Here is a 144,179-nt window from a genome sequence, read left to right on the forward strand (position 1 = left end):
TCATGCTCCTGCTAGTCCATAACTAACTTAGTGTGCATGAGATCCCAGATCTTTAGCTCCTTGGCTACCAGTTCTTGGTCAAACTGTCCAACCCATGCCAACATGGAAAATGGATGTGAAATGATGATGATGAAAGAACAAAATACCAAGAAAGATAGAATAAGTTCACAACCGGTGTTACTTTGATACTTAATTTAACCCTCTAACATTCAGATCAATCTGTCAAATATAAAGGATATTTATTTACTTTGTCTTGAATTAATCATACATTATCTTGTAGCTTTGAGAGTTCAATAATACATTTGTTTACTTTTTAAATGACATTGCAGAGTAGTTGTGAGATGTCTGATCTGGCCAGTTTGAAAAGAAAATAAGTAGAATATTTTGGCCTGATGTGGCCATTTTGAATGGTAAAGGGTTAAGCGAAAGACTTAATGACTATAATGTGTTATTCTTTGAAAGTTAGAAGAGGAGGAATAGATCAGAAGAGACTGGAAAAAAAAAGGGGGGGTGGAGAAAAGAAGCAAGACAAAATTTAAGTGACAGAAGCTACATGGTTATTGGTTTGCATGTTTGCTTGCTAACTATGTGGTTTTGAGTTCAGGCCAACCAATGACTATGAGTATAAAACTCATAAATTATAGGCTTACATGTGTATGTAAGCATATATGTAATGATTTCAAATTTTAGCACAAGGCCAGCAGTTTTGGGGAGTGAATAAGTTGATTACATCAACCCCAGTGATTAACTGGAACTTATTATTGATCCTGAAAAGATGAAAGGCAAAGTGTGTGCATATATATATATATATATATATATATATATATATATAATATTAGGGACAAAATCCAAAATTACAGGTAAAAACTCAATTAAAATCAATTTATAAAAATTTTTAATTAAATTGAGCTTTATAGATAAAAATATATATAAAATATATAGTTTTAGGGAAAATAACCAAGTTTCAAGAACTCATCGATGAAAATCCACTATCACATATATTATACTCATTTATTGTGCTTTTAATTATTAATTTTTCTCTCTCTCTCTCTCTCTCTCTCTATATATATATATATATATATATATACACATACACACACAATGAACACAGAAAACCATGGTAGATAGTCAATAACTACAAAAGCTCAGAGCAAAAGAAGTTTTTGTATTTTCTGGGCTGGTCATATTGTTGACAAATCTTGTTTTAATGGTATCTATTGAAGGTCATTATGTTAACGGATCTAATTTGCTTTGGGCCCCTATTTTCCATAGAATGTTATCTGAGAATGTTGGGTGGATTGTAGAGGAATATGTAACAGTTGCAATATTAGTCTTGATAAAATTGATTGTCACTTCCCACCTTCTACCAATGGAACTATTTTATGTCTTGGTAACAGAAATTGATTTCAAATACTCTGCTGTAACTGTTTGTTAATTAGCTAAATGCTTTCAACCATCACCATCACCACCATCATCGTATTTTTGAGTGTTTACATTGAAATTTTATATGCAGACTTCAATTTCTTGGTACCTTCTTAAATGTGCTTCTTGTGTGTGTAGTTATGTGTATGTATTTATGGGAGTATATACATATATGTATTTATGTGTATATGTATGTATATATTATATGTATGTATGTGTGTGTGTGTGTGTGTATATATATATATATATGCCTACATATATGTATATATGTGATTCAGAAGTATCAGGCATTCTGCAAAATAATTTTTTATTTTGTTACAACTTTGTTTTTGTATCTTTTGCTAATATCTTGGTTACACACATACACACACACATTTTAGAAAAATATTATTAGCCAAAGATGAGAGAATAATTGGCTCCAAAATGGCACAATCCATGTAGCCTCATTTATCACCAATTCATTAATCACTGATCTGGGATAATATGGTACATATTGCTCAATTGTGGACTGTAAAAGTGTGTTACACTGACCATCACAGTGCCCTGCTACCTAGAATGTACTGACTATTGCTTGTAGGTGCATGACTGGTGTGAGACTGCATTTTTTTTTTATATAGATTTACATATTCATAACTCATTAACATGTATGCCAGTGAACAGAAAATATACAAGGGCACCTGATCCTAAGTAATTATGCAGATGATGATCCAAAAATACATGTGAATGGAAGCTGTTCTGCTGTGGGGTGAGTTTGATGTCAATCAATCTACCTTTCATTCCATTTCCAAAATACATAGAGATGATTCATATATCACTGTTATTTTTTGGAACTAAATCCCCATGATAAATAGAGGATAGATGTATAACAGTAATCTTGTTCAGTTGCTTGTACATAGCTAGTTAAAGTGTTCAGTGCATTCCAGATTAGCTGTATAAATGGCAGGGCAGTGGATCCAGGGAAACCTGAGTTGTGGCATTTGATGAAGAGTGGACTAAGGTTGGGGTGTTTAGTGAATGGTGTGAGTAAAGGGTGTGGTGAGGAGGTGAGAAAGTGAGAGAGAGGGAAATGAGACATAACATTAGAAAGCTCAACTGGAATGCTTAACGGACTTTTGAAATGCCATGTATATTTATGTGTATACAGATAGATAGATAGATAGATAGATACATATGTATGTATATTTTTCTTGCCTGGAAAATGATAAATGGTGAGGTTTGGCGAGAGAAAGTACATCCAACCATAGAAAATTTGCCTCCATGAATTTTGCAAGGCATTCATGGGAAACTGTAAGTGAAAAAATATGAAAATCTCTATGGTATCTAGTGTTAGGGTTGGTGTCATAATGAGTATCCAGCCATAAAACATGGCTTATAAATATCCAATCCAACCAATTACAGTATGTAAATTCCTACATGATGTCATTGACAAAGATATTGATATATTTGTATATCATCATCATTACTTTGTCTCCTTTCCATACTGGTATTTGTTAGATCATAACAGCCTAAGTTAATCATTATTTAGTGTTCCTACCTTCAAAAATGTTTGGAGGATCATGTCTAGACCGTACATCCAGTTTTTGGCATGGTTACTATGGTTAGATACTCTTCCTATCACCAACCACTTCACAGAGTGTTTTTATCATGGCACCACCACTAAAAAGTTTGCCAAGTCCTCAACAGAGTCAAAACTTTCTCTACGCATTCTTACTCTAGCTACTGTGCTTTTGGAACACTTATCTCCATTGCTAATTATGCCACATAGGTAACGGAAGTTATTAACTAGGGATCTTGGTCCTTATACTTATCGCCCCTGTGAATATATCACATGTATTTTAACCTCTGTTAGCATGTCTGTGATCTCACATTTTATGTGATCCTAGTTTATCCTGGGACACCATTTGAAATTGCTGCCTACTCCTTTTCTGCATATTGAATTCACCTATTTTCAGATGATATTGTATTCATGTTTTTTTTTTTTTGTTTTTTTTCTTACTCAAACTTAAGCCTTTGCTTGGCTTACTTTGAGATTTCTCAATTGTAAGCTTTGTTTCCATGTCTAGAATTTCTTCTTCAAATACTGTTCAGGTTTATATCAAGATGGTGTACCATTGATGCTCTCTTCCTAATGAGACACAAGAGAAGTTTTTTTTAGTAGTGATTGATCCATACTCTGTAGTCTGATGCTTTGCTCAGAAAACTGGATGGAGATGAATGACTTGTGATACTCATGCAAGCCCTATACAAAGGTGTTGTCAGCGAGGTGAGAGTTGGCAATGAGTTCAGTGGGGAATTATTGTGCTGGTAATGCATAGATCAGGGCTCAGTTTTCAGTTTTTCTCCTTTATTATAGCTCTGCAGGCCATAACAAAAGAGTTAAAGTCCAGCTGTCTATGAGTGTTGATGACCTAGTTGTCAAAACTGAATCTCTTGAAGATTCAGAAAAATTCCAAATGTGAAAGCATTTGTAGCAAAGAGTAAAGTTTTAGTTTGGAGAAAAGAAAACATGACTGCTGCCTTCTGAAAAGTTGTCATGCTTGATCTGCAGAAAAGCAGCCTAAATTCTGGCTGCATGAGCTGTAGTGGGATCGCAAGCAGGCTGACAGAGAAAGCTGACTTTGTAAAGTGTCAGGTACACAAGAGTAATCAGTAGTTAGACCTGTGAAATATATATTTTTTTCAAATACCCAAGAGGTTGTATAATAGTAGAGCTTGGTTATGGGAGATGGGTGTTCTGAAAGCACAGCAGGCAAAATAAGTGTAGATTTAAAAAAAAAATTTTTTTTTTTAATGAAATCAATTATTACTTCTGTTCGCAATAAGGAGATATGCTTATGTAAGGGTTAGATAGATGCTTGTGCGCAAAGTGCAGTGTTGCATTGTAGCAAGACATGAATATTGAATGTGGAGGATATGTAATGGAATGGGTGGACATGCTCTACTGTATGTGTAAATGTGAGTGTGCATGAATGCGTGAGCAAAGAAGAAAAAAAATGGTTACAAGAATATTCTGATGTAGTGTGCAAGAGAGAAGACTGAGCTGGATATATGATATGTGATGTATACGGAAGGTGACAGTTGTGTAAAGAAATGTGAAGTGATGCAAACAGAAGGACGAAAACCAAGAAAGGATGCTGAGCTTTAATGAAAGTGATAAGTGACTGACAAATTATTTTGGAGAATACGATTGTAACACATGCAAACTCTGGATGGAAAAGTAATGAAGATGTGTGTTTGTGTCTGTGTCGATGTCTTTGTTCATGTTTTCTGGTGTAAAACCAGTGTTTTCCCTAGAAAATAAAATAAAAACGAACTTGTCTATTCGATAAATTAGATCGATAAAAATACCAGACTGAAATAAGAAATGAGTCGATATGATCGACAATAAATGTTTGAAGACAATGCCCCACCAGCAATAATCGCAGTCCAGTACGTGAAACCAGTAAACCAAATAGTGAAATAAATAATCAGTATTTTTGCACAAAACATGTAGACGAATATATTTTTGTATTTTGATTATTAAATATCTTTCTTTTCCCAAATTATCTCATTAAAAAAAATTCTCCTTTGAGATTCGTTTGAATTTTCTATTTGAACTTATGACGATATTGTTTTGTGTTGTTGTTGTTACGACACACACACACACACGTCTCTTTAATAACCCTTTTGTCCCGTCGTACCTTTCGCCTCCTGCTTTCAACGTCCTTTACGATTAACATTATCTTTCTCCCTAATTTCTACTAATCTTTCGAATATACGTTTCTCTCTCTCTCTCTCTCTTTTTTTGTCTGTAACAAACTCTGTCTCATATCTTTCTATTTGTTGTATCTGTCTCATTATATTTGTTGATGTTACTGGCGGTGGTGGTGTTAATGGTAGAGGGAAGCTTTCAGTTACATACAGACAATAACAATATCTCTCTCACTGTACGAGCACTTCTCATTTGTTTTAGTTCTTCCTCTGTATACAACACATGTACCATGTTGATGGCATATGGGGCGATTGTTTGACTCCCTTTTCTTTTCTTCCTCCTTTCCCTCTCTTTCAAAGCACATGTACTCTAGTCTTTGCATGCGGAGCAGTTGATTGTAAATCTAAATATCTCTCTCTCCCCTCTCGTTGTCACAGGCACTTATCAGTTTTCATAAGGTTTGTATTAAGATCTCTCTCTCTCTCCCCACATGTACTGTTACACTCACACTTCACGCTCTCTTTCTCATTGCCATCATTATTCGCTGCTATATTGGTGGCGGTGGTGATAACAAATGTTGCTGTTCCTGCTTAACCCCAGGTCAGCTACGATTGAGAAGGCCTATAGATTGAAGGCATTCCAGCTTTGACCGTTCCGTCCACGTATAGTTATATATCTAAATTAATATTATCGATGTGCCCTTCGCATTTCTTAAGAGAGTAAGGTATAAGTAGAATGAGATTTTACTGTTATTTCTAGCGATTCGTGCAACCACGAGAGAGAACTCTTTCTCCCGCTTTCACATTTGAAATCGCCTATTGGTGAACTCTCTAAATTTTCATATCTAAAAAGACTAATAATAAAATTGATAATAATAATAATAATAACAAGACGGTTTAAACTGTATTTTAAGTTTCATACATCTGTAATCATAAACTTACAGGTTCTTTATTTTTCCAGCGAAAACTCCCCCTCTCCCTTCACTCACAGGTTTATGTTTTTGCAAGTCGTCCCTGGGGTGTTAAAAAGATCCCCACGTCTGGAGGCATCATAAGGGTGAGTTAGGGTAAACTGTTTTTATGAAAGTGAAAAGAGAAAAAGAAAGCAATCTAAAAACGTTGTCTACTAAGGATATCCCAGCCGCGATGACCATCGTGTTTTTGTCGAAGGTATAGTGTATTCAAGATTTAATTATCGAGTGTGTCCTTTTTTTTTCTTTTTACTTGATTCAGTTATTTGACTGCGGCCATGCTAAAGCACCGCCTTTAGTCGAGCAAATCGACCCCAGGACTTATTCTTTGTAAGCCTAGTACTTATTCTATCGGTCACTTTTGCCGAACCACTAAGTTACGGGGAAGTAAACATGCCAGCTTCGGTTGTCAAGCGATGTTGTGGGGACAAACACAGACATAAACACACACACACGTATATACATGACTGGCTTCTTTCAGTTTCCGTCTTCCAAGTCCACTCACAAGGCTTTGGTCTGAACCCGGAACCATGTGGTTGGTAAGCGAGCTACTTACCACACAACCACTCCTGGTAGAGTGTAATTTGAGGGAGATTTAACTACTATTTCTGACCATATAGAAGTCCTTTATCGATGGTGTTTAAAGCTGTGGTGGTAATAGTGGTTGGATAGTAGGGAGTTGTTTATGACTATAGATTGTGTGATTGTTGTCGTTTTGCGCCAAATCAGCTCTGATTAAACAAACTGATAAAGTAAACATTCCAACTGTGTATTTACTACTTGGACAAGTATTTAGTTCGTTTGCTTTTTTGTTTTTTTAAGATGGTAGAGTTGAAATTTGAAGAAGAGTTGACTGTTATTTTTAGTAGGTCGAGCGAGTGTGTTGGGGAGTGGTGTTGCTGTTTCCCGTGTAGCTTTGTTAGTTTATTTTGTGTTCAATAACTTCAGTCACTATCGATCAGGTTGTTGTTCGTGATGATAATTGTTAATTGACTGTGGTGAATGTGGTGATTCTAGTCGTGTCGTGATGATGGTGGTACGACGATGATTATGTAATCGATATTGTTGAAGATGATGGTAGTGGTAGTGATGGTTCAATAACCTAAACTCGGTCTTCTGTTATTTTTCAGTTTCACAATGTAAACATTATTTCTCCATCGTTAGATTTCGATATTCGATCATCTAGCTTTGTTCTCAAGAATGCTCTTCTGTAAGTTTTTATGTAAGGTTAATGTGTGATGTTTGTGTCAGGTATGTGTGTTTTTTATGTATGTTTATGTAAATGTGTGCTGTTTGTGTAATGTACGTAACTGGGATAATGTGTATATGTTTGTGCAATGTGTGTGTTGTTTGGAATTGATGTGTGTGAACATGTTTGTAATTATGTAATGTATGTGCCTATGTAGTTAAAGTTCATTGAACAGATATCATAAGACAGTGGAATTACTATAAGAAATATGATATGTATTTGTGAATGCGTAATATTATCTTGGTACATTGAGTACGACTATATAATATTAGAATGAACGGTGTGTTTTGGAGTGCTGTATGTATGTGTATGTGTGTATATAGATAGATAGATAGATTTATACACACATACACACACACACACACACACACACACACACACACACACACATACACATATATATATATATATATATATATATATATACATTCATATGCATATATATTTACATGCATAAATGCATATACACATAAACACACATATAGACATGTATGTATATATAACATACATCCACTAGTGAGAACCCATGGAAAATCCTGATAAATATTCTGTTTTATAGTTAGTACTTGTGCAAAACTATTGATTGTGGTTAATTAAATACGTTTCTCTTTATCATTAGTGAATAATAAGCGCACGCACACACACACACAGAGTTAAATAAGTATATTTAACTTTATTTAATTATTGGAATACTGAGTAGAAGTGGTCTAAGAATTCCACTAAGTAGATAACTGTTAGTGATTCCATGAAATACTGTTACAGTCAGTGATTTTGCAGCTCAGTATTTTCTTTAATTTTAAGCATAGTGAAAGTACCATATTAGCCTAATTGCACGTCGGGGTGGAGTGAGAGTAGAAATGGAGACACTGCTAGGTTTTTTATTCAATGTATATTTAATGAGTTCATATTGGATGAAACTGTGTGTTATATATAGGTGTAGGTGTGGCCGTGTGGTAAGAAGCTTGCTTCTCAACCATATGGCTCCAGGTTCAGTCCTGCTTGTGGCACTTTGGGCAAATGTCTTCTACTATATCCTTGGGCCGACCAAAGCCTTGCAAGTGGATTTGGTGAACGGAAACTTTAAAAAAGCCCATCGTATATATTGCGTGTGTATATGTGTGTCTTTGTCTGTTCCCCCCCCCACTACTGTTTGACAATTGATGTTAGTATGTTTGCATCCCTGTAACTTAGTGTTTCGTCAAAAGAGTGTGATGGAACAAATACCAAGCTTCAAAACAAAACAAAAAAAATGTTCTGGAGTTGATTCATTTGACTAAAAATTCTTTGAAGCAGTTCCCCAGCGTGACCAGTCTAATTTAATGCCTGAAACAAGTAAAAAATAAAAGATACCATATTTGGTGTATGCAATGCACATCCCCTTCCCCTCACCAAAAAAAATGTCTTAAGAAGTCGTTATGGGTCCTGTGTGCAAAATTGAGCCTCCCATAAGTGCTTTTCCTTGAATATGCTCTTATGAAATTGAGGTGCATCTAATATACCTGTGTGTATACAACTGGTGTGTATTTAGATGTGTGTTCCAAAGATGCCAGTTATCCTGTTTAGAGTGAGGACCATGCACTGCAACAGCTCGGGATTCAAGGGCCCATAACTATTTAATGCTTTGTCAAAACAGCTGAAGGATCTTCATGAAGAAGGGGTAGATGTTTTCAAGAAACAGCTTGACCTACTGTTGTCCAAGATCTCAGATGAACTTACATCATGGTAAAAAAACTCAAAAGAGAGCAGCAATGTTGAACCCCTTCCTTCACCAAATGCCAATTGCATAAGAATGGCCATCGAAAAGGTGATTACACTGGCTGTGCCCCAGCATGGTCACAGCTGAAAGAATAAAAGAATATAAAGGAACAGTGATGTAAAGAGACCTTTTTAGTTTTATCAGGAGCAACCTCTCTGGTGTCAGTAGGACGATACATTGCACTCAAATAGAGATAGGAAGACCATCCAACAGTAAAAATCATACCCCCCTCCAAAAAAAAAAGGCTGATGCTCACAATAACAGACATTGGTGCTTGGCCTAGTGGTTAGGGTGTTGCACTCATGATCACAAGATCATGGTTTCAATTCCTGGACTAGGCTAGGCATTGTGGTCTTGAGCAAAACACTTCAGTTCACATTGCTCCAATCCATTCAGCTATAAATGGGTCACCCAGCAATGGACTGGCATCTCCTTCACAGAAAATGTGGTACTCTCGGTCACTTATATGCTATGGAAACCAGATAACTAGCCTTATGAATCCTAGGACTCGAAGTAGTAATGTTCCTCCCTGGAACATCAACCTTCAGGAATTGTCTTTCTGTTTGTGTTTTTCTTGCAAGTGTTGATCTGCAACAAGTTTAAAGGCAACATTAATGGCATTGAGGTTACTGGTCTTGAAGTGCCCTGCAGAGTTCAAGGACACTGCCCTGCCACTCTCTAGATTCAGCAAGCAAAAAGAAAAAAAATCTAATCATTAATGATGCTTTTCTGCTGCTATAGATTTCTCTCATTTGGGAGGTGGTGGTCGTGGGTGCTTAATTTGTAATCATTTGATGGTGTAACTGCTATCTATTTTCTTTTATCCTTCACTTATTTCAGTTATTAGACTGTGGCTTTATTGGAGCACCACGTTGAAAGATTTTACTCAAACAAACTGACTCCAGTACTTACATATTTTTTAAGTTTGGTATTTATTTTATTGGTCTCCCTTGCAGAAGCTACTAAGTTACAGGGATGTAAACAAACCAACATCAGCAGGGGTGACAAAGGCACATGTGTGTGAGTGTGTGTATAGGACTGGCACAAGGAAATACAGGGCCCAATTAGAGAATTGTCAGTGGGACCTCTACTCTACAGAAGCTGAAGATTGATGTTTTATGCTTTGTCTAGTATGCCAGTATCAGCCAAAAGGCATTAACCACAATGATATACTAAAAATTCATCATAGTGTCCTCTGCTCAAGCATATGCACACGGCCCAATTTGAACAAATCTGTCTAATTATATATGTATAGACACACACACACACACACAGAGTTATACACATGTTACATGTATGTACATGCACACGCGCGAATATGTGTATTCAATCTATGCCAGAATGGAAAATGGATGTTAAATGATGATGAATATGAAACAAATGAAAACTGGAGTTGTTATTTTATACTCTGCAACTGAAAGTTTGTGCAAAACTAATGTTTCTGCTGGAGGAATTTCTTTTCTACACCTTTGGATAGCCAGGTGTTTGCAGGAGTGCTATCTGGATTCCTGGATCTCTTCTTACTTACTCTACACACACACACCTTTTTCTTTGTTCAGATCTCTTTTTCTAGAGATATTAGTCACTGTACTGGAATTTACCACTGGACCAATATATGCCATTTAGCAGACAGAATGTGATCCAGTATAAGGTTTCAGTATCAAATTGCGACTTATAGACTCCTATCCTTTCCAAAGGACCTATGAGTTCTCTTTTTTTCACTTCTGGACTGGAAATAACCTGCAACTGTCTAAGGTCCATATATGTGTGACTGTTGTTAATACACTTTATAACTAAAGGGTCAGCAATTCATATTCCAACACCATTACTGTGTTTATGTCTATGGCCAAGATACTTTCTCAGTCTATACAGTGGCATAGTTCACCATTGAAAGTAATAATTAGCTGTGTTGATCTGAATTCAAATCCTACATTTTGTTTGTCTGTAGCTTGTTTCCCAACAATTTAATTTTAGGTTCAGTCCCACTGTACAATACCATGTGCAAGTGTCTTCTGCTACACCTGAGCCAACTAAAGCCTTGTGGGTAGATTTGTTAGACAGAAGCTGAAGGAAGTCATGTTTGCATGTATCCTTGTCTTGACGTGATGGTTGTAAAGGAACATTACAGTCATACAAATGATGTTTGCTCTAACATGTAAATCACGTGTTCGTAATCTCAAAGCAACAAGATTACACAGAACTAACTTTAAAAAATGTGGATAAATGAGCATTTCATTTGACAAAGTAATCTGAATGCTAAAGGGTTAATAGAGTCCACTCTGTTGTCACTCAGTTTAACACCATCAGCTAGTCCTTGGGTACCTTTTATGGAGTCCTCTGTTGTCACCTAAACATCACCATGAAGTTCTTCCATGATTAATAGTATCTATTCTGTTACAAGTATTCAGGCTAGGTCACTAATCTTTCTCCCACCAGTCTTATAAGTGTCGTCCTTCATCTTGTGATTCAGTTATTTAAAAAAATAAATGCTTTGTATTTTTGAGTTCAAATCCTTCTGATGTTGACTTCATCTTTGATCACTGTCGTTGTTGTTTTTGTACTTTGATCCAAGTTCAACTTCTGATCTTGCAGACCTAGGATCACAGACATTCCAACCATAATCATGCCAATTTTTATGAGGTTATCTAAGACTACATTATCTAATGTCCTTCCCTTCTTTTTCAGGATGGCAGGGTGTGATTTGAGAGAGATGTAGCTGTTAGTTCTAACAAGTGACCGTATAAAGGCTTCCTCAATAGTCTATAATAAAAGTCCCAAAGGGTATGTCAGTTGGGAGTTGAATCCATTTGGAAGGCTGCTATGTTGACCATTATACCACTGACATACCAGTTGTATTGGTATTAGATAAGTGATTGACCTTATTCAATATTTAGTAGATTGAACTGTGTGTGTGAAGGTACGTGGCCCAGTGGTTTGGATGTTAGACTTGTGATTGCAAGATTGTGATTTTGATTCCCAGACTGAGCAGTGCATTATTCTTGAGTGAAACACTTCCCTTCATGTTGCTCCAATCCGCTCAGTTGTAAATGAGTAACCCTGCAATGGACTGACATCCTACTCAGAAGTAATGTTGTTATCTCAGTCACTTATACACTAAGGAAACTAGGTAACCAGCACTATGAGTCCTGGGCCTCAAGACAGTACTTACCCCTTTACATTCCGATTTCAAATCCCATTGATATCACCTTTGCCTTTCATCCTTCCAGAAGTCAATAAAATAAAGTATCAGTTAAATAGTGAGGTTAATGTAGTTGCACCCTCCCTTCATATGCAATGCTCTGTGCCTTAAATTTGGTGGCAGGAAAATAGGTCTTTAAATTATTATATACTTACAACTAAGGTGGCAAGCTGGTAGAATTATTAACACACCTGGCAAAATGCTTAGTGGCATTTTGTCTGTCTTCATGTTCTGGATTCAAATGTCACCGGGATCGACTTTGCCTTCCATTTTTTTTTTATCAATAATATAAGTACCAATTGAGCAGCTGGAGTTGATTTAATCAACTTAGCCCCTCCTTCGAAATTGCTGGCCTTGTGCCAAAATTTGGAACCAGTATTTACTTACAACCTTTTTTGTTCTGATTTCAAATCTCCCTGATGTTGACTTTGCCTTTACTCCTTCCCTTATGCTTGAGTTGATAAAATAGGTACCAGTGAAATACTGGGGTAAATTCTGTTATATCTGTTTCTTAAAATCATTAGAACTGGTTATTCGATGGCAGGTCAGATTGTTACAGTTTGGTAGGAAGTTATTTGAACTGTTTTAAATTGTTCTAAGTTTGGTGCTTTGTTCTAAGATCATTTCCACCTAAGGTTCATTGATTTGGTTTTATTGTATTGAGTTTTTTTGTGATGAAAACAGTAAGCTCCTGTAATACTCTGGTGTTGTTTCAGTGGACAATAGTTTTTTGTTTTGTTTTATATATCTCTTTTTCAAAAATTGATCCTGTTACTGATCCAAATAAATCATTTTTGGTAGCACTAGTGCAAAACTACTACTACTACTACTACCACCACCACCACTACCTATACTATTATTGTTACAACTACTACTACTACTACTGGCACTACTATTCTAGCATTATAACAACAACAACAACTACTACTACTACTACTACCACCACCGGTACTGCTATTGTAACAACAACCAATACCATCTCCAAGAACAACTGTTACTATAATTTTAGTACAATATTTATTAATGTTTCTTCTAGTCTGTTTACTACTACTACTACCACCATCTCTACCGTGACTGAAATTACGACCACCACAACTACTATAACCCCTACAACCACCACTACCATTACTGCTATCACTCTTACGGCCACCACCACCAACACTACAACTATCACCCCTACAATTACCACTTCCACTACAACACTGCTGCTGTATCATTGGTGTAGACATGCTGCTGTTTGTTTTTAATAAAATGCTATGTAGTCAATCAATATTGTCAGATGCTCTATATTAAAATCAACATTCTTCATATTAAATCAATATTGTAACATACAATGTTATATATTAAATCAATATCTTTGTGGTGAATGGTGTTACACATAGTGGAGGTAAGCTTTCAGGGAACCAAGTCTGCGACCTGGTTTTCATTCCTCCTACAAGATGTTGCACTTAATTTCATCCATGCCTCTGTTGCTCTTTAGAAAGTCATGAATACCACAACCTCACATTTCCCATCCTCAAGTTTTATATCTTATAAGCAATCTTTATATATTACGTCAAATTAACGGAATTGTACTTGTGAAAGGCATGAATACCTTAACTTCACATATCCCATGTTCTTAATGAATCTGAGGTTTTATATTTTTTAAGCAATCTTTAGTTATTAAGTCAAACTAACACAGTTGCATTTGGGAAAGGCATGAATATCTCAAACTCTAATTTCCTTTTGTCTAAAATGTAAGACTCTATACTTAGTTCAAAAGAACCCAACACTATTGTGGAGTGTTGTGTAGTGTGGAGAGGGTTAAAACTGCAAAATTTTGGAATAAATTCATTTACCAAAGTTTGATTCATCTCACTTGGCAGAGTCACTCTTTATTTTTCATGTCATTTGTAGTTAATAAGTACCAGTACTTGAGTTGTTTCCTAGATTCTTACAAAATTGGCGTTTGTAACTAATCAAAGAAATCAATATTGTGAATTGGTATGTTATCATAATCAATAAATTTGGCAAATCCTATAAAAATGTGAAACACCAAACATCATATTTCAAAGCAGAATCTCTCTCTCTCTCCCTCTCTCTCTCCCTCTCTCTCTCTCTCTCTCTCTCTCTCTCTCCCCCCTCTCTCTCTGCCGCTGCTGCCACCAATGATTATGTCTTACATTGAAACAGTCATGGCTTTGTATGGAAGAGGTAGAGCTGATTGAATCGATACCAATATCTGATTGATGAATTATTTTAGCAACCCTAAAAAAGAATGAAAGTAAATACAATTCTGTTAAGATATGAACTCAGAATATAGAGGAGTAAATGGGACTAAATGTTGTTAGAAATTTACTTCAACAAGAAAACAAATATATTTAATAATTAGCACAGACATGGTTACATGGTTCAGAAGTTCACTTCACAACCACAGGGTTTTGCATTCAATCTCACTGCACAATGCCTTGAGTGAGTGTCTTTTACCTTGAGTGAGTGTCTTTTCAGGTCAGCTAAAACTTTGTGAGTGAAGTCTAAAAGATGGAAATTTTGCAGAAGTCCACTTGAGACTGTTTTAGTTTTGGGTTTAACATCACCACTGGGTTCTTGGGGGTCTTTAGTTGAGTTCCACTCCCTTGCAAGTGTTAATGCCAAGTCTGATCTGAAGATAATTTAATTTCACAGTCTTGGGTTCCCAAAAGGTTCATGGTCACTGTCCTCTGCCCTTCGTCTGAGTAATTAAGATAAAAATCAATTAAGAAACTTCAGTTTTAATCATCTCCCACCGCAATTTCCCCAGAGTTTTAAGGAACAATACCTCACAATATAGATGGAATAATAATCAATTGAAACATTAATCGTTTACTTCTTCCAGTCATTGGTTTATTCAGCATTGATGAAGGGCTATCCAATATGTTACAACAACAATTAAAAGGTAAAGACCTCCTTCAGTCATGAATGACTATGGGATTGCATCTAGAAGGTTACCCTCTGAGGTACAAGTCTTGGGCAAATTTGTTTATGGAAGACCAGCAGTCACCCATGCATACCATCCTCCCGTCTCCATGCCAATAATGTTATCCTAGGGAATGGTTAGTGCCAGTGATGTTGCAACTCCTTTCTACAGCTTGCTCAAGAACACAACACACAGCCTGGTCCAGGAAATTACTACATTTTGTTTTAGTTAGCAAAAGAACTTCTCTTTTATCAACCTAATCTTCCTCTAATATCTCCTTATCATATTTAAACTGAAAAATAGATGCATCAGGACTTACATTTTTCAGTTCAGAATGCTGATGCTAATGATAGGCTAGTTACAACAATTCAAAGCTTCTTAGTTGCTGGTTGTCATCTCCCTATGCCATAAGTCTACTCAAACATGGTTGTCCATGGGTACTCAACAACAAAAGAACATTTCCTTAATTTCCCTTAATCTCAGTTAATTATCATTAACATTTTCTGTGTTAAAGAGAAACTTAACTCATTCTTTCCTTCTTTGTTGTTCTTTCAGACTGCTGCTTCCATTTTCGATACAGTGAACATGTTCCAAGAAGCCACACTTAACAGACACCCTGCAATCTGATGACAACTTTGGTCTCTCTATCCAGCATCACTCACATATGGAATGTTCCAACAGTCCTCCACAAAGATGGCGATATTTACATTGAATACAATTCTTACATATCCTGTGCAGTGCCAGACCCCATATTTTGACACGTAAAACTGCAAACTTTAAAGGATATTTTGTTGCTAGTTTTTTTTTTAAGATTTTTTTTTACTGTTGTTAATGTTGTTGTACTTGAATGAACGAATGGTTTAAACTGCAGGCAATTCTGTCACCATGTCTTCTGAATCGATATATGTAGTGCAGCCTGCACATGAGACTTTACCTAATGCAAATGAGCAAAATGCATCAACTGTTACTGAAGATCCTATTGAGTATAAACCTTTGGATTTGCTTGAACACCTCAACCAAACAACAAATGCGTTGGCTCTATCAACATCGCTGGCCACAAACGCGAACGCTTTGGCCACTATAACTTCCACAATACCCACTGCAATGATTAACATGGGCTTGCTGAACAGTCGGCGTGAGAAGCCTTTTAAGTGTGAGGTATGTCGCAAAGGATTTACATTGCGTGCATATCTGAAACGACATCAGCAAATTCCTGAGGTGGAAAAGCACTTCAGCTGCGCTTACTGCCATAAGGTCTTCCCACAGAGAGACCGGCTGAAGAATCACGAGCGGACCCATTTGGGTGTTCGCCCTTACAATTGTGCCTTCTGCAGCAAAAGCTTCTCCCGTAAAGACCACTTGAAAAACCACCAACGCTGCCATACTGGCGAGAAACCTTTCAAATGTGGAATTTGCCAAAGAGCTTTCTCCCAACGAGACAGACTACGGAATCATTCTCGTACTCACACGGGTGAGAGACCATTCCAATGCCAAGTAAGTAAACTCTTTGTTGCTATAAGATTGCAATTCTACAAAAGTTTTAGATTGGTTCAATCAAAATACATAATAACTTTATATATGTGTGTGTATGTATATATATATATATATATATATATATATATATACAGACACACACACACACACACACACACACATATAATTACTTACAATAATATTCCATCACTCGCTCACTAAGCAATAGTCACCTAAGGTTTCATAACAATGTATTCTGACCATGGTGAAATCAACTTAGTGCCTTTCAAATGTTAAAAGTTCCCTGTTGAGATTTGAGCTAAGGCCTATATTATTACTAAGACAGTATCGATATAGGCCCCCAAGCAAATTAGTGCACTAGACCCTATGGTATTTACTTATTGATTGCAAGCCACAGGAATACATAGACCAACGAGAATTATGCCCCAGACCATTGAGCCCTCCAGGCCACTGGCCAGTGTGCCCTTGCCTGAAGGTGGCACTGTTAAGGCCTCATTATTTCTCAAGTAACATTGATCATGATGATCAGAAACGTTGACTTAGGTACATAGTTTTAGTGTAGTCTTTGATGAGTCATGTTTCAAATATTTATTTATATTCAAACAAATGTTGTTCTTGTTTGTTTATTTGGCCTAATTGACTCAACATTGCTTATTATTACATGATTGCAACATCAACACTCCTCTTATTTTTAGATTTTCTGTTTTATTTCCTCTTTTGTTTTCCATTTGTTGTTTCTTTTTTACTTTTAATCTTCACCAGGGGTCATGTTAGTAGTAGTGGTGTGTGTATAAAAGGCAAAAGGGAGGTGAGTGTCAGATACATAGAATATTGACCAAGATGTGGTACCCAACAGCAGTTTCTACTTTCAGTAATCTCGCAACAATCAGACTTTCTCTTTACATAAAGGAATATACACACACGTACACACATACATATGCATATAGATACATTTATAGACACTCAAACACATACATATATATACACATGATTACACACACAAACATATGCATATAGATACATTTATAGACACTCAAACACATACATATATACACACATGATTACACACACAAACATATGCACACATATCGTTGATTGAACTTTTAGTCATCAGTGAATGAAAAGCAGCAGCAATCCTCACTTTTCGCAGAGATTCCAAGACTAGGGTATTGAAAAGATAACAAAATATTAAATATCAAAATATATCAACATATCAAGATATCATCAAGACTACAGAACTGGTCTGAGTGCTTACAATGGAGAGGGTACTGCGCTGAAGGTACCCTGGTACACTAGAATCAAGTAGAAATGATAGACTGGGTAACAAATGTATGTATTCCACTCATTAGGGCAAGTAAATAATGACTTGATGGAATTGATAATATATCATTTTAGCACATTATTTCCACCCCTTACTCTCTATTTCATTATCTCTCATTGCCCAGTGTAAACCTACTTCCCTCGATACTACTCCTCCTCAGTAGAGGTGGTCTTGCAAATTACTTGGTGACCTCACTGCTGCTGGTGCCAAGTAAAACACATCCAGTACACTATATAACTGGTTAGCATTAGGAATGGTGTTCAGAAATAGAAACTATGCCAAAGCAGACATTAAAGCTTGCTGCAGTCCTCTGGCTTGCCAGTGTTTCTGTTGAACCAGCCAACCCATGCCAGCATGGAAAATGGATGTTAAATGGTGATGTTGATATTATGACAGCAGAGTGAACAGCACTTAGCTCTGAAAAAACTATTTAGCTATTAAGACTTATCAGTGAATCATTGAATGTTGTAGGTGCATTGCTTATTTTACAATAACGGTACCTGCACCACCAACAAAACTACTTCCTTTTGTACATCTCATAGGTATGGCTGTGTAGTAAGAAGTTTGCTTCCCAGCCACATGGTTCCTCATTTCATGGCATCTTGGGCAAGTGTTTTCTGCTGTAGTCTCAGGTTCACCAAAGTTTGTGAATGGATATGGTAGGTGGAAACTGAAAGAAGCCTTCACATAAGTGTAGGTGTGTGTGTCATCATTAGCATCATATAATGTCTGCTTTCCATGCTGGCATGGCATGGGTTGGATGGTTTAACAAGCTGACCAGCTGAAGGGTTATTCAGTCTCCATATTTGTTTTGGCATGGTTTCTATAGCTGGATGCTCTTCGTAACACCAACTGTGTGTGTGTGTTACTATCTCCTTACCTTGACTTTGTGCGATAGTTGATCACCATCATACAAGTAGTGTCCTTCATTTCCAACCTTCTGTGAAAACTTGTCTTGTCATAGAGGAATGTTACCATATGCGAAAACAGGCGAGGTGTGGCAACAAGAAGAGCGTCTGGATGTAGAAAATCTGTCTCAAACAAACTTCATTTGACTCATGCAAGCATGGGTTAAAACAATGATGATGATGACCTAATGATTGATAAAATAACTCTCATCATGCACACTGTTTTATATGACAAATATCTGACAAATACCAATAGTTGGGTTGCCATTATAATGTTAATGGACTTATCCAACTGATTTACAAATTTACTATGTCCTTTAATTCTTTCAATATGTTGCATAAATTGGTTTTGGCAAATTCCTGCAGTTCTTTTATATACTATATCATTTGACTGGAAATTTTCTTATTTCAGCTGTATTTGTTTTTCCATGAATAATTTCTGTGATTCTATCTGCTGCAGGGCAAGGCATGTTTTTTTGCCAATTGTGTATAATTTCTTAGCTGTGGAATTTAAGTATGAGGTTTTAAATTATACTCTTAAGTGAAGATTTTTGTGACCTTCACAGGTTTTCTGTGATTGATATGGTTGATGTAGTTAATGTTAACCTTGAACTTCCACAGCAAAAACATGGGCAAGGAGTTCCAGAGGATGTTGTTTTGGGAAGAAGGACTTGGTGTAGTGATTAATAGAGGACTTGACAATTGCAGGAGGATAAACATGAGAGTTGGGAAGACTTGAGTGGTGTTGGCACAAGACCAATTAGCTCCAAGAAGTAGAGCCCACTGTAGCTGGTGCAAAAAAAAAAAAAAAGTAGAGTGAAGGAGACACAGCTCATTTGAGAGTCAGAGACTGGAATGTGTTGGTGAGCGACCATATGTAAATCAGTCAGGTAGCCTTTGTGGGGGTGTGGTGGAGTGTAGGCTGTATCAGCAACAGCACTGTCCCAGATGTAGAAGTAATTCCTTCCAGGAATTTGCTACAGCTGTTGTTGATTGTGAGGAGTATTCATCCAACATCCTTATCGAGCAGTAACCATAGCAACTGTTTATCTTTCTACCATCAGGAAATAATTTGAGGCACACTTGGACCATATTAGCAAACTCAGAGAGAGTCTTTTCAAGAACAATCACTCATTTTGAACTCTACTTTGTACCATCGTTAATGTGTGTGTGTGTGTGTGTGTGTAGTGGACAAATGCTTTATATATTTCATCAACATAATTATGTTTTTATAATTTATGACATCAGGTGGTGTGGTGTGTGGTGGGAGAAGGAATGTGAGGCTCTTGGACTAAATGTCTTATGTTTACTTTATTCCTTCCACTTTCTGAGATCAAATGCCACTGAGGTCATCTTAGCCTCCACCCTACTCTTGAGTCAATAAACTAAACACCAGACATTTGCAGTCATTGATTCAACTGTCAATAATCTCTTGTCTGTAAATTTGTGGCTTTTTGCCAATCTAAGAAATTATTATTATCATTGTTGTTCTTTGTGTCTGGAGCAAGAGGACATGTGTTCATGGTCATAAGTTTTCTTTAAAAATTTGTTGTTTTATTAGCTGGTATTCCAAGTTTTGTTGAACTAAATAACCCTGCTCACTGCAAGCAGAGCCTGCTAGTGTGGCAAGAATTCACCTTCGAAGGGCAAATTTTGAGATTTAAAATTGCAAATTTAATATTTTGAAGCAAAAATATCAATATGGCTTCCCAAATTGAGTGGCCGATGACTGTTGGAATAGCTGCTATGACATTGTTTTTCCTTCACTATTCAATGTTATCAAAAATCAAAGCACAGACAACAACAGGAACAACAACAAGCAAGCAGCAGTGATGAGTAGGATATATTTTTAAAATGATGCAAGCACAACTTCCACTATAGTCCCCAACACCACTACTACTACTGCTACCACCACCTTAATTGATAAGACAACAACAGCTTTTCCTTTTCCGAAGCAGATTGGGAATGGTTTTGCACAAGCTTGCTGGCAAATGAAAGAAGTTGAGTTGACACAAAAAAATGTTGAGCAACACTAAGTTGCATTTAACAAAGAATGACAGAACAGTTTCTCTTAATGCACTGGAGGAAGTGCAACAAGACACTGAGAAAAAAACACTGTATATAAATATATATCATTAAAGATGAGACTGGAGCAAGCAATGCAGGTCTAGATTTAAAAAATGCCTGGGACTGGTCTGGAGTTTAGAAACTTATGTCACCCAAGGGAAACACTTTGGCACAGTTGAGGTAAGATTCTCCACTGAAGAATTAGCCAAAGAAAATGTCAAAGTAACCCTCAAAAGCAAGGAATTATGGCTTATTCCAACATACCTCAGTTGGTGGGGGTTGTCAAAATAAGGGTAGCAGAGGTGTCACCAGAAGTAGACACCTTTTCGCTGATAGTAGCCATATTACACAGCATAGAGGATAAAATAAAAATTCTGCAAGTCAACAAAACAAGAAAGAAGAATTGGTCAAGCACAGGCATGAAATTGTGGCTACACACTAATCTGAACAGTATCAAAGCCATCCCTGACCTGAGCAACCTAGCTAATGGAGCACAGATATTTGTAGCAGTAGAGGGCAGAAAGCCAAGATGCCATATTTTTGCTGAAACAAAACATTTAAAGGCTTTCTGTTCCATGCAAAGAAAAGAAAAAATCCCGCTAACACAGTAACAGCAGCAGAACCAACACCACCACCACCATTTTCTGTGGCTGGATTGTTGCAGTGTACAGCAACATCTATTCAGTAGTTTGAGTGAATAGTTACCCATAGGAACCATTCAGCTTCATGCGCTTGGTCCATCAAGAGTGTCCCCTCTCATCTTCTGTATGTACTGGTTATAGAGCCACTACTGTGGAAATTGGAGGCATCAAGTGGAATCCCACACAAACAGATTTCTTAAACTGATATCTTCCAGTTTAAGAACTCCTTAACTAAGTTATTTACAATTACATGTTCTACAAAAAAAAAAAAAAACCCAATACATACCAATATGTACAGGCATGATTGTATGATGAAAATGTTCACTTTGCTACCATGTGACTTTGGTGCAGACTCACTGCATGGCACTTGGGTCAAATGTCTTCTACAATAGCCCTGGGCCAACCAGTGTCTTGTGAGTGAATTTCATACACAGAAACCTTACAAAGCCTGTATGTGTGTAAATATCAAAAAATAAATCCACAAAACTCTAATGTTGCAGTAAATCCAAATCGGACCAACTTGCATGTACAGACATAATTGGCTAAAACAACCTTTAAGAGCAATGTAACAGAAAAGCATAAATTTCACATATAGTTCATACTATAATTGTGCTCAACCCCTGTTCCATTAGGTATGGTAAACATTAAGATAAACATGTGTATAATTACATAATTGTGAAAAGTAATTAATTTGAATTAATTATGTACCACATATATGTAATTATATTCAATGATGTCTGTTAATGAAACATCTGTTATGAAATATGAACTATATGGGAAATTTATCTTGTGCGTGTGTGTACAGGTATGTGTGTTTGTGTAAATGTTTATGTTATTTCTCAAAGAAAAACTGTTGAAGTTGGAAGTTTTCATGTCAAGGAATTATCCAGTAGCTCAGCACTTTCAAACAGACAAAAGAAATGAAAAATCCCTCACTTGTAAAAACTGATAAGGGTTATTGTCAGGAAGAACATCATCCTGTAAAATTCTCCTGTAAAAATGATCTCTCAGTAAATGTATTATCATATCCCATGCTAGTATAGGAAAACAGACATAAACTGAACTAACAAACGAATATATGAATGGATTTGAAATCAGCAACTTTGAACTGCTGGTCTTTGTAACTATATCTAATTGACCATTTCATGTTAGAGTGTAATGCAGCATTTTTCTTGTTTTAACTGCCCTCAGCCATCTACACCCTCTAGATTCTCTGATTTCTTTGAACAAGTTTTCTCACATATTAGATGTTTGGTGTTGGTTGCTAGCCTCTCTCTCTCTCTTTGCATATAAATATCTTTACTTGTTTCAGTCATTAGACTGTGGCCATGCTGGGGCACCACCTTGAAGATTTTTAGTCAAATGAATTGACCACAGTACTTATTTTTTTAAAGCCTAGTATTGAAAGAAGTGTATTGACTGCATTGCTATCTTGGAAAATAAAACCTCATTTGATTACATTCCATGAGAGTATCTTGGTTAGCCTATGAACTTTTTAACCAACCCTCATACATACATATTCAGTCTAATGAACAGGAATTTGAAATTTGAATAACTTGATACTGAAATGCCACTTGTGATAACCATAAATAACTCTCAACATCTCACCTGTACCTACATACACTGTATATGTATATATACATATATATCATCATTTAATGTCCACTTTTCCATGCATGGATCAGATTGGATTTGTTGAAGCAGATCTCTTATGGCCAGATGCCCTTCCTGTTGCCATATTTCACCAGTTTACAAACAAGATAATATTTCTCCTTGGAAGAATGATAATGAGCAACATTGCTTGTATGATAGTGATACGTTGATGTCAGAACGAGTGCACACACATATGATGAGCTTCTTTTACTTTCTGTCTACAAAATCCACTCACAAAGTTTTGGTCATCTTCAGGCTATTGTAGAAGACACTTATCCAACCTGCTGCTCAGTGGTACTGAACTCAAGATTATTTGACTGGGAAGTAAGCTTCTTAATCATGCAGCCACATCTGAGCCTACATTGTGTGTGTGTGTGTGTGCGTAGTGTATGTTACATGAGTTTTAGTGTGCCTAAATGTGTTTTTGTAAGGTCAGGACTGAGGAAAACAGAGTCAGTGCAATCTTAGTTGCCAACAGTTCATACCAAAGAATTTCCCAGTAAAATGGCTAAAAATAGCATAAACAGAGTATTTTTGTGGTATGCACTGATATGACCTGCAGTATTTAGCAGAAAGGTGTCTGGCTGTGAAGGAATCACATCTTGGAAATTTTTTTTAGATATTCAATTCAGAAATTTTTGTAACACAACGTTTCCAAAGTACAACCGTCAGTTCTTTACCAAATTCAATGTTGACTTGTAGAAAATAATCCTAATGTTAAAGATACCTAATCCATCAGTCTATCTTTCTGTCTGCCTGTATCTCTCTCTCTCTCTCTCTCTCTCTCTCTCTCTATATATATATATATATATATATATATATATATATATATATATATATATATATGCATACATGTGGATGTGTGTGTATGTATCTTTTACTTATTTCAGTCATTAAACTTTGCCCATGCTGGGGCAGTGCCTTGAAGAATCTTAGTTAAACGAATTGACTCTTGTATTTTTCTTTTAAGCCTGGTACTTACTCTATTGGTCTCATTTGCTGAACTGCTAAGTTACAGGAATGTAAACCCATTAACAACAGTTGTCAGGTGGTAATGGTTGGGTATAAACACAAACACAAAGGCACACATGCATACATATAGATATGATAGGCTTCTATTAGTTTCCATCTACAAAATCCACTTGGTCAATCTATGACTGTAGTAGAAGACACTTACCTGAAGTGCCACACAGTGAGACTGAACTCAAAACTGTGTGGTTGGGAAGCAAACGTCTGACCCACACCTGTGCTTATATGTGTGTGTGTGTGTGTGTGTGTATGTATGTATATATATATATATATATATATATATATATATATATATATATATATATATATATATTTATTTATTTGTTTGTTCTACATTTGAAGCTGAATTTAATGCTCAGTTTGATGACTAAAAAAAATTGAAATTCTGAGTCACAGTAGTGAGAAACCTGTTTGGATGAATATATAAATTTATGTATGGAGTACTTTTGCCTCATGTTTGTTCATTCATATATCTGTACATACAGACATTATATTTATTTCCTTCATTTCTTCTATACACTAGTAGTAGTAGTACAAACACCATAACACTACACCAACATCGGTTATTCTTCTTTTAACGTCTTTTACTTGTTTTCAGTCATTGCATTGCGGCCATGCTGGGGCACCATAGTGAAGAGATTAGTCAAGCAAATTGAGCTCAGTACTTATTTTCTAGATCTGTTACTTATTCCGTTGGTCTCTTTTGCTAAACCACTGTTACAAGGACATAAACCAACCCCAGTTGTGAAGCGGTGGGAAGGGACAAACATAATATCACACTCCCATATACAAGCTTCCACACTGTTTCCATTTACCAAATTCACACATTAGGCATTGACTGGCTTGGAGTTTTAGTAGAAGACACTTCCCTACAGTGCTGTGCAGGGGATTGAACCCAAAACCATCTGATAGCAAAGTGAGCTTCTTAATCACATAAATTGTGATGGAAACCATTTTATTATGGAAAACATTAGTGGTTATTTAAAGTTTTAATTTTCATTTTCTTTGTTTTACATTTTGAAAATTCAAATTGGTCAAACTGAAATATTGGTTTCACATACTGAAATTTTAAGTATAGTTGTATTGGAATTGAAAATTAAACTCAAATCAGACTAAAATTTCTTAGAAGTCTGAAATTTGATCAAATTAATATTTAATAATTCTGAGTTAAAAAAACAAAACTTAAAACAAAATTAGTTTTAGTTATTTCTTCTCTCACTCACACATTTTTGCTTTATGAAAATTTCTCTTTCTTATTTATTTTTTCATCAAGCTGACATTTCATATAGAAAAACCTGTAAAAACTTGAAAAGTAGACCTGAGAAATTTGCAGTCGACAAACACATTTCTTGTCAGTATATAGTGAAAGCAATAGTCTACAGTTTTGACTATATATATATATATATATATATATATATATATATATATATATATATATATATATATATATTGTTTACACATGCATGTGTGCACGCACACACATCACCATTTTAGTTTTGGCTGGGATTTCAAGTTACACTTCTGTAAGCCATTTGGTGAAACTACAGTCCCAATCAAATTCATTATATATAATACATACACACACATATACATTGGCCAAGTCAGTCTCTTGCTACTCTGAGATTTGCCTGTAGGTGCACAAGATCCTCAGGCAAGTTACTGTTGAAAAATGATGGCATTTACACGCACACACACACACACACACACACACACACACACACACACACACACACACACACACACATAGGATTCAAAATAGAAATATTAATTTCTAGTTTGATATCAACTACTCTTTATTGTTGGCAGTCAACACTAAATGTGTGAATGTATTGGTGGTAAAATATTAAGAAATTAATTTTTGATTGAGTGATGAATGTAGCTGTTCAGTGAGGAAGTCTCTGAGAAAATTCTCTGCTGCTGTGCCACCTTATCTATAATTGAGTAGTAGTAGTAGTAGTAGCTGCAGCAGCAGCAGACATTGCTGCTCCAGGTCACCTACCAGGTGCTATGTAACTCTCCCCACTCCATATATTGTTCCTTATATACCAAATAACTCGTTAATGGTATAATGTCCAGTGGGACAGTCCGGCCATGTAGTGTTCGCTCTGTTTCTGTACATTTCTTGTTATTTATCCCAGGTTAAGCTCCTACTGAGCAGATCTGTGATCTAAGACATTCCTGTCTTGACCATCTTATCCAGGACTAAAATGTCTAATTCATCCTTTCCTTATTTATAGCAGTAGGGTGTTATTTGAGGTAGATGTAGTTGGTATTTCTAGCAGATTGAGTCAGTATACTTGTTGATTCTTCTGTGCACCGTAGAATCAGGTAACGGGCCAAGGTATTATCTCTGTGATATGTATTCATGTCTTGTTCTGTAGAATCTGATGGTTATCCAAGATACACTTGGGCAGAGTATGATTTCAATGATATATATCTTGATTTCTAATAAAATTGAAAAATTATTCTGTTGCTTTTAAGAGATTGATGTTTGAGCTATTGACTAGATCTCTCCAGTGTAGCTCAACTTATTGTTGTATTGAACTAATACCTGGTTAGCTGTACTTTTGTAGGCTCATTGTAAGAAGGTTAAGACATTGACTTTAAAAAGTTCATCAACCTAGATGTACAGATATAAAACATCTGGTTTGTATGTGTGTCAGCTTGACTTAAAACTTCATTACTATATCAAGTCTTGTGATTAACAAGTTTGCTTCACAACCACATGATTCTAAGTTCAATCCTGCTGTGCTGCATCTTCAGCAGGTTTATTTTAGCAGGCTTGGTTGTAAGTAAGAAGCATACTTCCCAACCATGTAAGATGTAAACACCTACTACATTGTTAATTAATCTCAAATATTACATTATGTATAGGTGTCATAGCTAGCTGGGTCAGCAGAGCTTCGGATGATTGGCAAAAGAATATTGTCTTATTGTTGTTATTTTTACACCTGTCACTAGCATAACACATCCAGTGGAGCATGCTTCCTTCATTTCTCTCCAACCTATTGTTATCTACTGTATTACGGATATAACCAAGTCACCTAACACTAGCTGATTCAGCACACTTTCTCACTCTGCATTCCATGTCAGTTTCTCTACTAAATCCAAGAACTATAAGTCAAAGTAGAAGAAAGTGCCAGTGGCGTGGACCTCAACTTGCCAGGAAGTGACCCACACACTTGATTTCATGACCTTCCTCTGTGGCATACATAGAATGAAACATGCAGGATTCAGTTATGAAACTGCAACAGACTGCCGCTAACCTGGTTATAGTTCTGAGTGGCACCTTCTGTAGCATGTCTGTCGTGCGTAGCCCTCTTCATCTGTTCATTCAGCCGTTGAAATTTGTTGTAATCATCATCCACTTCTTCCATTGTTTGTTATCTACAGCATACTGTGGGGGTCAAAAGTGTTTGCAAATTGTATATATTGATAAATTTATGCTTCAATATTTTCCAATATAATAACTATGTTACTCATTGTTCGATATGCAAATATATAAAGTAAATTCCTAGAGACGGAAACCAAATAATCATATTCTGGGGGGAAAATATGGATTTTTAAAAAATTTCAGGAAGAAATATGGGCCAAAAGAGTTTGCAAGACTCATTTATTCGAAATAAATAACATTTTTAAACATAATATAATTTGAAACATTGTGTCATTATGATAATAGTACCATATATTGATAACATATTACAAGAAAACAACAGTTATTGCTCAAATAACAATTAACAAAACAATACAAATTTATAAAACAATTTAACCCTTTATACACTTTCCTCCATTCTTAATCAAATCCATCAGCCTCCTATCAACAGAGGATGTTAATTTATGCACTTGTTGAGGTGTGATTTCAGAAGATACCTCCTTGATCCTCTCCCAAATGTCTTTTTTACTGTTGAATTGATGCCCGTTTTCATAAACCTTCCTCTTCAGAATCGACCAGAGGTTCTCTATCGGATTCAAATCCAGACTCTGAGGTGGCCAGTCCATCAGACATTCACCAGAGATCCCCTGGTCTGAAAGCCAAGCTTTTGTGAACCGAGAAGCATGACTTGGGGCATTGTCTTGTTGAATAATGAGATTCTGGTTGACGGCATCATTTTGTGAATTCAACCAGGGCAATAAATTCTCTTCCAAAAACTCGCAGTAGTTCACAGAATTCATTTTGACACCTTCAGGGACAAGAAAAGGACCAACAATCTCACTTCCAATAATCCCAGCCCAAATCATCACTCCCCCTCCTCCCTGTTGACGTCTGAATCGCAAGCGTGGGCTATTGCCTTTAAGAAGCCATCCCTTGGTCCAACCGTCGGGACCGTCGAGGGTTGCTCTAGCCTCGTCAGTCCAGAGAACATTTTGAAAATTGGTTTTCAAATATTTAGTGGCCCATGCTAGTCGCTTCTGACAGTTGATATCACTCAAAGGAGGACATTTTGTCGGTGTTCTCTGGTCGGCTAGTTGTTTCAAAATCCGATTTCGGGTCCTTTTAGAGATGTCAGACACTCCTGCATGGTCGAAAATAGCTTTGCTTGTGCTGTGTGGGTTTGCTAGCACACTCCTCTTGATTTTTCTCAAATCTCGTGGTGAAGTCACCTTTGGTCTGCCACTTTTGTGCTTTTTTCTTCCATCTTTGCCGTCAATGACGAAACGTTTCACAGTTCGATGATCTCGTTTCAAAATTTTTGAAATTTCTAATGTAGACTTCTTTGCAGCAAGTAATTTAACAATTTCACCCTTCTCGCTATCTGTCAACATCTTTCCTTTAGCCATTATTAATAAATTTATGTTACCTGCATAAACTTTTGGCTCACCTGAAAAGAGGAAAATGTTTAACAATTATTAAATTCTGGGTTTTTTCATAAAATGTAGTAATGAAAAAAAAACAGAATGGCAACCAGCAAATGATGGAAGAGGTGAAACTAAAAAATAAAGCAAAATTAATAAAGAAATTGAGAAAAAATAGGTCTGCAAACTCTTTTGTCCCCCACAGTAGACATCTTATAATCAACCACATACAGGAGGTGGTTAAATGTCATAGCATAACAATTGCATATGTATCCATTCCTGGTTTAACATGTTGTTAATTCAAAACAGGTGTTAGTACCAGGATTAAATTGGAATAAATAGAAGGTTCCATGAAGTATTTTTCTTAAAAAATCAGTTGCATTTTTACAGGGATTTTTTTTTTTTAATCTATAAAAACATTTTTCAATCAGTTCCAATAACAAACACCTGTTTGTTATTGGAACTTATGTTTCTAGAATCTTCAACAATAAAATTCTTAAACTCCTGTTTTTCTTGAGTTATGGAATTGTTGATAAGTCACTTATCAAATTCATTTGCAGTATTTGTGTGTGTGTGTTCTATTTTTCTCCCCCGCTCAATCTAGAGAAACAGTTTTAGGATCTGTAGTGTTATGTGTTGGATCTTATATTTCTTCAGATTCTTGAAGAGTATGTATGTATGTATTTTTTTTTTTTAATTCACTTTCAGAGTCTAGAAGAAAGGGCTAGTGGCTTTTGCAGACCAGTGCAAGTGTCTTCACAGACTCTGAGGCTAGGGAGCTTGATGCCATTAATGATCTCCTCAAACAATAGCAAGCCAACAACAGTTAGAGGGAAAGACTGAGCAGGGAGAGCATTCCAGAGGGATGACATTCTGAGGAAGATGGACAGTAGTAGTGAGTGTGGACCTAGCAGGATAGGTGGATGTAACTAGAATGATGAGAGAAGGAGAGACAAGTAGGCTGGGAATACCTGAGTAAAGACAGCAAGAGTCCAGCATACTGTGAAACAGAAGAGTTGTACAAATTTTGTTTCTGTTATTTCACTTAACCATTAAGTATTTTTGTCAGTCCTTTGTGGATACCTGTCTGATAACTTAGCCAGAAATTCAGAGCTTTATTACTGGTTATTTTCTGTCTCTCATATTCTGTCATATCTTGATTACTTCATGGGTTAATTTTTCCTACAATTACTTTTCAGCTATATTTGTTTTGAACATTCTCACCCATGGGACTCCACCTATTGTCTGTACTCCTCCCTGGATATCTTCTTATTGGTGTTGCATTGCTTTTTATTTTGGTATTCTTGATAAAATTATTTTGTATTTTTATTCCAAAAATTCTTAGAACTTTCCATAAGAATGAATAGATTCTTCACTATTTAGTGAAGATCTTGTCTCTGTTTTTATTCCAGGTATAACACCTTGATATTTTGTATCACTCTAGTATTTGTCTGTCTGTCTCTTTATCCTTTTGTGTCTATTGACAATCTCATTAAGAATTAAAAGAGCTTTCAGTTTAATCTCCACTTTTCTGTCTATTGGTTTTTTTATGTTTAAGATTAGATTTTCTCTTATAAAAAAACTTGAGATTTAAGTGGAGGGAAGTTGGCACTCTTCTTTCTGACTACTGCAGTTAACTACATAGATTAACTGCTATTGTGGTGAAAACTCAAGTCAGCCTTATAGACCTATGATCGAAAATATCCAAAGCTTTGACCATCCTGCTTGTTTAGGGCTGTATCATTTATCTTTTACTTGTTTCAGTCATTATGCTCGGGCAATGCCTTGAAAATTTTTAGTCAAATGCATCAGCTCCAGTACTTATTCATTTGTTAAGTTGGTATTCTCTTTTGCCAAACTGCTAAGTTACGGAGACATAAGCACACCAGTTATCAAGTGATGGTGGTGGGGACACAGACACAAAGGCACATACACATAGGAGGTAAGTGTATGTATATACATACATATACATACATATATATATATATATATATATATATATATATATATATATAAATGAATATGAGTAAATATTCAAATAAATGCTCATAATTATATTAGAAGGCACGCGAAGCACCAGCTTGCTAGAAAGTGGAAGTAAAAAACCCCAACTTAACCACTAATCTCACTGAAAATATGCAATGGACCAACAGAAATTGAGTAAACAATCTGCTCTTTGTTCGATTTCAGTTGGTCCGTTACATATTTTCAGTGAGATTGGTGGTTAAGTTGGAGGTTTTTACTTCCACTTTCTAGCAAGCTGGTGCTTCGCGTGCCTTCTAATATAATTGTGAATAAACTGACATCTCATTTTAATAGATATATTTACCAAAATTACCTAAAAATATCTTGAAATACTAAAGAGTAAATTTATTTAATAAAATTGCCATTGGCTTCAACCACAGCTTCCAGACAGCTTTGGAATCTCCTGCAACTCTTCTGAACGGTCTACTTGTTTAAGTTGGTGAATGCTGCCATAATCCTTGCCTTCAGTTCATCTATGGTGTTACAAGGAGTTTTGTTTGTCTCTCACTCAACTGTACCCCACACATAATAATCAAAGGGGTTGTGGTTTCAGAGTTAGGTGGCCAGATGTTAGGGGTGATGTGGTTCCAGAAATTGTCTGACAGCCATGACTGGGTTCTCCTGCTTGTGTGGCATAGTGCAGAGTCCTATTGCCAGACATAGGGTCTTCCAGCAGCCACCCTCTTGACTGAGGGCAGCACTCCCTCCTCCAAGTACTTGATGTAGGCCTCCATGTTGAGTTTGAGGCCATGTGGGAAGACGAATGGAGGCATAACATCGCCATCACTAGTGATCACTCCAAGCACCATGATGTTGACTGGCTGTGTACATGTCGTCAGATTGCACCGTTCTCAGATTGACACCCAAACTCTGAAATATTTATATTGGAGCTTCTGGTATGAACATCAAACAGTACAGCATATTGTTTCCAAATTTTTGGCAGAGTGAATTGCATCATGGTGCTGTTTTTCTCACAGATGGTGCCCAACTGATCCTACTATACTGCATAGTCGACAAAATCAAAAACAAACAATGTGTATGTACAAAGTAAAAATTATAAAATAGTGACAATTTACCCATTGCACCCTGTATATACATATTTTCAGAAACAAGGGTTTCTTTCAGTTTTCATCTACCAAATCCACTCACAAAGCTTTGGTCAGTCCAAGGCTGTAGTAGAAGACACTTGCCCTAGGTGTTACACACTGGGACTGAACCCAGAACCATGTGGTTGGGAAGCAAGCTTCATACCACACAGCCACATCTACAAATACTTTCAACACTTAGTTGAAGGGACTTTTTCTTGTTTCTTTTTTGTATTCTTTTCTTGCAAATTGCTTGACAACTTCACTCCTACTGGTGGTATGAGAAAAATCCCCCATTACATTCTGTAAAATGGTTAGCATTTGGAAGGGCATTCAGCAGTAAAACCCATGCCAATGTTGACATAGGGTCTTGTCACAGTGGCATTGCTCACTAGATCCTGTCAAACCATCCCACCTATGCCTGATGGAGAATAGTAACTAAATGATGAGGATGACATGAGGCAACCATGTTATTTCTTGAAAGTTCTACCTTGTAGCTAGACTCCTTCATAGACTTGGCATAAATTGATTAATTTTTCCTGGTGATATTAATATCTCTGATTGTTTTCAGAATATCTATGATGGCCAAGTATTTTTTTTTTTGGTTTTTCCATTGTTGCTATTTTATCTTTAAGTTTTACAGGGAGACTGGGATCATTTGGTCCAAAAGAAGATTCCATCTTTAGATTATTCATGTATTCAAAATAAAATAACTAGCTTTAGATCTTCTTTTTAGATCTCTTCCATATTCTTCTGTTCCTGTTTTTGTGTCTGTGTGTATTGGCCTTTGTTTAGTCAATATTCTCAAAGTATGTTACTGTTTTTTTTTTTACTTCTTTTGTTTAAACTTTCAATACTTCTTTTCTAATCCTTTACATTCTCACTGTTTATCTTCTGTCTTTTTATATTTTATTTTTATTGTTTGTAATTTTTATGTCTGTTTTTGTTCATTGTTTGAGGTTTTATTGCTTGTAGTCTTTCTTTCTTTCTTTTGTAACTGTTCAGTTTTCTATGCTTGATAGCTTTTTGATTTTTAAGTATGTATTTGTTTAAATTAGCTCATTTGTTGAGATCCAGAGTTACTTCTAGGTCAAGGTTATTTTCTCTTCAGGTATTAAACATGTACAGTATGTATCATTTTCTGTGCTGGCATACGGCTGTAAAATATGCATATAGGAATGTATTTGCCTTGGTACTGTTCATGATTTATTAGTCAGATTGGCATCATTTTTATTGAATATTCCTGTATCCATTACTGTTGAAGCAATATTTTCCATAATTAGGCTATAAGATGATGTATTAAATATTGTGTGCAAAAAATTCCTAATTAATGTAAATTTCCCTCTTAGTTGAAGAAAGAAAACAGAATCTAGTAGTGGTTGTTAGCGACTGTCAAGGGAGACTCACATCCATATAAATATACAACTTGGAAACAAACAGACTTGGAGTGGAGAGGGCATGTCATTGATCCAATCAATAACAGCAAATAAAGGACTTTGACAAACCTAGCTGACTGTTTGAATGATTGAGTGATTAACAAGCAGGGTAGTTAAATGGTTAACTGTTTCACTTACAAAATAAAGAAGTGAAATATAGCCAGTGCATGTGTTTATTACTAGCAGAATGACCTTCCTGGGATACAACAAAATATGTTTCAACACACAATTTCACATCTTGCAATCCAAATGCAGAAACAAAGAATTAATTTCTCAGATTTAATTTTCATACTCAGAGGAAAGAAAATCTGATGTTTTAAGGCAAGGGAGATGACTATGGATATGTTTCAATCTGTTGAACCTCATCAGTACAGCCTACTGAAGCCTGCTGATCAGTTGACATATATTTTTACATATAAAAATAAAAGCAAAAGTTAAGAACATTTTGGGGACAGTATAAGTTGCATAATTTTTTAAAAAATGAATTCAAAGAAAATAACCTACAACACCTAATGGCATGGATTTTTTTTAAAGATAATTAGATTAAAAAATAATCTATTGAATCTACTATACAATGTTTATGTTTTGTTAATTGAAATTTTGCATATTCTGTCATTCTTGTTATCAAATTTAAAGTACACATTCTTCTTTTAAACTGAGGTTGAATATGATTATAGTTTTTTTTGCTTGCATTTGACATGCTTTGTATTCAGTTAGCTTTTTTTTTTTGGTCTGGTATTGGGATAAGTTGTTCTCTGTTCATGGTTTTTTATAAATGGCGTCCAGTTGACAGTGCAAATTCTCAGAATACATAGTTTATGTGAGGCAGACCAAAATACCTTATTATTTTACATAGCTCTCCTTAAACCTGTAAGTCAGTTGTTTGTGGGGTTTTTTTTTTGCTGTTATTTCATTGATGTTTAAAAATAACTTTTTCAAACTTACTGCTGCTGCTGCGAGCTGGTAAAATCATTAGCACACTGGACAAATTGTTTAGTGGCATTTCGCCTGTCTTTACATTCTGAGTTCAAATGCTGCCAAGGTAAACTTTACTTCTCATCCTTCCATGATTGATAAAATAAGTTCTAGTTGAGCACTGAGCTTGATGTAACCAACTAGCCCCCTCTGCCAAAGATTTTCTGTCCTTGTGACCAGAGTAGAAAGGATTATTATTAAGGTGATGAGCTGGCAGAATCATTAGGATACCAGGTGAAATGTTTAGTAGTATTTCACCTGAGTTCAAATTCTGCTGAAGTTGACTTAGCCTTTCGTCCTTTCAGGGTCGATAAATTCAGAGTGACACGGAAGTAAAATATACAAAGCCCAGTATACCCATCATGACTTCCCGTTTGATAAGGGTACACCAGGCACATGCATCACAACCATATATGCGAGACATAATGATCTCATATCAAGATAAACAGCGCATTACTTTGCAGGTGGGGCCCAGTTAGAATTTCTTTCAGGTTGAGTAGCCCATCCCGCTCAAAAGGTCCCTGAATAAGAATTGTTTAAAGAATGTTGAACAAAATACCCATGTTTCCAGAGGTGAATTATCCAAATCCCCTCAACTGGTTACGGTCGAACAACTGACAAGCAAATCTGTAGTAATGAGCAGAATATTTACTGTAGCCCATCTTTTATACCAAGACAAAATAATGTACATAATAACACTTGCAATCAGTTAAGATCAAAAGCCATGAGAGCCACTGTCTGGTACTGCATCAGGCCTTTTTTTATTATTATTATTATTATTATTATTATTATTATAAGTAGATTTGGTAGATAGATACTGAAAGAAGCCTGGTGTGTGTATGTGTGTGTGGTGAGAAATGTTTTTCATAGAAGACTAGAAATGAACAACACCACTTGTAGGATAATGATGATTCCTATTTACAACCATCACATAGTCTAGACATGGGTACACACACAAATGATAATGATATTCATTCCATAGTATATCATGGTATAGTCAAAAGAAAGCACTATTTGGTTAACTGTTGCTAAGTTCTACTTAAAGCTGAAGCTTCGAGGGACTCTGCCAAACACAATACATTAGAAATCACCCAGATTTTGTTCACTTGTATTTTATCAACAGTATAAAGAATAAGAATGAATACTGTCAGCTTTGCCATGATTTGAACCTTAACCCTTCTGATTCTGAACTACTTGAGACCGCCTTTGGTACTATGATAAAAAAAATCTGTTTTAAAGTGATTTCAATTTTATCCCTTCCATAAAAATATTCTGGTAATTTATGTTCTAAACACCAGCTTAATAATGACAAAATTATTTTACTAAATTCTTCATTATTTTCAAAATTAATTGAAACAAGATCAGCATGTTTCAACAGAAATAGGGTAACAAAAAGGTTAACCCATACATAACAAATTTATAATAAATCATAGATGATGGTTAGATGATTGCTCTAACAAATATGTCTGCTGCACTTTGATATCAAATATTCATCAAACAGTTGCCTACAAATGATTTATTTAATATAAAGTGTGTGAAAAAATTATTAACCAATGATAGAGTTCATTGCACCAGTAGTAATAGTGTGTGTTGAGCAGTAAATACAAAAGTAAATTTGGAAGACGAGCCAAAAGGCAAAAACAGAAAACAGTGCTACAATGAACTTTGTGTAAATCACCACTTCAAGATGTGGGCCTATAGTTGACCACTTCAGCACAAAAATTGCTTGTGGGCATCTTTGGAATGAGAAACTGCATGTACTACAAGACAAGAGAAATGATACCAGAGGGAGAGAAATCTGTGCTGAGCCCCAATTGACTGGAGTAGGGAGGTTCCCCATATGATTGTGGGTGGGTTACCTTGTCTGTTTAACATTTCCAGAACATATCTTGTTTAAATTGTTTTATATAATTTTGTGTTTTTAAATCATCAACATCATTCACTTTTCCATGCTTGTATGCATCAGACAAAATCCATTGAGGCAAATTTCCTCTAGCCAGATGCCCTTCCAGTTACCAACATCCAGCAATTCCCAAATAAGTTAATATTTCCTCTAGTCCTTTAAACGCAGACATCTATGTATGTAGATGTTTATATCCATGCTTATAGGGGTGAGAAGATTTTTGTTGGAGCAGTAGTTTTCAAAATTGGATGCTCCTCTTCTTAGTACTAACCAATGAACCATGAAAGCAGCTGTTTAATCAGCTAAACTGAATGGATCAGGTAGAATATGGTATTGTTGGCAAGATTTGAACTCATTAACCTGTGGTCATTAATTCAGTACTATAACCACACAAACTAAAACCTTCAGACTCATTACAAGCATTAAATTTCCACAATCCCTGATGATCTATCATAGTGATCATTAATATTTCTAAAGCTGTGCATTACATTACACTGCTAAAGCTGTGTTTTCTAAAAGACTAATTACTTTTTCATGTACAGCTCTGATTATTTTAGTGACGTGCTACAAAAATTTCAAAAGCAGTATAATACACTTCAAATTGCACCTCGCATATCAGTATTGTAACTTCACGGGCATGCATACAGGCATGTACACTCACAGATACAAACAGTACACACATACAAGCATGTATATACACACACACACACACACACACACACACACTACACACACTGGTTTCAAAGATGAGTGCGTTACTTTGATCAGTTGAATTACCATTTAAGTAACTGAGTTTTCCACAGACAAGTGTTCCCTGATCATAATCTGAGCAAAATCAGCATGGCACAGTATATGTTGAAAAAGCTGAGCCCTTGGGTTACAGCTACAGTCCACCCAGAAAGCTTCCCCACAGTTTCTGTGTACTTAGTTATAATGGTTAGACTTGGGTTAACCTAGCAAAAGATACTTGCTCAAATACTATGCAATGGGATTAACCAAAGACCTTGTGATTCTGATTAAATCCACAGATGTGCTCTCCCCATTTCTCTGTTCCTTCTATTAGAACTACTATAATGACTCTCTTCATCTGAACTTCCAAGCTATGTGCCCATCCACCTTCACCTCTGCTGAATTTCCCCTCATACACCCACATCTCTTCTCATCCTGAAGCATTGTACCCAATCCTTCTTACCCAGGACTACAAAACTCTGCAACTCCCCCACTGAGCTGTGTGTTTCCTTATAACCATTACAGTAGTTCACCAAGTTTGACATTAATCACTTAAATGATTAAAAAAAAAAAAAGAATCTTTAAAAGCACAATTTTGCCTCCACTTACAACAAGTAACACCATGTTTACAGCAGTTATTTACAGTTAAGTGGACTGGACAATGTTCTAGAGTTAAGTGCCTGTGGCTGTGGTTACATCATTACAACATTGGTGACAGGATACTTACTGTTGACCTTCCTGTCACTTTAGTGACAGAGATAGAAAAAGGGATGAATGGGCATTTGGCTGGCTGTTTGTCTGTCACTCCTGATATAATGACCATCTACAACTCTCAACTTTTCTCAGAGTAAAATAAGCAGACAATATTTATAATACATTCCTTGATCCTTCTAACTACAGCACTATTTACTCAGCTGCTGTAATTATATGAGAGCAGAATTACCCATATTCCTCTCCTTTCTTTGCTACTAGTTATCCCACTCCTTGAAACCACTTCCCTTACTACCCATCCTGCACCCCTATCATCATCCTTTGCTCCTTTTTTACCATTGAATGCCCTTTTCCCCTGAACACTCTCTCATATCTGTCCAACACAGCCCTCTGTGGATTCTGTCAAAACTGTCCCATTCATGATAGTATGGAATATGGGTATTAAATGAAAATGATGGTGATTGTTACATGTTTGTTCAGGGGTGCTGCTAGGTGCAAGCATGACTGTGATTAAGAAGTTTGCTTTGCAAACAAGTGGCTTCAGGATCAGTTCTACTGCATGGTGGTTTGGGTGACCAAAGTCTTAATAAAGGTGTGTGTGTGTGTGTGTGTGTGCATGGATGCTGATATTCTATGTTTGTCACCGTTTGGACAAACTGGTGGTGGTATTGACATTTTTCCTTGACAGACATTATGACCAGTAACTCTGTGTTTTCAAAGACCTGGAATGAAAAAAAATTCCTTAACTTTAAAATTAGGGTTGATGACAGAAAGTGCATCTGACCATAAAATCCTGCCTCAAAATAGCTTTCATCTAACCCATGCTTACATGGAAAAATAGATTTGAAATTAACAAATGTGTAATAATATTACACAAATAATAGTTTCTGATTTGGACACAAGGGTAGCAATTTTGAGGGAAGCGGGTTAGTTCATTCTATTGACCCTATATTATCAATTATTGTTTGGTGACTGAAAGACGTTATTGTATTATTTGCTCATATTAGTTCAAACTAAGTGAAAGACTTCAATCATGTTTCTGGGCTGAACACTTTATTACACATTCCCTCAGTTTATTCAGTTGTGTGCAATACAGACCAGATCATTAGAGAAATGTTACCCTGTAATAAGCTAGTTGACTATCCTGGAGGAGTTTATCTTATTCTCTTAACATGAAACTAGAGCAGTAATACTTCACTTACATACTCACAAAGGACAAAGCTTACACCTATTTTCTCACAACAAACTTTAACCAGGTACTTGTGAGCTCACAGGGAACATTGAGTGTTTTGAGGGGTTGTGATTCTTCTTAGAAATAAAATATTTAAACCATTCTCGATATTTAATTTTAAACCTTTTGTTACCATATTTCTGTTGAGATACATTTTGTGTGTTTCTTTTACTTGTTTCGGTCATTTCACTGTGACCATGCTGGGGCACCACCTTCAAGGGTTTTTTAGTCAAACAAATCAACCATGGGACATATTTTTAAATCTGATACTTATTGTATCAGTCTCTTTTATCAAACTGCTAAGTTTGTGGACATAAACATGCCAACACTGGTTGTCAAGCAGTGATGGTGGGGGACAAACACAAAGGCACACACACATAGATACATGTGTGTGTGTGTGTGTGTGTGTGTATGTATATATATATATATATATATATATTTATTTATGTGCGCACGTATATATCAGGCGTCTTTCAGTTTCCATTTAGCAAATCCACTCACAAGACTTGGGTTGCACTGAGGTTATAGTGGGAGACACTTGCCCATGGTTCCATGCAGTGGGACTGAACCTGGAACCATGTGGTTGGGAAGCAAAATAAGTGTCATTATTAAAATGGTGTTTGGTACATAAATTAACATGAAATTTTGATGGAAGGTTTTAATGTAGGTCTCTTTAAGTTGTTCAGACTGGACATCAATGATATTTAATATCACCAATTTGGAAGGGCCTCAAATGTCATGGATACTGTTCTCTTATCATCATCATCATCATTTAATGATGAAATAGATCAAGCAGAGTAGAAACATCAGTTGTCAAAACTAGACTGCACACAAATATCAAGAAAAACGAATATGCCTTTCAACTAATCAAGTGATGCTGAACTATTTGCTTTGAACAGTTCCAAATTGAATGTTGCTGAAGACTTCAAGTACTTAGGCGGTTGGGTGAGCAGTTAGGAAGCAGATATCAAGATCAGGAAGGCACAAGCATGGACGCCTGTGACAAACTAAATACGGTCTGGAACTCCAAATTGACCAGGTGAATCAAAATCAAGCCATTCATTGCAACTATTGAATCAGTTCTATTATGCAAGGGGGTACCCAAAAGAAACCAGATTTTGCAGTATTGTTTTATTCACTTAGTTTTATGTTTACACTTTTACTGCCTTCAAAGTATTCTCCATTTGAAGCCATGCTTCAGTCCAGACACATTCTCCACTGTTCAGAGCAGACCTGGAACTCTTTTGAAATGCCTTTTAACACCTCCATTGTTTTTTTTTCTTCACCTCTTCCACATCTGCAAAACGTTTTCCTTTAAGGACTTTTTTTATTCAGGGAACAAAAAAAAAAGTTACAGTGAGGAAGATCAGACGAATAGGGAGGGTGGGTAAGTGGGGTCATGCCATTTTTTATCAGAAACTGTCTCACACTCAAGGTGGTGTGCGCAAGCACATTGTCATGATGAAACCACCACTCTCCACTTTGCTACAGGTCGGGATGTTTTCGTCTCAAATGCTTCAGAACTGCCAAGTAAAATGTTTAGTTAACAGTTTGACCTGAAGGAAAAAAATTCTTTGTGGACAATTTTTTTCTTGTTGATGAAACAAATCAGCATTGTCTTGACATTGGACTTCACTTAACTTTTCATGATGTTTTCATTCATTCAGGAGGTCAATGGTTGCCCTGAATTAGGTTGGTCCTCAAGTGACCATTTCTAAAGTATGAAAACCACTTGTAAACTTGTGTTTTGCTCATGGCAGTATCTTTGTAAGCTGTTTGAGGCATGACAACTGTTTTAGCTGCTGTTTTCTCTGGCAGAAAACAATTTCATGGAAGCATGCTGTTTCTTTGTTTTAGCCATTGCAAAAATTGACAAACAGGGAAGAAGCACTGCAAAACAAAGACACACCATGTAACAGTATGACCTTCCCGGATGCCACCAGTCAGCAGACTGATGCCTGAGGGTTGTATCAAGTGGCAGAAGCCTGAACTACAATGGGCTTGTCTCACAGAGAATGCTTCCAAAACGTTTTGGGTACCTCCTCGTATGGCAGTGAAACAGACACTGACAAAGAAATTATCGAATGGGCTAAATGGATGCGGCACAAGAATGTTATGAATGCCATTATTGAGACCTACTGACAGTTAGTAAGAAGATCAAGCAAAGATGACTGACTATCTGATCACTGCATGCACCACCCTGAACTGGAAACATTCAGACTAGTCTTGTGGAATCCACTTCATGGTGATGTAAGAAGAGGAAAACATTGTCACACATACGTTGACAACTTGATCACAGACACTGGCCTGGAATGTATCCGGGACCAAGAAGTGTGGACTTTGCTGCTGCAGCCCAGGTTGGAACCCAGCTATAGAAGAGTAGATCATTTAATGGCCATGTTCTCTGCTGGCATGGATTGAACCATTTTACAGGATCTAATGGGTCCAGGAACTGCATTGTGCTCTAGTGTCTGTTTTGGCATGGTTTCTATGGTTGAGTGCCTTTTCTAACACTAACCACTTTACAGTGTGTCTTGGGTGTTTTTCTCAGTGCCTCTGGCACTAGTGAAGTTGCCATGTTACTTGCAAGACAGAAAAGAACAGAGGGAAAGGAAAAAGCTCCCGCTACTAAAAAGTATTTGGGAGGAGAAGGTAGAGGTGAGTGGCTTTATGACAGGTGTTGAAAGGCTAAAGTGTGATTGAAGGACTTTCCACTTAAATGTATATGTTCTGTTAGAACAAACTATACTGCAGTAGTTATCATGAGAAAAACTCTTATATTGCCTTTTGGTGCAAAATGCATTCTTTATATCACTAGCTGGGAGATAAGGCCCTGCCAACTCCAGTGCCAAGACCATCAGATCATGTGATTTTGACCTTCCTTGGCCTTGTCAATGATGGACACTTGACCATTAGAAATAGCAGTGATTCCTCTCCCTGCCAGGGAGGGATAAATAAAAGCATCTTGCTATAGAAGATAAAGGGAAGGCTGTGCCACCAGTATGAAAAATGCACCCAGCAATTCACAAAACTATGAAGCATGGGGTGAGGTGGGGTGAAAGTCAGTTTTATGCTAGGTAATGAAGTATTAGAGTATGAGCAAGGTGGGGGTGGAGCAATGCAGGTTGTTGCTGTAGAGGATTTGGCTACTCATATATCTGCTGACTGATTAAAAAAAAGAAATTTAATTGAAGTTTATTTCAGTTTAAGTAATTTATAACTGTTTACTTATAAGATTTTGAGACTAAAGTGTGATTTACATTTTATTGGGTCCCCCCACCACCACCACCACCACCACCCATCTTAAACGTTTTTGCTAAAGTATATTGAAGCATAGGAAAGTTTTCTATTCTGAATATAGCAATTAAATATAACAGAAATAAGTGATGTAAAGTGGATGGTCTATTGTAAATAGATGGTTTAAATTGGTCCACTTGAGAATTATGTGATCCAGTAAGATGATAATATTATAGGAATAAGTAATAACGACAATGATAGTGACCTATTGTGAATGAAAGTCTTTAATTGCTCCACTTATGAAATACTTGTGAAATACTTAAAGAGAATTAAGGAAGTTTCACACACATGCACATACATGTACACACATACATGCCGACACGTGTACATGCACACACACACATATTTATATATATATAAATATACATGCACATTCACATATATATATATTATATTAATAAGAATGAATGAACATTATATTTAACTTTGAACATATTATACTATCAAATTTGGTAAGTGATATGTTTATATTGATATGCTATAACTCTGTAATTTCTACATGCTCTAGACTTTTGTTTGCTTCAGAATGACTTTAGTTGTGGTAGCTAAAGACAAAGTTAAGAACCAGATTTCAACTAAATAGTGAAGTATCTCTCCTGTAATATTGTAAGTAGACACAGGGAGAAGGTTACATATGGTTACTTGGTATGCAAAAAATAGTAGCCGAGTCTACCTCATTACAAACAAAGATAGACAGATACATTGGACATTGTAGTCCCTTAATACACCAAAAGGTAGGATAGTCACTAGATGAACACTTAATAAGACAGTGAACTAGCAGAACCATTAGCACATTGGACAAAATGTTTAGCAGCATTTCTTCTGGTTTTACATTCTGAGTTCAAAATCTGCCAGGGTCGGCTTTGCCTTTCATCCTTTTGGGGTTGATGAAATAAATACCAGTTGAGAACTGGGGTTGATGTAAGTGACTATTCCCCCAACCCCCAAATTTCAGGCCTCATGCCTATAGTAGAAAAGATTCTTCTTATTATTATTTAAAGCAGTGAGCTGACAGAATTGATAGCATACTAGAAATGCTTAGCGGTATTTCATCATCTCCGTGTTCTGAGTTCAAATTCTGCAGAGGTCAATTTTGCCTTTCATCCTTTTGGGGTCGATAAAATAAGTACCAGTTGAGTACTGGGGGGTGGAGGTGGGGTGTCAATGTAATTAACTATCTAGCTCCCCAGAATTTTAGGCCTTGTGCCTGTAGTAGAAATTATTGTTATCATTATTATTATTCGGATGGCAAACTGGCAGAATCAATAGCATGCAGGGCAAAATGCTTTGTGGCATTTCATTCATCTTCACATTCTGAGTTCAAATACCACCAATAGTAGAAAGTATTATTATTTGATTTGACTCAGATTTGTTCTTATTCTTGGTAGAATTTATGTGGATAGCGGATTACTGTTTGTGACCTCAAGCTTTCAATAACTTTTAAGTGCTCAAAACTTTTCTGAGAAGCAGACTTTTTGTAAAAGCTCTACAGGACATTCTGTTTCAATCTCCTGCAATATTTCTCTATATCTTTACTCACAGTTTCTAATGTACCAATTATTATAGGCACAATCTTACAGTTTTCATATTTCAAATTTTATGGGATTGTATTTTCTTTTTATATGTTGTGCTTGAGAAGATCCGTCAAGCCAAGTGAAATCATAGTCATGGCTGATGTTGGTGTCACATAACTGGCACCCATGCTGGTGACACGTAAAGAGTACCGTTGGAGCATTGGGCCTGACAGAAGCAAAGTGGCCAAGTTCCTTTCAAGTGTTGGACCATGCTGAGGCAAGGTGGCCAAATTCCTTTCAAGCATTGGGCTTCATGGAGGCAAAGTGGCTGAGTTCCTTTCGAGTGTTGGGCCTCACAGAGGAACTGACCAAGACCTTTGGCATTATGTTGTGCTTGAGAAGATGTGGCACGTAAAAGCACTCATTACACTCTCAGAGTGGTTGGCATTAGGAAGGGTATCCAGCCATAGAAAACCATGCCAAATCAGACTGGAGTCTGGTGCAGCCTTCCAGCTCACCAGCCTTGGTCAAATTGTCCAAGCCATGCCAGCATGGACAAAGGATATTAAATGATGATGATGATGATATGCTTTTCCCAGATCATAATCTATTTTAACTTCTTGTAATGTCAAACTGAGTGATATTATGGCCAATACAAATAGTAATGGAGATAAATATACCATGTCTGATGTTCACTTTCCCAAGTTTTGTTTTCCTCCAATCAATTCAGCATTCCAATATTTCATATTCTATCTGAACATTTTCTCCATATTTTCTATCTCTAAACATGCTCATTGATTTACTCATCCAACTGTGTGGTACCATGTCATATACATTTTTGTAATACAACCATGTTACATTAAATCCTCTCAATCTGCATCTACAATTTCTGATTATCATTTTATCAACTAATAAGTGGTCATTTGTTGCCCTACTTAGCTTCCTGCATCCTTTCCGCTCTACTGGAACTAGATTGTTTCTTTCCAGATGATAATATAACTTTTCTGTCAAGACACCAGTTATAAGCCTCCATATAAGCGGTTATAGGTTGAAAATTTGATACCAATTTACCTTTCAAGAGGTCCTTGAGACATAGCAAACATCCACTTGTCATCCAGGTAGGGATATGACCCTACTGCAGGTACTCGTCTAGGTGTGTAGTGATCCTTTCGTGCAGCTGTATAAAATTCTTCAACCAGTAACCTTGTACTCCATCCAGGTCAGGTCCTTTCCAATTTACTGGGTTTTTTTAAACTTTACTCTCTTTCTTTATGTCTTACTGGCCTGTTTTAAAGTTCTTTCTAAAATATTTTACTTTCTTTTGCATGGGGAATCCCTTTCTATTCCCTCAAAATGATGTCTTCTATTTGATAGAAACAATCTATTCTGTTCAGAATCTTTGCATTTGGCATCATTCATTTTAATTTGGCCTTTAATGCTATCACTCTTTGTGACAATTCTTCATGTACATTTTAATTTTCCCCTTTCTTCTAACCTGTTCTGTCCATTCAATTTTCTGATTGCTATCTCATTCTTGAGCTCTCTTCTCATTATCCTATTCAATTGCTCTAGTTCTTTCTGTGTCTTTTCCAACTTAATTCGTATTCTCTTCTTCTTGTTTGGCTCTTTCTTTTCTTTCCCCTTCTTTTCTACAACAGTCTTCTACTTGCATCCTATAATGTTGGCTACAGCATTAGCTGCTTTGTTTCACTAATGTTCTCTGTTTTAACCAAGATCAAAACGCCATTTACTTTACCTGAGGCTTTCTTTAATTTTGCAGTCAATATACCTTATATCTGATAGTACTACACTGTTCACAGGTTTTGTTGGAACTCCCGGAGTCTTGCATGCATAGCAGGTTTGTTACCTGCAGCCTACAGTACCATGCTATCTGTTCTTTTCAGCTATCTAATACTTTCCTGATTATTCTGGCCATGCCAAGAAGGCAAACCTTTTGAAACAGTTCTACTGGGCACTCTATTCCAATTTCCTCACCTTCATTTTCCATAGCCAGGCTATTTTATACTTAATAGGGTTGTATTTATCTATTTTTTTTGCCTTCCTTCTTGACTATTCGTGGATCAAAGAGCAACATCAACTTTATTGCACATGTGGTGCATCTTGTCGACTATAGGTAGATCCGGTCTGTTATGCTCTAGCACCTGATCTGTTTGGATTGGAAAATCCCAGAGGTTTTCTTAGTTTCTGACTCTGCCACTCTCTGCGGTTTGTGCTCATACCATGTCTTGTCTCTCTCTAGCCCCACTTTTTAAATGATTTCCAATGTAGCACCTTTACTACCTGGTCATGTCGCCATGACTTGTAGTGGTTTTGAGCAAGTCTAAGGCATTCGTGTGTGATAGGGGCAATGGTTTTATCTACTCTATTACAGATACGGTACAACAGAGATACTTGCTCATTCCAAAGGTTGACCTTCCAGTTCGTGGCCAAAGCTTGGTCTTGTGCTGCCAGTAAAGTCCTCTCAGTCTCTTTTTTTAGTGTTCCTATCATCATTATTATTGTTATTGTTATTATTATTATTGCTGCTGCTGCTGCTCCAGTGTTGTAGGCAGAATCATTAGAGCATCACACAAATATCTCCAAGTGTTCTTGCAAATGTCAAATGTTGCCAATATCAACATTGCATTTCATCCTGCCATGGTTGATAAAATATGTATTCACATCCTTGTGAATTTATTTATTTGAATGTGTACCAACCATTGGACCTAACTTGTGTTGTCTGACATGAAATTCTAATGAGAGTACAATGTAAACAGAAAGGGATAATGTTTATGAAGTAGAAATAACTTTGCAGTAAATTTCGTCAGTAAAATAACTTTTCAATATTTATGTATCATTGTCACTATCATTATTGTTTTAAATGTTAACATCTGCTTTTCTGTGTTTGCATGCAGCAAATGGAATTTGTTGAAGCAGATTGTCCATACTGGATGCCCTTCCTCTCCCCAACCTTTACTTGTTTCCAGACAAATATTTCCCCATAACCAGGCATGTCTCATGGACTGTTAGAAAGAAAGTGACACCACCTATAAGGTGACACTTTTAACTTACTATAGCTTGTCAAGAAAAGAATACACAAGTGCACACACACACACATGTATGTGTTGTGTATATGTATACAATGGACTTCTTTCAGTTTCCATCTACCAAATCCATTCATAAGGTTTTCGGCCAGCTGGGGCTATAGTAGAAGGCTCTTACCCCAAGATGCCATACAACAGGACTGAACTTGAAGCCACAAAGTTGGGAAACAAACTTCTTAACTACACAGCTGTGTATATGTGTGTGTGTATGTATGAATGTGTGAATATGATATATATATATATATATATATATATATATATTACGGAGATGTACTTGCATAGCAAGTGACCTGATCTGAGATCGTGTGCTGGAATGAAAACAATTGCAGCGTGGAAGGTGTTTATAAGCCATTTAAAATAACACACAAAATCCGTTAGATTCACTTCAACATTTAAATTTAATTTGTCAAAATATTTTCATCGCTTTGAGACCGCGACCTGTTCACTGACAAAATTCTGTGCTGCATCTGAGAAAGTAATAGTTAGTTCATGATATATATGTACATGTGTATGTATGTATGTGCGTGTACATGTGTGCGCGTATGCATCTGTGTACATGCGTATGCATGTGTGCATGCCTATACACATGTATGTATATATGTATGTATGTGAGTATGCACGTATGTACTTATGGATGTACGTGAGTAATAGGGTAAGTGTGTAGACGTGTTTATGTGTGTGTGTGCATATGTATGTACATGTGAATGTATGTTTATGTACTGATATGTGCGTCAGTTCAAGTTGTATACATGACAGTTACTTTGTTGAAGGTTGTATATACGCACATATATACATATGCATATACACATATGTAAACACACACACACACATATATCTGTGTGTGTGCATTTGCCTCTCTCACCATCGTCTAATGGTGAATTGATACAACAACCTTACTTATACATATATAAACAAGTATACACAATCATATTGACACTCACACACACTCACAAATATACATATTATCTTAAAGTATACACGCATATACGCTTAACCATCACTACACCTATACATATATACACACACACATACACACATACAAATATATATGACACTAATACAAGGATAACGGTTAAAATTCAAATATGCATTTTTTTCTTCTCCATAAACATACCACACATAGATGTATCTACACATACTCATATCTACACATATTCATATCTACACATACTCATATGCCCATGCATGCACACACTCATAGTCACATACACAACGCACAACACATACACACATGTGCACACACACATACATCTACACACACGCACATACATATCAAACTATATACGCTCATACGGTTATATATAATAACATATATGTATGTATTATGCATCTTAACATGTATGTATGGAAAGGAATTCCACATGTAAAAGAGAAAGAAGGGTGACTATAGAGGTGTACTCCCGTGTGGAATCTAGATGTTACCCCACTCGGATTTACGGTTGAGCGAGGGTTTGTACTCCTGTATACAGACAGCTTCACTGACCTGTCTCAGCATTGCATCAGTGGGATGTTTGGACATGATATTTAATTTAAGTCTCCCTAAGGAGCCCTTGTGGCAGTCTACAGCATGCTGATAGAAGATGGAGTTTGGTTTCTTTTCAATGTAGTTGTCCAGGTGTTCTTTGAACCTATCATTGATACTCCTAGAAGTCTCACCAATGTATGACTCTGGGTTAGTCGCGCAAGCTCCTTCTTGGCACTTAATCTGGTATACAGTGTTCTTGGTTTTGCAGTTCACGTGTGAGTTTGTAGAACATACTGCACAATTATTTTGACAGATGATTCTATCAAACGGATATGATTTACATAACTTAGATTTGATAGTCCTACCTGTCTTTTCTACAACTTTGATCTTAAGGCCAGTTGCGTGCAGGATTTTCTTGAATGCCTTACTTAATATGCTCTTAGGTGTAGCATCAACAAACATCACACTGTGAAACTTCTTGTTATCATACCAAGTGTCGTTCTTATTTCTTTTGTTGGCGTCCCTCTCTAACCTATTCCAGAACTTGCTGCGGTATAGGGGGCATGTACCGTTTTCATCATCTCTTAGGATGCGTTCGAATTTTGTTTTTGCTCCATTGTACACCCTGATTCTATCATGCTGTGTGTATCCGGAACGTTGCATCCGGAATATAAAGTGCTAGATGTGTTGTTGTTGTTCCTAAGAGTTATTTTGTAGTCTGTTAGGAATGTGGTAAAGTACAGTCTAGAAGTTCACTGAATTATTATTAGTTATTATTCACAATACTATTATTTGACAGTGCTGGGTCTAGAGATTACATATATACATATAGAGATAGAGAGATACAACCAGAGAAAAGGGAAAAAAATATACACTGCTATGAATAGATACTTAGTTAGGGTGTGTATATGTGAGTATGTATCCAACCACTTAATACTAAAGGTCAGCTTAAGAAATTCACATGTGTAGCCAACCATGAAGAACAGATCAGAGATACAACCAAATAGCAGACCAATCCCATTTAAATACCAGCCAATACCATCTTCTACCATTCATAGCAGTCCAACAAACACTATCTGTGGCTTCTGAAGTCATTTGACTTCTATCTCTACCAAAGCTGGTATTCTCCCAGTACCACCATATCTTTTTAACTTGCCTGCACTGTTCACGCTTTAGATAACCACTAATATTATTAATTTTATTATTAATAATATACTTATATATTTATTTGTAAATTATTCACTTAGTTCGTCTACGTATGTGCCTTGGGCCATCAAACGAACAAGCAAGCGTGGTGAGGGGAATATCTTTAAATTTAACTTCTCTCACGTATGTTTAACTGAAGATGGGATAAGAATATTTAATTCAGAGCCCAAAACTGGTATTAAGTTATCTGCTATTTCCTCTGCAACCTCCGCAAAGGTAGGAGCCTAATTTTTATTCCTTGCCCGATTTTCACCATGCTCGTTCGTAAAGGGAGTTATCTGTGGCTTCCAGTCATTTGACTTCTATTTCTATCAAAGTAGGTACTCTTCCAGTACCATCATATTTTATTTATATATATATATATATATTATTCTTTTCAGCCATTTGACTGCAGTCATGCTGGAGCACCATTGTGGTTTTACCTTTTTACATATGATTCTTCATTGACTGATTTCTTCAGGGTGGTGGGATTTCATATTACCACTCCTGCATGTGCCTTTGCCTTGGTCATTAGCACCTTTAGTATATGAGAGAGTTTGATTCTGCTGCCTTCATCTGTACCTCTTGCTGGGCTGTTAATTCATCCAGTATTGTGGAGAGGAGAATGTCCAGTTCCTTTTTGAAGACATCCACATTGTGTAGGTTTCTTAGGCCATTGAAGAGCTGTTGCAGTATCCCATCCTCACTTTTGGACAGTATCCTTGGTACAATACAACGACATCCAGTTCAGGTGTTTGTATAACACTCAATGCTGAAATTAGGTGCTAACCCTTCCAGAATTTTCCATATGTAATACATATCTATCATGTCTTCACTCTAGGGAATAAGGTCATAGTTTTTCAGCCTTTCCCTGTAACCCATCTGCTGCACTGTTCCAATATTTTAGTGTAGTGACATTGAACCACATCAAGCTGGGTGCTGTGTTGACCACAGCTGAGAGCAGTAGTCCAGGCGTCTGAGAACAAAGGTCCTCCACAGGGTCAGGATGACTTCTTGATTTCTTGTCTTGAAGGACCTTAGTATCCATCCTGCCAGTTGTTTGTACTTTGGTGCCATCTTAGTAATATGCATATGAAATGATGCATCATTACACATACTGATCCCCAAGTATCTCACTGCTTGTGGCTCTGGGATTGTTCTGTGTGTGTAGATTAAAGCAGAAATGAAAAGGCAAATGGTTTGGCAAAACTTAACAAGGGCATTTAATTTAGCTATGTTATAAAAAGGTTTGCATAGAAACACAGCTGTTTCTAGAATATCCCAGCTATTGGATCATTGTGTCAAGTGAGGATTCCATAGGCCAGAGTATTTCATCATCAGAAAGAAATAGGTTAAATGTGTAACAGTGGAAGAATATTCCTCATCAATGATCTTATTGTGGTTCATTTTGTCTAGAAAGGGAGGAAAAATTTAAAAGCCCAATTAAAATTGTTATTCGTTAGGTAAATCCATGAACAGTTGAAGAAAATTGATGATGTCTATTTGCAGAACCAAAGAGAGAATGGTTTGATTGAAATCCATGGGGAGGGAAAATGGATGTTAGCAGTTGCAATGTTGGATGGATACTCATATCTTTTATATGTGTATGTTTGTGTATATATGTATGTGTGTGTGTGTGTGTGTGTGTGTATACACACACACACACACACACACATTGTTTGTGTTGTAAAAAAGTTGTTTTTTATGCCTGGATGCACATTCTATAACTAACCACTTGACTGTGAAATTGATAGTTGAGTGTGTATTTTTTTTTTGTTTTTTCAGTCAAAATTGAATTACTGTTACAACACAATAGCAGTGAAATATAGTATTGATTCCTTTCTCTACTAAGTAGAGGTTTTATGTCTTTTGCCCCTGTTGGATTTATAAAAACATTACAAATGTAAAACTCACTTGCTATGATTCTAAGCCAACCTTGAAAACAAGCATGAAGGAAAGAAACCAACAAATTGTCTACATAAGTCAAATTTCCCTCAAATCATACCCTGTTGTTTGGGGGGAAAGAAACAGATACATTAGCTAATGTAATCCTAGATGTACATCCAAATAGTGGACTTAGTGAGGGTCATGGCTTGACTATCTTTCATCATGGGAGTCGGGGATAACCTAGGAATACAATATTAACTACAGTATGGAAAATAAAGCTTCTTCTTGGTTGCTCAACTTGCTAGAAACAGCAGTCAAGTCTCCCTCATATCCTATCCTGTTGTCATCATCACCGTTGTTTTAATATCTACCTTTCTGTGCTTGCATGGGTCAGATGAGAATATGTTAGGGTAGGGTTTTCTGCAGCCGGACACCCTTCCTAATGCTCACCCTCCACCTGTTTCTAAGAGAGAAATATCTCCCTGTCTATTGCACAACAAACAGCTCGGGTTTGTTAACACAGAGAGCTGGAAACAAAAGGACACCATATGAATGATCCATTTGTTTACAGAGATTGCACAACATACCAAGACATATCAAGAGGCCTGGATATACTTTCACAGTGGACTGTAAGGAAATGACAGTCTGACACCATCAGCAAGGCCAAAGCAGATGCATGTGAAGATGAAGGAAACAAAAAACTCCCCCTCTTCTTCCACACATAATAATGAGGGGCTGCTTTCATTTTGCTTCTACCGAATCTACTTGCAAAGCTTTGATTGACCTGGGCTATAGTAGAAGATCATTGCGCAAGTTGCCATGCAGTGGAACTGAACCTGAAACCATGGTTGAGAAGTGAACTTCTTGACCACATAGCCATGCTTGTGCTTCAGAAAAATTGACCGTGTCATAACTGAAATATTTTTTGATTTTTATGTTTTAATTAGGAGGGAAGATAGTTCCCATAAGCCTCTACAGGGTCTCCTAGACTGATAGGAGGTGTTGGGGACAGAGAAAGGGAAAGTATCTTCAAATTGAATACCTAGCCCAAATGTTTGCTAAGGAGTGGACTGTAAAATTTACCCTAGTAGCCAGATAATATCTAACCAGGTGACTATAACTCTGCTAGAGCTGGCTTGGAGGCTTGAATAAAAGCAGCAATATGGAAAATGTATGTAAAATAGTATTTTCTCTCATTTGTTTTTATAGCTGGATAACTTCCTCTCACTTGACCACTCACAAGTGAAATTAGAGTGGAACCTGTTTGTTAATCAAGTAAACCTGAGGCAAGAAGTATCCTGTGCTTGGAGCATTATATATATATATATATATATACGTTAAAGACCTGCTGTATTCCTGAGCGTTAAACTAATACATCCTTTAGTTGTTTACACCACCTGTCCTCGTCTGTTGTTTTTTTTTGTAAATTCTCCCATATATATATATATATATATATATATATATATATATATATGTATGTATAATTATAAATGTTTTATTATGTATCTTATAATATTTTAGTTGCTATTTATTTATTTATTAATCTTTTCAGATATGTAAGAAAGCTTTTTCACGGAAAGACCATCTGAACAAACACGAGCGCACCCATGCAGGCGAGAAACAACACAAATGCACAGTTTGTGGTAAGGAGTTCTCACAGCGAGCGCACCTTGAGAAACATCGCAGCACTCATGCACATTCACACAATGAGCTGCACAACCAGCAGCATCTTAACACCACTGGTGCAACACTTCTACCAGCAGCCTCCCTCTCGTTGCAGCTGACAACACCACTGCCCAGCCTTACAACACAGCAACAACAGCAACAGCAACAACATCAGTCCACAACCGCAGTGGTTGCAGCTGCTGGCGTGAATTCCAACAATGCTAACCTGACCGCTAATGCTGCATGTCTGCACCACCAAATCGTAGCTTCGGGTAACCAGCAACAGCAACAACAACAACAACAGCAGCAACAACAGCAGCAGGCTTTGCAGACAACAACAATGATTACGTCGGCCCCTTTGGGCATTGTCACCACAACTGGTTCATACCGGCTGGAGAACAGCTATGTATGGGCTGGAGGGTTACCAGTGGCCACAACATGGAATGCTGGCTGTGCGGTGGGGACGACAAATAGTTCGATGCCTTGCTACACAGTTGGCCAAATCAAGTGTGAGTACCCTGATTCTGCTGAAGACTTCCAGACAGCCTTGCAGTATGGCACCAACTTGGACTACATATCTTTATAGTCTCTCGCTCGCTCTCTCTCTCTCTCTCACTCTCTCCCCCTTCTGTTTAAATTTTCTATTCTTTTTTAAAATTTTTTTATACAAATCACAGTAGTTTTACAGCAATCACAACAACAAAAATGGAATTAAACTTCCCTTTCCTGCAGGTTGGCAGGGAGAAAAAAAAATTTTTTAATTGATGAAATTATAAAACTCAATCCTAACAAAACTACAAAATTCCCCCCCACCACCACCACCACTACCACCAAAAAAAAACTACAACATTCACAAATAAAAAAAGTATTGAATCAATGTAAAACAAACAAATTTGAAGGAAAATAACTGGAAAAAATCCAAAACAACAACAAAAAACATGAAAAAAAAAACAAAACAAAATACCGTCCGGCGTCTGTCTAATGTTTTTTAATTGATCTTCGTTAAAGCCAATTATATCCTCCTGTGTTACAACAACTACTACTACCACTATTACTACTACTGTTGTTATTGAGGACAGGCTGCTGTTTTATATTTTTCTTTCTTTTTTTTTTGTTTGTCTTTTGCAGCTCTCTTGGACAACAATCATCTCAAAGACCCTTCCCCACCATCACCATGACCCTATCAACACAACCACCACCACAGCCACACATCACCTTTAGTCATCTTTTACCTTCCCTTTTGTTTTGTTATTGTTGCCATGGTTGAGACACAAACACACATGCACATACATAGTTTTAATTAAGTTAGCTGATGCCATTGGTCTGAAATTCCTGACTTTGTACATCTAATGATGACACATTTCTTCAGTCAGCCTTGTTGAAAGTTCTGTCATAGCTCACTGATGAAGTTCTATCATTGCACATGGAAAGGTAGAGTATCAGCCTAATGGCATCATATCTACATGCATATTGTGCATTGTTTGTTTACCTTTGGTTGGTGATCTACAGAGGGCAATGACTACCACTACACCACCCAACAGCACATACAAATGCCACCAAAAGCATTGCACTACCATTACCATCATCATCATACACTATCAGACAAGAAAAACTAATTTTTTTCTCTTTCTTTTTATTATAATTCTTTCTCTCTCTCTCTCTCTCTCTCTCTCTCTCTCTCTCTCTCTCTCTCTCTCTCTCTCTCTCTCTCTCTCTCTCTCCCTCCCTCCCTCCCTCTCTCTCTCTCTCTCTCTCTCCTTTTTTTTTCCTCTCCACTTTGTATTTTCAAACCCTATCACATCTTTAAGCTTGCAATCTTTGACTTTCCTTTTCATTGTTACTTTATGATATAGATAACATCTAAAAGAAAATACTTCATCATTCACCTTTGGTGAATGTAGCTTTTGGCCAGGGAAATTGATGTCATCAGACAGTATCCACTGGCCATTGAGTATTTCAACCCTGATCTGTAACACATCTCCTGGTGGTATGGTCTGCAGTGGTGGCCAAATCAGTTCCATCATCCCCTGGTTTCCAGCTTAACTTCTCTCTCTTATTCCATAACCAGCTAGAAGTTCTTTCTGCTCCTCTCATATCCTCTACAAGCTACCTTTTACCCTTTTCTTCTTTTTCCAATGGCTGTAAGCACACTTCATACTGGCTGGGCAGGGAATCCTCTACAGCCAACAAATCTATTCAGTTCTCTCTTTCAGATAGTCATACTTAGTACACTATACCTATTTTTCCTATCTGTCTGTGTATATATTATATAATTTTGTTTCTTGCTATTCTGGATATCACATAAAAGAAAGAAAAGCAATCACTTTGATTTGAAGACATGCAAGAAAGTGCAAATCATGCAAAACAAAATCCAAACTAAAATTTCAGACATGAAAATCAACAAGCCTTTAAACTTACAAGCATTTACAATATATGAGCATTATCCTTTAGACACAGATGAACACGAAGATGGTTGGGTAGGTTAATGTGGTCTTGATATTGTTCTATGAAAATGACTGCAACAATGATGACGACAACAGCAACAGTAGCAATAACAACAAAAGTCATTTCAACTTCCAGATCTTTCCTTTTTATATTCTATTATTTTAATATATTTTTAATATTTTTTTGCATCATGAGTGATTTTTAAAAATTGTTTTTAATTTTTTTTTTTTTTTTTTTTTTTGTGTGTATTATGTTGGGGGGCAAACTGGGGAGGGAGTTTTCCAAAAGAAAAAATTGAGATTTTGAGGGGTGGGGATTGATTTCTTCATTTTTATTTATTTTATTTGATTTTTATTTTTTTAAAATTTGCATTACATTTTTTTTCTCCATCTTTTCATCATCAAACATGAACAATAACAGCATCTTTGCATCTTTTTTTAATTTTCAATTATCTTCATATCAGTAGTCAATAACGAAACATCATTCCTATCATCTCATTATCTCCATCTTTGATTCTAATAACTTCTGAAAGCCTTTTTTTAAATGTCTTTGACCATAGAAATAGTAAATACCAGTTCAGAAGGTTTTTCTGTATTTTTATGAAAGAGTATAAGATCTTTTGGGGTTACTTAAAGTTTCTTTAAATCTTTCGTCTTTACAATTTAAGCTGTGTATGTGTGTGTAAATGAAGATCTGAAATTTTGGCCTAGTTTGGTTGTTTATTGATCTTGTCATCAGTATTGAAGGTGGTGGTGGCAAACCATTGACTTACAGTTTGTCAGCCAAAACAGAGAATAGTGATGAAACTTAGAAGGTGGTTGATACACCAAGAGGTGATAACTGAACTGACAGGATAAAGTGTAGACGGAGAAGGACATACATGATAAACAGTAGTTGGACAGACAAGCCTAATAAGGACTAGTCAGATAGACACGCTAAGTTGAGAGTAGTGGAAGATATGAGAAAAATACAGGCAGATAGAATAAGACAAAGTCTGCTGTCAGTTGGAACATGATGGGGGAATAATTGAAGAGACAGACAAGAGATTAATCAGATTGGGCTGGAGGGTGGGGATGTAGTTGTTATAAATACAAATAATGAGGGACCAGTTGGGTGAATAATGGTCGAATTAGAGGAATGAAGGTTCATGACCATGTGATTAGGGTTTTCAGCTTATGTATCAAGTTGTGGGATCAATCCCTGGATCAGACAGCACTTAGTGTCCTTGAGCAAGGCACTTCATCTTGTGTTAGTCCAGTCTAGTCAGCTGTAAATGAGTACTAGCCAGATGCTGATTCATCTCTCTCCCTCGATTTGTCACATCTTGGATGTGTTGCTAGGCCAAGGGTAAGGGGCCAAAAGAGTGTCTGTGTCTGCCCATGACTACATAGAGACCTAAACCAATTAGCAAAATCATGGTAAATGTTACCAAACCATATTCACTTATGAGTGATGACTGGTTGTACTGCATTGGGTGGATGAGCTGGACAAGACAGGGAGTTGGGCAGACCAACAAATGAAAAGGGACCAGTTCTACTGATAGATAAACTAACTGATAATGTAGTAGATAGTAGAGCAAATGAAATAAAATGTTGGACAGGTAAACAGGAAAACCAAGAAAGGGATCAATAAATATAAATTGGACCAATAAATAGACAAGAGAGGAATTACACAGGAAGGGGCTGGTGAAGGTGGGGTTAGTCTGACACAACTGACAAAATATCAAAATTAAAATGATCGACAAAGACAAACAACTTAAGTAATTTACTTAAGTAATTTGCTGATGAAATCCACTATTCTGCCAGAGTAGCCCTTTGGTTGACTGAATTTCTGTATCATTCTAAACCGTGGTCTGTTTCCTTTTACTTCTGTGCCTTCCCCATCTAGTTTAACAATAACAACAATGATGATGATGATTGATGATGATAAACATCACATTCCTCTCTTAGTATTTTACTCTCTTCGTGTGGACTGTTTCTCCATTATTTACACTGCAATTGATTTTACTTTCCTTAAATATTGCTGCTGGTACAACTTACTGCTACTACAACTACTACTACCAATAAAATTGCTGCTGCTGTGATAGATATTATTAGTATTAGTATTACGGTGAGACATGACAGCCAGGTGATAGTGGACAACCCTCACAACAACACACACACACACACACTCAGTGTTTTGTCCTGTGCTGTCCTTAATGTTTTTCTTAATGTAAACTTTTTGTAGTTAAAGAAATTATTATTTTTAAAGTGATAAACTGGCAAAATCATTAGAACATCAGAAAAAATGCTTTGTAATATTTGTACTGGTACTTTACATTCTGAGTTCAAATTCCTCGTACAACAATTTTGCCTTTCATTCCTCTTTAGTTGTTGTAATTGACTGACCAACTCCCCTTAAAATTTCTGGCTTTGTGCCTGAATCAGAAATTATTATTATTACATGGGACAGCCAGCTAACAGAATTGTTAGTGGTCAAAAAAAAAAAAAATGCCTTGTAGTATTTGTTCTAACTCTACATTTTGAGTTCAAGTCCTGTTTAGGTCAGCTTTGCATTCCATCTCTTCAGTAGTTAATAAAATAAACTACTAGTCAAGTATTGGGTTGATGTAATCAACACCCTCCCCCAACATTTCTGGACTTGTCCCTAAATTAGTGTCTAAATTAGAAACAGCTGTTATTATTATTATTATTAAGGTGGCATGCTAGCAGAATCGTTAGCACGTTGAATGAAATGTGAGTGGCATTTCACCCATCGCTACATTCTGAGTTGAAATTCTGCCAAGGTTGACTTTGCCTTTCATCCTTTTGGGGTCGGTGTAATCAACTAGTCCCCTCCCCCTAAATTTCAGGCTTTGTGCCTTTTGTAGAACGGGTTATTATTATTAAGTCAATGGATTGATTCTGTCAATCCATTGACTTAATAATAATAATAATAACCCCTTCTACAGTTATCAGCTGAGTGGTGGGCAGAGGCTTTGATCATATTATGTTCTGAGTTCAAATCCTGCTGAGATCACCTTTGCCCTTCATCCCTCAAGTCTCAATAAAATAGAGTACCAATCAACTGTACTCTCTGAAAACTGCTGGCTTACATTAGAAGCTATAGGCATTTCGTCGATTTCTATGTTCTGAGTTCAATTTCTGTTGAAGTTGATTTTACTTTTCATCTTTTCAGGGTCCATAAAGTAAGCACTAGTTGAGCACTGGGGTCAATGTAATTGACTTGCCCCTCCCCCAAAAGTTTCAGGTCTTGTGCCTATAATAAAAAGGATTATTATTATTATTATTATTATTATTACAGAACAATGGATGAAATATTTTGCATTATTTAGCTATGTACCTTGTCCATTTGAGTTCAAAATACCATGTTAGTCCACTTAGTTATTCAATATTACTGTGGTTGATTTAATCACCTATACCGCCTCCACCATTGTGCCTACATTAGATAGATTTATTAATATTATCATTACTCAGATTTTGGACCAGTAGAATTGGTAGATAAAATGCTTTGCAGTATTTATTTTATCAAACTCAGTACTTGACTAGTACTTATCAACTCCAGAGGAATCAATAAGATAATGTACCAGTCAAACATTCGGAAAGTGATGGTATTGACCGTCCTGCTGCCCTCAAAATTGCTAGCCTTGTGCCTGAATTAGAAACAACTATTATTATTATTAAGGTAGCGAGCTGGCAGAATCATTAGCATGCTGGGTGAAATGCTTAGCAGTATTTCATCCGTCTACGTTCTGTGTTCAAATTCTACTGAGGTCGACTTTACCATTCATCTTTTCAGGGTTGATAAAATAAGTACCAGTTGAGTACTGGGGTCGATGTAATCAACTAACCCCCTCCCTCAAATTTCAGGCTTTGTGCCTATATTAGAAAGGATTATCATTATTATTAAGGTGGTGAGCTGAAAGAATTTTTAGCACACCAAGCAAAATGCTTAGTGGCATTTTGTCTGTCTTTACATTCTGAGTGCAAATCCTGCTAAGATCAACTTCACCTGTCATCCTTTCAAGGTCAAATGTCTGTTGAGCACTGGGGTTAATGTAACTGACTCACACCTCCCCTCCTAACTTGCTGACCTTGTGCCAAAATTTGAAACTATTATTATTATTATTATTATTATTGATGACACTCACATAAAACTTGCAGACCACCATGCTAAAATATTTTATATTTAGTTTCAAGTTTATCCACATTCAAAGTTTAAATTCTGCTAAGATCAACGTTGCCTTGGTTTCCCCCCACCCTTCACATTCTGGGCTTGGTAATAATGTTGGCTAAGGTGAAGTATTTTGTTTACATTGTTGCAAATATGTGTGTAGCATATTCGTTATATTGTTAAAGCAAGTTTTTTTACAACTGGATGTCTTCCCCATTCTCTACTTTCAAAGCTATTATTTGATGTAGAGATGGAACCTGTTCTTGCTGTTTCAGACTGAGACAACCTCAGTACTGTTGCCTTGCTTCGGGGATTTTCAAAATATCAGCTGTTAGTAGTAAGGTTTTTACCTGATGATGATTGTACAATTGCCTCACATGAACTGTGCCTCCCTTTACTAGCTACTACTAGTATTATCATTAATAGTTATTAAAGCAACAGAATTATTGAAACTGGTTAAATTACTTTGGAGTTACATTCCTCTGAGTTCAGTTTGAAATCCCAAGCTAACTTTGACTTTTCATCTATTTTTTGAGTACCAGTAATATACAGGGCTCCATCCAATTAACTCTATCCCTCCACAACATATATATGACAGTGGTAGCAATGATATATATATCATTACTACCACTAGTGTGTAAAGCAAGAGTTGACCTCATACCTGTTTCAATCCCTGGTTGTGCCCTTTTCATTTTGTTTCTACAGACTCTTTTTAAAGAGTCTAAGTGTTAAACCTTTCCACTCTGTTCAATCTGTAATTTGAAGGTGTTATATTCTTTTTTTTTTTTTTTTTTTTTGTTATAAATTTGTGACAACTGGTATAAAGTTTGCCTTTCATCTTTCCACAGATGTAATGTTCTGACGTACCAGTCATATTCAAGGGTCAATTAGATCAGCTATACTCTCCCTCTAAAATTTGTGGCCTTTTACCTATGTTAGAAATTATTATTATTATTATTATTAATGTTTTATAAGTGTGATGGATTAGCAGAATCGATAAGTATGTCAGATAAATTGGTTTCTTAAAATTTTGAGTTCAAATCCCACCGAGGTAAACTTTGTCATTCATCCTTCTGAGGTTGATAAAATAAAGTACCTGTTAAGTCCTGGGGTTGATTTAAGCAACTCTTCCTTAGTGCCTAAGTTGTAAACAGTTATTATTAACAGAAAGTTGGAAATCTGGCAGGTCTGTTACAATGTCAGGAAAAAATGCTTTTGCTGTACTTGTTCCAATTCTGTTCTGAGTTTAGATGAAACATGCTGAGGTTAACTTTACCTTTCACCCTCCAGGGTTAATAAAACAAAGTAGAGTCAAATACTGGGGCATTGGTATTGACCCCCCCCCCCCCTCAAAATTGTTGGCCCTGTGTCTAAATCAGAAACGATTATTAACGGAGAAGATTGTCAGAATTTGTGAAGCACCAGACTAGATGCCTTACAATATTTAATTTTATCCCTTTATGTCATGATTCAAATCCTGTTGATGATTTTTTTACCTTCCATCCCACCATGACTGTTGTAATGACCATCAGTAATGTGCTGAGGGTTATTTTAATCAAAAATCTTTCATTTTGTGCCAACATATAAATATCATCATCATCATCATCATCATCATTAGTAAGCACTGTAGTTGATTTATTATCAAAATTTAGTGAATTTAGTTTCAATTCCTAATTTGGTCTCTTCAGTTTATTTACTTTTCCTAAGTATCTTTGTGAAAAACATGTCATCCATATCTCTTCCTGTCAAATAAAATGTATAAATTCTTTCACTTTAGATCAGTGTTTCCCAACCTCCCCCGCTGTAACTTTCCAGAAAAATATATGCCCCACTGATGGTTGGGAAAAAAGTTGTAATATGCTTGCTATAAAGAAAAAGATTTTCACAATTCCATATCCCACTAAAAAAAACAAAAGCAGTGGATCCCATGCCCTACCACAATTTTCCCAGGCCCCGCTTTAGATTTACTCTGAAAGATGTGGCTAGTAGTTTTGGGTGTTGTGCTCACAATTGTTAGGACATGGGTTTGATCTCATATTGCTGCAGTCCACTCAACTGAAAATGAGTAGCAATGGTTACTTTGAGCTTTGCTCTGTGACTGGCTGGTTTCTTGAGAAATCTTGTAGTCTCAGTCTGAATACCTTGAAAATCTGGGTAAGCTCTGGCTTTGTGAACCACCTGCTGGATTGAGGCAGACTTTATGTCTACTAAAAAATGTACTGCTGTTGCTAAGATAAGGAAGTGGGCACAGCTGGAGTGGGGATGCAATATTACACTGCTTTTTTTTTTTAATACTCAAAATAAAATATATACCAGTGATACACTGGTATCAGTTTAGTTGACTATTTCCACTCTGTTTCTTTCACATGTTGGCCTAGTGAGTGCCTCTGAAAGAATTTGCTATTTGTAAGAAATAATTACGAACTGTATTGAATTAGTTTTTAATCAGGATTGATGCAATGACAGAAATGGTAAAATGCCAGACTGGATACCTTACTGTATTTATAATTTCTTCCACCACCATCACCACCACTATCCCTTCGAATTGATCCTCTGGGATTGTTGATAAAAGAATAGAAAGAAATAGATATCACAAACACATACACACACATGTACAGATGGGGAAGGGGTAAGGGTCAATCTAATCAACTCTAATGTCTCTAATAAATTTGTGGCTTTTGGCCAATGTAAAGAAAGAAAATCGTTAACTTTATTACTCAACTGCTGTTATATTTTCCTGTTTCAAAATTATTTCCACCTCAATAATATTTTTTTAAGCCATTTTTCTCCCCCACCTCCTCCCTCTCTCGACTTGCTTTCAAAGGTGGCCTTTAGTATTGGACCTGTTACATCTATAATAAGATTATGTGGATGTGTATGAATATTTATGCACATTCGTGTGTGTGTGTGTGTGGTTACTACTCATATTGCAATCATTGTTATAAGTGCACTGGAGATGGTTTGGACTGTGGAGAACTAGTTAGATGCTCTTTACACTCTCTGGTTCAGTGGTTCTGGGTTCAAATCATGCCAACCTTGACTTCACCTTTTATAGCCCAGTTACTCCTTCCCCCACCATCACCCTCTTTCATTGCCTGATAAGTGGAGAGATATTTACAGAGTAAATACCTGTAATTAACAAAGTTAATATTAAATATATCTTTCCCTTAAAATAATACAGGAATTTGTGCCTATGCAAAAAAAAGAAAGGAAACTATCAACATCATTGTTGTTATGCCATACTGTATTTGTTCCAATTCTTAAACTTCTGAGTTCAAATCCTACCAAGGTCTTTTTTTTTTTTTTTTTTTTTTTCCCCCCAACTTTTTGGGGTTAATAAAATAAGTACCAGATAAGTGCCAGGGTTGATGGTATTATTGACTAACCACTTCCCTTAAATTTCAGGTCTTGCACCTATATTAGAAACAATTATTGTTATTATTTGGTAGGATTGTTAGAGCATCCTACCATTGTCAACTTTGCTTTTCATCCCTCTGGAGTCAATATAATTGACCAACCCCTCCCCCTAAAATTGCTGGACTTGTACAAAAAATTTTAAATTGTTGCGAGCTGGTAGAATCGTTACTGCACTGGGCAAAATGCTTAATGGCATTTCATCTGTCTACATTCTGAGCTCAGATCCCGCCAAGGTCGACTTTGCCTTTCATCCTTTCGGGGTTGATAAAATAAGGTATCAGTTAAAAACTGGGTTGATGCAATCAACTTACCCCCTCCTCTGAAATTGCTGGCCTTGTGACAAATTTGAAATCATTATTATCATCATCATCATCATCATCATCATTATGATCATCAAGGCAGCAAGCTGGAAGAACCATTAATGTGCCAGACAAAATGCCTACCAACATTTCTTCCAGTTCTGCATTCTGAGTTGAAATGTCATTGAAGTCAACTTTGCCTTTCATCCTTTTGGGGTCAGTAAAATAAGTACCTGTTGAGCACTGGGGTTGATGTAATTGACTAACCCTCTTCCCCAAAATTTCAGGCCTTGTATCTTTAGTAGAAAGAGTCCTTGTTATTATTATCGTCATCAGCAAGATGGTGAGTGGCAAAATCTGTGCTGTGTTAGAGAAAAATACTTTGTTATATCTACTTCTCAGTTTGGACTGAAATGGAATTTGGCTTTTGTCCCTGCAAAATTGATATAAAATTGTACCGGTAATATTCTAGGAGTTGACTGGATTGAGTAAATCCCCTTCCCTTAAAACTAGTATATAAACAAAGACAGTAGAAGTTTATTTTGTATCTAGTTTTGATGACTCAAAGTTTTGTGTTTAAATAACAGCAGAGTAGAATTTGCATCTCATTACCCACCTTCACTTTATATACATACATATGCAATCTATTTTCATCATATACTGATCTTTCACCAAGTCACAAAACAATCACTTTATGTTTTTGTCAACCTAAAGAAAGCATTTTTTATTATTATTGTTATTATGGCAACAGAACTAGCTTAATCGTTAGTATGTTAGACAAAATGCTTACAGCATTTCTCTTGAGTTCTAAGTTCAAATACTATCAACATCACTTTTGCCTTTCATCCTTTCAGGATAAAATAAGTACCAGTCAAGTATGGTGGGGTGGGGGTTGATGCAATCAGCTTATATTCTCCTAAAGTTGCTGACCTTTTGCCAAAATTTAAAATAATTATTATTATTATTACTGTTATTAGGACAGTAAAGTGTCAGAATAGTTTAGCACATCAGACAAAATACCTTGTGTTATTTGTTATAGGTCTATATGCTCTAAGTTCAAATCCTACTGCAACTAACTTTGCTTTTCATACTTCTGGGGGTCCATAAAATAATGTATATCAGTCAAGTACTCTCCCTGAATCATTAAGGAGGCAATCAATATGCCTTCTGGTATTTATATTTTGAATTCAAATCCTGTGAAGTTTAGCTCTGCCAGCCATCCTCTTTCCAGAGTTGATATATGATCAATTAGCAACTAAGTTCTCAAATTGACCAAAGCTGTGTGTTCTCATTTCCTCCCCTATCTCATGTTTAACTTTTTTATTATTAAGTCAATGGCTATATCTGCAATGACAACACCTCTCTAAATGTATTACGGTTGTTTTAGCTTCATTTTTTAGGGTCCCTGCATTCAGATGCTTTTCACAATCCATTTTAATCTTCAACAACAAACAATTATTTTGCTTTCTTATCATCATCATAATTATTTAATGGATCTTGCTACTTTTTTTTATTGTACAACAAATTGCTTTTTCTTTTTCTTTTTTAGTTATTGATTTTGGTTTGCTTATATCACCACTGCCCCTCTTCCACTTTAAAAAATTTTTCCCCTGAAGTCAGTTCTAAGTCCTTTCCAGAGTAAACTATGGCGGTAAGAATCATGAAATAAAGTAAAGGTATATTGTGAGGGTGGGGTTGTTTTGATTTTTTATTTATTTATTTATCCATGTAAGTTCCTTGGTGATATCAGTTTGGAGTTTAATACCTACCTATTTTGTTTGATTTTAAAGCTACATGTAGATGGGTCTTTTTTTTTTTTTTTACCTCCATAATTCAGTTTAGTGCCTATCTTAGTTGGTGGGGATATTCTGAGTATAATTTAGTGCCTAGCTAATTTATTTGGTATTTTGTTTTTGTCACCATTTTTTATGAAAACATTAAATTTATACATTCAAAAGACTTGTATCCATACCTACAGCTACAGATGACAACAACAACAATCCCATCCCCTACCCCCATGTAATATGTTTGTGAGGGCAGGACAGTTCCTTTCTGGATAAACTGGATCAAATTTGTTTTATCCAGAAACTCAGTACTTGCAGTAGATTTGAACTTAAAGTCTAATAGTTTGTAGCCCAGTGCCTAATTCATCTAAGCATTTCAACATGTTTATTATATTTTATTGACTCTGAAATATCAATGAAGCTGTTATAAATCTTTATTAGTGTCTTCTCAGTCATAATCATTGATATTATTATAGTTAGGGCAATGGATTGATAGAATTGGTAAAACTTTGGCTAAATTTTTTTGGGTATTTCTTCTAACATTGCATCCTGGGTACAAATCCCGCCAAGGTCAGCTTTGCTTTTCTATTCCACTGGATTCAATGTAAATTGACTAACCTCATCTTCCAATTTTCAAGCCTTGTGGCTATTTTTAACAATTTTTGAGTGGTGAATTTGCAGAATCATTAGAGTGTTGGAGGAATAATGTCATGCATTATTTGTTTCAGCCCCTTTACGTTCTTATTTTAAATCCCACCAAGGTTGACTTTGCCCTTCGTCCTTTCAGGTTCAGTAAAATAAGTGCCAGTTGAGCACTGCGGTTGATGTAATCAACTTACACCTTCCCTTGGAATTGCTGTCCTTGAGCCAAAATTTGAAACCACCACCACCACCATCATGAAGGCTGTAGATTGGCAGAATTGTTAGAGCAGACAAAATATTTTGGAGGATTTAGTTATTGTTCTTTAAATTATGGGGTCAACTTTTGAATATTATTCTTGATAAAATAAAGTACCAGTGTCATACTAGGGTTGATATATTTATGTATCCCACTGCCCCAATAATTTCAAGTCATGTGCCCTATGTTAGATATAGTTATTACTATTGCTAAGATGAGGTGGCATATTGAGAACTAGAGGAAATGTCTTAGTAACTTGGTTTCAATTCTCACTTGTTTGAAATAGCATTTCACTAAATATACATTGTAAAAACTAAAACTTAACAACTTTTATTTCAAATTCCATTTCACTCTGATCCTCACCATTTTTTTCCAAATCTCATGCATCTCTATCTTTGCCAATACAAACATCATCATCATCTTCATCACCATCAAAACCACATTGCCTTTCATCCTTTCTGGGTCTATAAAATAAAGTCAGTTTCATTAACTAACCCTCCTACCCTCAAATTTTGGCCTTAGAAAAAGTTATTTAAGGGCAATGAATTGGCAGAATTGTTAGAATAATTGACATGTGGTATTTCTTCTAGCTCTCTATGTTTCGAGTTCAAATCCTGCCAAGATCAACTTTGTTTTCCATCCTTTTAGGGTTGGTTCAATTGACTATTTCTTTCTTCCAAATTTCAGGCCTTGTGCCTATGTTAGAAACTATTATCATATTCATTATGTACACTGCCACCAACATTTTAGTGTTGTCTGGTGTAGCAGATGTAAAACTAGAGAGATATCATTTCCTCCCCTGTTTGATCTACAGCCAGGGTGGGTGGGAAATCCAAGTAAATCCGACTCTATTATTACTTCCATTTCATCACTCTTTTGGGAACAAATGTAAGGATTCCATTTTTTAATTACTTTCCCACCTTTTATTGTGGGCTTTATGTGCATGTGTGAGTGTATACAAACATATATACACACATTAACTGACAAGCAAGCACTTATGTAATAAACACACACACACACACACACAAGTGACATGTATGTTTGGATATAAGGAATTTAAAAGTAATTTTTTAATGTTTTTCCTTTTCAAATTAAATTTTCTAAAATTTCCTCAAAAAAAATGAATGAATGAATATAAAAGTTCCCTAAATTGTCTTTGGGTTGGTCTATACCAATGATTACCATCTGTATAGCAGGTTTCCTCACCTATGTGTTTTATTTATATATATATATATATATATATATATATATATATATATACTCACACACACACACTTATATGTATATATACATGTATGCTTATATGTGTATATGCGTGTGTGTGTGTGTGTATATATATATATATATATATATATATATATATATATATATACACATACACACACACATTCTTACATGCAAGTGTGTGTGCATATAAACTAAGCAGAAGACAAGAAATGGGGGGGGAGTGCAGTTTAATGATGTGGAAGTAAAATTTTAAACTACCAGTTTTAACAAAGAACTAATAAATATGCTTTCTGTTTTCTTATGTTTTTCTATACTGCTATATTCTTCTGGTCTCTGGTAGTTTAAAAAAAAATTATTGTTATTGTTATAGTGGCCTTGAGCCAACTTCAGGTGTGAAATCCATTATTAATGTTGCCTTGTGCCTAGTCAAAAGAAAATATTTCAATTATTATTATTATTATTAAGGTGGTGAGCTGGCAGAATCATTACCATGCTGGGAAAAATGCTTCATAACATTTCTTCTGGCTTCACGTTCTGAGTCCAGATACCACCAGGGTCAACTTTGCCTTTTATCTTTTTGGGGTCGATAAAATAAACAAGCACCAGTTGAACACTGGGGTCAATGTAATCAGCGTGTCCCCTCCCCTGAAATTGCTGGCTTTGTGCCAAAATTTGAAACCATTATTACTTATAGGCAATGGACTAGCAGAATCAGTGGAGCATTGGACAATACCTTGTTCTGTTTTTTTTTTATGTTCTTAGTTCAAATTTCACAAAAGTCAACTTTGCCTTTTATCCCTTTTGATCAGTAGAATATATAGTACCAGTGAAAATCAACTACATCCCTCCCCAAAAATGTCTGGCCTTGAACCTGTTAAAAACCATAGGAAATTGGCAGAATTGACAATGTCAGCCAAAATGCTTTCTGGTATTAACTATGGTCCTTTATGTTATGAGTTCAAATAATAATATGGTCAACTTTGCCTTTCATCCTTCTGGGGGTCAATAAAATAAAGTACTAGTCAAGTACTGGGGTTGATTTAATCAACTTTTCTCTTCCCTCATATTTCTGGCCTTGTACCAATAATAGAAACAATTATACTTTTTTTTTTTTTTTTTCCACACACTGTGTCTTCGGTGAAACACAAGAATGGTTGATCTGTATATATACGTGAGTGAGGAGGGCAGAGGGTGGTTATTTAGTGACCTGCTCAACCAAGCTGATTGTATAATGTGAATCTAGCTTTTTTTTTTTGTGTGTGTGTGTGTATGTTGTTTAATCTCCTTCATATCATCTCTTGAGATTGGTGTGCAGCCAGCTGTGCACAGCAGACATAAGTATGTATACATCTCTATCTCTATAACTTTATTACCTGTGTAAAAAAAAAAATTATTATTCCTTCTTGGGCTCTTCAATGCAGGTGCATTTATTACATTTTTGATATGTTTGTCATTACATGTAGATATGCACACATACATTACATATAGTTAAGCATACATATGTATACACACAAACACACATTTTGACATAAATTCCTGCAGCATATGTAAATAGATTAAATTAATGAGAGAGCCCATATATATATATATATATATATATATATATATATATATATATATATATATGTATGTATGTATGTATGTGATGGTTCTCTCATTAATATGAACATTCAGTTGTTTGATCGATTGGATGAGGAGTCATTGAATCATCATGATGGCTGAGTATTCTACAGACAATTGTACCCTTAGCATGACATGAGTGATACAAGGTTGAACCATTGAATTACAGGTACAATCAATCCAACAGGCTTTTACACAGTTTCCATCAGCTTAAATTCACTCCCAAGTTTGGGGTGAAGCTGAGATATGAAAGTCATTTGCCTAAGATTGATCTCATGGTTGTAAAGCAAACTTCTCAGTCACTCAGCCATATCTGCATCCATAATATATATATTCATTCCATTCTGCTGTTTTCAATCCACTTCCAAGTGAAGATTCAGTGTGCCATTGTGAGTTGTCTCTGCTAGTTATAGGCCTACCTATCCACACCAGGTTGAATGGGATGCTCCCCAAGCCAAGTGATTAGAGCCACTGGCATCTGATTCAATATATATGCTAACATAAACACATATAAATACCAAACATCTTCCAGACTTTGTTTATCAATTGTAATGAGCACTTTGACATTTATTTCTGCAAGCACCTACCTTTTTGGCATAGTACTAAGCTATTAGTAGACCTACTCATATTTATAATTAGTATCCACCTACTATTAGTTGACAAAGATACTACTGTAGTCAATAAACCCTTTTATATCATGCTGAGTTTATTTTAATGAAACTTAGATAAAACCTTTGCGAATGTCTTCGAAAATTTTGCATAAGTCTATGTATGTACATGAAATGTGTGTGTAGAAGAGAGAGAGCGAGGGAGAGATGTGATTTAGAATGTGCTTGTGCATTTGTGTGTGTGTGTGTGTGTATATATATATATATATGTATGTATGTATGTATGTATATACATACACACATACGTGGTTATGTCTGCTGAAACTTGACTGTTTTTAAGTAACAGCACATTAGTGTACCCATTCTCTAAGTACATAAACCATATCAGGGTACTCTATTGTAACTAGTTCACCATGTAGGAGTAACCCCTCAATATTGAAATAACCTAGCTTTCCTCCCCCTCCTGCCTACCTGCTCACCCCTCTCTCCATAGATGGGCATATTCATAAAAGTCAACCAACTGACCATAGTAGAAACTCTCAGCATCGCTTGTGTCCTTCATTGCGGTGTGTGACAGCAACAGGAGCACCGAGTACTTAATTACTCACTCTTCCCTAACTCTGACGGGTTGAGGTGAGAGCTGATAGCTCGCATCCAAATGAAATGTAAGAATTGGGGTACAACACTTCAATTGTTTGAGGTTTGTGCCTTAATTTATATATATATATATATATATTTATATATATGTATACACACAATTGTTTCCAAAATTTATTCAAATACACAAGCATACACTCTCACAAACAAATACATCTATGCAGTTTCTTCACGTCACATCATGTGTACTCCGGACATGCGTATTTATGATACAAATATGTGTACATTACACATTGGCAGAACCTTTTTAAACAATTTTTTTTTTAAAGTTTTTTTATATATACATTCATATATATATGCACACACACATATATATATTAGCATGACACCTTTCAGAATGTACACTTTGTAGTCCAGCTGTAAGCTGCACACTAGCTGACGTACACTAAGCATGCATTGGCATGTGTGTGCAACCCATGTGTTTTTTTAAAATCCTTTTTACATTTTATCAATATAATTACTTTGTAATTGTTTTGAATAAACATTCATTTCAATACAATTTAACTTTTTGTTGATCTTGAATTATTCATTTGTTCCTTTTTAACATCTATTTTTCCATGAAAGTTATTTGAAGTACAATTTATATTTGCTTGAGTGCTCTTCTTGTCATCAATCATGATTTGATACATTCAATCTGTTTTGACAAAGGTACTTTTTGGTGCTGGAAGAAAATACACATGTATGCATGTACACAGAAAAATATACACAAACAGACACAAAGAGTGAGAAGGAGAGAGAGAGAGTGAGACAATATAATTTATCCATTGGCCATGATTGACATACATATTTTCCCTCTCCTCACACACATAAACAGAGCAAGTGGGAGAGAGAGAGAGAACGTGGTAAGCATTCACCCTACATCATTCAGATTACTTGCTTTATTCTTTTACTTGTTTCAGCCATTTGACTGTGGCTGTGCCAAAGCACCATACATTTTTAAAAATCATGTATGATCTTATAGCTTAGAGATTTCTAAGACATGATTGTTTATTTTTAGAATGACAGTGCAAGGTAGGTGTTTGATGCTGAATCTGGTCAGTTTGAATATAAAATAGGTAAAATGTTTGGGCTGAATATGGACTTTAAATACTAAAGGGTTAAAATGTCTGATGTTGGGAAAGTTAATGGAACTAAAATAACTGCCAAAACGTTTCATGCTCTCAATATCTATTGATCAAGTAAGAGATTTCTTTATTCCATAGGCTTTCAAAAATGCAGGGCAACTCGTCAAAATGTTGACATTGGTACTGCTTTGCTCAAACAGCAACAAGTGCAGAATATTCAAGCACATGCACACACATGTATATATTTACAAAAATTTCTGTCCACCCAATTACTTGGCCCAGAGCTATAGTAGAAGACACTTATTCAAAGTGTCACAGTAGGTCTGAATCCAAAACCATGTGGTTATGAAACAAACTTTTTAATTACACAGTCAGTAGTTGTTGCTTAATTTGTTTTATTTATCAGCTATGGCCATGCTATAGCACTGCCTATCAGACAGACTTTTAACCATATCGGGGTTCACATGAACCAGTGACAATGTCACTTCTTCACAATGAGCAAATGTCTGAAATGTTGAATTCTTCACTCTTCTCAATCACTGAACTTACCAAAGTTTCCTATAACTACATCAACATTGGTTATTTGGCATGTCCCAGACTTGATAAAAATGTTCTGCCCATGGAGGGTTCAATAGGGGTTAATCCTCAACATCCCTCATTTTTGTGAAAGATCATATAAAGGAGAAACTGGAGTAGAGGGAGCTCAAAGGGCCAGAAACCAGAATAGAGGAATACCAAAAAACCATAATGTGGAAAGAAACATCTATGCTAGAATGGTGTTAGAAGTGAAAAGTAAGAAATTCACTGAAAGTTACAAAAGAACATAAAAAAACCTTAATGAGAAGAGAAACATTCAAGTTAGGAATTGTTGAACATATATATATATGGTGTGAAAAGGGGAAAATATGTATTCACATAAACACACACACATGTATATCTAGTTCACTGTTCTGTTATAGCTAGGTTCAAAGAAAGTACTCCATTCTGTGAGAGATATGATTTATTATACACTATTTAAATATGAGCTATTAATAGTTTCATACCATGCATACAATAATTTGGCAGATAGTATGCCTTATGTGAAGGATTCACTTGGAGACAAGGCATGTCATATAAATTTGTTCCCACAGTATGAAACTATTATTAGCTCATATCTAAATATTGTGTATCTTAAGTAATTATATCATCATCATTTAACGTCCACCGTCCATGCTGACATGGGTTGGACGGTTACACTCTGTTGAATATGCACACTGACATTGCACATCCAGCAAAGCATATTGGTTTCATTTCTTTCAAGCCTACACATGTCCTCTGAAGTCACAGCTCATGTTTCACTGCCATATAGCATAGCTGTATGCACACAGGCATCATACAATCTGCCTTTCACTCTGAGAGAGAGGTTCCTTGTTACCAGCTGAGGTAGGAACTCTCTGAACTTTGCCCAACCTAATCTTATTCTCAGAGTACCTAGATAACAGAAGCTATCTACTACCTCTGGCAGTTGATGGAGTCAATTTTCTGCACATTTTCAGCGTTTATTGTACCTGTGTATCTCCCACTTACCTGTTTCTCTGTTAACCTTTCTCTGATATTGCTGCACTTTTTATGTGTCCAAAGCTTACACTGGGTGCATCTTATGGAGTTTCTACCTATGCCTTTTCTACAGATCGAACAGGACCAGCTACCTGAAGAGCCTCAGAGTTAACCTAAGTAGGAAGGCAGACAGCCTTCCTACTTAGGTTAACTCTGAGGCCCTTCAATTCTAGACCTTGCTTCTATACTTGGAACTTCTCTAGTTCTGGTAGTGATTCAGCTATTAGAGCAAAGTCATCAATATAGAGGAGCTCCCAGGGGCAGCATATCTTGAATTCCTCTGTTATTGCCTGGAGGACTATGATGAACCCCTACTTGTACCCTGAATTCTTTGCTGTACTCATTACCAACCCTGACTTTACTGGTAGCTCTCACCAACCACTTGTACAGCTCTCACCAACCACTTGTCTATCCCTAGTTTCTACATTGACCACCAAATAAGGGATCAGGGGACCCTATCAAAGGCTTTCTCTAAGTCAACATAGGTTTATCTATGGCCAGGTATTTCTCCTGCAGCTATCTTACCAGAAATATAGCATCAGTAGTGCTTCTCCTTAGCACAAAACCAAACTGCATCTCGTCTAGGCTAAATCTCTTCCTAATTAGTTGGGCTATGACTCTCTCCATAACTTTCATCACCTGACCCAACAATTTGATACCTCTGTAATTATTTCTATCTAGGGCATTAGCATTAGGTATGACTCCTTTGTGGACCACCTGATTTACAATACAGGTGACTAGACACCACCAGATATTTTAAGCATCTCAACAGTGATTCCTGATGGACCGGGGGCTTTCTCTGTCTTCATATCCTAAATTGCTTTATCTACCAAGGTACTGTCAATTTGTATAGCTGGTCCCTCAATTGAGTTAACATTTAGCAGACTTTCCTCCTCCCGTTCATTCTCCACATTCAGCAGTCTTTCATAATGGCATTTCCAAGCCTCTTTCTTTGCAGAATCATTAAATGCAAGTTCACTATCATCCATGCGGACACATTTCTCTTCTATGACATGATTTTCTTACACACATTGTCTTACAATCTAAAACACTTCACATGACTGAACATAGGCAAACGTCTTTTCTGCTTCTCTCTTGACTAGATACACCTGTCTCCTAGCTTCCCTTCTGGCTATCTGATGCAGTTCCTTGCTACCCCCACTCTTCCAATCCCTCCAGGCCTGTTTCTTTACTCTAATGGCCCTGTCTACCACATCATTCCACCACTACTTTACCCTAGGTCTTGTTGGGATTTCGCACCACCCACAAATTTGGTCTGTGGCACTCAACAAGCTGTCCTGCAGGAATTCCCAGTTGCCCTCTATGTAACAAGTTTGTAGCTCCTCCTCCCTCTCATCAAATTTCTCAATTAGGATGTCCCTAAATCTCTGAGCACATGAAGGGTCCTTAAGTTTCCAAATCCTTCTTTTCCAGGAGGTCTGCTTCTTGGCATCCTTCTGACCTAGAGTCTAAAATCACTAACAACTACTCTATACTGGGAGATACATTCTTCACTAGGGGAGGTCTTTGTATTTAAGAGCAACCATGCATCCCACTGCCTGGTGAGAATGTAATTGATCTGGATAGCATAGCTACCTGATTGGTAGGTTATCAGGTGGCTGGTCGGCTTCCTGAAGTTGGTGTTGCAGATCAATAGGTTATTTGCATCACAGAACTCCAGTAGCTTTGTTCTCTCTTTGTTTCGTGAGCCAATTCCATGGCCCCCATATACACCATAGAAAATACTGGGCTGCCGTCTGACATGCCCATTGAAGTCCCCAGTTCAGTCCCACCATTTTGAGCGTGGCGGTTGCCAGTACCGCCTGACTGGCTCCCGTAGGATTTTCGAGCGAGATCGTTGCCAGTGCCCCTGGACTGGCTTGTGCGGGTGGCACATAAAAGACACCATTTCGAGCGTGGCCGTTTTCGTGTGGGTGACACGTAAAAGCACCCACTACACTCTCTGAGTGGTTGGCGTTAGGAAGGGCATCCAGCTGTAGAAACTCTGCCAAATTAGATTGGAGCCTGGTGTTGCCATCCGGTTTCACCAGTCCTCAGTCAAATCGTCCAACCCATGCTAGCATGGAAAGCGGATGTTAAACGATGATGATGATATCTATGTGTGTTTGCCTTTGTGTCTATGTTTGTTCTCCCATCACTGTTTGACAACCAGCATTGGTGTGTTTACGTGCCCATAACTTAGTGATTCAGCAAAAGAGACAGATAGAATAAATACTAGGGTTTAAAATAAGTCCGGGGGTTGATTTGTTCAACTAAATCTTTCAAGGCAGGGCTCCAGCATGGCCACAGTCAAATATCTGAAACCAGTAAAAGAATAAAAGATGTATATTATGTATATATATATATATATATATATATATATATATATATATATATATATATGAAGAAGGTAGAAAAGTAGTACACAAGTTGATATGTATAAGAAAAATAAGACAAGGTAGAAAATGCTAAAATAATTTTATTATGAAGTACGTTTTAGTACCGGCTTCTGTCTTTTAGACTTTTTCAACTAAGAGTAAAATAAGAAAAACAATTAAATTGGAGAAAAAAAATTAAGTGAAATGTTTTGTAAATATTTCCATAATCTTCAAAGTTAAAGGATGCAAAGTGAAGCCACTTGGTACAGATTAACCTTGGACTCTGCTGTGCATGCACACTAAGTTTTAACATTCTAGCTCACTTCCGCAGTTTACAACAGTGCTTGGAAGGAAGGTGTGTAGTGTGTGATTGTTGCATTAACCACAACAGAGGAAGTTGAGCAGAGAATCTGCATCAAATTTTGCCAAAAGCTTGGCAATACCTGCTCAGAGGCCTCTTCAAAGTTTTCAAAAAGTTTACATCATTCTTAATACAATCATGTGCATGTATGTGTGTATTTGCATGTGTGTGTATCTGCATGTGAGCATGTGTATGTGACCACATAGTATGTGTATGCATATATGTGAGAGCCTCTGTGTGTGCGTGTGTGTGTGTATGTACCACTGTGAATGTGTGTGTGCATGCATGTGTGTGTGTGGGGGGGGGGGTTCAAGTGGGAAGGAAATAGTTTCATGGTAGTTCATAGCAAGTTCAGACTCTGGATTAACAAAAAACAAACTGTTTGATTGACAAGAAACAAGAAGTTCAGGTGCAGAAAAGTGGCTAATGCTAGATGCAGAGCCAATCAAAGAAGGTGTCAGCCATGTTATTTACCAGCAAAATCATTGCTATCTTAAAAAATACGTTACAAATTACAGAAAAGACAAGTCTATTATAAGTGATTGATACAGTTGTGTGTGTGTGTAACAGTTACTTGTCTAATACACATCCTCCTTATCACCACTTGTCTAATACACATCCTCCTTATCATCACCATGGTTGCAATGGATCGACTGGAGATTCTTGAGGCAGATTTTTGACAGATGGATGCCTTTTCTTTCACTGGCCCACACCTGTTTCCAAGCCAGATAATATTTCCTCTTGGCTGAACATGTTTTTACAGAAGACTGGAAATGAAGAACACTGCTTGTATGACAGTAACACTCACTTTACAGCAATCATACAACGCCATGATAAGGAGACACCAATTCACTCAAACATGCATATATTTCAATGAAAGCAACCATCCACGTTCGGTGAGTTTTGTAATACTTGATGATACTGGGAATATTTTTATATATACTACAAATGGAGATCTGACTTGGCTGTCCACATCAGAGGGCATATGCAGATGAGGAGGGAGAGCTCAAATGATTTTACTCAAACAGTCAGACAAGTCTGTGTTTAAAGGTAACCTGTTAGATAATAAAGATAGAGTAGTTGATGGCATTGCAACATGATGTTTGAAGAAAATTCTATCTTTTGTTTGTTTCACACATTGGACTGTGGCCATGCTGGGGCACCTTGATGAGTTTTAGTTGAACAAATTAACTTCAGTACATATCTTAAAGTCTGTACTTATTGCATTGATCTCTTTTGCTGAACCACTGGATTACAAAGGATGCAAACCAAGCAACACTGGTTGTCAAGTGATGGGATAGGGGAGACAAACACAAAGATATACATACACACATAAACATATACAATAGACTTCTACACAGTTTCCATCTACCAAATTTTCTCATAAGGTACTAGTCAGCCTTGGTCTATCATAGAGGATACTTGCCCAAAGTGCTGTGCAGTAAGATTGAACCCAAGACCATTTGGTTGCAAAGTGAGTTTCTTAACCATACAGTCAGGTTGGCCTATTTGTTTTTGTTTGTTTTTGTTTTTTTAGTTTTGTTGTCTTTGATGGTTTAGTGATATCAGACAGGAGAGCACCTATGATCCTTTTCTAGGGCCTCCATTACTGGTGAGATGGAAGGATGGGTACTCTTATCCTCAGTCTAGGAACCTGGTTTGAAATCTTATGACAGAATGGACTCCTCCATTAAAGACAGTCATAGTCAAGGAGATAGTGTTAAACAGATGGACTAAGTTTGCCAAAAAGAGGAACAGAAACAGTGTTATTGGCAGGCATAAACAACAACTACTGTTGGTTTGAATAGGAAATGTATGATTTCTGTTTGATAAAACAGCATACATCTAGTTATATATTCACACCAATGAGTCACAAATAGCTGTCCTATCACCCCAACTTAGTAGGGCTTATATGACAGATATTTCACCCTCTCTAGATCCTGGACTAAATGCTAACAACTGTTATCCTAACGACTGTAATCTTCTGGAACTATCTCCCTACAGACACTGATCTATGCAGGTTGAGTGGGGGAAAGGAGCACACACATAGACATACATACACTCAGAGTTCATGAACACACGTGCACACACACACACACACACACACACACACACACACACACACACACACACATTTATGATGTGCCTTTTTCAGTTTCTAACTACCAAATCCACTCACAGGCTTTGGTCAGCCTGACATTATACCAAAAGACACTTGCCCAATGTGCCACGCTGTGAGACTGAACCTAAAATCATGTGGTTGGGAAGCAAGGTTCTTACCACATAACCACACCTGTGCCTATGTATATATATAATTGAGTCAGATGAAGGACAATATCCAAACCCTTGCAGTCTCTCTCTTCTCTCCTTCCTGATGGGTGATACTGATAAAGCTGCAACCTAGCATGAACATCTACAGGTTAAACATGGCCGATATGGGAACTTTGCTGAGGGACATCCAAGAACCAGGTAGAGGTATTAACCTTTTCATTATCATATTTCTGTTGAAATATACTCCCTTTGTTTCAATTAATTTTTCAAATAATTAAGAATTTAGTGAAGTAATTTTGTCATTATTAAGCTGGTTCTTGGAACTTAAATTACCTTGAAATTTTGATGGAAGATTTTAATTGAGATCACTTTAAAATAGAATATTTGTATCCTAGAACCAGGGATGCTCTCAGGTACATTGTTAACAAAAGGTTTAAACCAGGTTGTATGATATTATATAAGTTACCATCTCACCTATGGTGGTATGTCAGACTTACTTATAAATGGGATAGTTTACTTGTTGGAGGAGTACTTTTTATAAATGGAAGCATTTCCCATGAATAACTACTAAAGTGTGAAACAGGGTTGATAAAACAAGTAACAATCAAGAACAGAAATCAATGAAATAAACTTTAGACATTGCCAAAATGTGGTGCCTTGGACCAATCTAAAAAATCCTTGTAATCATTTTCACTAAGTGTCTTATGGGTAAATTTAAGCTAGAAGAAAGCTCTTACCAAGTGAAACACAAAATTTAGTTTCCATTGTTGTGGTTACAAATGACAGGAATTGAACATATGTAATTTTGGTCAATTATCCAAACATATTGAATAAGTGTTTTTGAGTAGATGCTTTTGGACTCAGAACATAAAGTGTCAAACACAAATCCCTTATATATAAAAAAATTTATATACACAGACATGCAGGAAGTAAATAGACACCTTTAATTTTCAAAATCTTTTATTTTATATGCAAAGCAAACAATTGAAATGTGAACGATAGGCAGGACTACATACTTTAGTATTTAGTTGACATTCCTTTTGCAGTTTTTAATTCAGAAACTCTTTTTGGCATTGAACTGATGAGCTTTGTGATTGTCTCTTGTGGAATTTCTGCCCACTTTTCATGCAACAATCGAAACAATTCATCTTTAGATTCAAGTTTCTGTTGAGTTTTTTGTATAACTCTATCTAGTATGCTCCAAAGATTTTCAATTGGGTTCATGTCTGGAGTTTGGCTCAGCCAAGGAAGCTTTTTGATCCCATTTTCAGTCAGCCATTGTTAATTCCTTTTCGCTGTGTAGAATGGAGCCCCATCTTCCTTGAATAAAAGCTCATTTTTCATTATGTCATCGTGTGAATACATCAGAAGTAGTCCTTGCTTAAGTATTTCAATGTATTTTTCAGAGTTTATGGTTCCAACACAATCAATCAACTCAGAACGACCATTGCTGGTGACAGCTCTCCATACCATTACAGATATACTGCCATGTTTCACAAGTGGTTGGAGTTGTTTCAAATCAAATTCTTGATTGGAAAACCTCCAGACCCAAACACGTCCACTGTCTGAAAATAATGCAAATCTGGATTCATCTGAGAAAATCACTCTATCCCAAAATGAACTGGATTTTTCTGACATCTCCTTAGCCCGTTTCTTTCTTTTCATGATATTCATTGGTTTAAGGAGAGGTTTTCTTCTAGCTGCTCGTCCATAATACCCAAGCTTATGCAGATATGTAACACACATTCTTGGACTAACTTCTAGCTGTTTTGCAATGTTAAAAGCCTTCAAACGGGGTTCGTTTTCCACAATTCTCTTCAAACAGCAAAGCTTCCTTTCCGAGGGTCCAGGTCAGCCAGGATAAGAATCTGTTGGTTCTTTTCCTTGGCTTTTGAATTGTACTATAATTCTATTAACAGTAACGAGAGGAATTTAAAGATTTTCGGCAATTTTTCGCTGGCTAAGACCAGCTTCAGATTGCTCAACTATATGACCTCTTTGAAAATCCGACAGTTCTGCTGAATTTTTTGTGTGTGGCATGATTACTCTTCATGAATGTTTAATATAATGTCACCTGGAATGAAAAAGAATAATTACATTGTAAATTCCACACCGCTGAAAACATATTAAGACGCTTAGATCAGAAATTTTGAAAATTAAAGGTGTCTATTTACTTCCTGCATGTGTGTGTGTGTGTGTGTGTATATATATATATATATATATATATATATATATATATATATATATATATTACATATATACATACATACACATATATAGGTTGTGTTTTCCAAAATGGAGGCAAACACCTTTCTCCATGTGATTGGCATGAAAAATTGTTAAGACATTAAGATATTTTCCTGCTTTTCTTAATATGAAACCAATGGTAGCCTTAATTCATAAATATAGAAATTATATCCATCAATGCAGTGTTGAGCACTCATTTTGATCATTCGATATTTCCGTACATGCATAATACATGTGTGTGTGTGTGTGTGTGGACATATATATATATATATCTTTTATCTTTTAGTTATTTGAGCTTCTTACAGTTTCTGTCTGCCAAATCCACTCACAAGACTTTGGTTGGTCTGAGGCTATACAAAAAGACACTTGCCCAAGTTGTCACACTGTAGAACTGAACCTGGAACCATGTGGTTGGGAAGCCAACTTCTTACCACACAGTCATGCCTGCACCTGTTATATTTACATTATTTTGATAAATAAATACAAGCCACATATACTCATAGCTTACAGATAATTTACTGATATATATACACACTCACAATCCACATACACATACACATAATGTTTGCAAATATACATTCACTCAGTTCATAAACACACACACACACACGAACGCATGTATGCACACACAATATCTACATTAAAGACATCAGACATTCTATTCCTCACAATTTACCAATTATCCAAAAACTCTTCTATGGACTAATTATTGCTATTAGAAGTCCTTCCTCACCATTTTTATCAAATTCTAAGCTTTATTCTCTTGATATATTGAATGTGAACATAGTCTAGTCATATGTTCCTGAACGTCAAACCTTTATCACAACCATTGTGGGCTAAGCAAAACTTTGTGCATGGATTTATTTGCTGGACACTGAAAGAAGCCCATCATTTATGTATATGTGAGAATGTACAGCTATGCTACATGGCAGTAAAACATGGGCTTGACAACAGAAGACTTGCAAAGACTTGGAAGAAATGAAGCTAGCATGCTCTGCTGGATGGGTAATGTTTAGTGTGCACATATGACAGAGTGTAAATGATTTAAGAGGAAAATTGGGTATAAGAGGCATCAAATGTGTGCCAGAGAGGACTGCACTGGTCTGGTTATGTGATGTGTATGGATGACAGCTGCATAAAGATGTACTGAGCTCTAATTGTAGAGGGTGCATGTGCAAGGGGTCAACCCAGGAAGATATGGGATGAAGTAGTAAGAAGGGATCTTCAGATGCTGGGCCTCACTGAGGAAGTGACAAGGGACCAGGAGTTGTGGTGATTTGCTGTACTTGAGAAGATGCATCAAGCTCGGTAAAATCACTGTCATCCATCCAGGTTTTGTCCTTTACAGGTGCCACACAAAATACACTCGTGCTGGTGTTGCATAAACACCACCATGTCAGTGGCACATAAAAAGCATCCAGCATACACTGTAAAGCGTTTGGCATTAAGAAGAGCATCTAGCTGTAGAAACAATGCCACCACAGACAATTGGAGTCTGGACAGCTCCTGTCAAACCGTCCAACCCATGCCAGCAAGGAAAATAAATGTTAAACAATGATGATGATGATGATGAAGATGTATGTGTGTGTGTGTGTGTGTGTGTGTGTGTACACAGACGCACATACACACACATATACATATATACAGTTCTCTATTTAAGAGATGAGGAATTATGCATATTATTTACATTATTTACATTTGACAAATATTTGTCCTCATCTTGTTTGTTGTTTGTTGTTAACACGTTTCGGCTGATATACCCTCCAGCCTTCATCAGGTGTCTTGGGGAAATTTCGAATCTGGGTTCTCATTCCTAAAGTATTTTTCGATGTTATTATTATTATTATTATTATTATTATTATTATTATTATTATTGCCTTTGCACAGCTTCTAATGCTGGTAATGTACTACAGTGTCAGCTGTTCACTACCGGTGAACTAAGGTAACACCTCTTATTTTTTGGGCACCTTCCAGAGTATTCGAGTGGTTCCAAGCAGTGCTGTTTTCTGCAAGTGCGCCACTCTTATTGCAGCCCCTATTTGTTCCACATACTTCTCAAGATTTTTGCTCACTGTTCCCAGGGCTCCGACAATTATTGATACTACTGCTATCTTTTTCATCGACCACAGCTGCTTAACTACCCAAGTTAACCTGTCATATCTCTCGACTTTTTTTTCTTCCTTATCACATACCTTGTCGTCAGCTGGGCATGCTATATCTATGATCCAGCATAGTTTGTTTTCTTTCTCAATTAAGACTATGTCCGGCTTCCTATTCTCAATATCATGGTCACACTGAATCATAAAATCCCATAGGATCTTTGCATTTCTATTTTTGACAATGCCTTCAGGTTTGTGGTCATACCAATTTTTTGCTCAGTCAAGTCCATACTTGTTGCAAAGTGTCCAATGGACAAGCCTGGCTATATTGTTGTGTCATCTCTTATATTCCTTCTGGGCTAGTGGTGTGCATTGGCTGGTAATATGCCATACGGTTTCACCATTTTGTCCACAGATTCTGCACTTATCACTTTCTGATGTACTGTCAATTCTGTATTTCATGTAGTTTGTTCTTAGTGTTTGCTCTTGAGCAGCGCAGATTAGAGCCTCCGTTTCTGGTTTTAAATCACTTTTAGTCATCCACGGCCATCTTTTTTCTCTGTCTGTCTTATCTTCAACATCCCTATGAAATTGACCATGTATTCTTTTCTTTACCCACCTATTTTCAGTTTCATTCGTTTTCAATTCTTGTATAGTGCTTTATCTTTGCAATCTTTCATCCTACACAAGCTTGACCTTTTTACTTCTAGTAATAGCAGTTCTGTCACATTTTTTCCATACCATGCTATGTTGTTTTCTTCTGCTCTAATGCTGTGTTCGCATCCAATAAGTCCTCTTCCCCCTCTTTTTCTTGGTAAATACAGTCTGTCTGTGTCACTTTTTGGGTGGAGTGACCCATATCTGGTTAGCAACTTCCTTGTCTTTCTGTCTAAGCTGTTTAGTTTGTCTACTGTCCATGCGATTACCCCTGCTCCATATCTAAGGAGTGAAACCGTATGGGTGTTGATAGCTTCGATCTTATTCCGTCCGTTTAATTTTGACTTAAGGATCAGTTTCAGTCTGCTCAAGTACTCCACCTTAAATTTTTCTGTCATTTCTTTCTCCATCAATTTATCCATTTCCAAAATTCTCAAGTACTTATAGCCCGTCTCTTCTATCTGCTTTATAACCTCCCCTGACGGTATCGCTAGTCCGTCCATACATTTGATTTTGCCTCTCTTCAATACTAACACACCACACTTTCTCAGTCCGAACTCCATTCTGATATCAGCACTGAAAGTATACACTGTATCAACGAGGGAATTGACTTGGGCTTCATCTTTACCATAAAGTTTGAGGTCATCCATGAATAACAAGTGGTTGACTTTTTGTTGGCGGCTTTTGAATACATACCCAGCTTTTTCTTTCCTCACAATCGGTATCAGTGGTATCGAGCACAGTAGAAAGGTCAGTGGGGACAGGCAATCCCCTTGGAAGATGCTCCTCCTAATTTCTACTGTCCCTAAACTTCTTCCATATGCTGTCTGTTCCGTCCTCCAATTCGCCATACTTTTTCCAAGCAATCGCTCAACATTCGATGCAATCCCAAATAAGTTCATACATTCCATAATCCAAGAATGTGGGATCGCCTTACAATAGTCGATCCATGACATGGCTAAGTTACTTTTCCTCCTCTTGCAGTCTCTAAGTACAGTTTTGTCAATCAGGAGTTGATCCTTGGTATCTCTGCACTTATGTTTGCAACCCTTCTGCTCATGTGGCAGGACTCTATTTCTTTCTAGATGTTCGTACATTGACTCTGCAAGTATTCCAGACAATAACTTTCACATAAGTGGCAAACAGGATATTGGCCTGTAATTGTCTACCGTATTGCCTTTTTCGATGTTTTTCATGCACAGCACTGTCCTACACAATGTCAACCATTCTGGTGTTATTTGGTTGGCATTTAACAGGGTATTGAGTTGCGCAGCTATTCGTGCATGATATTCACCACATCTTTTGATCCAGTAGCCTTGAAATCCATCTGGTCCTGGGGCCTTCAAGTTGCTCATTCCTTCACTTCCCTAACTGAAATGATTAATTCTGCCTGTTTTGGACAGACTACTGTCTGTTTCAGTTCTTGCAACCATTCAGCATCCTTCTTGTGCTCCTTGTCTTTGCTCCAGATGTCACTCCAAGACCTTTGACTTTCAATGTTATCTGGTATCAACTTTTCATCTGTACACCCTCCATTTATTTCTTTATAGAATCTCTTCTGATCTACTCTGAATAACCTATTCTGGTGGTAACCCTTCATTCTTTGGTCGTATCTTACCATCTTTGCAACGAGGCGCTCTTTCAGTTGCTCCACTACTACTTTCAGGCCCTTTCTTTCAATATTATACTTCCTTTTCAGTGCCCTGTATTTTTGTTCGCTTTTAAGCTCCCCTTTCTCTTTTCGGTCTAACACAGAGATTTCCTTCAAGAGCATGTCTAACCCTGCCTGGATTCTTCTTTTCCACCATGGATCTTTTCTTTTGTCACTCCCATTATGTTTCTTTTTCTTGACATCGACACCCACATTTTTTGCTACAACAATACTTGCTGCCTTGATCAAATTATTTGTTTCTGCCATGTTGTTTGTTCTGGTGCATTTCAGAATTTCATTGACATTTTTCGTTTCTTGGTTCAATTTCCATCGATCAACCTTTTTAAAGTTGCAAATAATGTCGCTATCGTTCTCCTGCAGTCTTACCTTTATTCTGTCGTAGATTGCCTTTTGTTCATCTGTCATGTCGCCATTAGTTTTATCATCTTCTTTTAGATCATCTATATGTCTCTCATCAAGTAAAATACCACTGCTCTTTTCCTGTGCTATGAGATTACTCATATTAGTAAGAACTGTATTTTCATTGTTATCTCTGCTGCTATTGTCCATGACCCGTCTTTTGATAGCTTCGTGCTCTACTTCTGTGAAACAACAATTTTTTCTTATTGCTCTAGCTTGATCACATAGTCTCTGTTCCGTGAGGTGAAACAATCCCATTTCTCTCCAATGATCATACATACATTGTCGGTAACCCCTAATTTGAGCACCATTTTCATCTACCAGGTTGCTCAGGTAATAACACTCCATGACCACAGCATTAATTTGCTTGCTCCATCTACGCCGTGTGTGGTGGTCCCTTTCTGGATATCGACAGGCTGGAGCCGGACCAGAATCTCTGAGCCTACCGGGTGTATCACTGTCACCATCATTGGCTTCAGTTTCATTACCACCGTTATTCACAATATTTTGTTTTTTCATTGTCACTCATATGAGGTAACGATCATCAGGTTGCGCAATTACCACTGTTTTTATTGACACCATCACTAGATGTATCATTAATCAGCCTATGAGGCTCCACCCGTTTCCTTTCATTATTATTATTATTATCATCACAGATATCACTGATATTATTGTTTTTATTTGTAGTAGCAGCAGTGGTTGCAGCAACAGCAACAGTAGCAGGGGTGGGGGAAATGGTAAGGGTGGTAGTTGGGCCTCAGATTCCTGTGCTATCATAATAGAAGTAGTTTGCCAATGGGCATATGGCATAGTGGTTAAGAGCACGGGCTACTAACTCCAAGATTCCGAGTTCGATTCCAGACAGTGACCTGAATAATAATAATAATAATAATAATAATAATAATAATAATAATAATAATAATAATAATAATGAATCTCTAAATGCTGGAGATGTAAGAATTTCATGTGGCATTTTCCAGGGTGACTCACTATCACCACTCCTCTTCTGTCTAGCCCTAATACCGCTCTCAAAATTGCTCAATGATGCACAGTATGGTTATAAAATATTTGATAAAAATATAAATCATCTCATTTACATGGATGATTTAAAGCTCTTTGCAAAAAATGACCAACAACTCAAAGGCCTACTAGCGATTGTTAAACAATTCAGTGATGACATCAGGATGCAATTTGGCCTTGATAAATGTGCAAAAGCTATCTTTATCAAAGGAAAAATGACAAATACATCTAATGTGAACCTTGACCAGCAAAATGTCATAAAAGAGTTAGAACCAGTGGAGAGCTACAAATACCTAGGGGTAATTGAAGGGGACAATATCAAGCACTCAGTGATGAGGGAAAGGATCAGAAGAGAATGTTATCGCAGGGTGAGAGCAATACTGAAGACAGAGCTGAACGCAAGAAACAGGATCGAAGCGATCAATGCTCTAGCCATACCAGTCGTGACTTACAGTTTCAACATCGTTAACTGGTCAATTACTGAAATATGTAATGTTGACAGAAAAATACGAAAACTGTTGACAATGCATAGAATGCACCACCCTAAGGCAGATATAGAACGTCTTTATCTGCCAAGAAAAGAGGGAGGTCGAGGACTACTACAGCTGGCATTATCAATGAAGGTAGCCACAATTGGCCTAGACACCTATATGAAAAACTCTGAGGACTGGATGCTAAAACTTGTCTTAAAATATGAAAGCAAGAAAGCATCTTACTCAGTAACAAAACAGGCAAAGGAATATCTAAGTGAATTCCAATTGCAACAAATTCAAGAATTAGACGAACTAGAAACACCTACAGAAAAAGCTAAGCGCTTGAAAACCCGTGCTAAAATTGCTGCCTTAGCTATTATGACTGAAAAATGGCATGGAAAACCTCTCAATGGCAAATACCCAAAGAGAGCGAATAATGCAGATATTGACAAAGCCCTTACCCACCAATGGTTAATGGCCTCTGGATTGAAATCAGAAACAGAGGGGTTTATCATAGCAGCCCAAGATCAATGCCTACCTACAAAGAACTACCAGGCCAACATATTAAAGAACGGCAGCTCCCCATTATGTCGTATATGCCAACAACAAAATGAGACCATCGATCATGTTGTCTCCATGTGCAGTCTGCTTGCGCCTACAGAGTATCTCAACAGGCATGATAGAGCTGCACAATATATTCACTGGGTAATATGCAAAAACCTGGACTTGCCCCATGATAAAAACTGGTGGGAACACAAACCACCCCCAGTACTTGAAAATGATCACATTGCACTCCTCTGGAACTTCACCATTCAAACTGACAGAAAGATAGACGCAAATAGGCCAGACATCATACTGAAAGACTTCAGACAAAAATCATGCCTCCTCATTGATATGACTGTCCCAATTGATATAAACGTATCTGTCAAGACCTACCAAAAACTGAGCAAATATAAAGATCTTGAAATAGAAATTAGCAAAATGTGGAATCTGAAGACGAAAACAATACCTATTGTCATAGGTGCCCTGGGAATGACAGCGAAACGGGCTGATTACTACCTAGCTCAGATACCAGGAAACCCCAAAATGGCTGAAGTCCAAAAGATAGTGCTCATGGGAACTGCCCATATCCTACGTAAAATACTGTCTATGTGATCTCAAATTTTAAAGCAAACATAATTTTCTTATGGTTTCTTAAACATTCACTTGAACAAAACTGTACAAATCCAAATATATGGTACCCTAGGCATAACACCTACATGAACTTCTAACTTGTTGTCTCTTGAGGTCTCTGGGTGAGACTTGGATCCAACTTGTACAAATGCAAAACAAAAGTCAAACATAAAATAATAATAATAATAATATCGAAAAATACCTTAGGAATGAGAACCCAGGTTCGAAATTTCCCCAAGATACCTGATGAAGGCTGGAGGGTATATCAGCCGAAACATTGTGTTAACAACAAACAAGATGAGGACAAATATCCGTCAATTGTAAATAATGTAAATAATGTACATATACATATATATATCTATGTGTATCTATATTGATAACAGCAAAATTTTGTCTGTCTGTCTGAGACCCCTGTATCTCAGTCTACATTTGCTCGACATAGACGTATACCTTTTTTGGAATCAGGATAATCCTGGGATTGAAAATCTGTCCTTCATTTGGTTCTTGAACATCCAGCATGAGGATCTAATTTAAAAGCATTTGGGTTGCTATTTCTAGCAGGTAAAACGACCACAAGAGGTTTCATGGTCATAGTATTACTGAGATAGGTGAACCAGAGTTACTGCCCATAGATTAAAGTTTTACTATAGAATTTAGTGGTTCTTTTATCTTTTTTAGTCATCAGACTGCAACCATGCTGGGGCACCACCTTAAAGAATTTTAATCAAACAAATCAACACCAGTTCTTTCTTTTTTTATGCCTGGTACTTTTTTTATGAGCCTCTTTTACCAAACCACTAAGTTATGTGAACATAAACATGCCAACACCTGTTATCAAGTGATGGTGGGGGACAAATAGAGACACAAAGCCACAATATATATATATATATATATATATATATATATATATATATATATATATATACAAAATAGCGGGGTATAGTTCACAGGTGATTTAAGTGACTAGGTATGCTGGGTAAGTGCTGTAATGGATTACCAGGACTCTAAGGTCATAGCTGAGATGGGAGTTATGGAACCATTGTAGATTTCCGATATAGCAGATATATAATTGTTAAAGAGGACAACAAACATTAAGGCAAGACAAACATCTTAAGTCATATATACCATTATCAATTACAAGACAGCAAACTTCCTAGACGTTACATTAGATTCAAACTCTTCACTCTACTTCCCATATCATAAACCCAATCAATTCCTTAAGTACATTAGCACAGAATCTAGCCACCATAAATCTATCTGCCACTGAGGAAGTCTTCAATAACTATGCCACTAACTACAACCAAGCTCTAGCTACTAGTGGTTTCTCCCTGGAGATTAGATTTATAACCAGCATGAGACTTAAAGAACACCTCTCTAAACATAACCCTAGACAAGCACTCAGACATATTGGATATCCAAACCCTCCCACTATGGTTAGACAATCTCACCTACTTAGCACTCATATGTATAAAACCTCCCCAAATCTGCCTGATAAAAGTGGCAGATCTATTCTCTAGTATACACCTCCATTTGCTTTAAATGTTAAGGGCCTTGCTAAAGCATTCTTTAAAATAGTAGACTCTAATTTCCCACGTAACCACAAATATCATTCTATCTTTATCAGATCCACTTTAAAATTATCCTATTCCTCTACACCAAATATAGAATCTATTGTCACCTCATCTAACAAACGTAAACTTAGCTCTTACCATCTAGATGCATACAACCCTACCATAGACCTACACAACAAAAACACTAACACCACTCACAATATCATATCCAACATCTCTGGCCCTAACACTTTAAATAACTTAAGCATACATAATATAATTCCCACCTCGGAGGGTAATAGGCGCACAGTTGAAACCAATACTAGTACTAATAGGAATACTAACACTAACAGTACTAACTATACTATAACCACTACAACTACTAATAATACTAGCAATAATACTAATACTACTGCCAATGACAATAATACTATTACTGAAAATAATACTATTACTAACACTCTTACCACAAAGGCTATTATTAATAGTTGCAATAATATCACTAACACCACCATCACCACCACCAATGATAATAATAATAATAATAATAATAATAATAATAATAATAATAATAATAATAATAATAATAATAAATAAATTAAGGCAAATAGACCAGATATAGTTGTCAAAGATCATGAAGAAAAAAAATGCTTTCTAGTTGATGTATCAATACCAGCAGATGACAACGTTTCTCTAAAAGAAATGGAAAAACTTTCAAAATACAAAGACCTGGAAATAGAGGTAACTCGAATGTGGAATCTAAAAACAGAAGCAATTCCTATCATAGTAGGTGCCTTAGGTATAATAAAAAAATATTCAGACAAATACATAACAAAAGCACCAGGACTTACAAATATATATAACATACAGAAAATTGCACTACTGGGTACTGCACACATCCTACGCAAAACACTTTCAATACAGTAAACATAAGAGCACCACAGCAAACCACAGCACATACCCAAGGCACACAGAGCTGCGCTCGGTAGTGAAGTGAAAGCACGTTATAAAAATAAAACTACTGAACAATAATAATAATAATAATAGTGATGGAAATAACTATAATGGCAATAACAATAATAATGGTAACGATGACGGTGATATTGGTAATAGAAATGACGGCAATGATAACAGCAATATCATGAACGATTCACCTAAGACAACCCCAGCCTTTAGCTTGTTTACTTGTAGCACTACCTCATCCCTCTCTCCAACTAACCATCATAGAACTGATAGCTGCAACTTCAGATCTGGGATCAACTGCCCACTGCAAGCCCATTGCAGAAGATTCAACATCGTATATCAATGCATCAAATAACTCCGATAGCTACAATATTGGGTCTACCACAAATTTTAAGCAAAGATAGTTTGCACATTTAAACTCATTTAAATATAAAGAGCATAGCAATTCCACATCACTTGCCAGCCACATACACCATCTAATTAATAGAAAAATACAATATAGGCTATCCTGGGCTATAATAGATTCTGGCATCCCATATCAGCCAATGCTCCATTTGTGGACTCTGCCTAAAAGAAGCCCTCAAAATTTTAACCCATAACTCACCACAATTGCTTTACAAACACAACAAAGACTTCACAACGTGTAAACACAAATTCTTCCGCATTTTAAAATTCTTCCGTAAATCCAAATGTAAATTCACCTTCCACACATAACACTCACATACATACCTCCATGATTGTTAATACATACTCTTGTATTGTATATCTCTTCTTAGCACTTTATAGGATAAATGTTAATTCTTTAATTTATTTTTAAACCATAACCTATTGAATCCCATAATATTTAGTTGTAACTCTTATTTCTAAATAATTTAACATTCAACTGGTTTCTCCATTCACGACTACCTACACACTCATACCTCCATAGCTAAAAATATTTCTAAAGCCACTGGCCTTAGCCATAAGACTGACATAAACACTTACTTCTAGATTTCCTCCCTAACCCCTACAGACTAGAAGAATACCACTGACACCTGCTATTCTCTTTGAATCCCTTTCATTTTGCTTTATTTTGTTTTTTTATCTTCCTTTACCTCCTCCTCTTCTCTCCTTATTTACCCTTATATATTTATATATCTTCTTGGTTATTTTTGTACATTATATTTCTATATACCTTATTTTATCCTTCATACCAATCCTTGCTTTCCTCCCCCACTCTCTCTACCTCTCTTTCTATTTATTTTTCTTTCTCTTTATCCCTAAATAGCCACCTCCACTTCCATTTTCTTATGGAACTTCAATAGGTTCGTGTTTATCTCTGGATATTTACACTATTAAGGCTTTAACCTACGTGGATTTACACAGGATTGCACCTAAGGACTTATGGACTAACATCTATACAATCAGAAAGTTGAACTGTGAACTTTTATGTTTCTTTTTCTTCATCTCCTTATTCCTTTTCTCCTGTCCTCTATGTCATCGTTTCATTAATCTATACTCTTCTTCTTTTCCCTATTTGTCTCTGATGACAGAATATCCCATACTTTGGGATATCCCAGAAACAGCTGTAAGACTTTGAATCTTTCCATTAATAATAACGTATATGACTTGAGATGTTTGTCTTTCCTTAATGTTTGTAGTCCTTTTTAATAGATATATATATCTTCTATACTGATTACTTTTGAGATTCTTAACTCTTTGGATCCTTCTGGAATGCCTTCTAATGAACTGACATTGAAGAAAGGAGTTGCAGTCATGCTTTTGAGAAATCTGGATCCCCTAAAGCTGTGCAATGGAACAAGATTGAGTATCAGGCAAATGTATCCACATCTTTTGGAAGCAATGATCCTCACTGGACAAAGAAAAGGAGAAAAATGTGTTTATTTCAAGAATTCCAATGATTCCAGTAGATATGCCCTTTGAATTCAAGAGACTTTAATTTCCAGTAAGAGTTAGTTGTTATGTCAATTAACAAGAATCAAGAACCATCACTGAAAATTTGTTGGACTTTACCTCATGCAGCACTGCTTTTCCCATGGTTAGCTCTATGCTGGTTGTTCCAGAGTGGGAAATGGCAACAATCTCTTTATACTCACACTAAATAATAAACCCAAGAATATTATTTATCCTACTGCTTTGCAGTGATCTCCAAATGTTACAGTGATACAAAATTCTCCAAATGTGATACTCTGTGATATAAATCTGGGATGGTAGGATACCAATAAATGCTTTATTATTATTATTTCTCTCTTTAGTTTTGGGTCACAGGACTAATTAGTCCTCCTCAAGAGCTAAATTAAAAGGCTGCACAGAGTGCTGCTTTTAAGCTAGTAATTAACAAAAACCACGCAAAGACCATATGAAATTCAGCTACTCAGGGTTTCTTGGCCAGAACATTAAATTTACTTTGCCATTTCTCCAGCTTGTAATGTCATGATGCTCTGGCATTATCAGCTTGAGAAATAGTGAAATAAATTTAATATTTTATCCATGATAGCTGGATTTCACATGGTTTTTGAGTGGTTTTTAATATCTTTACTGTCTGATCAAGTGCTACACTCATTGTTGGACTTCATACTGTGTGCGCTCACGCGCGTGTGTGTATATATATGTATATGTATATATTTATGCAGATATGTATGTGTGTGTGGGTGTGTATGTATATGTATATATTTATGCAGATATGTATATACATGTGTGTGTGAGCCTGTATGTACTTGTGTGTGTGTGTGTGTTTGTGAGTGTTTGTGTGTACCCTTGTCTTGACATCAGATTATATCATAGATATGCATCACTGTCACCCAAGCAAAGTTATTCATTTCCAATCTTCCATGAAAATCATATCCAGCCATGTGAAAATATTACCTTACTTGGAAACATAATATGGTTAGTGATAGGAAGAGCATCCAGGCATAGAAAAAAATTGAATGAACAAATTCCATCTGATCCTTGAAAAGTAGATGTTAAATGGGGATGATTATGTGTTTGATGTCACACAGGTAAAACAAGACATTGGCTGCCTTATTTATCTCAGTCTGACAGACAAATATAGGTATGCATCTCTTCCCCCGTTACATATGAGTAGTGAGGTTGTTGTTATTGTTGTTTAACTGCAGGTCATTTCTGATTCAATGGACCTTTGATAAAAGCCATTCCAGTTTGAACCATTCAAGTTGGGCCCTCAACTTCTGATGGAGTTGTAGCAGTGCCATTGTGATATTTAGCATTGTCTTGAGTATTTTTAAACCTGCTGAAACTAGCCCAACTTTCTCTAGGTTAGACCACAACTGGTTTCTTCCAAAGACAAGGAGATAGATAGATAGATAGATAGATAGAGATAGAGAGAGAGAGAGAGAGAGAGAGAGAGAGAGAGACAGACAGACAGACAGAGACAGACAGACAGACAGAGACAGACAGACAGACAGACAGACAGACAGACAAGCAGACACCAAAGATGAAAGACAAAGATGACTTCAGTATGATTTGAATTCAGAACATAAGCATCAGAAGAGAGTATAATGTAGGTTGATGCTTTAGATTGGTGCATAGTCACAAATTTAGAGAGAAGTATTAGATATAGTGAAATATATTGTTTTATCTGTTACTTGTTTCAGTCACTTGACTGTGGCCATGCTGGGGCACCACTTTGAAGGGTTTAGTCAAAGAAATTGACTCCAGTTCATATTTTTTCGTCCGGTACCCTTTCTATCAGGAAAGTAAACAAACCAACACTGGTTGTCAAATGGAGGTGGGGGTGGAATAAATACAAGCGCACACACAATGGATTCTGCACAATGTCTGTCAACCAAATTCACTCAGAAGGCATTGGTTGGCTTGAGACCATAACAGAAGACACTTGCATAGGGTGCTGCACTGTGGGATTGAACCTGAAACTATGAGGTTGCAGAGCAATCCTCTTAACCACACAGCTATGCCTGCATTTACTTCACTACCTCACTGGTGTTTTATTTTATCAACCCAGAAGCATATAAAGCAGAGTTTACCTCTATGGGAAATGAACTCAGAATTTAAAGGCCTATGACTAACTACAACATGTTTTGTCTACTGAACTCTACTGAATCTGTCAATCCATATGTACAAATCAAGGACTGACTCAATTGCTATATATTTACTTGCACTTATTAACCCTTTAGCACTTAATCTTGTCATATCTGGCCCAAATATTCTACTTGTTTTGTGTCAAAACTGGCCAGATCCAGCCTCTCACACATACTGTAGAATGTCATTCTGAAAACAGACAATCCCATCCTCAAAATCTCAAAGCAACAAGATTATGCATGATTAAGATTAATTTAAAACAGTGTGAATAAATAAGCATTACAATTGACAGAGTAATCAGAATGCTAAAGGATTAAATTTTACTTGGAGGGACAAAAAATACTCACAAGAATGCTATCAGGTATTAATTCAGAACAGACAACTAAAACTCAAAAATATAAAATATTATATATTTATGTTATATATTCATGTCCAAAACTGTCACTGGTGCTTGATGCAGCTCTGCAGCTTGCTGGATCCTGTCAAACTGTTCAACCCATGCCATCATGGAAAACATGTACACATTGATGATGATGACAGCAATAGTGATGATGATGATGATGATGATGATGATGACGACGATGAGGTTATATTCCAAAGAATCGAAACAACTTCCCAGCTTTACCATCCTTTCAATGGTGTTTATTGTCAGACCTGCAGGGGGTGCAAGACAAATTTATTCTTTGTGAGATTTGAACTAAGAAATTTTGAGAGATGAAATGAAATACTACCAAATAATTTAGTCTGCCATTCAAGAATTCCTGCCATTTCACCATCCTTTTTTTATTACTTCAACAACAGTTAGACAGAGGTGATGGTGGTGGGGTGGTGATTGTAAATTCTGTGTGCGATGATGGTGGGTGTTGTGGTAGTGGAGTGTTGTTGGGGTTGACAGAAATAACAGTCAAACATTAGATTTAATGTCTAGCAGTATTTAGTTACATAATTTTATGGATTTGAAATCAAATCTTTCATGGGTGGTTTTATTATGTCTCTCATTGCTCTGCAGTTGAAAGTAAAATGGAAGCCAGTTGTTGCTGTTTTGGTGGTGATAGTGGTGGTGTTTACCTCCACCCCACCCCACTCTCCCTATTCTCAGTCAACTCTGATTGAGCAGATCCATGATTAAATGTTTTCTAGTTATGACTATTCTACCCTTCTCTCAGGCACTGCATAGCTAGGACAACATTATTCAATGTAACCTTGTCTTTTTTTAGACAGTAGAATTTAATCTGAAAAAAACTTGGCTGCTATTTTTAGCAGATTGAGTGACCACTTAGATGCTCCCTCATTTGCTTAGCAGCAACCAAGGAATTCTTTGCCCATGAATGCCAGCATGTAATACGCTGAGCTTGATTCAATAAACTATAACAACATACTCCACCCTCTACAATGTTAGAAATGACAAATAAGTAATTACATTTTTAATTAACTAATTTTTTCCAGATTATTTTTTTCAAAATATTTTTGCTAATTAAAAATGCAATTAATTATTTGTCCTTTGTGTGTCCTATAAAAGTCTTTATTTTCTTTAATTAGTATAACTATTATTGATTTCTAACACTGGCACACATTTTCACTAATTTTTACAAAATAATTATGTTGCATTGGTAATGAAAGCATTTGTTCCTGCTCTGACCTCACTCCCCTATCCCTGCTATTTTCTTTTTTCCTCTTTTCCATCTTAAATGTTCGGCATGCAGTTCAAACTGAGTTTTAATTAAATGAGCAGTTGTCCTTCAAGTCTAGAAATCCTCTACTTCTAGTTAATCTGTACTACATTGCAATTAGCTTATGAGGATAATTTTTTTCTTTTTAATGAAATAACATGAAACTTGATATTTTTTTTAATGAATTGACATGTAGCTTGGTATCTTTAAGCAAAAGGAAATTGTGGTGTTTATGCCTTTATCATGTCATTAAATATAAGGCAAACTTTATATTTTGTCTTTAAAAAAATGTCCTGAATTCAAACTTGCAGAATTGGTAGATTGTGAATTGGTAGATTATGTCACTTTATAATGTGAGTTCAAATCTCACTAGAGTTGACTTTTTCTTTTATCTCCTCAGGTAATAACATAGCTGGAGTGTGTGCTGCCTGGGGCAGCCCTTGAGTTTGCTATCCCCTGCTTTCTTGCCCCCTATACAGCATGCCCGAAAGTACTGCTCAGGGTAGGCCACCCCTGCTGCCTCACCTTTCCTCAGCTACACTAGAGTCTTTAGGTATGGTAAGATAAATTTTGGGCATCGTTTACTGGAACCAGCTAGATCAACTATACTCTCCATGCAAAATTGTGATCTTACAAGAATAGTGTCAGATAAAATGCCTAAGATCAATGCTTGCTGAGGTCAACTATGCCTTTCATTCTTCTAGCTCAATAAAATAACTAACTAGTCAAATACTGGGGTTGATATAATTAACTATCAAAATTTCAGCTGTGTGAGAAATTATTATTATTGTCTTGTGTAAGATGAACCCAGTTGTCCACAGAGTGTTTGGTGAAGATTTGACATACCATCTTCCTTTTGTAGAGAAGGAAAGCAGATCTTTCTCTGTTTAGTGGCTAAGGCAAAAGAGGCTGTGTGGTGGACTCATCTGAAAGGTTTGAAGACAGGCACTTCCCTATCTGACCAAGCTCTCACCAGTTTCTTCAAATATCATTTGAAGAAGAAGGTGAAGGTAGAGAAGGAGGTGTTGCCTTCTAGTGCGTTTATCAAAAAGTGGATGAGAGTGGCAAGACTTGTGAGGCTGAATGGATCTACTCTGAGTATGTTTTTCTAAGTAGGGGGAAAATAACTAGAAGATGGCACTTCCCATGCCTTGGGAATGGTAGAATAATCTGGGAATTACCCTAAGTGGACTGTCCCACTATTGGGGATTCTATTAATTAGATATTTATTTCTATAAATTCTATTTATATATCCTTTAATGGTGTAGTCTCCCTTCGACTGACGTAAACTCCACCTGTTCTGTGTGTTGTATCTCATCTTTTGATATTGTCTTGGGCCCTTTTGGCCAAGAAAAGAAATCATTATCCAATGCAAGACCTTAGAAAAATGTGATATCTCCAGTATCCAAAGCATGCTGATGAGAATTCAGTGCTGATGGGTAGGACATGTCCAAATGAAAAAATGACTGCCTTCTGAAAATTCTTCTGTATGGCCAACAAGTAGCAGGATATCTGACCTCTCCTTCGGGAGAAAAATAAGTTGAAGCAATCACTAAAATCTCTACAGCTTAACTTGACATCTTGGGAAAGTCATTGCCTAGATCGATCTGCATTGCATAAAATGTGTCATGATACATCCAAACAATTTGAGTTGAAGAAAAAGAACAATAGAAGAATTGTATCCTGCAATCAACAGACACACTTGCCCAATCCTAGGCAAAATCAAAATCATCATTGTCCCACTGTGACTTTATAGCAAAATCCATACCTGGACTGAAATTACATTCATGCATCCATCGCAAATAGATGCAGTTTCTTAATTTTTTTTTTCTTTCTTTCTATTTTCCTCTTTAAGTCCTCTCTTCTAACACTTAAATGTCAAAATCGATGGGAGTGACCATCATCATCATCATCATTATTATTATTAAGGCAGTGAGCTGGCAGCATCATTAGCATTCTGGACAAAATGCTTAGTGGTATTTCACCTATCGCTATGTTCTGAGTTCAAATTCTGCTGAGGTTGACTTTGCCTTTTGGGGTTGATTAAACAAGTACTGGGGTTGGTGTAATCAACTTAATCCCTTCTCCCATATTGAGGCTTCCAGTAGAAAGGATTATTATTATTATTATCATTATTATTATTATCATTATTATTATTAGCAGTATTCCACCCATCGCTACGTTCTGAATTAAAATTCCACTGAGGTTGACTTTGCCTTTCATCCTTTCGGGATTAATAAATTAAGTACCAATGAAACACTGGGGTTGATGTAATCGACTCATCTGGTGGGATTAATCTACCATCCTGTTTAATACCACCACCCATATCTGGTCCTTGAGGTATTTTAGCTAAATTTACTGTACTGCAAGCATTAGGGCCAGTTTACTCCTCCCAGTTTTAGAAGCCTTAATTAAACTGAATAATGAAAACTCTCCTTCCTTGATTGGCTACAAAAATTAAAGGCTTGCTCATTTTTCATAGAAGTTATTAGTTTATTTTTGATTAATCATAAATGTACTATATTTTAGGGAACGAAATTGAAGTTGTAGTGTTTTGTCAGAGACGTTAATATGAATGTTATCAGGGAGTACAAAATTCCTTTCAGGTTCCCTTCCTAAGACAATATATTCCACGTTATAAGAATGAACGTTATAACTTTTAGAATCCTTACTAAAACGTAGATATTACTACTAACATTTGACTATTTCCCTGGCAATACAAAGTGAAACCTCTCCGAGCGCGAATTGAAATCATATCTCAGGCTCGCCGTCAGCTAATTTATCTTCCGAATTAAAGTACTCGCGACGTTCTAGATACACTGATTTCTAACGCAGACACAAAGCCATACATTTGGGGTACAGTGGGTGGGGGAAATAATCTGTGCAAGCCACCGCAGTACTTGGCTGCTAATTATTCGAGTCAACAAGCAAGCCTTTTTACGTTGTCGCTCGAATTGCTAGAAATAGCCAAATTCTCTCAAATCGTACACTCCGACCTAAAAAGGAAATATTGGACAACGTGTCATTGATATTCAAAAAGACTGGGTAGGCACGATTGGAAAGCCTTTTGTCATAGGTCTAAAAACAACTGTACTTTGTTTTATCGACCTTGACGAGGTTTGAACTCAGGATGTAAAATAACAATATTTAATTACAAATATTTCGGTGCGACGCTCAGTTATTGCTAGCATTCCATACTTCCAAACTTGATTAGCAACGTCTGGACAATTATAATAAATCATTATATGATAAATAAATAAAAATGGTAACATCGGTCAATATTGGCATAAAATGTTAAGAATAAAAATATTTCAATAAAATTAACAATGGCACATTATAAACCTAAGTAAAATTATTCAAAGTAAAAATAATATATGATTAATATATTTATAGTAAATTATTGTGAAACTATCTGTGATATATTGCAAAATAATAATACGTGAAAGAATTGTAATAGAAGTATGAAAGGAAGGCGACAAGTAACGGAAATTGGCGGACATTAATACATTAATTATATTTTTATCTTCACATATTAAGTAAAATGAATTTACAAGCTTATTTTTAAATACACAAATATGTGCTCTAATTCAATCATAGATTAGTTAATAAAAAAATCATATATATCCTATGTTTTTTTATCAAGTGGTAATCTGTCTCCCTCTATCCATCTTTCTCTCTTCCCCTCTTTTTCTCTCATGTATGCAAGCTCTTTCACTTTTCCATATTGATTTATTTTTTCATTTTCATCCCCTTTCTGTCTGCTTTTATTCCCTATTTCTCTCCCTGTCTTTCCTCTGTTTCCCGATCGGGAACATTTCACTACATTTATGTTACAAATTCATGTCATCTCTCTCTCTCTTTCACACTCCATCTCGTCCTCTTTGTTTTTAATTCTCTTTCTCTTACACTTTTGTATGCACACACACACACATATATATACACACATGTATGTATGTGTACACACACTCATGCACACATACAGAGACAGAGAAGGGGAGGGGAGATTTCTCCGTCTTCGTCATTGTACTTCTATTTTTCTTTCTCAATTTCTCTTTGCTAATTCTCATGCTTTCTATCTCCCGCCAATAATGGCAACACAGTAACGTTCTCTTTTCGTTTACTTTTTTAAATTTTAATTTATCAATATTTTTCTCCCTTTAACAAAGAAATTATGTTGATCTTTGGTTTTAGGTAATATATATATATATATATATATATATATATATCTGCAGGGTTGATAATGAAGCCAAAATTGATGTAATAACTTTAAAAAATTAGGCCGTTTAGCAATTAAAAAGAGAAATATGTAATAATGACATTTAATAAGTGACTTTTAAGTATTTACATATTCGTTTAGCTTACTCGGATATCTACTTTTGTATTTGGTTTGCAAATATAAAGACTAAGAAATTATGAAAATTAATTCCAAAAATCGATAATTATTTTTCCGTCTTTAATTTTTTTTAAAGAATGTCTCACACATAAGCGAGATTTAGTTATAGCGTCGTTTATGAACAACATGCACATTACAAATATTTAACACTATAGCGTTACCGATACCAGCAACTGACGAGAAAGTTGTAGCATTTTGGGCATGACATCAAGGCCCAGAACCTCAGCACCCACATCCTAGAGGGAAGAGTCAATGGGAAAGGAGAAGGGGTGGACCGAGAAGATGCGGGCTGGACGTCAATGAATAAAGCAGGTTGAATACAGGAATCGTTGGAGAGATGATCCTTGACCCTCAACAATAAGGATGGGAATAGACAAGACAAAATAATTCACTATTTGTGACATAAAACTATTACAGCCCCTCCTTTTTGTCTTTCTCCCTCACTATTTAAGCTTTTGGATTTTTTTTCGAACACAGAAAACTATCGACTTGTTAGGAAGAGTGGTACTTATTAAATTTTCTTTTTACTTGTTTCAGTCAATTGACTGTGACCATGCTGGGGCACCGCCATGGAAGGTTGAACTTTTAGACCCCAGGACTTAAACGCGCGCGCACACACACACACGTATACATATATATTTACAGGAAGTTAATTATATGGCCAATAGAATGACCAATGGTTTCACATCCATAAAGCACTTAGCCTTATAGATAATTCATCAGACTCTAATGACTGCAGACATATAACCTCTCTTCAAACTGGAGATCGAAAACCGTTATGGTCAGTTAAGCCTATTAAAAAGAATCACACAATTAAATTAAGGCTTAACCCTCTAGCATTTAAACTGGTTGAATCCAGCCAAAATAGTATCTATGTTTTATGTTCCAAATGGCCAGATGCTTCCTCTGACATCTATACTACAATGTTAGTCTAAAAAATATATGGTCACATCACTGAAATATCTAAGCTACAAGATAATATAGGATAAATTCAAATGAATGTAAATAAATAAGCATTACGTTTGACAGAACAATCTGAATGCTAAAGGGTTAAACCGTTATTGTTGTGATAAAGTGTTTTGTTGTCTGCTGGATGAGTTAGATCAGAAATATTGGTTTCAAATTTTGGCACAAGGCCAGCGATTTTGGAAGAGAGGATGAGTCAATTACATCAACCCCGGGGCTCAACTGGTATTTACTTTATCGACCCCAAAAGGACGAAGGGCAAAGTTGACCTCAGCAGCATTTAAACTCTGAATGCAAAGATGGATGAAAGACTGCTAAGCATTTTTCATGGTGTGTTAACGATTCTGCCAGCTCACCACCCCTTTGGATCAGTAATATTGGTGAAAAGAAGATAGAAGATAACAACAGCAATGTATATCTTATTGAATTTAGTATGCTACCTGAATAATCTGGGTTCAAATATTATCAAGATTCCACAGGAATCTATTCAGTCTTTCATTCCAATAAACTCAGTAAAATAAGTATAAGTTATTGTAAAAATATGGCCAAACAAAAGATGGTGGCTTCTCCATTGGTATCAACAGTAAGTTTTCAGTGGTTTAACCAATTGAATGCTTATAAAATGATTGTGTAAGTGGCTGAGTATTCCAACAGTATAAGTGTATCAATGGGAATGTTCGTTATGGGTGATCTAAACTTATTTCTCCACTTAGCTATATCTCAATTCTTTTCACATTATAAGAAACATCAAATATAGAAATAAACTTTCTTTTAAAATCCAAATTGAGAAATATTTGCAATTGCTCTTTAACCAACCTCTACCTTGTGTAGCACAATGTTACACAAAATAATTTTTTCTTTCACTTGTGAGACTGTGGCTATGCTGGAGCACTGCCTCGAAGAATTTTTATTTGAATGAATCTACCCCAGTACTTTTTTATGCCTGGTACTTATTCTATCAGCCTCTTTTGCCAAACCACTAAGCTATGGGGGAGTAAACACACCAACACCGGTTGTCAAGTGGTAGTGGGGAATAAACACAGACACAAAGATACACACACACACATACATATATATACAACAGGCTTCTTTCAGTTTCTGTCTATCAAATCCACTCACAAGGCTTTGGTTGGCCCAGGGCTATAGTAGTAGACACTTGCTCAAGGAGTCACACAGTGGGACTGAATCCAGAACCACGTGGTTGGGAAGCAAGCTTCTTAGCACATAACTATGTCTGCACCTATATTCACACAGCCACTTCTTGCTAATCTTCATTTTGTAATCGAGACCTTGCTTGAAATTTTATATAAAGACTTATCAATAAAAAACTAAGCTGAAAGCTTAGTTTTCAAGAAAAACAAAATGACAGTAAATTCTATCTTTATAAGCATACCAGTTAATCTTTTATGTTTTTTGAGTCATTGGATTGTGGCCATAGTGGAACGGTACCTTGAAGGAATTGGTGAAACAAATTAAGTCTTGTATTTATTTTTAAGCCCTGTATTTATTGTCAGTCCCTTTGACGAAGCCACTAAATTGTGGACATGAACAAACCAACACAGGTTGTCAAGCAGTGGTGGGGGCAAACACAAACACACACATACATCATCATTTAACGTCTGTTTTCCATGCTGGCATGGATTGGACAGTTTGACTGAAAAGTGGTAAGCTGCACAAGGTTCCAATGTGATCCGGCATGGTTTCTACAGCTAGATGTCCTTCCTAACACCAACAACTCTGAGAGTGTAGTGGGTGCCTTTTACATGTCACTGACATGGGTACCAGTTATAAAGAACTGGCACCAGCCACGATTACCATCTCACTAGGCTTGGCAGGTCTTCTCAAGCACAGTATATTACCAAAGGTCTTGGTCACTTGTCACTGCCTCCATGAGGCCCAAAGTTCAAAGGGTGTTGGTTATGCACCAGTGGCATTGGCCATGATTATCATCATCAACATTTAACATGTTTTCCATGCTGGCAAACGCTGGATGGCTTGACAGGAACTGGCAAGGCCAGGTGCCACACCAGGTTCCATAATCTATTTAAGCTTCATTTCTATAGCTGAATGCCCTTCCTAATGCTAACCAGTCTACACAGTGTACTGGGTGCTTTTTACATTGCACCAGTACCCACACCAGTGCTTTTTATGTAGCACCTTGGTTTTAGGATCTCAGTTCTGTTGTGGTGGATGGGTCTTCTCGAGTACAGCAATGCATGATATATCTTGGTCTTCTGTCATCTCCTTTATAAGATTCAGTGTTTTGAGATCAGCCTTCAATACTCCATCCCATGTCTTTCTGGGTCTCCCTCTTTCACAACTTCCCTCCACTTTAATTGATCAGCACTTCTTTATGCGACTGACCTCATCCATCCACATCACACAAACCAAACCAGTAGTCTCCTTTCTTGCACACTGCTTAAATTTCCTCTTATGCCCAAATTCTCTCTCAATACACTAATGCTCTGTTGCACATGTACACTGACATCACACATTCAGCAGAGCATAGCAACTTCATTCCTCTCATGCATAGAAACTAGAATCCAGAGGGAACTAATGATATATACAACTATGATGAACAACTGTTCATAATAATTATAAAATAAATTTCTGAAGGAGAGTTTGAAAATTTCAGGCTGAGTTTTTTTTTCCTTCATGAAAGATTAGTTTGTTTGCTTTGATAAGAAAGGGAATCTAGTATTTTAATTGTGGCCCTTCATAGTCCATGAATTTCAGGAACAATATTACTGAAAATCTCCCTCAGTACTAATATCTCTAACAATTCCCAGGATAAAAATTTCATATACCTTTTATAATTTCTATAGTGGGCTTCACTATTAATTAGTTTAGGCAAGGTCTCAATTACAAAATGAATGTTAGCGAGAGAAACTAACAATAAATGGTTCATGTAATAATGACCGACAGAAGATAGAGGTTTTTTAATAATCAAATGCAAATATTTCTGATTTCTGATTAAAAAAACAAAAAACAAAAAAAGCAAGAAGCTAACCACACTTAATAACTGAATGAAACAGTTATGATCATAATGAACCTTCAGTCTTCTGGTTTGATATATATACATGTGTGTATGACATAATATCCAATCACACTCAGAATAAATTAGGCACTGCCAAAGACTTGGTCTTTATGAATTTATAGATTTAGTCACTTTTCTCTTTGCTGTAGTCTTGTGGTCTGTGACTATGCTGAAGCACTATTCTGAAGGGCTTTAGTCGAATACTTGACTACATACATTACTTAGGTATGTATTTCAGCAATCCCACAAAATCTGAAATGCAAGAATGTGGAAATAAGGGGAGATAACTCAATCGAGCATAACTGCAAGTTGTTCAAATGTTCACACCGAATATATATACATATATATAAATAGCTAATTTTAAAATCTCTGAATGAAATCTAAGTAGTAATGATATTGTGGAGTAAAGTTTATTTGGCAATGTAAAGTGGCCGTCCTACGTAGAACTATGTTACTACCTTTTAACCCTAGGAAAACATCTTTTCCAGCTGGTTATTAACATATGATCTGTGTCTGAAATATACTGTGAGCAGTATATATATAAGCACATGTATATACACAATAGACTTGCTTGCTATTTTTGTCTTCAAAGTTCCATTCACAATGTTGCTATCTAAGGTACTTGCCCAAAATGCTATGCAGTATTATAGAAGCTAAGACTGTTGTTGCACAGGTAACTTTTTCACCAGACAACCATGCCTGTACCTGTAATATTATTATACTAGCAGTACCTGCAGAAATTCCACAGTTATTTTGAAAATTCTATGATGAAATTGTATAGTTTTCTGAAACTGTTGATTCTTGAGATGTAAAAATTCACAGAGTTTTGAAGGGGCAATCAATCAATCTAATTAATCTTTGTTTATCAATCTATCTATCTATCTTTCTATTTATCTATCATATTCTACTTACATTTCTGTCGACTATATATTTGTCTACAGTAAAAATATAAACAAACATCTAAAAAAAGCCTAAATAATTACTGCCCCAGCCTTGGGCTGCTACACATAAAAAGGTAAAAGTAAGATCTGCAGCTATTTGTTAAGGTTACTTCACTTTGATATAACTGTGTTGATATATCTAGCCATCAGTCTTTTTATCTTCTATCTGTCCACTGAGATATATCGATGGATTGAAGATATAGAAACAGTTGAACATTAAAACCTTTAATAACTAAAGTTAATTTCTATTGTTTGTCACAGTATTCTATTACATTTAAAATCACGTAACTGTTTTCCAATTCTGCATTTCTATCAGTCAACACTTAACTCATTCACTCCCACTTTTCCTCAAACTTCAACTATAACCAAATACCCCTGCACATAACATGTTTATATCTCTCTTTTTTTACCTCTTCCTTGAACCAACCATACAACATAATAGCAATACCTTTCTCTAACCTCTCAACACTAACGCTCTCTCTCTCTTTTTGTTTCTCCCTTGAACCACTAGCATAATAACTATTACCTCCCCCACTATCTCATGTTAACACTTCTCTTTCGCTTCACCACTCCCTTCAGTTAACCACATGACAATATCATGCATACAGGTTTAGAATATTAATCTGTAGATATTGCAATTAGTGACCAATAGCAACAAGACCACAAGCTTCCCATGAGCCTAACACACATAATAAACATATTTTGGCAAGGGTGCTGAAGCTCCTCAATGGAAATCCACTCAATAAAACTGAAAGCAAATCAAAGTAAAGTTGATCAAAATTGTGAGAAATCTTTTTTCTTCTCTAGGCACAAGGCCTGAAATTTTGGAGGAGGGGGCAGTCGATTAGATCGACCCCCAGTATGCAACTGGTACTTAATTTATCGACCCTGAAAGGATGAAAGGCAAAGTCGACCTCGGCGGAATTTGAACGTAAAGACAGACGAAATACCACTAAGCATTTCGCCCAGCATGCTAACGTTTCTGCCAGCTCGCTGCCTTCAAAATTGTGAGAAATCTGCCATATTTACTTGGTTTTCTTTAAAAGCTTAACTCCCAAATTATATTTTTTAAAAAAATGATAAAAGAAGTTTGCTTTCAAAACATGTGAACTCGGCTCCAGTCACACAGTGCAATACCTTAGGCAAGAGTCTTCTAGCCTTGGGTCAAAAATAAGCTTGTGAAAGGATTGGGGAGGTGGAAACTGAAAGACGCCTGTTGTATGTGTATATATATATCATCATCATTTAGCATCTGCCTTCTATGCTGGCATGGGTAGGATATATATGTGTATGTGTATGTGTGTGTGTGTATGTTTATGTATACCCTCGTCTTGACTCCATGTGATGGCTAGAAATGAGCATCATCAATTTTGTTGTTCCATTCCACTCTTCCATGAAAAATGTCTGGCTGTAGAAAATCTGCCTCAAAAAGTTTCTTGTGACCCGTGCAAGCATGGGAAAGAGGACATTAAATGATGATGATGATGATATATTATCCACTGCTAATATTAAAATGAATTAGCATTCATGGAATTGTCCATTTAATCTGAACGTCACAATTACCACACAAGGTATATTTTTAAAATTCAAATACAGTAGTTTTTTTCCTCAGTTTTCATGCTGATGTGTGTCTTTTAATGGCACACATTTGTGAGATACATACACACACACAAAGGTATGTTGTATCCTTGAGCAAAACACTTTATTTCCTGTTGCTCCAGTCTACTCAGCTGGCAAAAAGTTGTACCAGTAGTTCAAAGGGCCAGCCTTGTCATATTCTGTGTCACACTGAATCTCCTTAAGAATTACATTAAGTGTACACATGTCATAATTGATGGAGTGCCAATTTTTCTTAATACACACACACTCATACATATGCCCAAGGTGTCATCTAGTAAGATCAAACTCAGAATAATGTAAACACCTTAATCACAGCCACATCTGCTTTAACAATTCACATCTGTTGGATTGGATTGCAAAGTTTTACAAATATTTTAATTTCTTTTTCTTTTATGCAAATTGAATTATTTATTCTTTTATTTGTTTGTCGTTTGACTGCAGCCATGCTGGAGCACCACCTTAAGGGGTTTTAGTTGAACAAATCAACCCCAGGATTTACTCTAAGCCTAGTACTTATTCTACCAGTCTCCTTTGCTGAACTGATAAGTTATAGGGATGTAAACACACCAACATCAGTTGTAAACCAATAGTGGAACAAACACACAAATATATATATATATATATACAATGGGCTTCTTTCGGTTTCTGTCAACCAAATCCACTCATAAGCTTTGGTCAGCCCAAGGCTATAGTAGAAGACACTTGCCCAAGGTACGATGCAGTGGGACTGAACCAAGAACCATGTGGTTGGGAAGCAAGCTTCTTATCACACAGCCACGCTTGTTAAGAAATTTTTAAGTTAATACATTTTTACATCTCATTCTTGTAAACATAAAAAAGATGCAAAACTTCTTTTCTTCCTCCTTCAGTCTCTCATCATTCAAGTCTTGGACTAAATATTTTATCCATTCCTTCCCTCCCTGTATTGTCACCCACTGGAAATCATACCTCCTCCTATCCCCGAAGATACTGACTAATTCTTCATCAGCCACATTACCCTCGCACATCCTTGCATTCTCATACTTGTGTTTTATCATTTATTTGTTTTAGTTACTGGACTGTAGCCAGGCTGGGAGGACCGTCTTGAAAGATTTTAGTCAAACAGATCGACCCCAAAACTTATTATTTTAAAACCTGATACTTATTCTTCTGGTGTCTTTTCTTGAACTGCTGGTATATGGCTATAACAAACCAACACCAGTTGTCAAGCAGTGGTAGTGGGGGACAAAATCAAATACACATATGATGAGCTTCCACAGTTTCCATCAACCATATCCTCTCACGAGGTATTGCTCAGCCCAGGATTATAGGAGAAGGCACTTTATCTCAAACCACATGGTTGCAATATGAGTTTCTTAAACACATATCCATACTCATGACTTATACTAACAAAATTTTCTAATAAAAGCACAATAAGCCCCCTTTGCAAATGGATGTCTATAGCTGATTAAGTTGACCAAACAGATCACTGGTACTTAATCAACTCAGGTAAGATGAAAAGCAAAGTCAACTCTAGCAAGATTTGAATTCAGAATGTAGATTTGTAAATTCTGCAATTATTTTGTTTGTCACTCTTCCAATTCTATCAATTTAATGTCATAGTTGTATCATTTCTGGCTTAAGTACAAGACCAAATTTAGGACAAGGAATCAGTTGATTACACTAACCCCCAGTACTTAACTGGTACTTTATTATATCAACCTCCAAAGAATGAATGAGAAAACTGACCCTGGAAAGCTGTGTGGGAAGACGTTAGCCTCCCACATTCAGTCCTACTTTGTGGTTACCTTGGGTAAGTGTCTTCTACTATAGCTCCAGGCTGACCAAACCCTTGTGATTGGATTTGGAAGACTGAAAGAAGCCCATTGTATATGTGTGTCCTCCCAACCACTGTCTGACAATCAGTGTTGATTTGTTTACATCCCCCATAACTGAGCAGTTCAGTAAAAATGACTGATAGAATAAGTATCAGGCTTACAAAAATAAGTACTGGGATCAATTTTTTCAACTAAACCCTGTTGCTGCAGTCCACAGACTGAAACAAGTAAAAGAAAAAGCTAGAACAAAAATCACAAAGCATTTTGTCAGATGCTCTAACGATTCTGCCAAAATTATGATAATTAGTTTTAATTTAGGATTAACTTTTGGGAAGGAGTTTTGTTGATTATGATGATCCCAGTATTTGACTGGTACATTATTTTATCAACCCCAAAGGGATGAAAGGCAAAACTCTCCTTGACTGGATTTGAACTCAAATAATAACAACAAGCACAATAAAAAGAGACATTATTAGAATAAAAAAAAAAGAACAAGTCATTCAAAATATCAGTTTTGTTTATGTTTTCTTTTAGTTTTGTTGTTATTGTTTAACCTTCTCCACCAACTCCTCTTCCTTCTCTTTCAATGTTACCTTGTGTGTGTGTGTGTGTGTATGTGTGTGTGTGTGTGCATTGGTTTCTTTTCTTTGGTTTGTTCTGGCGGCATAGAACATTCAGTGTGTAATATTGTCCTTGATACAGAGGATGGGGTGGAGAAAAGTGAAACTGAAAGGGAAAAAAGAGATTAAGTAAAAGTTAATGAGAGAAAGGATTAGAGGTGGGAGAAGGTGGAGATATAGTTGAACAATCACCATTGCCATCACTATCATCATCACTGTAGAACAAGAGGAGGAGGAAATCATGGAGAAAAATATAAAAACAAAAAAATAAACAATAAAAAAGTCAACTAAATTTGACCAGTGGACAGCAATGGCCCAAATGGCTGAAATGTTCATTGCTTTTTTCTTGATTCCCCCTCCACCTCCAATTAAGCTGACCAGCTACAACCAATTCCCCAGGATACATTTCTGTTCTCGACAGGGTCATATATTCATATAATGAGGCACATCTGCATCTTGTTGAGGCTGCACCTCGTGTGACGTGGTCTGCTGCGACACACTGATTGTGCTGCCGGCATTAGAGGACACTTGTTGTCCACTGTCATTGGCAGGGACAGTAGTGGCTACAGTGGTTGCTGATGTTGCATGCTGCTGCCGTGGCACACAGCTTAGTTTACCACCGTTTTTGTTGTTCCTCTGATGCCGCTCCAGATGGTCTTTGCGAGCGAATGCATAGCCGCACAGCCCACACCTGAATGGTCGTTCGCCTGTGTGGATGCGATGATGTACCTTCAAGTGTGACTTCTGACTAAATGACTTGTTGCAGACTTCGCAGTTGAACAGCTTCTCCCTTGTGTGCGCCCTCTTGTGGCGAGTTAGGTAGCTGTTCTCAGCGAAGGCCTTGCCACATAGTTCGCACCGGTATGGCAAAAGTGCAGCATGAATGCGCTCATGTAGTCCTGCATCAGTTCGCTCAGTGAAAGCCTTCCAGCAGGCTCGGCAGTTGAAAGGGTTGTCATTATTGTTGTATGAAGAGCTGAACCCCGGGTTTCCACCTCCGCTACTCCCACCACCTCCTCCACCATCACCACCGCTACCACCACCTCTTCCCCCACTGCTGTTCCCTCCACTTCCACTACTGCTCCCATATCCAGAATTAAAATTTGGGTTGTTCTGCGGTAGGAGTGACTCCTCATGAGTGCGAAAATGTCGCGTGAGGTCACCATTTCGAGAAAAAGCTGCACCGCAGACGTTGCACTTAAAAGGCTTATCGTTTGCATAGATTTGCGAATGTGTGTGCATGTATGTTTCACTCTGGTTGTCATGGTGCTGTGTGCTGATGGTTGGGGCAATGCCATGAGTCTTCATATGACGTGTCAAGTTGCCATTTTGGCTGAAGGCTGATCCACACAAATGGCATTTGAATGGTTTCACACCTGTGTGGATTACCTTATGCTGCTTCAGGTGGGATTTCTGTGAAAAACTCTTGCCACAAGTGTCACAGCGGAAGGGTTTGTCAACCCGATGGGACAGCCTGTGCCGCTCCAAGTTATCGTAGCGGGTGAAACCCTTGCCACAGATGTCACAGCTGTGTGACCGCTCCATATTGTGGATGGCCTCAGAAAGTTCAAAGTTCGATGTGTTGATCATGTGATTCATAATGGAGAATGCAAAAAATAGGGGAGGTTAGGTTGCACGCATGTGTGCGTGCATGTGTGCTTGCACACACGACTATGTGATTTTTTTTTTTTGTATAAGAACGGTCAGGTGGAAATTGCAGCGAGTGCTAGGGATTAATGACAGAGTGGTGTGTAATTAATGTAATGCGGAACAATGAGGTAGCAGTGTTTGGTCTGGTGCAGTAGTGGCCCTATTATCTTAGCAGTTTCACAGCAATGTTAGCAGTAATGTGACCAAAGTATTTTGAGCCATCGATTGACTAGACAAATGTCCAGCTGATTTCTGGAAGTGAACATTGCAACTGCTGCACAATTTCAATAGAGATGTTATAAAATAGTTAAAGATATATAATGCATAGATATTGCAGCTGATGGGAGGTGACAGTAATGCATGCTGAAATGTAATGAAGTGTGACTAGTTAGCTGAATGGAACGGTGAGACACAAGGAATGGATGAAGATGATGATTTTCTTACAAAAAAAAAATAAATAAATAAAAACTACTGGCCTTTAAAACTGAGAGATAAGGTGAAAAATTTAAAAATTATTAGCAAGGAAGTTGAAGACAGATAGAGAGAGTGAGGAAGAGAAAATAGATAAACAATTCTTGCTACCCTAAGGAACAATGGAGTTATAGAACTCCACTGAGTAGTTCATTAGAATCAATGTCTAATAGAGTGTGCCATCAACTACCTTTTGAGATACTAAAACTATCTAGCTACTACTGTAGACATTAGGTAGCATGGGTATAAATATGAGCTGAAATAAAGTCCAATGTCACACCCTTCTTTAATGAAAACTGAAATCAGAATTTGGCAAGTGTTGATATCTTGGTCTTTGACATTGTGTGTTTATAGTATGAGCATGGGGGTTATTATATGTTGTGTGTTTAACTACATAAATATTGTATCAAGATTGAGACAGTCTTGAATGTGGCAATAATACTCTAGATTTTGGTATTAATACAAAAGTATGCCAGCATTAACATTTTCATATATAAATATAAATATATATATATATATATATATATATATATATAAAATTAATGTAATGACAAGACTCTTGGTATGCTATGAGTTCAATATGGATCACAGAACATCATTTGCCCTTGTTTATCAAGTAACTGCTGTCTTGCTTTATCTTCTCACATCTTCAGCTGTAGCAAGAAAAAAAAGTGTCCTTTGTCAATGAATACTGTAAAAAGAAAAAGAAAACAAAGAAATTAGGGGAAAAATCAAGTTTGAAATAATATAAAACAAATTAAGTAAAACAGAACAAAGATATTGGGCTGTTTTTGTTTTTTACCCCCACAGCATCTATGATCAAAAGCGTTAACATACAAGATCAATGTTTTTTATTTGTTTTTCTTCTTGAGGTGTCTAAGATTCTATGATCTAATGCATATTTTCAATTTCTAAGGTAGTAGGGTATAATATGCGGGAAATTTGGTTGCTATTTCTATTAGAGAGAGTGACTGAGTAGAGGCTTCTACAGTAACTTGTTACTGCATAGTTACTGTCTCTGGAGAAACATAATAGGAAATAATGAGGAAGAAAGGATTTAGGGAGTAACCATGATCCAACAATGAGGGAATAGCAACTGTTGAGTAACCATGATCCAACAATGAGGGAATAGCAACTGTTGTACTCTGACCAAGTTCATGCTGTCCATCTCTGCTGTGGCCATAATTATCTGAATCAACAAAGAGGCTTCTATGTGATCACACAACCAACTAGGAACAGAGCCAAATTTTTCTCAACCCACACCTTTTTGTTCAAAACAAAAGGATATACTGGATGATATGGTCCTCAGTGTATTGTGCCAAGAAAAATGACTAGGTGGTCATGGCTGTATTGTCTCTGATTATGGGTCTGCCCAATCAGGGCTTACCTGGGGCTAAATATTAGAAACAGATTGGGCAAAGGTAGAGAAAGTGACTTCATCCCACAGAATGAATCACTATGTCAGAGTGTATGGAAGAGTCATCAGTTGGGTGGATACAACAAAAGGCCTGTGAGTTGCACCTAGGCAGTTGGTGGATTAAATGTATGCTATGTGTTTACTTGATGAGGACTGACCTGGGGTTACAAAAAGAAAAAAAAAACAACCTAGTTTTATCATAGCTGTTATTTAGCTTTATGTCAGTCCTGGTCAAGCAATCCTATTATTAACCCTTTTGATACCAACCCACCTGAAAGTACACTTGGTTCTTTGATACAAACTCAGTTTTAAAATGAATTTAATAAAAACCTTCCATCAACATTTTTCATCAATTTATCAGTCCAAACACCAGTTTAATAACGACATATTTATTTTAATAAATCTTTTGTTATTTTCAAAATCAATTGAAACAAAGACTTGTATTTCAACAGAAATATGGTAACAAAAAGGTAAAAGATATCCTGCACTGACCCTTTTGGTTTTGCATATCGCAGACAGCTTTTTTCTATGACCATGTAAGATTTCCTCATAGGCTTGCAAAGTACAAAGATGGTTAGACAGCTTGGTGCTTTAAATATTAGATAGCGTTCGTAGCTATGTTGATTTGAGTTATAATGTCTTGGTGGGGTTTTTTTTTGGGGGGGGGGGGGGCTGATGCCTTGTTCAAAATACTGATTATCTGAGAATGTTAACGGTAAATACAGATTTGTGAAGTCATTTATCTGTCACTATATCTCAGTTAGCCAAACATTAAATAGACATAGTAGGATCTGAACAGCTCACTGCTTGTAAGCAAGAATACTGTAAAACTGTTTCATTATCTTGCAGTCTGAGTTCAATTCTTCCTATAGATATAATAGTTGCAAGCAAGGTTGTGTGGTTAAGAAGCTTGCTTTGCAACCACATAGCTTCTGGTGCAGTCTCCACTGTGTGGTACCTTAGGCAAGTGTCTTCTTCTGCAGTACTGGACCTACCAAATACCTTGTGAGTGAATCTAATAAACAAAAACTGTGTTGAAGCCTGTGAATAATATATATATATATATATATATATATATATATATATATATATATATTTATATATATATATGTTGGTTTGTTTACATCCCTGTGAATTAGTGGTTCAGCAAAAGAAGAAACTTGACAGAATAAGTACCAGACTTAAAAATAAGTACAGAGACCAATGTGTTTGACTAAACCCTTCAAGGCTGTGTCCCCAGCATGGCTGCAGTCCAATGACTGAAACAAGATATATCTAGAAGGAAAAATGGACTTTTTATTTAATGGTTTAGTCAGAAGAAGGAGGGAAAACAGCCACAACATTTTTCAAAGGAAGTTATTCTCAATCCAGAACCTTAATCTTAATGTTTGCAATAATGTAGAATCCACTAACAGCAACCAAGAAGCAAGTAGTGATGTTAAACTGAGCAATTGATTAAGTCTACTATCTATATGACATTAGAATAGAAGACTGGCATATAAATATGATACTGAATATTTCAAGCCTTCAATTCATCCGGACAAGAATGCGACCATTTTTCTCTGTTAAACTAAAAATGTGGGTATAACAAATAAAAACAAGAAAGAAAGCTAATGTAAATGAACTGAGATGTATAAATGGTACACAAACTTATCCTAACTCACAAACTTTATATAATTGGTCATATATTTGGCTGGGCTAAGGTGGTGAACTGGTAGAATCATTAGCACATTGGGCAAAATGCTTAGCAGCATTTCATCTGTCTTTACGTTCTGAGTTCAAATTCTGCCAAGGTTGACTTTGCCTTTCATCCTTTTGGGTAAGTACCTGTTGAACACTGGTACTGAACACTGGGGTTGATGTAATCAACTTACCCCTTCCCCAAAATTTGAAATCAATATATTTGGCTGGGGTGTCTGTATCTCTTATGTACAACAGACATGGAAGCCACCAGTTAAACGAAGCACAAAGATAATGCTACTGATGATGATGATGATGATGATGATGATGACACTGATAATGGTGATATGTATTTACCTGAAATATATGACATTGCTCTCCTCTTCCATTTCATTACAAGATGATAACTTCTATAATGGATGTGCCCATTATGAGACACATGTGAGGGGTTTCCTCATGGCAAAGCAGCAGAGCACTGAAGAGGCAACCGTTCTTCCACCAGTGGAATCAAACAAAGGTTACCTAGAAAGACAAACAGGCAAAGATTAATAGGAATTTCTTACACAGAAAGATAAATGATAAACCCAAACAAATAAGTGACAGAATACTTCAAAGAAAAATTAACACTAATGTGATTGAGTATTTAGTATATGTGCATATGTTGAAATGAAATGTGAACATACATGATTGATCACTGAAACTAAACACAAGATAATTGGCTATAAACAAGAAACCTGCATAGGCCCTTGCAAGAGGCATAATAAAGAGAGTGAATCACAAGAGCCTGGCAAACCCATGCAAGTGTGGAAATGGACATGTGCTGATGACGAGGAAGAGTATGATCATGAAGCTATTATTTCAGAATATATTTAATACACACACACACACACACACACACTTTCATAACCTAAATAGCTGACAGTCATGTGATTAAAATGTCTACTTTGCTCCTACATGGATCCATCCTCACAGTGTGGTACCTTGCTTAAGTATACTGTACCACAGCCTTGGGATGTGACAAGAATTTGGCAGATGGATAAATATATATATGTGTGTGTGTGTGGTCTCTCTCTCTCTCTGTATATATATATAAAGCAATAAGAAATGGAGCAATAATAACAGTTAAAAGTGGATCATTAGTATTTTAAAGTCATTTAATAACGATGAGAGTATGTTTACAGCTGTTTCAGTATATCAAGCTGGGGTAAATTTACCTCGCTTTTTATATATATTAAACCACGGTTTTACCTTTACAATTACCTACTACCGTATGCCTTATAACAAGGACCATACATACTGAGGTAATACCAGGAGTGCCTTTAGATACATCTATCCCTTAGACGGTTACATCACCTCTAACATATCTTACAAAACACACACACACATACGTTAAAAAACATTATAAATGCAGTCACCAACTCCACATCAGTTATCGGCCAGAGGGTCAAATGCAATTTTGCACCTTAAGATGCTATTTATATAATACACAAACACACAATTATAAATTCAGTGAAATAGTGATTGGCCTGTTACCAATGATGCTAGTATTTGTGATATAAAAACAATATTGATTTGTGCAATGCATGAGTGAAGTCAGGAGACCGTTTAGGTAGCTGGCATAGAATCTGCACATGTGACTCTCCAAAGACTCTGAAGAGTCTAGGATTATGCATTTAACATATCCTAACTTTAATGATGGTCTTCCAGGACCACAAAACTGGGAACAATGGAGAAAAACCAGTGAATGATAGTCATGGCATTTAATATTTATAGAGAAAGGAGGTTAAAACAGACAAACAAATATCACTGTGTAACATGATTTTTGTCCTTGTGTAGTAACTGTTACCTTCTATTTGCCTACCCCTAGAAAGTAAGAAAAATGGTTAATATTTCCTTCAAACTTTGTTTTTGTTACATTTACTCAAACCGCAAAGAATCCCTCTCAACACATGGTTATGATGCTTCCCCACTACACCTGCTCATGATCAGAGATGCATATATTGTAAGCCACTAAGGGACATGCTCAAGTGGTTAAGGTCAAGCAAATGACAAGCAAATCTGTGGTATTGAGCAGAATATTTGTTATAACGATATTTCTGCTTCAGCAACTTAGTACTGAATCTGTCTGAAATGTAATGGAAAATAGGTCAGTTTCAAAAAATTGACATCCAGTTCACAAAAGCGAAGTTTCAAAGGAATGATAGTCATTTCCTTTAATTTCTAGATAGAAGCAAGTAGGAAATAATCTTTACTGACAAAAGACAAAGACAAAAAAAAAAGCCTTGTTCAAATTATGCCTACCTAATCTACAAAAAAATAAAATATTTTGTATTTTATGTATATTAATTAGTGTAACCTTTATAATTTTACTGAATTAGGTGCATATTTTGCCATGAAAAGAAAACACTGCTATCAACCTATTTTATTCAAAGTGCAGGAGTGACTGTGTGGTAAGTAGCTTGCTTACCAACCACATAGTTCCGGGTTCAGTTCAACTGCGTGGCACCTCGGGCAAGTGTCTTCTACTATAACCTCATGCTGACCAAAACCTTGTGAGTGGATTTGGTAGACAGAAACTGAAAGAAGCCCATTGTATATATATATATATATATATATATATATATATATATATATATATATATCTGTGTGTGTGTGTTTGTCCCCCCATCATCGCTTGACAACCGAGGCTGGTGTGTTTACATCCGTGTAACTTAGTGGTTCAGCAAAAGAGACCGATAGAATAAGTACTAGGCTTACAAACAATAAGTCCTGGGGTCAGTTTGTTCGACTAAAGGCAGTGTTCCAGCATGGCCGCAGTCAAATGACTGAAACAAATAAAAGAATAAAAATGTATTCAGTTGTGTATTTCTAGTAGTGAACATGTTTGTGCGTGTATAATTACAGACACAGACGGCATGTTCTGAACAGAGTACAGGATCTAATGAGCCCAAGGATTGCAGCATGCTCCAGTGCTGGCTTTGGCATGGTTTTTATGGCTGGATGCTCTTCCTAATGCCAACCACTTCTCAGCATGTACTAGATGCTATTTTCATGGCACCAGCACTAGTGAGGTCACCATGCAGCTTGCAAAACTACGGTCTCCATCAACTAAGTGGGGCAACAGAAAAGGGAGGTGGTTTTATGCTAGGAGATGGACAGTTAAAGTATGAAAGAAAGGTTCAGAACCAAACAGGTTTCTTGCTGTAGAGGGGCTGCATAACTACTCACTTTATAGAAGTGTGAGTGAAAGTAACCAGGGTGGAGCTGGAAAGAGAGATAAAATAGGTATGGGAAGGTGAACAAAAGTGAGTGGGGACAGAAGATAAAGATATAAATTTCACAGCTGTCATCCGAGTATGACTCAATGGCATGTAGCATACATTTGCTAATTATTTTTGGTGCCATTAATACTGAGATTGAAAGGCAGGGATGAATTATGCCTACCTAATCTACAAAAAAATAAAATATTTTGTATTTTACGCATACTAATCAGTGTAACCTTCATAATTTTATTGAATTAGATGCATATTTTGCCATGAAAGGAAAATGTTGCTATTGATCTATTTTATTCAAGGTAGGCAATGCCTACCTTGCCTACCTAGGTGGCATGTCTCTGACTCACACACACACAAAGAAGTAATGTAACAATAATTCAGGAAAAAAATCATTTTTTTTTTGTTTTTGTATCTGGTTTGCAATGTTGATGAAACAGTTTTTTTTCTGGAAGATCATATTTGCTAGAGCTTATCTTCCTTGAGAAGGAAAATCAACACCAAGATTTAAAGCTCATAAAAAGCATTTAATCTGGCCATATCTGGCCCAAATATTCTGTTTTGACATTCAAATTGGCCATGTGTAGCTTCTCACACCTACTCTACAATGCCATTTTAAAAACAAACAATCACCTTATTGAAACCTCAAAGCTGTGAGATAATGCATGATTAATAAAAAACAATATGAATAAGTAAGGATTACAATTAATAGAGTAATCTGAACACTAAAAGGTTAATGCTTCTCCTGGGAGGAAATGTCACTGGTGGTTTGGAATTAAAGCTGCTACATGTGTATCAATCTGAAAATTCAAGAGCTTTCAAGAGTTATACAAAGTTCAGTTTATCTCTGATTTGGCATTAAGATAAGAAGGCATGAATGACTAAGATCCTTTTCAAAAAATGGTTTACAAACATTTTTTTGTCCTACTATAGAAAGAGACAGTGCTAGAATTTAATATTTCCAACAGTCCCCTCTGTAAGGTGGTTGGTGTTAGGAAGAGCGTCCAGCAATAAAAATCCTGACAAAACAGACAGTGAAGTTTGGTACAGTCTTCTGCTTAACTAGCCCCTATCAAACTGTCTAACCCATGCCAGCATGGAAAACAGACATATGATGATGATGATGACGATGATGAACTTACATGAGCTTTCTGATAACACGAGATTAGAGTATATCCCAATAATATAAATATTTTGCTCCAGCTAATGAATCAAGGTGTTACAGCTAAATTCAAATCATTATGCAAGAACTTTCTTTCAGACAACATATGTACATGACAGGGAGGATAACACTGTGATATAACTCCTCAACAGCAAGAAACCTGTTCTACTCTGGCCCTTTTCTCTTATACTTTACCCCACTTTACTACTCATCTCCTAGCATAAAGTTGTCCCTTCAGGTTCCGTAGTTTTGAAAGCTGCATAGTGACCTCAGTGGTGGTGACACAAAAGAAACACCCAGTACACAGTGTAAAGTGATTAGAGTACAATGCAGTCCTGGGGCTCACTGAATCCTATCAAACCATCTAACCCATACCAGCATGGAAAAGAACATGGACATCAAATGATGATAAATCTACAGTTAGAGACTTCTGGTAGAAGATCAACGTAATGGATGCTGTGGATAAGATAACTGAGTCATGGAATGAAGTAAAACCCACAAATATGAATGGTGCTTGGAAAAAAAAAATGGCCAATTTGTATCTGCAAATTTACAAGTTTTCAACAAACATAAAATCTACATCAAATTTGCAAAGACAATGTAACACTTATCTGCAAAGAATATAGCTAAGGGATTGGCACTTATAGAAGGTCCGCAAGTTTTTTGCTGATAATGACCATAATCATGAATGTAACATAAAAATTATAAGAGGAGTTTACAATGAGCCCAGTTCTTACACTGAGCTGTAAAGAGATGATATACGATAAACATCAAACAATTCTGGATAAGTTCTTTGTTCCTCAAGGAGATGATTGATAATAATCTTTTCTACTATAGGTACAAGGCCTGCAATTTTGAGGGAGGGGGTAGTTGATTGCAAAGCTTGACTGGTACTTATTTCATTGACCCTGAAAGGACAAAAGGCAAAGTCAACCTCAGTGAGATTTGAACTCAGAATGTTGAGCTGGAAGAAATGCTGTTAAGTATTTTATCTGGTATGGTAACAATTCTGCCAGCCCACTGCCTTAGATGTTTGATAATAATGAACTGTATGATAGAATATAATGACCCTCATCCTCCCAGTAGCTCTTAGTCAACCACCACCACCCTCACACAGCATTCAACATACTTGTTATTCCCTAATATACTTTTCTTCAAATGTTTTTATGCATAAATATTGTACTATGCATGTTTAGAAATTGTTATATTCAAGTGGTTGTGTTGCTTTGTATTTTTAAAAAATTCTGTTAGAAAGCATTATCACTTTATAATATGAAAAGCAATTTTGCATCATGACAAGTTTTTCAGGAATGATTATTTCTGTAATGTACGGGATTCCTGTATATGTATGTTGTCATGCTGAGTATTACAAGATAAAATTTGAATCCTTCTCATCATTTATATACTTAGTTTTTCATGTTGGCAGAGGTTGGGCAGGTCTTATAATATCGTACATGTCATGGTGCCTCATCACCTGGCACACACAACAATAGAGAACACTACCAAATTTTGTGGTTGTGTATCATGTTATGGGTTTCACAGCAGGATACCTCCACTTCTTGTAACCAACAACTTGACAGTCTGGACTTGAGTATCTTCTCAAACCTATCACTAGAGGAGGAGTCTCCTCTACCTTACACTGTCTCAGTCCATTCCTCCCTCTATGGTGTAAGTTTCACAGTTGAATACTCTTCATATCATCAACCACTTCACAATATGAACTTTTAACAAAAAACAGACAGAATGGTTATGTCTAGAAAGCCTTTTGAGTTTAGATCTGCTGGATCAGGATTTAGCTGGGATTAAACAAGAATAATCAGTGAGTATCATACACAAACATATATTGGGTAATTCCTAAAAGAAATCATGCTTAGTGACAACTCAGAAGGTGAATGATTACTTAGAACCCTAGCATGTCACTTGGGCACCTTCTGTTAGAGTCACATCACATATCAATCTTGATCTGTTTTTACTGGTGAGAAATATTTGTTGTTCTCTCGGAGTGTCGTTAGTAACTTGTTAAAGTTAGCAACACTTAAAGTGAAAAACAAGTGCAAGTAGACTTCATGATTGTATATACCCACACTTTTAAAAGGGATGTCTTGAGAATGCTGGTTTATTAACTACGAAGACAGTAATAACTGATAGTAGCAGACAATGAAGAAGAAATCCTTCTTATATATTGGGTCATCCCATAAATAATGCGGTCTTTTTATACTTCTTTTATTCTTCAAAATTAAAATAAACAAAGTTCTTTTTTAATCTAAAATATACTCTCCTTCATTTTCTACAATGCTCTTCCATTCTATCTGGCAGACTTGCAAGGCCCCTCTTCCAAAATTCATTTGTCGGTGACAAAAAATACTCCTCCAGTACTGATCTGACCTCGTCTAGAGAATTCATATTTTTTCTGTCCAAATGATTTTGAAGACTGTGGAATAACTGGTAATCAGATGGCGCAATGTCCAGCGAATATGGTGGGTGGGGCATCATTTTTCATTCAAACTGCTCCAGCTTTTGGAATGTCATCCTCACTGTATGTGGCCGAGCATTATCCTGATAGAAGAACACCTTTCTTCTTGAAACTAAAAATGGTCATTTTGATTCTAGTGCTGACTTAAATCACTCAAGCTACTCGCAGTAGAGTTCCTTTGTTATCATTTGGTTTGGATTTAAAGGTTCAAAATGCACTAAACCTCTCATATCCCACCAAACAGATAACAACATCTTACGCAGGTGAAGACCTTCTTTAGCCTGGAATGTTGGTGTATCTCCTTTCCCTACCCACTGTCTTTGGTGCTTGACATTTTTATAGAGAACCCATTTCTTGTCAACAGTCACTATTCGGTCTAAAAAAGGGTCATTCACGAGACGTGACAGCACAAATCGCACATTCATTCTCTGCATGCGATTAGATTTGGAAAGTTTGTGAGGAACCCATTGACCCAATTTGCTGACTTTTCTGATGGCACATAGGTGTTGATGAATGGTTGAATGACCAAATCCAAGTTTCTCTGCTAGTTCCTCAACAGTTACAATGGGATTTTGTTCCATCAGGATGTCCTTGTCGAGTTCTACAGATCTTCCATCGTCTAGGCTGTAGTTTCCAGCTCGGAATTTCTGGAACCACCGTTGACACTGGCTTACAATTACTGTCCAATCCCCATATACTACGTTAATATTCCTCACACTTTCCATTGCATTGTTGCCTTTATTGAACTCAGAAAGTAAAATATGCCAAATATGCTCCTTTGTCACTTCCATTATAGCTTTGAAAAAATAACTGTTAAAATCAAATTGCACTCTTTAAAAATTGCACTAAGAATAAGTACAAGGTAAAATTACTACCCGCTTTTATAGCAAGTTGATACAGGTAGTTTATCCCGTCCCCCTCCGACTTCTGGTTCAAGCAACTGAAAAAAACCCGCACTATTTATATGATGACTCAATACACAATGATGGGATGACCATAACTAGAGAGTCCTAGATCTTTCAGCTTAGGGCTTACCCATTGTAAATAACAGCACAAGTGAAAATGGTTATATAATTTCCCATGTCACCATGTATGTTTTAATATCCTTCATATATATCCTTTGGATATTAAGTTATTTGATATTGCAGTACAGTGATATAACATACACTTCCATTATCTCTCCAGTGTTTATATTGATTAACTATTGATAATACTTAATGCTTAAATTACCTACTGCCATATGCTGACAAGAGGAGCCTCTATGTGGTTGCTTGATCCACTATAAAAAGCAGCCAAATTTCCCTCAAATCATATATTCAACTCTCCTAAAGAAAGAAATGACACAATGTTGTTTTAGCTATATAAAAGACTGGATGGTAAAGACTGGAACACTCTGTGTCATAAGAATGCTGGAATAAGTTTGACCAAAGAACAACCGCCAACCATAATGTAACTAATGAAAGAACTTCTTTATTTCAAGAACGGGGAGACCCTTACCAGGAGTGAGGAAACTCTTAGCCGGCAGACAAAATTTCCACCTTATTCATATTTAGGAGCAGTATGATCAAGAAGTTTGGTTCACTGCTACATGATTTCAGATTCCATACCACTGTGTGGTACCTTGGACAAGTGTCTTCTACTGTCATAAGCATTTGTACTAGGTCTTTGGTCCAAGGATTCTTCCACCTACCAGGAAGAGAGGAAGTGATTTTGAGGTAGGAGAAAGATCTCAGGTTCTGTCCTCCTTCTGACAAAGCCATGAAAGGAAAAAAAAAAAACATCATCCCATGTCAGTAAAAACTGGTTAAAACCTTTAATACCAGAGCAGTAGTTTAAGTTATCACCATCACCACCATTTAATGTGTTTTTCATGCTGGCATGGGTTGGACAGTCTGATGGGAGCAGACAAGCCAGAGGATTGCACTATGCTCCAATGCCTGCTTTGGTGTGGTTTCTACAACTGGATGCCCTTCCTAATGCCGACCACATCACAGTGAAGTGGGTGATTTTTACGTGGCACCAACACTAATGAAGTCACCAAATAACTTACAAGACAAGAGCCCCTTAACTGAAGGAAGGAGGTGTAGCATTGAGGGAAGTGGCTTTATGCCAGGAGATGAGAGGTTTAAGTATGATAGAGAGTCACAAACAGATGTCTTGAAGTAGAGGAGATACGCAGCTATCCCACTTGGAAAAAAGGAGAGAAAATGGTGAAGAGGTTTCAGAGTGTGCACTCAAGTTACAAAGGTGAACATAAGAGGAATGAACCAGAAGACTGGACAGCATGAATGGATAGGTGTAAGTTCAGGAGAATGTGATAAAGGGTGCTCTAGCCTTTCTCATCCTGTCTTTTGTATATTTACAACTACATTGTCTCATTTCTTTTTTAGAAAAGTTGAATGTATGATTTGAGGGAGATCTGTTTGGCTGCTACTTTTAGCAGATCAAGCAACCACCTAGAAGCTCTTTGTTGGCATGTGGGGGTAGGTAATTTAAGTATTAAGTTATATTAACTATAAATTTATAAAATTCTAAATTATTTATATCAGCACAGATTATACCCTCACAAGTTCTTACACTCTTGCAATTTGCCCCCCTGCTCAAAATAATCACTCGACTTATTAGAAACAGCAGCCAAATCAACCTCAGATCACATTCTACCATCTCACATAAAGAACACATTAAATAATGTAGTCCGATAGGATGGTCATGGTTGGAATGCCTTTGGTCATAAACTGCATGATGAAGAAAGAGCTGAAGTTAATGAAGAAAACTTCAAGCTAGTCGCTCAACCTGCTAGAAACAGCAGCAACATCTTCCTGAATTTTGCCCTACCTTCCTAAAATAAATTAAGGTATACAGAATAATGTAGACCTAGATATACTTTCTGAATTACGACTGAAAACTTACCAAAATGTATACTTGAGAATAAAACAAATAATTTTGATTTCATTTTATAATTATTATTATCTCCAGGATGGCTAGCTTCCAGCCGTGACCATCTCATCTACTATTTCACAGTGTATCTAGAACTATGTTATCCAACGAGCTTTTCGTTTTTAAAGACTCTAGTGTGAGTAGAAGGCGGCTTGGCTGCTATTTTTAGCAGGTCGAACGACCAAATAGAAAGTTTTGTTGGTTTGTTTATTGAATCATTAAGTCAGTGGTACACAAAGGTCAGAGGCGAGAAACGGGAGTGAAAATGTGTCTGGGAACCGAACGAAATATATATATATATATATATATATATATATATATATATATATATATATATATATATTATATATTATATACATACACACACACATGTATGTTTATATAGGAGTATAAGAGAGGGAGAGAGAGAGAGAGAGAGAGAGAGAGAGAGAAAGAAAGAACGAGTGTCAAGTGTTGTTTAGCCCCAGGTTAGTTCTCATTTCACGATCGAAAGACATTTTAGCTATCGAAGACTAAGACTACAATAGTTCAAATTGTCCATAATTTTTGAAGACAGTTCAGTGAGATCTAAGGGAGATTTGGTTACTGTTTCTGGCAAGTCGAGCGACAACGTAACAGCTTCCTTCGTTGGCTCATCCGAACTTGATCTGGCAAGTCTATAATCAAAAACAATCTAGTTATGACCTCTCCGTCTCTTTTTCACAATAAATCTATGGTTATAGAATATTTTTTTAGGATGATGGTGACATGAAGGAGATTTAGTTGCTATTTCTAGCAAATCAAGCAACCACTTAGTGGCTCTGTCGAAAGTACTCCCTAATGGTGAAAATTATTTGTAGAGTGAGAAGGAATTAGGAGAGAATAGTTTTTAATGACATAACTGTGTAGATAGAGAGTAAGAGATAAATAAATATGAGGGCAAGTGAGAGGAAGAAAATCAATAGAAAGGAACAAGAGAGAAAGTGATTCGAAATTAAGTGGAGAGAGAGAAAGAGAGAGGTGTAAATGAATAGAGATTTGAGAATTAAGATCGTGACGATAAAAAGAAAGAGATGAAGGTATTTGTGAGCTGGAGAGAATGAGAGAATCGATGAGCAGAACAAGAAAGTGAACAGATGGAAGTCTAACGAAAAAGGTTGTCCCAATTCGAGATAAAACATATCAGATCCTAACTCCATCTACTCCCCATCTGAAAGATTATTACCGTAACTTGTAACCTCTGTCTACATTCTTACTCAACCTGCTTCAAAAAAGTAGTCAAATAACACCCTTACATACTTAAAAGAAATCGAAGAATACATTGGATAATCAACCTGATGTTAGTCCCAGATAATATACAAAAAGCAGTTTGAATATTCCTGGCCTAGGTCTGCAAAAACAGTTTTGATCTGTTAAAAAAAGCAATTAGCTAGTATTTTGAAAACATGAAAACATGTACATGCCTATATTTCTACTTTTCTGACTTTGGTGATACTTTTTACTTATCTTTTACAATGACAACAGGAGTGAGAGAAAATGAGAGAGAGAGAGGAGAAGACTATTTCAATCACAACAGTTTAGCACATGTTCAATAGTATAGTCAGTTGCAGTATCCACACCTGCTGGCATCTTTGCGCCTCGCCTCTTCCACCTCTTTCACTCTTGTTTGTTGTTGTTGCCGTTCGAAACAAGACTTAAGGAGGGAAGGAAAGAGCATGTTTTGTCTGCATCCAGATATCTGTAGCCAAGCATGACGACGCTCACTGAACGACAACGGAACGGCGTTTGTCACGCTCGGCCTGCTGCTTACAGTTCAGTCTGTCGGGACACAACTTACTGGAGGACGTGTGGAAGAAGTTAAAGCGTTAGAAATTTTTTGGAGAAAATGTAAATGTTAATTGCAAAACCAAAAATGTAAGTAAAACAATAAATAACGAAGAGAGTTCGCCGAAAACTCACATCTTTGACGCTCCGTGTGTGTACCGGGAGGAAGTTTGTCCTCCATATTGGTCACATGACAGGTGAAATGCCGATTAACTCCGCTCGACTCGGCTGGACCTCGACTCGAGGCAGACTCACTCCCTCTCTCTTTCACTCTCTCCTTCACTCAAGCTTCGCTTTCTATCACGTAATCCTCTCTTTCACCCTGAACTCAAGCTTCCTTTACTATTAATCCCCTCTTTCACGCAAGCTTTCCTTTCTATTAATTTTTTTCTTCAGCAACTCTTTTTTTTTCTCTTTTTTATCCTTTTATTTTTGGTAGATTTTTGATTATTTATTTCATTCTCGTACATTTCTCTATATTTCACTTATTCCTTTTTACCCCTCATATTTTATCTCTTTTGATAATTTTCCCCTCTTTTCAGATGAATTGTTTTGACACTTATTTCATCTATTCATCTCTATCTACAACTTCTGTTTCTTACCCAGCAGTCTCTTCTTTTCTCTCATTCTCCTTATCTTTAGCAGACAATTATATTTTCCGTTATTTAAAAAAAAATCTAATCCCTGATCACCTCTCGCACTGTGTCTCTCACTCTAGTTTTTTCTTTCTTTTTCATCTCACGCACTTTCCGAATGGTTTCTTGTTTCTCTTTAACATTCTATTTCATTTCTCTGCGAATCCTTCCCATTTTCTCCTTCTTTCCTCTCTCTCTTTCCTCAATATCTCTTAATTTCGACTACCTTCTTTTAGTCTTCTCATTTCTCTCTCTCTCCACACACATCTGTATGTATATATATACATATATATATATATATATATATATCCGTCATTCTCTCTTCTGACATATAACTTACCTTTTCTATTTCTTCCCCCTTTTGCTCTCTCCCTTCTCTTGCAATTTTACTCTTCCATTATTTTCACTTACATATGCTTCTTATCCTCTCCCGCCGCAATTTCCATGGCCCTTCCTCTCACTTCAACTCTTTCTCCCTCTCTCTTTCTATGTGTGTGTGTGTCCGACCATCTTTCCTCTCTATCTCTCTCGTCAAGTTTCCTTTCTCTCTCTCCTCAACCATTATCCAGTATTATTTCTCCCTTTCTTTGTCTCTCATTCACTCACTTGCTCTCTCTCCTCCTTCCCCTTCTCATGTTTCACACGGTTACCTCCACTTAAGTGTTTAATTTTTGTTTTCCACTCTCTCTCACTCTTTGTCTCCCTCTTTTCACAAATTCCCCCCTCCTTCAATTCTTTCTCTTTCATTTTCCTATCACTAATCCATCAACATCTGTTTATCTCTTTGATTTCGTACTAAACCATGTCATCCTTCCTCGGATAGACAAGAATTTTATTAGACTGTTTACCATAATTTGTTACACAATCGTCTAAGACTTGACATCTATTTTCTATTATTAACTTACACTTGTATTCCTCCGCCTTCTCCCTTCCCCTGACACACACTCATACACACTCTCTATCTTTCATTCTATCTCTGTTTCCCTCCTACTCTATTTCTCTCTCTCTTTACATTCATTTCTCTGTGTATCGCTTTCTATGCACATATTTACTCCCCTTCTCAACATGACTTCACTCATCACCCCTATTTATTTCTCTGTCTGTTCCACCCTCTCCTCTATCACGTGCCTTCATCTTTGATTCTCCATGTATTCCCCTCTTTTTTTTTATTGTATTCCTCTCATCCCTTTTTCCACTACATTACATAAATTCGTTCCACGCACACGTTTGCCAACACAGTAATCTTAATACATAGATTTATTGACAGATCATATATATATATATCTATATATATATACATATACATATTTCACACAACAGTATATATATATATATACATATATATTTATATTTGTGTATATTTGTTTATATTGAATTATGTATGCATGTGTATGTGTGTGCATGCAAATCCATTTGTATTTACCTGCTTCTATGTGTAGGAATGTGAATCTATCTATCTATCTATCTATCTATCTATCTAGATAAATAGATAGATAGATAGATAGATAGATAGCCAGCTGGAGGAGATGTTTCCCTGGGGCTACAAGCTACAGTAGCATCAACCCTTAAGGGTTAGTCACATTTAGGTGGCAAATATACTTCACGATATATATATTCAGTAGCTCACTTTTTCGATTAGGGTCAAGTTCTACATTCAAAATTATGTAACAAAACAAAGTATCTGACTTAACACACACACACACACACACACACATATATATATATATCCAATCTGACTATAAGAAATTTTTATATATACACTGCTGGTCACAATGCACTTCTAATTTTCCCTAGATTGTTTTTTCCGTACAAAAGGCAACCATGCCTCCTCCCGCAAGGCGCTTGAAATTGTATTTTATGTAATGAACACATGCTGGAATTTCAATATTTATGTGTAACAATATTTTAAAATATAAAAAAGATATATTTCAAACTGAAATCCCCATTGAAAAAAAAAAAAAAAAAAGAAAATGTGTCACCATATTCGCGATTACTTTTATTCCATGTTCAAGCGTATATGGTAACAAATAGCATTGATATTTCGAAAATTATTTTCCATGCCCAATTTTTGAAATGTAAATGCACACAAATGTGCAGGTTTTATCGCGTAAACCACAGGTGTCTATTTTTATCCTTTCCAGAGCGGAAAGGGTAAATAAAAAGTGAAACCAAAGCATCTGTACTCCAAACTTTGGTTACCATGTAAAGCATCCAATTCTAATTATTATTATATATCAATTCATAGCTAGGATGCTTAAAAGGAATACTAAAAGTATTTAACTGGTACTATACTTTAGCGACCCTAATCCGAAGTGTTATTAAACGGGCATTTGTTCTACGTTCTAACGATTCTGCTAATTCACCGTCTTCTGTAAAATAACGGTTTCTTATTCATGCATGAATTCAGGAAAGAAAAATGCGAAGTTGTTACTTTAAAGCTTTCTCAAAAACATTAATAACGAAATCGATGAAAAGCAGTTCCAACTGAGAACTTACAAACGAGTTACAATTGTTCAATCGGTATTTAACTGCCACACTAAGGCAGACGGCGTAGAACCGCGTGTACGCTTCATATTATTTAACAGGACACACGCACATGCGCGCGCACACACATCTTATATAATAAAATGCCACAGATACAGTGTTAGACATTAAGCTGTTGCAAAACCAAGTCTGTAATTTAGGTTTGATTCTCTCTCGTTGCTATTTTGACTTAATCTGACAATGACGGAAATGTTAAAACGTCAAAAATCCCATTCTCCACTGTTCCAGGTTAATTGGAGTTGGATATGTCTAAATACGAAGTGTCAAGAAATTGAACCTATCGCATTAACGTGGGATTAACATAATTATACTTCAAATTTGTGACAAAGGTGCAAATTTGATGTAATTTATAAAGTAAAATGGGAAATCCAAAAGTGACAATAGCTTCTGTTGACAATAATTAGAGGGGGGGGGGGAAGAAATTGTACAGACAACCGTACTAGCTGAGTAGTAAGAAGTTTATTTCCCACTCACAAGGTTCCAGGTTCAGTCCCACTCATGGCACCTTGGGCAAGTGTCTTCTACTATAGCCTTGGGCTGACCAAAGCCTTGTAAGTGAACTTGGTAAAGGGAAACTGAAAGAAGCCTATTGTGTGTGTGTGTGTATGTATGTATGTCTGTATATATAGGTATGGTGATACAAACAGGAAAAGTAGCACTCCAAATATGAGTATATGTATATTCTTATTAATATTTAGCAGAAGCAACTCAAGGGCCAAGAGTTTTTTTTTTTTGTGTTGCCAACACATGAAACTTTTGCCCCTTAACTCTGGTGCTTTTGCTAAATATCAATATCAATATTTATATATAAATATATATGTGTGCGTGTGTGTGTGTGTAATTCACCCATGGCAGTGGGTGAATATATTAAAGATCAACTTTTAGTTACTTATGAGCACTTATAGGCTTCATCACTAATCCAGTTCTCAACCAAATTGAATGAGTGTGTGTGTGTTTTAGCAGTGATACTCTGGTCCTAAGCTACATTTTGAGATCAGAAAATTGAAATCTGGTTCATTAAAAAAGAAGTTAGGTTAAAATATGTGAGGTCAAAATGGGAGAGTAAGGCGAAAAATTGACTTTGAATCAAAATATATCTTATTCTAAAAGAAAAATTTAGGCGCAGGAGTGGCTGTGTGGTAAGTAGCTTGCTTACCAACCACATGGTTCCGGGTTCAGTCCTACTGCGTGGCACCTTGGGCAGGTGTCTTCTACTATAGCCTCAGGCCGACCAAAGCCTTGTGAGTGGATTTGGTAGACGGAAACTGAAAGAAGCCCGTCGTATATATGTATGTATATATATATGTATGTATGTGTGTCTGTGTTTGTCCCCCCACCATCGCTTGACAACCGATGCTGGTGTGTTTATGTCCCTGTAACTTAGCAGTTCGGTAAAAAGAGACCGATAGAATAAGTACTAGGCTTACAAAAGAATAAGTCCTGGGGTTGATTTGCTCGACTAAAGGTGGTGCTCCAGCATGGCTGCAGTCAAATGACTGAAACAAGTAAAGAGAGTAAAAGAGTAATTAATTGGGTTTAAAAGAGTGTGCCCATTGAGAAGAATCTTTTGGTGAAAACCTCATTAAAAAGTATGTGCTAGGAAAAAAGTTATGTGACTTTAAGTGACAAAAAAATAGTAACCCCCAAAATTGACATTGAATCAAAGTATCTCAGCGATGTTAAAGAAAATTATACAATAGTTGTATTCAAATGAAAGAGCTCTATGAAATGAACCTTATGGTGAAAACCTTGTCAAAAAAATATTAGCTATAAAAAGAGTGGTGTGGCTTTAAGTGACTAGGAAAAAAGGTAATCATTTTAACAAGTTAAAATATTTTTGTCATTTTAAGATATTTAGCATTATAAAAGATGGTATCTGATGTCAAGGGCCACTTAGCTTAATGGTAGAGAGCACTTAACCCAAGTTTGAGCAGTATGGGTTTGACTCTCTGTAGTGGCTTCCCGGCCACTTTTTTTCTGGTTTTTTTTTTTAAGGATATTTGACTAATCTTCTAAGCTGTTTTCACAGCTATTCTGTGTTCAGGGCTTACTTCAAGCAAAATAGCTCTATGCAAGGAATCTCATGGTGAAAATTTTGTCAAAACATATTAGCTACAAAAAATGTTGCATGGTTTCAAGTGACAAAAAAAAAAAAAAAGGTTAATTATTTCAAAAAATCAAAATATTTGTGAAAAATAATATAATTTGAGCTGAAATGAAAAGCGTTTATTGAGATGAATATTTTGGAGAAAACTTCATCTAAGAATATTAAGCATAAAAATATTTCTTATTTATAGCAATTTCATATTAATTTTTATTATTCAGTTTATGTATTAAAATATGTACATATTAAAACATTAAATTAAATGTTTTATTTATTAAAGAAATTAATCTTATATTATAAAAGCGAAGCTGATCTCTGTCTGTCACAACATCTATTAGAGGGAGGGGAGAAGGGGAGGAAAAAGTTGTTGAGTGAGAATTACAATAAGTGAGTGAGAAAGGGTGTGTGTGTGATAGATAGATAGATAGATAGATAGACAGACAGATAGATAGACAGACATTTAGGTATTGTTATCACCATAATAACTAACAAGTTTTGATTAGAAATTCAGTCATTTTCAGTGCAAGTCTGTCAATACAATGCAACACAGACTTAGGATCTTTCTGATTTGGCGGACACCATTTTTTATTTAGTTTTTATTTACCGAAACACATTAAAACTTTGTATACTTGTATATTTTGTCTTATAGAACAGAGAAAAAACTTTACAATCAAAGTTATTTCATGTTAAAAATTGTCGTATTTCGATAATTTCAACCAATCACTGACGTCTATTCAGTTGAATACAGTTACTGCTGTTCTTTGTCAACAATAATTTGTGGCGGTGTATATATCGTTAGTCCCTGGTAATCCTTTTGAATTAAGCACCAGTTATGCACTGGGATTAATATAATTGACTTACTCTTTCCCTCAAAAACCAGGCCTTGTGCCTATAATAGAAAGGTTTATTAGCTACTGCCAATATGTTTGAATTACACTATTCTACTTGTTTCAGTTGATTGGATAATAGCTAATAAGGGAATCAAACCAACAAAATAGTTGAAAGAAAGGGCTTCCAAACAGTTGCTTCATTTCCGAGAAATAGCAGCCAAATCTTCCTCAAATCAAACTCTACCATCATTTAGAAAATGTGCTACTGAGTACATAGTACATAGAAAATTACCGAAAAATTGTTGAACAGATTTTCACCAAATTTGGCAAAAATACTCATTGGGTGAATGGTTTGAAACGAGATTATCTAAAATCCTAACCCTAACTCTAAAACCCTATCCCTAACCCTAACCCTAACTCTAAAACCCGAATCCTTACACTAAAACTCTAAAGCTAAAACCACTACAAACGCACGAACTATGTCATAAATAACAGTACCGCCGATAGTTGTTGTTGACAAACAACAGCAGTAATTTTATTCAAGAGAAAATATCCCATTACACCGCCAAAACGTGTTGTTGACAAACCACAGCAGTAATTGTTTTCACCTCAATAGACGTCAGTGATTGGTTGAAATTTACCGAAATACGACAACTTTTAACATGAAATAACTTGGAATATAGAAACTTTTCTTAACAAGGCTAAGAGAAAAAGATGTTTTATATGACACATTCTACCAGTATCCCAAGTTTGAAAGTGTTTCGTTAGAAAACAAATGGTGTCCACCAAATCAGAAAGATCCTGATTTCGGAATTTTCTGGGGCAACAGAACCTCAGATAAAAGCTAATACTTCTTTCGGATGTAACATGGATAAAGAATTAACGCTTAACGGTATCTGAAACCTAAAAAGCTGTCCGAACTACATCAAGATTATCAGATCATAGTTCATATTCCACTCCGATTATTGCAATTTTGGTTAATTACATTAAAGTTAAAATAAGATGAATTTTTCTTACGTCGCAAAATAAATAACTGTTGATTGTTGCTGATGAAAATTCTCGTTTCCCATTTGCTTACCCTTACAACAGCATTCCTATTTTTACCATATTTTTCTCTCTCTTCGGTTTATCTTGATACGACAAAGTAACTATAAATGTGTCGGGTGTGTTTCAAAAGGCTGGCATGACGTTTTCATCTATAAGTTTTATTGTCACAAAGAGTTTACATTAAAGATGTTCACTTTTAAAATATATTTTGCCTAATGTTTATGTCATCAACCATTCACCCGTCATGAGAGGAAGGGAGGGGGAAGAGGGATACGAGAGAGGAGGAGAAGTGACATGAGTGTGTATGTATAAATATGTCAGTCAATGTTGTCTGGCTGCCTACCTAGCAGCTTGTCTTGATATTGTCTGCTTGCCAGTCAGCCTTGTTGTGTGACTCGCCCTTCTGTCAGATTAAGTAGTCCTAAAGCATCGCTTTATAAAAGTGCTCTTGGCTTCTTCATACAACAAAGGTCGCAGGAAAAGAGGAAGGGCGGCGGTGTTGAATGCATCCAGTCACACCCATGTCTCTACTGGCTTCCTGACCACATGGACCTGTGGGCAGTCAGAAGCTGGCGTTAAGTGGATATCTGGGGTTTTTTGTTCGTTTTTCTTTTCTTTTAATGTTTCCGGTGACCCAGATCATAGATGCTAAAATACGGTACGATAAAACGGATGAGGGATGAAGCTGAGTGTAAAATGTAGTGTCCTCAGGATATAAAACTCGGCAGTGTCGATTTTTCGTGCGCATGTCGTGTACGTGTCTACACATATGCTTTTTTTTTTCATGTATATAACGTATTGTAGTATAAATAAGCTTATAAAAATGACGTACACTCTCAAGATAATTAACTCAAAACTAACTTTTTATATGGTTTAATAAAAAATGAAAGTTATTTTGGGGGTTACCTTTATACTGAGTCCTTGAAGTTCGTCATCTTATACCACTGATACCACTTTATCTTTTCTCAGACAAAAGGAGAGAGAGCCCGGACCGTTAAATTCTTCATTCATAGCAATACTTAAATCTTTCAAACTCTCTTAATTGTTACCATAATACTGGTTTCCAGCGATTTGGTGATACTTATTTAATTGACTGGTACTTATGAAAGATAATGTCGACCTCGTCGGAATTTGAAGGCAAAACGTTAAATCAGAAGAAATATCGCTAACCATTTTTTTTCCGGCGTGGTAACGATTCTTGTTTCGTTATTGCCCACAAGGGGCTAAACATAGAGGGGACACATAAGGATAGACAAAGGAATTGATTACATCGACCTCAGTGCGTAATTGCTACTTAATTTTTCGACCCCGAAAGGATGAAAGGCAAAGTCGACCTCGGCAGAATTTGAACTCAGAACGTAACGGCAGAGGAAATACCGCTAAGCATTTCGCCCGGTGCGCTAACGATTCTGCCAGCTCGCCTTTATTGTTGCCATAATATTAGTATAATCTTACGATCAAACGAAAGAAAAAAATAAGCGCAGTCAACAGGTAAAGTGCACAGGACAAGACACAAGTATAAAAAATACCTGTTCCCTCGTCAGCTGTTGACAGATGACGGTAATATTTCAGATAATGTACCGAAGTAACCTTGATCTTCAATCAAAAGCTGATGAGGGAAGAATGATCTCTATGCTTATGCCTTGTCCTATTGTCTTTTATCTTTTGTCTTTTATTTGTTTCAGTCATTAGACAGCGGCCATGCTGGGGCACTCACTGCTTTGCAGAATTTTAGTCCAATGAATTGGCTCTAGTACTTATTTTTTTAAAGCCTGATACTTATTCTATCGGTTCCTTTTGCCGAACCGCAAAATCACAGGGTCGTAAATACACCAACACTGGTTGTCAAGCGGTGGTGGGTGACAAACACACACTTACGCACACACACACTTACGCACACACACGCACACACACACACACAAGAATGAAAATTACGGGCACAGGATCCTAAAATATTCTTCAGTATTGAACCTGGAGAAGTACAGAACAAGCAGTAATTTATCTTGGAAAAGAACAGAACATGAACGAAAAAAAATTAAAATATTGCTGCTGAAGTTAGAATTTAAAAACGAAAATGGTAATAAATGTTCTTTTATATTTTTTAAATTTTTACTTCAAAGTTTAAATTTAAATAGTCAAGAAGCTATTCATTTTCAATTCTACTGAAAAGATTAATTACCTGCAAGTTTACACTATTTGATGAATAATTTCAGAAATTTATTTAGCAAATTCTAACTCTTCAGCAACAATTCTTGAATTTTTTTTTCTGCTCTTCTTGTCTTGTATTTTCCGAGGGTTGTTCTATACTTTTACACGTTCAGTACTTCAGAATACGTTAGGATTCTGTACCCACATTTTTCATTCTAGTCCACTTTTTTTTTACCAGACTACACTTCTATTATTATGATTAATTATATTTACCTGTAAAGCAGTTGTTTACTGTCAACTTAATGTGACAGACCCATTAAAGGAATCATACTGCTGCTCTTTAGCCCTAGGAAGCTGGACCGCTTCCTGTTGGCCTTGACACATTTCCTGTGTCCTTATATTTGTGAAGGGGAGACAAGCCTCCCCACCCAGCCTAGTCTGCATTCAGGGACATGTTTCTGAGTCATTGCTCGTCATCAGCCTGAAGTAGCCGACCAGCTGGTTGAAAAAGCATGTCTAGCCTTCACAAATATATATATTTTCAGTGAAAACACATTCACTGGTTACAAATAATTGAAAAAGTGACCTTATTACAAATATTTTTAAAATACAGATTTTGTTCAAACTTAGGAATTTTGGTGGCACCTAAAATTAACAAAGGAGGAATAACAGCATATTTGTTTTATAACTAGGTCAATGCCTGTCGCTATCTGCCAGGTAACAACCTAGTCAAGATTAAATGGATCCTTCAGTAGAAGCCTACTACAAGGGTTGCATTGAGATACTCAACAACAACAACCCATTATTATAGAGAAAGTCTTCTTTTAAAGTTTGTGCTGTGTTGTCTATATGTTGAAAGACATACAGAAACACACACACACATACACACACAACCAACCAAAAAGATAACTATATATATTATATATATATATGCATATAGTTATTTTTTTAAAAGTTTGTGTTGCGTTGTGTTGACAAACTTGTACTTAAAATTTCCATATCCTTAATCAAAACTATCATTCACACACACACACATCATACTCTCTCTCCCTCTCTCTTTCTCTCCACAACAACTTTTTTCTCCTTGAGATGAAATGAATCCTTCAGTAAAAGCCTACTACAATGATCATATTGACATGCTCAACAACAACCTGTTTCTTTTTCGTGAAACAAATTTTAATTCTATCTTTTACTCCTCTCTCTCACACACTCTCTCTCTCGCTGAACAACAACAACCTGTTGTTATAGTGAAAGTATTTTTTAGAGTTTGTGTTGTGCTATTATTTCACTCTTTTACTTGTTTCAGTCATTTTAAAGTCTGTGTTGTGTTGTCTATATGTTGAAAGACACACATCAAAACACACACAAACAACCGAAAAGATAACTATATATATTTGTTGTTGGCACTCCGTCGCTTACGACGTCGAGAGTTACAGTTGATCCGATCAACTGAACAGCCTGCTCGTGAAATTAACGTGCAAGTAGCTGAGCACTCCACAGACACGTGTACCCATAACATAGTTCTCGGGGATATTCAGTGTGACACAGTGTGACAAGGCTGATCCTTTGAATTACAGGCACAACAGAAACAGAAAGTAAGAGTAAGAGAAAGTTGTGGTGGAAAAGTACAGCAGGGTTCGCCACCATCCCCTGCTGGAGCCTCGTGGAGCTTTAGGTGTTTTCGCTCAATAAACACTCACAACGCCTAGTCTGGGAATCGAAACCGCGATCCTATGACCGCCAGTCCGCTGCACTTGCGCCTCCACTAACTATATATATAGTTCTATATATATATATATATATATAGTTTTATATATATATATATATATATATATATATATATATAGTTTTATATATATATATATATATATATATATATATATATATATATATATATATATATATATATATATATATAGTTTTATATATATATATATATATATATATATATATATATATATATATATATATTTATATATATATATATATATATTTATATATATATATTTATATATATATATATATATATTTATATATATATATATATATATATATTTATATATATATATATATATATATATATATATATATATATATATATATATATCCATTAGTTATAAAAAAAATTTTTTTTAAGTCTGGGATCTTTCTGATTTGACGGGCAACACTTTTCATTTATGTTTTATGGAGTGTTTTTGGTACCGAAACACTTTCAAACTTCGTATACTTGTATATTTTGTGTTATAGAACAGATAAAAGTTTTTGTATTCGAAGTTATTTCATGTAAAAAATTGTCGTATTTCGGTAATTTCAATCAATCACTGACGTCTATTGAGGTGAAAACAATTACTGCCGTGGAATGTAAACAACATGTTCTAACGGTGTGATGGGATCTTTTCCCTTGAATAAAATTAGTGCCGTAGTTTGTCAACAACAACTATCCGTAGTACTGTTATTCATGACATCGTTCGTGCGTTTGTACTGGTTTTAGGGTTAGGGTTCGGGTTTTAGAGTTAGGGTTAGTTTTTGGGTTATGATTATTTTTGCCATAACTTCACTCATAACCCTAACCCTAACCCTTAAACCCTATAACTCATAACCATAACCCTAACCCTAACTCCAACCCTAACCCTAAAACCCTAAACCCTACTAGGGAATAATGATATAATTAAACAGGGAATAACACTCTTGGCACCGGCAAAAATTATTGTTTACAAAAACAGCAGTAACTGTATTCAGCTGAATAGACGTCAGTGAGTGATTGAAATTACAGAAATACGACAACTTTAACATGAAATAACTTGCAATGTACAATTTTTTGTTAAGAAGAATAAGAGAAAAAGATGTTTTATATGACACATTCTACCAGTATCCCAAGTTTGAAAGTGTTTCGTTACGAAAACAAGTGGTGCCCGTCAAATCAGAAAGATCCCAATGCTATACCTTGAACTTCTTATCCCAAGTTTTTGCTAAAAAAGTTTTCTTCATTTTGAGTTTGGGCTTTAAGTTTTAAAAATGTTCCGTGAATACATAGCACGTGTGGTTCTCCGTGTCTTATGCTGTGGATAAAAATAATAAATTCGTATCGAGAAACATGTTTTTGAGTTTTCCTTAGTGTTCGAGAAATTCTGACACACTTGAACTGCCAATTAAATACTATTCGGTGAAGCGAACCACACGATGATGACCAATGGTAGTATTTTTTAACCTGATTGATACAGTCGCATACAATGCTTTATTTATTTATTTTTTTATTAAATACGAGTCGTTACCCGCCACTATGCTGCCGGGTAACGACCAGGTGAAGATGAAATAGAACCATCAGCAAAATCTTACTACAATGATCACAACTTGTTTTTTTTTTTTAATTTTTTCATCCACTCTCTGTTCCTCTCTCTTTTTATCGAAACAACAACAACAACCTGCTATTATAGTGAAAATCTTTTGAAGTCTGTGTTGTGTTGTCTATATGTTGAAAGACATACAGAAGCACACACACAAATAAATTTACACACAAACAACCAAAAAGATAACTATATGTATTATATATATATATATATATATATATATATATATCTGTCAGATGCTGGCCATGATGAATACCACATGGTATTGAAAATACGTATTCGCCTTTATATATTTAATCCTTTATATTGAACACTCAATATTTCATATATTCAATAAGACATTCAATACTTCATTTCATTGTACCATCCATTTTTATATTATATATTATATATTCCACAGGGTCCTATCAGAAGCAACCGTCATTATGCTTTCCGTTTGGATTCCCAAGCATAACCACTGAGACCACAAGCTTCAAGAATCCGTCTTACATTCCTTTCCTGCGACATTCTAATCCCAAGTCCGTGACCGTGACCTCTAAGCTCCAGACGACATCTATATATATGATTATTCCAAAGAAGAACATAACAATAATTTATCGTAATTCTTAGAAGTTACTCATAAATCTAGCATAACACCTAAATAACGATGCGACTTAAAAAACAACTTCTACAAATCCTCTCTTGGCAAGATAATATGAACATATGCCGTTCATCATCGAAATACATATCTCTGAGACTGCCATTGAGTTAACAATTAAAACAGCAACTAGGTCGACAACATTCTCTACTTGGTTACTAAACCCTGCCAAGAAAAATCATTGCGTTGAAGTAAGAGAAGCCTATGCTATCAAAAAGTGGCCTCTAACCAAAGTGACTGATCAGAAACCCATAGCTTATCATATATCTAATATCAATCACAAAAGAATAAAAATGGAATAAAATTAACGTGGTCGATTAGAACTCCTGTCACTCTGTTACGAAATCTCCCTTAATGCTGCTGCAGATTCACTATCGGGTGGTTTTGGTGGTACTGTCACCTTGGCGTTATATAGTTCATGCATTTTGTTCTGGGACAAAAGCTTCCGTATTCTGAGGACGACTTTAAACAACCGTTTCTGGATGTCATATTTGTCAAAAGTTAAAACTACAATACTTATCATCCAGAACCACATCAGCTCTATGTCTTCCTTTCATCGCATAAGCATTGATTTTCGTGTTCGTCAAATAAATATCTGTTGATTGTTGCCAATGAAAATTCCCGCTTTCCCTAACCGCGACATTTCTTCATCGAATGTCATTTCTTACCTGACCACATCATTCCCTATCTTCAGTTCACCTCGATCAGAGCGAAGTATTAAACAACAACAACAAAGTGAATATAAGCATATAGAGTGTGTGTTTTAAATGGCAAGGAAGCTACATCGATATTTTGGGAGTAGGTGTGTATGTATGTATGTATGCATGCATGTATGTATGTATGTATGTGTGTATGTATATATGTACGTATGTAAGAATGTATACATGTTTGTATGTATGTACGCACGTTCGTAAAAACAAACGATTGAATGAACGAATGAATTAAATGGGCTGAATGAACACCAATGGGAGGGCTACTTGGCTGATTGGTACTTCATCGCTAACGGATACAGGCCAGCCTTTGGCCCATAGACATGCTGTCTCCTGTCTGTCTCTTTTTTTCTATCGCTACAATATTAGTTTGTTTCATACCTCTATCACTTAGGCACCCCAAACCACTCATCTCATCTCTCAGCTCATTTGATGTGTCCAACTACCCTTTGCCCACATTAACAGTTCCACTCAGTCCTTTGTTTTCAGACCATTATCCTTCTGGAATCTCACCCTGCCTCTTGTCTTCTGATGACCTGCATCTGTTCAAACGAAACAATAACAGCATCAATTTTTTTGTCAGACTCAGATGGCCTGCAAGGGTTATGGGCTCTCTCCCATCCTTCAGATTCTGCAAGAGAGAGAGAGAGAGAGAGAGAGAGAGATAGAGTAAGAAAATGACAATTTGCATGTAAGCGGCTCATGCAAGAATTTTTTTCGGACAGTTGCTCAATAAAATGAAATTCAAGCGTTAACCTAAGTTTTATTTGAATGAATATCGTATTTTATAGCATATCAGACGCACATATGTTTTGAAAAAAAAAAAAGTTAGTTTTAAAAAAATCACCCTGGGTCTTATATGCGAGGTTCATCCCCGCCTCATAAGCTAATATTACATGCTGTAATAAAGCGGCGAGCTGACAGAATCGTTGGCACGCCGGGTAAAATGCTTAGCGGCATTTTGGGAAAAACTCCCCCCCCCTCCATTTTCTCGCAAATTATTATTTTTTTAAAAAGTTTTTCTTTTCCAAAGGCCCACGTTTTCGGATACGGAGACTCCAGAAAATTGCCAAAAATCGGAATTTTGAAATTGCTTGCTACCCCTTACTCCCTCCTTCCCTAATTTCTTCATTTTTCACTTTTTTCCGTAACCGTAACACTAAAACCCTAACCCTAATCCTAAAACCTAACCCTAAGTAGAAAATTTTTTGGAAATTTTTTTCAGAATCATAATCTTCGTATTTTTCTGCATATTTTGACAAAACAAAATTGAAAAATAAATTTTCCAAAAAGTTTAAAAAATTTTTCTCAGAATTATAATCATCGTATTTTTCTGCATATTTTGAAAAAAAACAGAATTTCTGAAAAAAGTTTAAAATGAAGAATTTAGATGGAAGGGGGGGGGACTTAAAAATGCCGATTTTTGCCCATTTTTTTGCAGATTTGTAGTCTCCGTAGCCAAAAATGGGGGTTTGTGTAGAAAAAAAATTAAATAAAAAGGGGTATTTTGGGGGTGGGTGGGGGGTACAAAAGGAAGTCTTACCGCATTTTGCCTTTACGTTCTGAGTTCAAATTCCTCCGAGGTCGATTTTGCCTTTCATCTTTTCGGGGTCGATAAAATAAGTATTAGTTGAGCACTAGGGTCGGTGTAATCAACTTCCCCCACCTCCCTCGAAATTGCTGCCTGAGTACCAAAATTTGAAACCAATATTACATACTTTAATGTTTAAAAAAAAAATTTTCCTGAATATGCGCTACGGAAATTGGGGTGGATTTTTTTATACCACCAAATACCCGGTTTCCATGGCATACAAGTAACCGAGATCTCAACTTCACTCCTGAACGGGATGTGGAATTTTTTTCCCACGAGAATTCCGGACCCCAGTTATGAACTCATTTGCATACAACTATCAGAGCTCAACAAGAGGCAAAAGAAAGGGTAAGATGATACATGTTGATTTAATTAGGTATTTCTGTTTATTTAGAAACCTACAATGAACAGGTCGTGTCACAGACGCTAAACTATAAATTTCACAGTGTACAACCTTAAAGTTGACACCACTCCGCTTACCGCAGAAAATTTCTGTCCCGCCATTGGCTAAAATTACGGAGTTTTTCCGATCTTTAAACCTCTGTAACTCTTTCCTCCAATTTTTTTTTCTCTACAACAACATACCTTCATAGCAATGAGACTGGAAGACTACTTTATTGTAACTGATTTTCAGATAAAAAATTTTTTTTAAAAAAACAAAATGCATATTTTGCGAAAGACTGGAACCAGAAAACGCTGTTGTGGGAATGTACGCAGCACGTGTACTACAGCAGTACAATGCATAGCTTAAATACTGAGATTGAAAGGGAGGGGCGAATTATGCCTACCTAATCTACAAACAAATAATATATTTTGCACTTTATGCATAGTAATCAGAGTAGCCTTACAATTTTTATTGAATTAGGTGCATATTTTACCATAAAAGGAAAATATTGCTATCGATCTTATTTTATTCAAGATTTTATTCAAATTTTTCCTGAATATGCGCTACGGAAATTGGGGTGGATTTTTTTTTATACCACCAAATACCCGGTTTCCATGGCATACAAGTAACCGAAATCTCAACTTCACTCCTGGGTTGAAAGAAATAGATACATAAGGCTACCTAAAAGTGTTTCATTACACTGAATATGAAATCAATTTGAACGGAAATCGACCTTGGCAGACAAATTGCCTGAAGATCATTTAAATGTATTGTTATCAATGTTAAGTCCAGTCTCGAAATTGTTTCAAACGTTGCTAGTAATTACTATCAAGGTCTTTTCTTTTTTTTTTTTTCTCTCTATCGTCTGCAACTTCATAACCCATAAACCAACGAGAGAGCAGCCTCTTCATCAGTCATCAACAAATTGTAATCTCAGATGCTCCTAACGAAAAATTACCTTGAATTTTCATTTAGTAGTGCACCCTTCCTGATGATACACCATACCTCTTGCAACTAGCTTCTCGAAAAAGGTTGCCCATGCTTGCTCTACATGGTCGCTTGACCTGCTATAAATTGTAGCCAAATCTCTTTAAATCACAACTATATTGTCTTATATGAAAAGAAAACATTAGATGATGTAATCCTTTACACGTTTAAAAAAGACCTGGATGGTCATAGATGTGTTTGATCAAAAGTCTGCTCGATCAAAATTCATCTGGGTTTAAACGTCTATAATAAAACAATAGCAATGATGTCACCATAAACTTAATAAGTATTTCTCAGAAATGTTCAAGGTATACAAGTATCTAAACCAACTAGACATGCTTATCTTATTATTTTATTAACCTCCTATGGGATTAAAGACTTGCTGTTATTTCTAATGAAAACGCAGTATGACAAAACCTATATCCCTCCAGTGTAGGGATTCTTAATCAGGCTATTTATATTCATTCGGGGTAGCGGAGGGACTAAGTCGTTCAAAACTTCGTTTGCAGTAGCCAAGATTTCCGCTCAGAGCCTTGAGTTCGTGTTTTAGAATAATTAAACTCCCCTCAAGAGCTCGTTGTGAAGAGTCACCATGCAGTTTTGTTAATATGTTAATAAGATGCGACTAATGAGGTGTAAACTCATTGCTCCTCTTACATTTTATTATGTTGTTAACTATCCAATATGGCGGCGAAGATTGTAGATGTTTTCTTCAAGTTTTGTTTTCCATCTAGGTTGTTTCGATTTCGTACTTTCATTACCGGGATCTTTTTTAAAACGGGGTCCACATTTTTCATTAACGAAACACTTTGAAACTTGGAACACTGGTAGAAT

The 144,179-nt window shown here is 36.4% G+C and overlaps 2 protein-coding genes and 1 long non-coding RNA gene across 9 annotated transcripts in view; 2 read left to right on the forward strand and 1 right to left on the reverse strand.

Annotated features, from left to right (window-relative positions):
- The first annotated feature begins 4,008 nt into the window (after positions 1-4,008).
- On the forward strand, positions 4,009-70,973 carry LOC106870954 (uncharacterized). Of its 4 annotated transcripts, none has more exons than XM_089362608.1 (3): positions 4,009-5,571; positions 15,778-16,716; positions 53,229-70,973. In XM_089362608.1, the coding sequence occupies exons 2-3, from the start codon at positions 16,108-16,110 to the stop codon at positions 53,925-53,927; spliced, it is 1,308 nt and encodes a 435-aa protein (XP_089218734.1). In that variant the 5' UTR covers positions 4,009-5,571; positions 15,778-16,107; the 3' UTR covers positions 53,928-70,973. The 4 variants fall into 4 exon arrangements, with proteins under 4 accessions (XP_089218734.1, XP_089218733.1, XP_089218736.1 ...); XM_089362607.1 differs by having other exon boundaries at positions 5,264-6,282; XM_089362610.1 differs by lacking the exon at positions 4,009-5,571 and adding an exon at positions 13,626-13,674.
- Positions 70,974-109,394: 38,421 nt separating this feature from the next.
- LOC106870952 (uncharacterized) lies at positions 109,395-127,506 on the reverse strand. Of its 4 annotated transcripts, none has more exons than XM_052972795.2 (4): positions 127,356-127,493; positions 117,491-117,558; positions 115,091-115,255; positions 109,395-112,327 (listed from the first exon to the last, which is right to left on the reverse strand). In XM_052972795.2, exon 4 carries the CDS (start codon positions 111,112-111,114, stop codon positions 109,939-109,941), a length of 1,176 nt encoding a protein of 391 aa, XP_052828755.1. In that variant the 5' UTR covers positions 111,115-112,327; positions 115,091-115,255; positions 117,491-117,558; positions 127,356-127,493; the 3' UTR covers positions 109,395-109,938. The 4 variants fall into 4 exon arrangements, with proteins under 4 accessions (XP_052828755.1, XP_052828754.1, XP_014772685.1 ...); XM_052972794.2 differs by lacking the exon at positions 127,356-127,493 and adding an exon at positions 126,516-127,283; XM_014917199.3 differs by lacking the exon at positions 117,491-117,558 and having other exon boundaries at positions 127,356-127,506.
- LOC128249380 (uncharacterized) overlaps positions 125,546-144,179 on the forward strand; it is a 20,085-nt gene continuing 1,451 nt past the window's right edge. Inside the window, exons 1-2 of the long non-coding RNA XR_008265486.2 lie at positions 125,546-126,470; positions 139,436-144,179. The exon at positions 139,436-144,179 is cut by the window's right edge and continues 1,451 nt beyond it. This is a non-coding gene — a long non-coding RNA (uncharacterized LOC128249380). The remainder of the gene's footprint in view (positions 126,471-139,435) is intronic.

The sequence above is a fragment of the Octopus bimaculoides genome, chromosome 14 (genome assembly GCF_046866305.1).
Source record: "Octopus bimaculoides isolate indiv1 chromosome 14, ASM4686630v1, whole genome shotgun sequence".
Taxonomy (NCBI): Eukaryota; Metazoa; Mollusca; class Cephalopoda; order Octopoda; family Octopodidae; genus Octopus; species Octopus bimaculoides.

Excerpts from the sequence above, each read along its gene's own strand:
- LOC106870954 (XM_089362608.1), top strand. The coding sequence starts at position 16,108 with ATGTCTTCTGAATCGATATATGTAGTGCAGCCTGCACATGAGACTTTA. Across the intron at positions 16,717-53,228 it reads AGAGACCATTCCAATGCCAA|ATATGTAAGAAAGCTTTTTC; the intron begins GTAAGTAAACTC and ends TAATCTTTTCAG.
- LOC106870952 (XM_014917199.3), bottom strand. The coding sequence starts at position 111,114 with ATGAATCACATGATCAACACATCGAACTTTGAACTTTCTGAGGCCATC.